Here is a 144,179-nt window from a genome sequence, read left to right as displayed (position 1 = left end):
CCTCTGCCCAATTCGGAGGGTTTTTTTTATCTATTTCCCTCTCATCATCGGCCCGATTAGCTGTCGACCCCTTCGGCCGGCTCGGTGTGTCCTGAATGCGATTCCGGCGAATCCCAGGTAGCCGCCGTCGGGCCGAAACCCTCCAAAACATCATGCACCTTTCGGGATGAAAAGAGCGCTATCGGTTTGGAAGCGGATCCGTTATTTACCTTGCTTTTCTACCTGTTTGCTCGCCTACCGTTGAAGGGTCGGCTTGCACACCGGCACGGGATGGGCCGGTCGAAGGATGCTGCTGACACAGGGAAGCGCCATTTGCACAGGACAAGTTTGCTGGGTTGTGGGATATTTTTTTTATGTTTTCAGTTCTTCGGAGAAACAGAGGCATTTTTTTGGATATTTCCTACGAAAGTGTGGCTCAATTTCGGGCTTGTTTTTATTCTTAAATTGTACGGACGCACTGGTAAGTGTTGCTTTAGCTGCGGTGAGGGCAAAGAAGCCCGAACTTACCACAGAAAATGGTGCAGCTGTAGGGTAACCCTTTGAAAGGGTCATAAAATGGAATAATTGTAAGAAATTTGATTCCGAGCTACCAGGAAGGGTTGCGAGTGTTGATCTAGTTAATGCTAAACAAATGTTCTTCTTGTAGGAAAATCCGGTGCACTACTTTTAAGTAATTTCACGGAGCATCTTCAAACGTCGAGAAAGATTGTGATTTAGATAAATGTTGAAAGGTTTAATTTAATCTTTCGAATGATATTGGTTAGCCTTTTCCGAAAGAATCTCAAATAGACATCTCAAAAGGCTTATATTTCTACAAAACTATCGAACAAATGTTAATAATGCAACCAAAAACAACGCTCATCGTTCACCTTCTTTTTTTAAATCAATAATTCTCCAGCAAAAGATAATGAAAGAAGATTTATCTGTAATCGAACATGAAAATATCAAATTACGACCGATAGATCTCATTCCCATCATTCCGTTTCCTTTTCGCACATTAACGAGGCTACAGCTCGGTTCGAAGGAAAAATTGCACAAAAATAGCTCGAGTTCAAAACTAAAATGAGGGAAAAAAGACAATGTCAAATGTACCACTCGTGCATCCCCGTTAGAAATCCCACTAGGAGACAAACTTGCAGCATGGTTCAATTTTGTTTTTTTTTCTGTTAGTTTTCTTTCGTCCTTATTTTTCCATCCACCAGGATCGAATCGGTCAAAGTATCGGGTTTTCCGGTTTGCAGTTCGGTCCTTCGGTGTGCAATCGCATCACCGAAGAAAGGGACCACGATTTATGACACTGCAGTGGAAAATTAACAGGAGTTAATTTCAGTGTGTGCTAATTTACGAGTACGACGGCGACCGTAAGGGACATCGGGACATCTGGCCACTTTGGTTGCTGTAGTGAGGCCCCTTTTTGGTCTGTACTGTGCACTTCTAGCAGTTCTCTTCAATGACCAAGTTTGGTAGCGATTGTGTGCGAAAGGTTGCAGCACTTATGATCGATTTATGGGTTTCCTAATAGGAAGGCGTGGCACTTTGGAACCTTATGATAGCTATTTGTGTGATTTGGTTTCAATCATCCAGAAAAAAAATACATTATTGCACGGAACAGAAGCTCAAGATTTGCAAGAGATAGAAAAGGTTTCGTTAGAAACCTGGCTCTAAAAAGAAGTACTAAAGAAGTGAAAATAACCAACACAACCAACAAAAGTGCATTGTACTTTAACGCAAAGTTTTCTCCTAATTCTAACATTAAACCCTAGCAACGTTCTGCTGCAGAGGAACCATAAACAACATTCCATTAGCATTGCCCTCCGGGGTGGACTGGCAAACATTCTGTGCAGTTTTGTTGCATCCACCCGAGCAACCATCGACGCGGGAAAACACATCGACCGGCCCTTTTGCTTCGTTACGGTTTGAATCTGTTTTGCAATCCGTTTCCCCGGGACTAGAGATTGCAGCCCTTTTATTGCAGCATTAGCAGAAGGTAAACAGGATACAACCGTCTCGCAGGTGCCATGCCGCACGGACAAGGGCGACCATAATTTCCAGATGCGTCCCGTAACGCGCTGTAGTAACGTTGTCTTTTGGTGGGTTTTGCAACACACGTTTCCCGGAAGCAAGAACCATGCATACTACCAGTTGAAGATGTTTGCACAGACGCGCTCCTGTAGCGGAAGTAAAATGTAAGGTAAACGTTTATGTTTGATCTAACCGTTTTCGGGTTTAGTTTTCGTGCAATATAAATAAGCCGCAAACATTGTGTTGCAATTGGTTCTTTCGTGCATGCGAAGAAAATTCCCACCCAACCCTCACATTGTGAAACACAACAACGAGACTGCGAAAAACTTGTGCCCGTTTCTAAACCGTTCCATAACGTAATGTTTGGAAAAATTCAGTTCTTTCAACACATCTACTAGTTAGCGTTTGAGATGGTAGAATCGAACGTCAATATTTTATTCATTTGGTACCATACTGCAACATCTTTCCCGGAACGGAAGCACCAAATCCCGGGTGAAGTGAAGACGTTTCCACGACCATTCACTCCAACGCTGAGGAAACACATTCGAGCGAGGAAAACATCGGTAGAGGGATCAGTTCACACTTGGAAAAGATGTTGATTTGTATGTAGGTCATTGGAGGAAGTAACGCGCTGTGATCTACCCGCCACACATCGCCGGGGACCACGGGGAGGATTGGGTTAAAAATGCACCACCTTGGGCGGCCTCTGTCCGGTAAAGCCGATGGCGGGAAACATCTGCCCGATCCGGTGCCGATGCGGCTTCCCGCTGTGACGCTTAGAATGAGTTTTTTTTTTTACTTGGGAAACGCACAGTGGGACGAGACAGAACAGGTTTTATAATATTTAATAAAACAAAATTTTTTTTATCATTTTAATTGGGAGGAGCCTGGATCAATCGATACAGGTAGGATTTTTTTAAATATACACTTTATCGATTGAAATATAACTATGGAGTTTGCAAAGTTATTGATTTTCGTTTGAGTAAAATTTTTAAGTTTGAAATTTTGTAGTGCTAAAGTATAATTAGTATTTGATTGAAATTATAGTAAAAAACGTAAACATCTAATTAAAAGAAAAGTAATCTTTGCGTAGATTGTATTCTTCAATTAAAGATCCCTGCAAAATGAATTTCCTTCTTAGTTTCACTACACTTATACCACAAAACACGTCAAACATCGTGATGTAAAGTAGGACAAAATACATTATTTTACAGTTATGTATGGAAAGTTAACAAATATTACAAAATCTTAATCTTTTTGGTCAAAATAGAGAACGATCAGCCTCAGTCCTAGTGTGCGCTAGCAACGTAAAATCCCCAACTTCCTACCAGCATTTTGACAGGGAAAAAGATTTACATCATCACGGTTTTGCAAGAGCAGTTGGTGCAGCACGGCCCGACAGAGATCTGCATGCGCCCTTGCACCGGAACTTGTTGCAGTGAAAATTTCTCTCGCCACATAAAGATACCTTTTTAGTAGTTCAACCGATGCAGTTTAGAACTGGACAAACTGAGTTGGACGTTGCACCCACGCTATCCAACGCCGACACGATGGTGGATACATTTTACGAGCAGTCAAACTCGACCGGAGTTTCTGCTCCCAATCGTCCCCCGTCCCTTTGGGAAGGCCCGAAAAGAACATTCCGTTACGCGTCCAGAGTGTAACCCGTTCGGAGTGGATTGCAAAAACCGGGTTGCAACTTGACGAATGATTGCAATCGTCGAAAAAAGGGGTTGGCTGCACCGGGAGATCTGTGTCACTAAAATGCGATTAGATGCGGGTGTTGATAGTTGATGAAGATGTAGTCGCTAGTGTTTTGCGTTGCACATCGGACTCACGCTGAATCGGGTCAATTTAGTGTACGATGTGGCTTGTTTTTATTTCCGTGGAATAAATTAACGTTTACATTGTCGTCGATTCATGTTTGCGCTGATTCAAATGGTTCCAAAAACTAACGTTGACGGAACGGTGGTAGTTTTACTAATGCATTTATAGAACCTCTCTCAAAATCGATTGTTTTACCCTAATACTTGTTATATTATCTTTTTCAACTTTCCTCTTCAGAGGTGCAAAACTTTATCGTTATGTTTTAGGGTTGTAAAATAAAAACCTTTGTATTATAAAAACAACTAACTAATTTCCACTGCAAGAAATAAACTGGTTCAAGTGATGTAACGGCACAAAACTAAAAAGAGACAAACATCGTTTCCGTTCGAGCACGTGCCACTGCAGCATTTCGAAAACCGTTAGAAAGCTAAAACCTACAAGAAACATAATGTTTTCATTCATTCATTTTCCGTACCAACCTTCGACGTACGTGCGTGCGTGAACTGGGAGTTGCGGCCATTGGACGATTGCTTTAGGGGAAAAAAACGGAAAAGGCACCGAGTGGGAGTACATTTGTTTTCGATTGGACGCCGTTGAGGTCAGTTGGGAGGATGGTACCCTATATATTTTTTATCGGATACATTCTTGTGAATCACGATCACGGGGAAAGCGGCGTATTGCGTGAGTGGACCGGTTCCCCGTGGGGACGCTGACCGAACCAGACATCGATGAGCAGCGGTTGATGCGAACGTTGATTAGAAGAAACCGCATGCAGTAATTATGGCTTAATGAGCTTTGGGAGGCAAATTAAATTGATCCACTGCTCGACTTTCATCGCCCACCCTCCCCCTTATCAGCTCGATTGACACCCTGGTGGTGGACTGAACCGCCCCTTTGGTCCGGATGAAGATGTAACTAGATAAATTAAAACCATCTCACTCGACTTTCGAGAGCATCCCGGAGCGAGCGGAAACCTTCTGGAATCCTGACGGTGACGAGCTTCTCCATCATCGCGGAGAATCGCCTGCGGACACGATAAATCCGGGGCGCCGTGTTATTTTTTCTTCATCCGATCCGGTACGATTAAAGCTCAGCGTGGAGTCGCCCATCGATTCCGGGCTGGCTATAAGTGTCATTCGACACCCGCGGGCCCCCAAAACGTGCCAACGGGATGTCACGTGCCGGGGAGTACCAGTAATTAATCGCGTCAAACTTTCTTACGACACGACAAAACACGGTATCGGTTAATGTTTCGGTCAGCCTTCGGAGGAAAACTTGAGATGGCGTGTGCGTTTCATAATTCGTCGTAAAAATATATATATATGTTTTATGAGCTGCCAGTGCTGCTGAGCGAATGGTTTTCCATCCGGCTCGCCACCAACCTCTTCCAACGGCAAAAAAATGCCGACGGAAATACGTTGCGTAGAATGTTTGGTATGGGGCGTCGCATTGTGCTGGGAGCTTCAGATTGTGCTTTCATGGCTGTATTATGGAGTATTTTTATGGTTTATTTGGGGTTTCGTGAATAAGCAGTAAAAAACCAGACGAAAAAAGTTTCAGGGTGAAGTTCAGCAAAAGTTTCTTCCTTCCAGTGGATCCATTAAAGTGGGGGAGAAAAAACAATGCTTTTTACGGTATGGATTCCACGAAGAAAGCACTCTGAAAATGGTACATGGTTTTTGTATCTTTTAAACAGGATATACAAAAATTGTTTTTCCCTGTTAAATGTAGTAAATAATTTTGTTTTCTTTTTGTAAACTTAACAAAGCGCTTTAAAAACTAAACAACGTAAGCCGCTTCCTTTTTCTTATATCCGAGCGTGTTCTTGATACTTTCCGAAAAGGAAACCCCCAATTTTCAGCAACATTCAGTCTTACCTGAACGGCGCGGTCGATCGATAAATTCCTTTGAATGCTCGGGAAGGGAACTAGTCACGCTTCCGAATTTTTCCCCAAACTGGGCAACTCGTACTGCGCTGAGGAACTGTCCTTTAACTACCGAAATCAAACAATTCATTCAACGAAAACTCAAACAATTTGCACACGGACTAAATGTCCATCGATTATGTCTCGATTTCCACATCACTAGTAACGGACCGGTGTGTGGGGGTTTGAGGAATAAACCCTGCAGTTTCCTTCCGTTTCGGATGAGAAGAAACAAGGCAATCCACAGCAGCCGAGCCCGTGCTTGGGAGTTGAGCCGTTTTTCAGGACCAACCCGTTGACGAAAAACAAACACCAAGTGAAATGTGTTGCGAATGATGATATAAAATGGCACACGCACCGAACGGAACGTTGAACGCGAAAGGATTGGAAATGAAGACGAACGACGCTCGCGTACCGGGCGGAGGCGCAAGAGAAAAATTTTCTGTTTACAATTTTCCGCACTGAAAAATCGCCTCCCGGAAAACTCGAAACACGCAAGGCAACTAGAGTGGTGTAATGCAGATTCAGATTCATGAATTTAGATGATCCTTTACGTTTTAGAAATTCATGAATCTTGTAATGATAGATTCATGAATCCCGAAGCCTTATGAATTGATGAAAAGTGATGAGCAAAAAATAGGTATAGGGACCTGTTTTTTGGTCGCATGATCCACGACAATGAAAGAATCATGGAGATTCGTAAAAGATCCATGAAAGATTCATGAAGATTCGTTAAGGTTTCAAAAGATTCATTAACGTTTGAAGATTCGAATTTCCAAAGATTCTTGAATTCAACTGAATAAATGTTGGGTGAAAGATTCATATGAATGAATCTCGTCAAAAGATTCATAAGGCACAACACTAAAGGCAACATGTTTGCCGTTTGACGTTTGTGCGCAAAGTTCCTCAAGCCGGAACGTTGTTCATCAAACCGATCCGAAAGACCATCATGTCGATTCCAGCTTGTTTCGATGTACATACCTTTTCAAAGTTGCGGAATAACTCAATTCTCGTACTTACATGTTAAAATTTCAAATTTATCTTCATAGATAGTCGTAAAAGTGCGTTTGATGAACCTTTTGAACAATTTTCTTGCCGGAATAGCTCTTGCTCAACCGTTCCGTTCCTGTGAATTTAAATAACGCCCGTTATTTGAATCGGGCGGAACCGTTTCAATGACCTCTGCTCGAAGACTTCGTAAAAATGGCAAAGTCAAACTTCCCGATTCAAGCCAGCCATTCATGCCAAGGTTACTACAGAATGATTTGCGAGCGACCAAGGTTGCGAACCATTTGACTTTTGAATTAAAACATGTATAAAGCCGTTGCATCATCAATTCATTTGAAACACATATTTCATGCTACAGAAAGGTATTTGCCGTTACCGTTAAATTTTACAATTTGAAATAGCCACATTTACTCATACTAGCAAAATTTAACTTTTTTGAGAGCAACACATGTACAAAGTTTTTTTTTATTTTACTATTTCATACGTTTTATGTATTTGTAAATTGTATTGTTTTGTTTTCTTTCCTTTTACTTCACTGAAATGCAGCTTTTTAGTGTCCTGAATTGTTTCTCTTCTTCCGTTCTCAATCATACAAGCGGCAATCATTTTAATTATGATTGTTTATAAACCTAAGGAAATGCCATGTTGATAACTTTGTCGTCTGAGTCTAGGAAAGAAAGTCTCACTGGTTTACCACCGATACACACGGTTTACGGTGGCCATAGACAAGGCTAACAAACCGGCACGTTACCGAAGTAACTTTCAATGCGTTTTGTCCGGATGGTCCGGATACTGGGACGGATGGTGGTGCTGACAGATGGCGACCGGCAAAGGATGAAAGAGTTGGCAAACGAGGACGGCTTATTTCCCGGAAGGAAAAGTTACAATAGTTTCACACCTACAGCGCGCGATTTCCGCCGTGGCATTTCAATTATGAAGGAAATCGTTACGCCCCAAACCTTTCCCAGATACCCAAGGAAATGGGAGGCCAATGGAGGGCACTGTAAGTTCTTCTTACGGTCCTTGTGGAACTAGAAGTCTCACGATGGTGCGACTATCTTGAGATGCAAGGCACAGGAATCGGTAAATCGGAAAGGGAAAATAATCTCTCTTCTGGAGTGGGCGTTTTATTAGTTCGGATGATGGTTCCTTTGTTTCGTTAAAGACACTCGTGGTCGGTGTCGACGGGAGCAGATTGTTATCACTGTCCATTGTTGATCTTTTACAGTTGAAGAAAAAATGTACATAAAAGGTAACATAATCTTATTGAGAAATCAAGAAAATACTCGGAGAAGAAATAAAATAAGTTGATTTCATATGTCTTTTTCCCCGCAAGTGATATTTTTCAATGGAGTACCGAAACGGATAAAAATATTGGTTCCGCTTAAAAGAGCTAATATAATGTTGAACATTAATATATTTTCAGTAGAAAAGTATGCGTATTACTGGGGTTTATGTATTAAACCGTTAATTTTTCCTCAAACTCCTGATCAATGAACGGGTTAAGGAGCTAATTGGAGGCTATATTCAAAATTGTGTTAAGCTTCAACAACTGGATCATCAGTAACACAGTGATCATCAAGTCACAGTGTTATTAAATTTTATCATTAGTTATTAAATTTTATCATTAGTTATTAAATTAAAAACATTAGTAAATAAATTTACAAAGAAAGGCAAACTATGGTAAGATGTTTTGATGGGATAAAATAAAACTGCACTTTTTTAGCTCGATTAAGAAAATTAATTTTTATTGGCGTGTCTTATACATTCCATGTGAATTTTACTACTCTACAATAGGATTTAATAGAGAAAATAGCATAAAGTTAGTTATGACGAAAATCGTATATGATTCTCCTACGAAAAAAGTGCTCTTAAAAACTACGTTTTAGTAACAATCAGATAGATTCAATGTAGTTTCATTATTTTTTGGTACTGGAATAGATGGTATATACAGGATCTGTTAACATTTGGGATATTTTTCTTGAATGGTCGTAAACAATTAATTTGTTCACATAAGGGGTGCGTACGTTGTATAAACAAATAAATAGTTCGAATAACTTTAAAAACATACCCAAAAAATGATGATCCAATAATGTGAAAAAGAAAAAAAATTATTTCTTTCAATCCAAACACGTGAATTAAACATCTACTACAAATAGCTTAGGGAATGTGCTTTATAGACTCGTAGTTTTTCTTCAGTTGTAAATAAAATTTCTGCAATGGATAAGAAAATTGTTGGTTTCTCATACTCATAGTGTTGATGCCAAAAAGAAAATTATCGCTACTGTCCCAAATTTGGGTACCTGCCTCAGCATCATCTTTTTGCTTTTGTGTATTGATTTCAAACCTGCCTGTAACAAAACGAACGACTCTGCACGCGGGAAGGCACTGGTCTCTAAACTGGTCCCAAATCATTGTCAGCGAAAAAGTTCGCAAGACAATAATCCACCCATCAATCTCGCGACTCGGGGCTCCTGGCACACATCGTACCCATGTCAAGGGTACGCGCTGACACACGCCGAAAACGTATCAATAATTACGCTTATGCGTTTGACACATTACCCGTGCCGAGCAGGGCGTTGAATGTTGTGGCCGGTGGAAAGCGGACTGGATGGAAAAATCAGGAAGAGAAGAGGGGGCTAGTGCTACCCCGTGGCGAAAAGGTAGTAAGTAGCAACTTAGCTGAATTGTGGAATGTGAAGTAATGCCGTGACACGAAATATCGAACCGGCCCTCGGGAAGATCCCGCGTCATCTCTCTATCAGAGGATGTCCAGGGGCGGGCGAGGGAAAACAAAGAAACTGATAAAACCGTGAAGTAGCTCTGAATACTCAGAATAGGCAAACGAGAAAGAGGCAAAAACAAGTCGAACCACTACGCAGGAAGGCAATAATAGCGGAGATGGAAATGACATCCAATAAATTGCACCACCGGTAGCCAACCGGTGGAAACGTATCAATTTCATCTTCAGACCACACCATTCGCAGCCAGAAGGAAATCCAGCCGGGTTCGTCAGGATATCGCCTTTACTCGTCACACTTGGTGGCACACTCTGATACAGTAGAGGGGGGTGGTAGCAGTGGGAACGGGAAGGATGGTCGGTGGGTACTTGCTCCAGGTTTCAGGTTCGTCAACCGTCGGGCACGAGTTCGACTGACGGGCAACTGGGCAATGGGGATAGATATTCCTCCGGGGAAATCGATTTGAAATTTAGAGTGGATTGGACAGTTTGAGGTCATCGTAGGGCGAGCCGCTACCCTCGGCAGGGACGCGGGGTACGGTGGGAGGATAGTGCAAATCACTATTCCGTCCATTCCCCCACCCGACCCCGAAAACGTATGACGAGGAATTCACGAAGGCAAGACAACACGACCACGGCAGGAGTTCGGTTTGATGCAGATGGAAAACGAAAAACCCTCAACTGTGGGAGGATGGTTTGCAACCGATCACACATTCTAAGACAGCTAATGAACCGGAACGGGTTTTAGATTACAACCGGGAAGTCCGGCCCCTCCCGCGTTGGACAATCGCCATCACCATCGACACATACACACATTTTCCCTTTCGTGGGGTGTTGTTGGTGAGTGGGTGCTTGATTGTTTCCAATGTTTTTTGAATTTGCATAGTAGTGTCGGATTTCCATTTGAGGATTGGGTTTGATAGGGGTTTCTTGTTCTTTTTTACCAAAACGTATCGAAAGGATACGTTCTGTCGACGGAATTGATTGCAGGACCCTTTTCTCATTTACCGGTTAACCTACGAAAAACAGTCGACGTCAACACATTTTTCTGCTAGTGTCTTTGGCTTTGTAGAAAAATAAAGGAACCGTATCCAATTTAAACAACAACGTGTTTAAATTAAAAAGGTGTTCCAAATAAAAGAAAAGAAAATACTCCTTCAAAAAAGCATTGCACCCATGTTCACTTGGATGCTAACAACATTTTTTTTTAGTGATGTAGATTTTCCCTAGCCTTCTCACTCATTTCCAATAAAAGATTTCAGCTCCGTGCATTCAAGTCTCCAAATGACGCTTAGGATATCACACATTCGTGTTGAGTTCTTTGCTTGATTCCTCGAATGTATGATTTTTGGTTCATATTGCAGTTTATTTCTTTACACGTATTATAGATTAATTTTTTTCCGAATTTCACACATGCATTTAAGTCTCCAACTTTTGCTCACGATACGTTCTGATTTCTGAAACGCATTTAAGTAACTTTAGACAGAACTTTTAGATGATCTTTCATTCAACATTATAAATAGTAGCTCAATTATTCTTATTCCATCAAGCAGTGTTGATACCCGTTTTGATCCTATTTTCGTTGTGCGGCGTGGATTCACGATACACGTTATTGCAAGTTGTATATTTTCATTCATTTATGTGATACTAATCGATACAATTAATCAAAATTTGACAAAGAATTGATCTGAATCCCAAACGCTGAAACTGTAAAGGGGCTAATTTAGTTTGAATTTTCTTTACCCGCTGCCTAGTCGATGGTATTGACAGTATGGAAAAGAATCATATCCAGACAATTATTATCATATTCAGAAGAAAAAGAATCATATCCAGACTTATACTTTAAGTCCTATTCTTTCATTTTAACTGTACAGTTTGGTTTGACAGCGACTACAGAAGTATTGTGAGCCACATACTTTTGAACAAATTTCAAACAAAAATGTTTTATACAACAATGATACTTACACAATAAGGGTACCATCGGAATAAAAAATGTAAATAAAGTATTACACTTATAGTACACTTTTGTCGATTGTTTGATATTCAATTGACAACGCTTTATTTCGATCAACATAAAGCCAATATAATCGACTGATTAAATGGCACAAAACATTGACAACAAAACCACAAACAAGTATGTATAAAATGTGGCTGATGATTTTTAGTTGCGTATGGCAGGGCTTTTTGTATGTTTCTTTCCCTATGATATAACTTTACTCGTATTCCAAATGGTGTAAACGCTTTTACAGCTGTATGATAGGAAAGCACAAGAAGTGATTCACAGGAAGTTACAGGATTTGAAAAAGGCTTAATTGTACAATAAAAACTGAAATGTGTAAATGTGGTGTATTTGTAAAAGCAAATGATGCATATTACGTTAAAAAAACATATCTTTGATTTTACCTCCTATGTTTCCAGAGATGCAAATAATGTATTTAAGTTATTAAGATTTTTATACTTTTTTTAATGGATTCGGAGCATTAACGCATGTGCTAAAAATTTTGATTGTGTTAAATGCATTGTTGATGGTATTAAATATCTTCTTGCTTTTAGGATGCTAAGGAAGTGTAGATTAAATCCACTGTTGGCAAAATGATATTACTCTCTGTACCAATTTCGAAACAAATATTTTTCAAATAGCAAAAAAACAAGCGCATACTCCATAAAATGTGTTAAATTAAATTCCTCCCGGCTTGCCACGTGCCATCAAATGCGGTACCCGATACAAGAAAATCTGCCGCGCAGCGTGGATCTTAAAGACTTCACAAAACATGCCATCCATTATGACACTTGAGGGAATGTTTTTCTTCATGGAAAGCTCCTGCTTCCCTCCCGTCCACGGCGGGTTTCGATTTTTTCGTGGCCCCAAAAATGCCATCCTTCGCGCTGTTATTTCTTCTCGTTTCCGTCCTCCTTCGCGTTCCTCGTACCACGTGTCAATCACTGTTAAGCGCTGGGGGCAGGTTTGACACCAATGAATATGTTGTCCTTTTTTCGCCATGCCGATGCCATGCGGATGACTATGTGTGTGAGCGGTGGGTGGGTATGGGGACAATTATTTTCATATTTATCAGCAGGCCGCAAAATCTACTCCCGGAGAAATCGAACAAGGCGGAAGGACCTGTTATTTTTTGGCTTCTTCGCCTCCTCCTTTCGACCTCGCGGTCGTCCGGTGATGCGTTCACGGAAAAACAACACCCCTCTACCCTCCCGCATGCGCTTCCGGAACGAGGAAACTGTCAAGTGTTAATGTATGTGGTAGGTGTTGTCGTTTCGTTCGTTTGTGGCGTTGTTGCTGTTCTGTTATTGACGATGCTGATGGTGGCTCGAGTGGGCAACGGTGGAAACAGGGGATGGGGACTCGTGCCCGGACAGCAATGGCGCAGAAGAAGTGTTCGATGGCGGTGGCTTGCATGATTATGGATGGTAAATAAATGAGCGCCGGAACAATGCGCCGTATGATGAACGTCGACGTTTGCCTGTTGATGAGGGTCGGTCTCCGGGTGGCTTATCGTAGCTGCCGAGTCCAGAGCCTTCTGGCCCAGATCGCGACACTCTCTCTCTCTCCACCCCACCCCACTCCTCCCAGCTGACGCGAGCCCGCCGTTATTTGTTTATGCAAATCAGTCTCACGTCTTGCAGCGACCGTCCGTCCGTCTGTTTTCTACGCGTGGTATGGTGATATTGGAGGGTGTGAAACAGCGGACGTATGCCCCCTTTTCGCCCACCTTTCCTCAAGGTGCGGGCTCGGTCATAGTGCAACTGTTTGTCACCGCGGTTATCCACCCTTTCCCCTACCAATGAACTATCGGTGTTCGATGCGTTCCGGTCACCGGCGAGCATGCAACAGCCGAAATATTTCCGCATCAGATCCTTCCACAAAGCCCTCCCCCCCTCTCCACCCGCCAGGTTCCTCGCTGGATTTTCCCGGCCCAATGAGGCACAACAAGTCCGATGGCTACCCCCCGAACGGAGTTTCCAGCTTCTGCGTGCGAACTACGGTTGCATGAAAATGTTAATGTAATTTGACAATTGTTAAATGAAGTGTGACCGCTGGAAAACTTGGAAAACAAGTGGCATAAAATTAATTTAACCATGTCACATGATTATGATAATGGAAAACTGTTGCGCTCGGGCTGGTACGGTTTTGCATTGCCAACCGGCTGTTTTGCTAGCTGGCCTTGTTCGTTTTTTCCACCCTCCTTTCCTCTTTTTTTTATACACTCTACTTTTCAGTGACTTGCTGTGCAGATGGTTTAACCTTTCGTGGCAGTGTTTGGTGACTAACACGAGGGGGATCAGGGTTTTTGTCTGCATGATTCCGGGGGGCAGATTTTAAAGCCAAATCGGTGTGAACATTATGCTTAATATATTCTAGCGATAAAATGGAACGATGCTTACGGCAGTTACATGGATGGTCGCTTTTAGACGTGCAAAGTTATTGAGCGATCGTTAAGAATGCTTAGTATATAATTATTTTGGTACCAAGCATGAACCAGTTGTTTTTTAATCTAGGCTAAGCATATCGAACGGTTGATCTTTCAAGGAAATTTATAGTAACTTTATTTAAAAGATTCTTTGGCAAAGGTTTAATTCTTCAAATATATAAACATCCATCCTTGGTTTACCATTTTATAGAAAGGAATTAGTTTTCCATAGAAATAAATTCTACATTTCATGAATATCTGTAATTATTTTATTGTGTAGCTGAGTAATTTTTCTATTTACACAATAATCTTGAGGCCTAAAGATTAAAAGGATTGATATCAAATTTATATTTTACAGCGGTTGATATTCAGAATGATTACAGCTTGTTCATAATATAAGTTGGAGAAATTAAACAAGCCCAAGAAAGAAAGAAAGGAACAAACTGTTCGATTTTAACAGGTCGACCAAAAAATGTAGACATGAAAAAGAACAAGCTCATCTAAAACTTCTGAAATTGTTCAATACTGTTTTCTTCAGTTATTCCAAGAAAACAAACCATTTTCTTATTTTTAAATAAGGAGTGGTAACACAACGTTTTCTTGTTTTCAATTGAGACGTAGTAACATACTGTTGTACACGTGTACGAATAATTAGCTTGTCAAATTACGACTTTTCAATTCCCCGGGGGCATGAATGAATCAACAGCGTCAGTATGCGTGGGTGAATTTTAATCATGTTTAGACTGAAGAAGGAAAGTAAGCAATTTCAATGCGTCTACAACCTCATTAGAACCTTATACGCAGTTGTCACTGTTTACAATTTGTTCAATTACCGTTTAGCTCCAAACAAAAAGCATGCGAATTGTATCGAAGGTAGAAAAATCTCTACGAATGTCTGAACCACTTAGCCCAAATTTGTATCGCGTATCCTTCTGCAGAGAGGGAGGGAAGGTCCAGTCGAGAAAGTAGTTAATTATTTTAATGCTGACCGTGCCCCATCCCGCCGCCCCGGTTCCGGTTGATTATGCGCTGGCGTGTTGATAGCGGGTGCCGTGGCCACTTGGCAACCGGGGCCGAGCGAATTAAGCAGACCGACCGAAAGGAATTACCGGATCCAAGGCGCTGTCCGAAGTGCATCTAATAGCTCCGGGGTATAATTATTTGTTATTTTCCTCCATGCGCTATCTTCGATCCGTTCGTTAGTGGGTCGGGGGGATCCACGAACGGACCGCGGGACGGCGCTTATCCGTCCAGGACGAACGCCAATTCCAAGACGGTGGGATTTAGGATCATTTATTGCGTCGCACTTCCGTCGTGTTGTTTTGTTTTATTTTTTTCCTACGGTTTTTTGCTTCTCCAGTGGGATGTGGATCATCTTCCGGAACGAATCGAGCAGCATGTTGACCTCCTCGATGCGTGTCTTAGCAACCACTAATTGCATGGAAATTTTATTTTTTACTATCCACCTGACAGATAGCAGAAGTGAAAAACAAAAATAAAACAAACGGTTGCTTTCCACCACTTGCTTGTTTTGTGATGAGCAATTTGCCCGATTCTGATTGCGACCGACTTCCTTTCCTCCCTCCGGCAAGTTAAGTTCTTCACCTTGTGGCCATTCCTTTTTACTCTCTGCAAGAAATATAAGATTTTATAAGACTCAAGAAAGCAGAGCCAAAAAAAAAACAGGAAAAACAAGCAACATACAACATCTTCTAGAAATGGCCATGGAACAGGTGGAGAAAAAAAGGTACAAATCCTCTACCTCGAAGGGAAAGGCAGCGATCGGCAGAGATTATTTTGGTTGAGTGATAAAGTGGACAATTACCCGGGCCAAAGAGCCACGGGTTCAGAGGCAGTGTCGCATTAGCGACTGCAAAGGCTGCTCGGAAGTCAACCGTGGCCAATAACGACGATGGCCGGCCGCTACACGGCACGGATTATTAGCCCGCGGGTGTCCAGCCGTGGCGTCTGGTTTCTTCCGAGAATCCTTCGACTTCGGTTCCACGTAGGATACCGAACTGGTCCGGATTGTTGAATGTGGAATTGTTTATTCTTTTGCAGGTAATCAACGCAGCGAGCAATGGCCAATGTACAATTCACACGAAAAATAAAGCAGGGCTTGCATGGGATGCCTGTTGGGCTATATTTATTTATCTAATTAAATTGAAAAAATATCCACCCAACATGTTGTAATTTGAAACTGAAATTAGCACTCGTTAGCGCTCCATTCGGTTTGGTTGACAACCGAAGCAAATATAATGATAATAATAATACCAATAATAATAGTAGCAACAAAGAACGGAAAAATATCAACAAACAATCCATCCACCCTTCGCCGAGCATGGCCTCTTCTACTACTGATTGAGATCGTTAGTGGCTGGTGAAGGAGTATTTGTCAAAACTAACCTTTGAGTGACCATAGAGAAGAATATTGCACCGTTTTAGTTAGTTTGATATCGAGATTTACTAATTGAAATGAGTTCTTTGTTCTCTAGGTTGGCTAAAAACTTCTGTTTGAAGTAATAAAGCGTTCCTAGTGATGGAATCCTGAGCATGGTTAATATGAAACAATGTGGTCAATATGATCAAGTGTTCATAACATTATGTGGTAATGTTTTCAAATGCTGTTTGAAGAACTTGCGGATGTTTATATCGTTACATTTTTTATACCCGGTTTTAACAATAACATCAAACTTGGCAACAAAAAACACCAGTTTTTATTTTACATTTTACAGTTATGAAAAATAGAAATTAAATTCTGTTTCATTTGATGGTAGTCAAATCATCATACAAATATTCACTGAGACAGCGTTGCTCGCGTTCTAAGCACCATCTTATCTTATACAAGTTTTTAATTTCTAAATATAGCTTTTGATGTACTTGAGCACTTAAAGGTTACTCTGTAGCATCTCTTTGGTCTATGTTCGATAAGCTTTGACTGTGCTTGAGGGTGGGGTTCCTCGCGCGTTGGCCGGAATGCAGCGGGGTTGATAATCGTGACCTCTTGTCGATATGTCGCCAACGAAAACGTGCCGCAGATTTCTTCCAGTTCCAGCGGCGCCACCGTTTCGAATATTTTCTCCCTGACCGAAAACGTGCAAACAACAGGCGCCCTCGGTACGATCGGGCTGCTGTCGCTCGGGTCGTCCCAAATTGGCCCCGTGCCGGTCGCCCCCGCCGCCTGCTCCAAAGCTGAAGAAAAAGGAGTCGCGGAGGAAATTATAGAGAAAACTACCGGGAGCCGTAACGAGCAGAAAACTAGCGCTGCTGAACCAATCCGGTTTCCCGGAAAAACATCCCGTTCGCATGACGCACATTGGATGGCCTGGCTGGTTCAGTTCCTAGGCGCGTGGATGCTGGGGGTGTTAGTTTTCCTCCCTCAAAACTGCAAGCCACCGGGGAAGACAGACAGCCTCTTCCTAACGAGGAAATGTTTGAGGGTTGGTTCAGCCCTTGGCCTTTCTCCGATCCCGGTGGCATACACACATGTGGATAGTTTTCATCAACAGATCATAATCATCGCTATTATCTTCGGCAATGGTTTTCCATAATGTGTAGGGGGTTGCTCCGAAAAATGGCTCCCATAAGTAGTGAACATGCGGTGAACATTCCATGACGGTTGCGAGGGAATGCCAACACCGACTTTATGTTTGAGGGAAAGCGAACGCGATCGGAGGTGTGGCTTTTGTGACAACGAATCATCAACCGTGGATGAGGGGTGTATTTAAAGTGAGTTTTCTATAATGTTCACAAGCGGATACTATTGATGGCTCAAAATTATAGTAATTTGCAATCTGCTCCATTCTTAAAAGAGGTTTGCATTGAATTCACAATCAATGGGGTTGTTTATAAGAGAATCCAAGAATATCATAACAAGTGTCTGATAATTATAGGTTTGAATTACGTGTTGAAAACGCTTATGAACGTATAAATTTCATTTTATACAAAAGTATTTTAATATTCTTATGGGGAGTGGGTTTACCCACAGCGAATTTTTCTTTCCTCTGCATGAATTTTTTTTTCATTTTCATATTATCGTTACAAAATTTAACACAATCATGTAAACTGACAGGTAACTTATCATATTTCCATGCACTTTACGATTCAATGTTGCAAACATGTTTCATGCATGCACAAAGCGTTCGTTTCGAGGTATAATATGGATGATTTTAACGTTGCTATAAAATGTACGAATGAACATTTCGAAAGCATGTGGGGGTTTTTTATAAGCACTGAAATTAATACTGTGTTGTTAATAATATGATTTCTAGCATAGCGGCGATTTGGTAAAACAAAATCGGAAAATTAAACGTATTATTTTACCGTTTGCTTCCATGACAAACGCATCGCAAAATATCCTTTTGAATGCAATTGTTGGAAAGTAAAATACATTTTAAAACAAAGTTTCATGTTGACGTTGATGCAGGGGCGTTTTCAAAATCAACAGATTTTGTAACAATTGTTCCAGCAAGTCAATATTATCTTTTTGAGCTCTTTTATTAGTGTAGTAATGTGATTAAAAAGGGGTCATAATCCAAAAAGTGCCAATTCTAGAGAGATCAACTATAATAGTTTTCATTTTGCATTCGTCAAGAAAGCGTAAGTCGCTCGCAAATGTGTCTGGATGGGGCAAAGGGGTCGAAGTTAAACACGGAAAGCAATATTCAAGAGTTGTTGCACCTGGCTCGGTTGGCTTGGGAGAAAGGTTCCACCCGGTCGAGTGAAGTGCGATGATGGTAACTTCCTCGGTGTGGAAAGAAGCATGGTCTATTGGTTGTCGGCAGAGTCAGTTTCCGAGCATAGGTCGAGTCCAGCGGTGGAAAGGAGGTGCACATGGAACGCCATAATGCCACCGGTGTACATGCAAATATGAAATCATATTTATGTGCTTTGCTGTTTATTTTTAGTTCCCAAAGTTCCGGAAGTGATATTTATTCTGAAAGTTGTTTGATGCCACTCTATCCCTCGCTATTTTGCTGTAGCAAAACGTAGACAGAACGGTTCGGTCGGTGCAGAGTTGATGATCGAGTAGAAACCCCCCCCACTGAACCGAGCTATATCCTTTCTGGATCATTTCCAGAGGGGTTGCAAATCGTTCCATCGCTAGGATTCGTTTCGGAAAACATACGATTTCGTTTGTGCACATATTCTCGGCGCTGAACGGAGGCGACGAGCGGTGCGTCAAGGTGTATCGGGAAGCTTTCACCAGGGCACCTTTCGTACCAGTGCTAAAGGAAAACTTGAATGTTGCAATGCTAACCCCCGCATCGAACTCCAAGGGCACACTGGAGAAAGCAGGAGCTTATGTTTAATTAGTCTTGTTTGCGCTTTCCACTTCAGAACGATCCAGCTCAACATTAACGTCATCATCATCATCGTTATCAGCATGCATCATCTATGTTACGATCGTCATTGATGTGGGGCACTAATTAATAAAACTTTTCATAATTGCTTTCAATCAAAAGTGTCCGTCCTGATTGTACCGCATGATGATATGGAGCTTTTTGTAGTGATTTTCTGCAAAGGAGGTGTTGTTTTTCATGTTCTTTCTCATCGAAGTGCAACAAACATACAACACAGAAAAATCCCGAGAACGATCGCCTTTGAATCGGTTGGCAGAGAAAGCGACTTAGGACGTCTTTCGCATGGTTGGGAAACGAAAAACAGATAAAAACAAAACTGCAGGAATAAATAAATAAATTCTCTTTCGATAACAATCCCCTTGGATGAGGTCGTGCTTCTTATCATTAACTTCACTTTCGCGCGGCCCACTGAGTATGCACATTGGGATGTTCTTGAGTAGGATAGTGGACATAATTTTATCAATTTAAATAGTTGATTTTTTTCTCACTTTGATATGTTTGTTTTATATTTGAAACTGGTTTTGTTATGAAATGAACATCTACTTATTGTTCTTAACTATATTCTCTACCAAATGTCCACCATCGGTTCCGCCGTGCAACGGACGCATTTGACTGGAAAATAGGATACATAGTCGGGCACGCCAGATCATGCCAGAACAGGTGCCTTAAGTCCTGTACACCTACATCGAGGCTCGATTAGGAGAATGTGCCCATTTGTTTTATCATTTAAGCTAACGCAGGCCAATAAAAACAAGGATAATTGGACATGTGCACGCTATCGAGTGCTGAGTGAGCTGTTTGGGCAGGGAGAAGAAAGAAAGGCTCCTGGGGTTTTTTTTTCTTATCTCTCTATCCCTTCTAGTGGATGCTGATCTTAGTCGAATTGTGTATTTATGTAGCGTGTGTTTATTTTTATTTTTGGGATACTTATGTTTCCACTCGACGACGGTTTCGAGAAGCAATCGATGGGTGTTTGTTTGTTTCCTTGTGAGAGTGTTTTTTTTTATTTTAGATAGTTTTCCTTCCGCACGAAGCAACTGAAGGTAGTTGAAGTAAAAGAAAAAACGTATCCTCATCGGACAACGGGAAACGATCCTGATAATCTTGGTGGTTCGGGACGGTTTCGGAAATTCTCCTTCAGCCCATTTTTTTTTGTTTTTTCAAAATAGCCGTCGGCTTTTCTGGGGCTTCTCTCGCCATGCGGTATGTTTTCCGATGGGGCGCAATTTTAATGAGCAGTTACTCGAAAAGTCCCCAGGCCGATCGGGACCGGCTGAACCTCCAAGCCCCGGCCAGGTAGGTAAGTAATGAGAAAAGCACTTGAAGAGCACCGTGAGCAATAATTGCGAGCAGCATGGAAACGCTTCATTAGGGACGCCGGGTGAGTAAAGTGGCATATAAAGTGATCCACCAGCGCGACTCGGGCACACGTTTGAATTTGTGTGTGCTCCATGGTGGTCGCCATCGCACCCGTCAACCTCCGGTCGGCGGAGGTTAGCACTCGTTTGAGGTGCTTCTGTTGGGTGGAACTGGTTTAGTGTTTGTGTTGTGGTACGAATTGTTCTAGTTGCTTTTTCCCGCTCATATGCAGATGAAATAAACAGCGAATAAACAATGCTGTAGTGGAGTGCAGATTGTGGTTAGCTGTTTTTCGCTTCGAACATAAGCGATGCAGGAGTTGTTTTTATTGAAGTGTTGTTTACTAATCGCAAGTGCAGTTGGTGGAAATAAACTCATGATATATCGTCAAGCTGCTGATAATTGTTATGATAATATGTGTTGGAAACTGTTCCAACACTGTGATCCTCAGCTGATCCGTCAGCTGATCGACGAAGTTTCCTTTTGGCTTATCAATTTTATCATGCTGTCTGTTTTTAGCCGAATTGACAGGTGGTGTTAGACGCAAAAGTGTTTCTAACAATATATAAAATTGTGATGTTACTTTCTGAGCCATTGAATATCCTTCTCTACTCATTGCTGCGTTCTTGACAGACACTTATGTATGGATATTCCACAAGATGAAACAATTCAAAAGAACTCCCAAATTTAAATGAAAAGTGATAAAGTTGGTTCTACAGAATCAGGTACTACGTTGGTACTGGACAAACTAGTAAGTATTTTTTTTTAATTCCAAAGTAACCCACAAAGTCATCAATCTAATTGCAATAAAGGTGGTAATAAGAGCGATTAATCCGAATGTTGTACTTTCTTTTTTCTTTTTGGCGTAAACGACCTCTTGGTCATGCCTGCCCGTTAAGGGCTTACGAGACTTGTTTCCTTGTTGTACGTACGTGGATAGTCAGTCCTCTCGTACAGGGGAGGGTCCGGTCTCGGTTGGGATTCGAACCCACGCCGTCGAGGTGGTGAGCCCCGGCGCTCATGGGCCGATTTTCTAACCGGCGCTACCGCTCGGCTGTCGCGGACCCCCCCCCCCCCCCCAATGTTGTACTAGCAGTATCTGTATTATATCATCAAAAACGTTTCTAAAACTCAAATCTGTGTCAAAATTCATGTTTAAGTTACAGCAAGCATAGATAAGCAATACATTGGATATTTGTGAACATATTGTAAATGTTAGTAATGATATGACAGCCCGGTTCAAAACGAAGAATAAGGATTATTTATGGAACATTCAATTGTCGTTCCCATAACAATTTTCTTTTCATTCAATTTTCCACATGAATTTTTAATTTTGGAAATATTTGTTTGTGTGTGCGTCAATAAATAAGCAAATAAATTTAAATATAGCTGTCATTATCGTGAAGTCAGATTTGCTACATCAGTTGAAATGCAATCAAAAATGAAATTTCATTGTTTTAGCCATATTCCGCGAAACATATTTTCATCATACCTGCCAGATTGATGATGAAATATTTTAACTACGTATTTCAGTAAGTTTTCAATGCATCAGAAGCTTTTCCATCGCCGATTGGTCGACTTGATGTGGCTTCCCAGCATCCGCTTTACCAATGCTCGTCTGGAACAAGAGCCATTTCAATGGTTGGTCAAGTCATTTCCACTGGCTACGAAATCCCAGAAGTGCGCGAGGACTATTCGAAGAATTGAACGGTCATGTTGGGGCAACGTGCAGGCCAGTCCACCCGCCCAGTTTTGTTCCCGGTTGGTAGTGTATACAGTGGCGCATTGAAATCTCCAGTTTCCCCCGCTACGGCAATCACACATTATCGGCAATCAGTCAGTCGGCGTTTTCTATGGTTTCCATGAATACGATTAATTTTTGTCGCCCCTTCCCTTCCTAGTGGCCAGCACGTGCTTGTGTGCCGTCTCCGGGGTTAATTTGCAAACCCCTTTCCGGCAAATGAATTGTATTGCTCTTTTTTCATCACACACACCCACGTATCCCACCAAAAACATGCACTCATTTGTATGGGGAAAAGAAGGCGCCTTGTGGGTTCCACAAAATGGTAACATAATTATTGTGACACAGTTCAATCGGTTGGAAAATTGTTTTCCATTCCGTCGAGCATGGCGGTTTTGAGACAGTGGTGAAAGACAGGACGGAGGGAAGAAAACTGTTGCCAAGCTTCGGGCACCCGGGCCGACCTTCGGGATGAATTATGATGCCAAGACGATGGCTTTCGGCTGAAGAAAGTGAAAAATGGATAGTCACTCACCGTCTGCCGGCACACTGGCACTACGTTGGCTTAAAAACTATTTCCCAGCACCGGGGCCTATTGGGTTTGTTGTTTGCGGTGCGGCCAAAGATTTGACGTAAGTCGACGACTTTCAAGCCAGCTAGTGGAAAAGATTCCCTAGCTCAGGATCACGGCGAAAGTCCTTCGTCAAATGCGGTGTTTTGCAGCCGTTCCGTGATGTCAATCAATTTTGATTGATTGGAAAGTGTGTTCGCGAGTCCCTGTAGCCCGTCGGGACGAAGAAAGTCTCTGTTTACCCCCTTTTTACCTGTTTACCAACAACAACTGTTGTTGCTGGTGGTAGAATTCTCCAAAGTAACGTTCGTTCATCGAAGCTTTTGGGTGAGGTGTAAAAGTTTGTCCTATGTTTTGTACACGGAAAAATACGTTGTACTTGTTGGTTCTGTTAACAAAAAACAAAAACAATGATCTAAGAAACATTGGAACTGATTAATTGATTGATTTGGATTGGAGCATTTTTTGAAGTTTGTTTTGGAACATAGGATAGGGTTAAATGAATGCCACGAGTACGCTATTCCCTCAAGAAGAATTACTTTGAGAAGCAAAGCTGCAAAATCATTCTTTTGTGCTATTTCAAAATGTGAAATCTCTGATCAGGTTCAACTCTATTTACCACATATTATTTACAGTACTAGTATTACAAAGGAGTTTCTTACGGCTTTTAATTTAAAAACAAAAATTATGTTTGCGTTTGTTCAAGTTATTTTTTAAATAAAATTACCATCATATCGTCTCTTCAAAATCCTTTATATTGAATCGGATACTTCAGGTACTTCAGCCTAAAAGGTTACCGGTCCATTCGTCGTCTATTGGCTACCTGCAGCTTTTATTGAAACGGTAATCGAGGTCACGCGAACTTGTCAGAAAGACGTTTCCAGGAGACAATTCAGATAACCTCTGAATCAGGAGATCCGAGGCAACAGAGTTGGTGCTACTGTTTGAGCTGACACAGCTGTCAGCAGCACAGAGAAGGGTACCGTTGGGATAAATTTAGGTGCGTTTCACTGTTACCAGTAGGAAGTACATATTCTCCACAAAAGATCGTTGATTCTTGATCCACATTCGCCTGGATTGTGATGTAAGGAAACATTTAGATCGAAACGTTACCGATGTTCCTGGGAACGTTTCCATCAATCCCGGGCGGATGGTGTAACGGGGCCGAAGAGTTCTAGAAGTAGGGGAAAATAAATTCCCAAAATCAATTTCCGGTATTCTGGTGGCGAGGTTGGAAGGAAAACATTATCACTACAAAACCACTACCAAACAATGGTTCATTGGTTCATAGTCGACGGCAAACGGTCGCATTATTTTTACCATCGGAGCTAATTTTCACTGTGCCTGCGTGTAGTGTTGGTAAGCCGGATGGTTTTCCTTGATGGTAGTTCGAAAAGAGATTCTAGACCGTTTCATCTGGTCGTTCGTAAAATTCTATTTTATTTTATGACGTTAGTTTTATTGATCCCCATCGCCAGCGAACGTTGTTCGAAGCTCACCTATTTGGAGACGATCTTACGTGAGAGCCCAATGTGGATGTTTGTGTCATAATCTGTTTATAATGAGGTAAATTTTGATTTGTTTCCTGTGTTTTTTAATGTGGACGATAAATATCTTCTACTACCGTCGGTTGTCTAGGAGAAGTGGTAGTAGTTATTAAAGGTAGTTCGAAATAAACCTTGAAAGTGTCCACTTGTCCACTAGATCAATGTAAACTTTATTTTAACATAACAGTATGTGGAAATACTTTGGACGGATTTTAAGAACATCAACATGTTAGTTTATGTGATATTTATTTTGGTTTTACAAATGACAAAACTATTCCCTTCGCTGGTTCGAGCGGAGTCTCCAGTGCAGTCACTTTAAGACAGGCCGCTCATTAAGTGTCACACACAAGTGCGATTTCGAATCATGCTCATCCTTGACCGGCCAGTTGGTAACCACATGCCGACGGAAATCCTCGACCCGTTGGCTGCTCTTTGCACCGAGTTCATCTAATATTTCAAATAATTGTCAATAAACTGCACCATAATTGACCACATCAATAAATTTCCTCCGTCGCTCGCATTCGAATAAAATTGTCACATGCTGCGCCCGTCGGGAAAAGTGCACCGTTCGTGGTTGCTAGTCGCCGAACGATTGCAACGTGAGTTGCACCGGCTTCGACTCGACAAATCGCATCCCCATTGCATTGGGAAAACCCGTGCAACCCCATCCCAAGGTGAAGTTCCACTCTACTACGGGGTAGCGTGGTCACTTCCGTCCGATTGTCGAGATGCCGGACTTTCTTTCCAACTGCGTTCACACACACGCACACATGTTGCTACAGCACACTCGTCGGTGCGAAGTTGTTCCCTGGTTCGGATGGCCTTGCCCCGAATGGGAACGGCGGATGGCCACGCTGTGTCGAACCGGATGGTGATCGGTGAGATGAGTAGTGAAAATTTACGCCTTCGTTTCTCGCCAGTATCTTCATTTCCGGTTTTCCCGATCAACTCGACCGGGGACCAATGCACAGGGTACGGGAAATGCGTTGGTTTGGTTGATGCGGAAACCGGTTGTTTGCTGCTGGAGTGGTACGTCGTTCCTACTCACCCACTCCACAGCAGTGCAACTCCACAGTGTTGGAAAATCGGGTTAGAAAAGGCAGCGGAACGGTGGTTTGTGCAACGCGGGGTCTGTGTGGCGCACGTGATTGGAAAATTGCTGGCCGTTCGTGACGTTGCCATCGTCACAGAAACATTGTACGGAAATTCTTTTACGATGCAGTGTGAAGCTAAGGTGCCGGGAGAATCTCCGGCATTGCAGCAAGATGGAAACTTACATTCGGTTTGACGATAGCATAAGAAAGAATTTAAAAAAGAATACAGTTTTATAAAATATCAGTAAATTACAGTGTATCATAAATTTTGAATCATAATTGGGAGTTTGAAAGAAAAAAAACATTGTGGAAATTTATTGATAATTGTGTTTAATGAAAAACTTAATAAATCGCAAGTAATTTATTCGTTACCTAGTTAAGGTAGAATGTATTTATCTAGGCAATCATATTTCATATTTATCCTTACTTACTTAATGTTTCTCAGGCCACTTTTACAAATGCGAGAAAAGCAGATGGTAATACAACTACCAGCTTTCTCACAAAGACTAACCGTGTATAAGAAACACGAGCTTTCAGAATACTTCAACTGATCTTACCGAGAATCATCGGACCTTTCGTGCAAACTAATGAACCCCAAATGCACATGCACATCGTCAGAGACACCCATTGCTCTTGATAGAAACAGCAACTCACACGCCCGCAGTCTCCCGACGTCAAGTGTACATTTTAGAATCATATAACACTACAACAGTAGCGTTGATTTTCTTCTACAACACTTCTTCTTCTTCTTGGCGTAACGACCTCTTGGTCATGCCTGCCCGTTAAGGGCTTACGAGACTTGTTTCCCTGTTGTACGTGGATAGTCAGTCCTCTCGTACAGGGGAGGGTCCGGTCTCGGTTGGGATTCGAACCCACGCCGTCGAGGTGGTGAGCCCCCTTCGCTCATGGGCCGATTTTCTAACCGGCGCTACCGCTCGGCTGTCGCGGACCCCCAAACAACACTTCTTAGTACAGGAGAAAAGTTTGCTTTCGTAACTTCATAAAAGTATACCTTAAAAGAGACAAACGAAAAGTTTCCCTCGTTCGTCAAACCGGTGGTGTATTGTATGTGGTTTCTAGAGAACGTAACAACATTTACGTAAGTCAAGGAAGTTTGGTTCTCCACAAATGATACAGAGAAACCTTAATCGGCAAGTGTTTTCTCTGTTTACTGAGAGAATCAAAGGTACCAAGTGCTCCTTCAAAGAGTTTAAGTCACACCTGAAACTAGGATGGATGAGTTGTAAAGGTTGCATTTCTAAGGTTTGCAAGCATAACGGAGGCAATAAGTCAATGAAACATCTGCAGGTTTTGAATTACTCCGGAAAAGGTTTTGTGTAAGGTTCACGTTTCATGGACGGGTCTAAGACTTTTTATTTGAGTTGGAAAAATAATAGACCCAAAGCAAAGCAATCAGTTAAACTCGTGACCGGAAAGGGCATATGTTAGCTTGTGCCCGTGTCCAATAGGTGAATCCTTAGATTTTCGTTGCATATTTTATTTTGCATGTTTGCGAGCAACAATAAATGCCGAGGCCACTCCATCGCACTGTTGAACTAACGATCAAAATTCATCGAATGGGAAAATCATCGAAAGGATTCAACCTACGCCAGCGAGCATCTTCAACAATAGTAGCCAAAGGTTACCATGGAGAAAAAAAACAACTCCACAATTGGCAATGGTTGATGCCGTTGACAACACTATCTGATGGAGGCGCCTGGTCGCTCTCAGTACGTAACTGCCCTGCGTGCGTGGCGAACGATGGTTACGAAAACTATTATGACAAGCAAACCGAGTGAAATTGGAAGCACCTGAGACGCTGGGATGGGCACAGATTCACGGGTAGGTAACCTTTCCACCGCATTCATCCGGCAACCAAGCGCGGGCACGTAAACAGGTAAGTTGGGCAATACTGGCGGTAGCTTAGCGTCAAGCTGCTAGGTGTATTTTTATTTATCGTTCCTTCGACGAAGCACAACGAGCCACGATTGTGTTGTCACTGGCACAACAGGTTGTGTCCGGGGTTTTCTTCGCTCCCATTATTCCCGCCGTCAATCAGTTTCCTTTCCCAACACATCATCGTTCACGTTTTACTTGATATTGTTGCCGCCTCTATGTTCCGCTCGCTCCTCGTTCGGTGGTGTCCTTTTCCATCCGACCGGTGGTTGAACGATTTTTCCGCTTCTTGACGATGTTATGTTTGGATGTTTTTCTTTTTCTTCTATTGCCACCGCTGGGCAACAACATGTTTTCGACAAATCGCTCTGTGGAAGCCGTGCCGTGAACAGGCTTTTCTTCTGCAGTTGTCATTAAAACGATACCAATCGGAGGTAAGAATGCTTTTCAGCTATGTTTTTTTATTTATATTTCTTTGCATACATACGACTTGGACTTTATGTGTATGTAAGTGTGTATGTATTAAACTTTCCTTCAGTAGGAAATTAGGTGATCAAGCACAGCATAAAGCCATTCGGTCTTCCTATTGATAACTTTTGGTTGAATAGAGTGATTGAGGGAAATCTAGTCGATGGTTAGATTTTATTAGAAAACATAAGTACGTTTGGATCGTTTTAAGTGTTTTCCAGCGTAAAATAACCCGGAATACACCGAAATCACCAAGTTGACGTATTCAATGGTGTTATTCAGATTCATGGGAAATAATCTTTTGCTAAAAGCAAACTGTTTCTATCTATAACCACTTTTGTTTAACTCAGTTCCAACGCATCAGTTTGTGATCTAATTAATCAGAGAAATTGAATGGGTTTCACGTTGATTGATTTGGTTTTTAATTATACGATGAAACTTATATTCATCACTACCAACACTCTCGCAGAAAATAACGAAAAAAACCATCCAGACTGAGCTCAACTCAAACCAGCATTTTTGCGTTATGCTTGCGGCGGGCGGCTTTTAACCGATGCGATTCGCAAATCCTTTGTCACGACGGGTGGCGTTTTTTGTGCACTCTTTCTGGCAAGCAACTTGGCCGGCATCAGGTTCCCAAGTTGTTTGTCCCCGTGTGGTTTCGTTTTTTGTTTATTGTCGAGTTCCATCGCACAATTTCCACTGTTCAATTCAATCAATTGATTTCTCCATGCAATCGCTGGCCGCATCGGTAGCATCGGTTTCGCGTTTCCATCGCGACCGAAACGGCTGCTTCGAAGTGGGTGGTTAGGTTCATCGAAAGCGCATCTACAATCGCTCCCAACACAAACAGTACAGTTGCAGTTGTGCCACCGTTGGGTCGCTCGGTAGAACACTGATTGCACCGGGAGGAACACTGGATATTCTTTTTTCTATTTCTTTTTTTTCGTTTTCGCACCCGTCTGTTGTCGCACTCAATTTCAATCTCGTCACGAACGCAACAGTAAATACGTCGATAAACAATATTTTCCACCGTATTAGTTTTTCAAACAATTATTCCACACGCTGTCTTTTGGTGTCATTGTTTTTTTACGCCTCTTTGTGCGCTTGTTTGTTGCTAGTTTGCTTTTTCCGTTGCCCCGATGAGCTCCAATTATATTTTTCCACCAGGCTGTGCACCATCGTTCGTGTGACAATGCAGCAGCGTTGGAAGGGAGCAAGAACGGTGTCGGTATTTGCTTTCCTTGAATGGTTCGAGGATTGCCCCGATCCTGGATCGTTTCTTGTGTTGCGATGAAAAAAAAAACGTTAAGCACTGGTGGAGTTTGATAGATACTTTCCTAATTAACACACTAACTGGCGATGATATTTTTGTTATCGTTAGCGTAGTTCTAGCGAATTGTTGCCCGTGTCTGCTTCCGAAGTAGTGAATAAACTAGTTGTGATCATTTGATGGACAATTGCTATACATTTCTAGCCAATTTGGGTTAAGCATACTTTTTGTCTGTTTAAATATGATCGAATTTGTTCGAACACCAGTCCGGACATGAGATATCAAATTAAATTAATTATACTATAGAGTCCAAGCTCTAAGTTGCTGATAAACTACTTTTACTTGTTATTGTAATATCCGAAGATCTCTTGGCCGTATGAGAAAACTGTGCAGCATGTTGAATATTATAAATTATGTAATTTCTAAAGTCAATCATACAAGTGATCTTATGTCGCATAAAACAATGCCGTTTATATTGTTTTACCTTTTTTGGTTATTTTTTATAGCCAGTTTTGGTTACAGTTTTATATTGTTTTAAGCTGTTAGCTGAACGAGCTGACAAACAAAATTTCATTGCTGTAATGTGAATTTATCGCCTAGTGAATGTGAAACTTTAGTTGGTCAACAAAAATTGCTTGCTAATAATGCGTTTAGACATGCTATATCGGGTTTCACATGAGTGAAATGATTCTTCGGAACTATCGGTTGCTAAGTCAAAATTGCAAGGATTAAAATACTTTTATGAAATTGTTCTATTTTGAGTCCTGTTGACAATGTAGATTTGACTTGATTAAAACCAAATAGAATATGTTGGAAGTTTATCATGCTATGCAAGAAGAGTTGATTGATGTTTTGAAAGCAGGGTTAAAACCATATATGAAGAATCCTACTACGCTTGTTGCTGGTTTTCGTACGGTTTTCGTAAGGTTTTTGAAATATGTGATTTCATTGTTTGAATCAAATAATTGGTGCAAAAACATAAGAAAACAAGTTCAAATTCAACATTATTTTTCGTAGTTCTTAAATTCAAGGGTAAAGTAACAAAATTATACCTGTGTTATGAGTATGAAAGAAATCTAAGATATTGGTTTTCCCTGAATGAAATAGTTTTAATGGTTACAGTTTCTGTGTAGACATTCCAACTGAAAAATTGTTGTTTTTTTATATATTAGTTTCAGTTCATACGGTTACGAATTTTATCTTCGGCGAAAAAGAGATATACCAGCCCACAGGCATAAATAACTTAATGAAGCAAAACAGATTGAGGCAAAAATCCGGTGCGAACCACAAAACCCGTCCGGGCAATTAGCGATGGCACAACACACCGGTTTGCCCGTAGGAAAGTCACATATTTCTCATAAACAGTTGGGTGTGCAGCCAGCTGCATCGGAGGCGCGGTGCAACGGAATTATTTTTTAATTTCCCAAGCACCATTAAGAATAGTGGTTTTTCTGGCCACCGGGTGCCAACCCCGGGGAGGTATTTCCACCGCCCGTTTTGAACGCCAGAAGGTGCCGTAAATTTGTGTATGCACACGCATAAAACATACGGATACTCTGGGAAGCAGCGTCTAGAGCGGTTTGATAAGACGCTGGAAGGAGGCAAAAAACAGAGCGAAACACAATGGAAAACACATACACAAAAAAGGCTAGCCAATCGCAAGTTTATAAAGCAAGTTGTGCGACGACGACGACGACGACGACGATGAGGACAAGGAGAAAATTTATAACTCCACACCAAAACGAAACAGATAAAACGCTGGCAGTGTTGAAGGGAATGGCAAAAAACTTTAAACGGTGAAGTCTGTGATGAAGAAACCACGGAACGGAAAGGAGTTGCGTGGTGGTGTGTGGGTGAGGAACACGTTGGCCACATTAGAAAATACGAGCATCTTTCCTCGGAGCGACGGATGGAGCATAACCATCGGCAACAAGTTCAAGCCCGACGGGTTTACGTTTTTGGGTGGTAATAAATGGCATCCCCGGCGAAGGCAGTCTGCGGGAACCATCATTGTGTGCGTGTTTTTGTGTGCATGTGTGTTCAAGAGGGTGTTTTCCCTGAAGAAAAGTACCAGCACGAGCTTTTCGCCAACGTTGGAAAGATGTCTAGCAACAGGCGTTTGAAATCTGTTGCTTCACCTCGTGTCGCTAGGACGATTGTAGCGTAGGATTCCGCACGGCCGGCTTCGTTCGACGTGTTGGTATTGGTGAGCTCAATCACAGTAGCCTCCCGGCATGATACTATGTGTCAGTGTATGCGTGTGTGTGTGTGTGTCAGCATTGCATTGGAGCAGGGAGTGAAATACGAGCGAGGAAACCAAAAAAAGCTTTCGCAACTTTTCCCGCACATTCCTCCCTGCGCCCGGGTTTTCCCATCCATTTCCCCTCCACCGGAGATTTTCGGGGTAAACATTGTAAGCTGGGAAAAAGAACGACCGAACAACCACCTGAAATGGGAAACCTGTTGAAAGCTCGCTTGCTTCGATCGCTTGCGCTTCTGTTGATGTTCGGGAAATGCAACGTAGGAAACGGTGAAAGGCGAAGGTAGCGCATGTTTCCGTCACACGAAGTTTAACAAGTTCTCTCGTCCTTGTTGCGCCGTTTCGAGCGGCTCGGACGCCGGGTCCTGTTGCTTCGGAGCAACAGGATTCCCCTTCTCACTTACACAAAGGGGAGCCCGCGGCAAAATCCACGACACGAATGCCGAACGCACGGCTATCGGAATCGGTAGGGGAAAATTGTGGAAATCCTTCCGAAGCGAAACTACAGTGTGTGGGTGCTTATGTTTGGATACCTGTGCCCGTTCGTGAAGCTGTAGTTGTGCAACGGATCCTAGAAAGGTTCGGCGAAAAACTACCGACCGGATGGATGTTGTTTGCATTTGTACACCTCAACGCACGTACACCGATGCATGCCGGAAAGGCGAAACGAGTGGGGCTGGATCGGAGGAAAAACGCGCTCGCACACATGAACACGAGACGATTGGAAAGGAAAACGGGAAACCCAACTCATGCACGCACCGCCCGGATGGAGTCCTGCAGTGCAGTGCAAGAAGCGTGGTGAAATTGATACATTATCAAAATGAAAATGAGAAAATAACACTCGCCCGGTTGATCCAGTTTTCTTCTTCATTCATTTCCGTTCGACCCCGATTCGTCCCCGCTTGCCTTTGCCACGCCATCAAGAAATGCTGCCTTGCGGTTGTCTGGAGGACAGGACCCGTTGCGGAAGGCCGTCAGACATTACACCCTTAAGGACGTTGCGAGCCGATCCCTATTAGCCTTGGGTTACGCCACCGTTGGCCGCTGGGAAAAAAAATTCCCCGTTGCACACACCTTACCATATGTGTGTGTGTGTGCTACTCTTTTGCGTAATTGAACTTTACCGATTGGTGTCTGAAACGTGAAACTCTTATGCGGACATTGGTTACTTTTTTTGGACATTGGTTAACCTGCCCCGACTGGGCTCCTTACCGAAGGGCCGATAACTTTTTCGGGGGGAAAACCAACAAAAAACGTTGTCAAACTTTAAAGCAAGAATCCCTTCGAAGGCTCCCGAGGCACGTTCCGGCCAGCGGGAGGAAGTTGAATGAAAATTACCTACTACGCCAGGCTTGAAACGGGTGCGGGAAATCATGTTCGTGCTCGGAATAAAAGCGCTCCACAGTGTGAGGCGTTGGACTGTCTGATCATGCTGCCCGAACATTCCCAGTGCTGGTGTCCGGCAGATGCGATGACAATTTTCCACCATTGTGGACGAGGCGTTGTGATTTTTCTCCTCCCAAAACCGGTTCCATATGGTTGCTTTGGCTGGCGCATATTGGACTTTCTTTTCGGTTTTGTTGCCTTCTCTTCGGATAAGTCCCTGAATGATGGCTACGTATGAATGAAGGTGAAGATTTTACACTGCTTCGATTTATCTGCGATCAATATTGTTTGTCGCTTCACGCAGTTGAAACATGGTGTTGGTGAAGGGAAAAGGTTTAATTTTTTTTTGTTTCACATCAACCCGTTTTGATCAATATCAGTTTTCGCTAAGACAATCTAGAGAACGAAGGAGATCGTGAGGAAGACGTGTTTCCCGGCGGGGGAAGGAGAGGGAAGGAAAAAGTTTCGCTCTTCCAGACCGAACATTACTCGCCTCAATTGCCAGCCCGAGCGTAGGCCTATTGCTTGTGCGTGCCGTGAGGGTTTGTTGTCTTGTACCAGTACCATGAACGTTTTAGCCACGAATTCCCCACTTTTCACCACAGCCTACAATCTCTCCTCCCCCCTTCTCGTGGCTTTCAGTGTCATCACTGCGTATTATGGGGGTGAATCGGTTTCAGATCTGGGTTAAGGACCCTCGAGCTATCGTGCGCTAGCGGGAAGACGCAGCAGAAATCCTTTTCTCGTTGCGTTGCTAGTGCGAGGATGGCCACCGTTCCCCGAAGGCGGGTGGCGAGAGTTAAAGTTATACTTTTCCCAACCTCCAAATCCCTCCCCCCCCCCCTCCCACCTGCTCCACGATGGGTCATCGCCGGCCTCGGTGGGTGGATGCTGCGTTCGCGTTGAAGTGTGAACCAGTGTTTATGGTGTTGGGAATGAGTTTTAATGGCACTTTATTTCATCAGCGCTGTTTGAAGCGCCGATTGTATCGAGCAAAACGAAATAATGTGCCAGTGTAGGTGTGTGGAAGTGTGCCCTGCATTGCCGCTGGAATGCTGCTGAATGGGGGAAAATTCTTCCTGATCCGGGCGTCCGCGATTGAAAGTGATTAAAATACTCACAGGAATCTCAACGCGTTTGAGGTGAAATGAAAAGTGCGTAACTGAGAGAAGAGGCTGTCTTCAGGGTAAACGGGTGGTGGGGGAGAGGGGAAGGAGGATTTAAAGTGCGGCATCGCAAACTTAATTTAAAGCGAAGGATATTTAACAAATATTGAATGGTAGACTGAAGTCCTTGCGAGTAAATCTCGCTAAGGGATCAAAGGGTTTAGTTGACTAGATGAATTCCTTAACATTCCATAATGGTTGTAACAGTAAGATTTGCAGCACATTGATAGTAAGAGTTTTATCAACTTAATGATTATATCGATAAGTGATAAATCTTAACTGGACACATCGTTATCAAAAACGTGCTTTACAAATTTAAGCTTTTCATTTGGTATGAATGAAAGCTACGGGAGTTGTCTTACAATCGAATGATTGATATCAATTTAATTGCTAGCTGGAAATGCGCATTAGAGTTGGAATGTTGCGCCTGTCCCTCACCTTATATCAAGATTATTCACAATTTAAACGTACAATATTTTTCGTTCTTGTAATCAACTTGAGAATATTTGTGATACAACATTTTTGGAATGATGAGGCCGCTTTTGATTAAGCCCAGAGGTTGTCAATCTGTTTGTTGAGAGATGAGAGTCTGTTCGACGGAGATCTGAAATGAATGCCATTTGAGTTCACGGCATTTACGGAATGCCCGGAGAATTTGAAGAAAGTTACCAATTAGCACTACCGTAGAAGCATTATACTCGGCGCGGGTCCAAACTTGGCGCACTTTCTAAAATTTTCTTCGATATTAGACTATTTTCAAAACATTTCAGCCTAAAATATGTAGTCAAATATTTGTTTATGTTTGTACAATACATCCGAATCAAAACATGTTATTGATTTTTTGTTATTGAATGTATATTTAATTAAATGAAAAATTCCATCCCACAAGCGCGCCATTTTTTACCCGCGTTAGCAACGCTGCAAAGGAGATGGTGAAACTGTTTCCAATCATTTATCCGCAAAGGAAAAATTATTAGGGATTGTTTTATCAGAAACTGGTAAAACGTAAGTATTTCCAATCAATCGTGGTTGGATTCGGCGCTTTTTGAGATTTTTATACTAATTTTGAAGCGAAAATATTTTGCGCCAAGTTTGGCTCACAGTGTTCCTAATTATTCACCGTGGAGAATATGACTGTTCGCACTGCTAGATATTTTTGAATCATAGAAGGCTTTGATGAATGAGTTTATAAAAGTTAGCGATGAAATAGTTTTATTTTCACGAGAGAAGCCAACGTCCGCGGCAAAAAAAGCTAAATTGCTTTTTAAATTGCTATTGAAAAGTGTTTCTATTGTTTTAAGTTGAATTTTGAATAAAGCTGTTGAATTCAATGAACTACATCGATTTTGTTTTAAGTGCGTCAAGTAAGGAACACATCGCGCCAAGTAAGGAACATTGCAAAAACAATGCGCCAAGTTAGGAACATAATGTGCCACACAAAGGGTTTCTGAAACTTGAAGAAATATTAATGTAAGCGTTTCTCACTTATTTTACTTGTATTTTATGGTAGTTAGGCTCTGTGCAAAACGTAGTATGATTTGACTGAACATTGATTTGGTTATTCGACTTTTTATGCAGAATTTCCTTAACTGCGCCAAATATGGTACATCTGCGGTACTAGGGTTTTTAAAATTGACATTTTCATGGAAGGTTTTTATATATCTTTACACCATATCCTGAACAGTCGAAAAATGTGAGGTACTATACATTTTTCGAATACGATTACGTTACTTGGGCTGTTTACAGAAACAATAAAGCAAACTTTCAATGTACCGAAAGCAATCCTACGAGCTTCTCGATTTGCATCTTATGCACAAGTAGCTTCGGGAAACGAGAGCTTCGAAATCTTCTAAGATTTGCATTTTACCTTGGAAACATGGTAAAGACCGGTGGGCGCGTGCAAACAAAGGAAAAAAAGAATGCAAGAGAATACCGATGCAGATCGAGGAAAATCGATTCGGATGCGAATAATTTACTTTGTTGCTAGCCTGCCTTGCATTCCTCGTTGTCCAGAGCTTCTCCATCGAAGATTACTGGACCGAATCAGAATTCGGATGATTTGAACCGGGCGCCAGCCGTGGGGCAAGACTTTGCCAATGGTGATCAATGATGCCAGGGGTCTGCATGAGACGATGGAAATATTTCCCCATTTTATGTATGCATGTCTGCGTACGCCTCCTGCCAAGACCATGGGTCATGATTTTTTTCCTACTTTACGATACTCCTTGCGTTCATTCATCTTGTCCTGTCTTGGGAGGAGTGTGTGTCCTTTTTTCTTTCCCGCCCTTACCTGGTCGGGGCTTGGGTTGTTACGGGAAACGTCTTCTTCAGATATGTAGATGTCCCGGTGTACCTGGCAGCAGATTGCACCACCATGCCCGTAGCAGTACGAGCTTCTTTTTGTGTATGCGGCATGCATCATACTTCGGCGTTCGTTGGCTCAACCATAGTCTCATGCGCTTCTTGTAGTCTTGTTGTGCTTCGCTTGGTCGTGCTTGCGGCACTGGAAGGAAGCTGATTTTCCCTTTTAAACCATGTATCCAATCAACCGTCGAAATCCGTGCCAGCACCACCGAAGGAAACATATTGGAAACTAAGAGTTCATCTGAAAAGAAAGTTCCCATTCTCTTCGGCTGGTGGTAGAATGTGTTTAATTTTTTCGTAGTGATTACAACATCTCGGAAAAGGTTCTTTGGATAAGGTTTGTTGCTTGCAGTTGGTAAGAAGTTTCTCATATGCTGCCATTCCCCCTCTCAGAATACCGCAAAATGAAATGAAAGTTAAGGAAGTATTTTCAGAAACATGTTCTGGGAAATATATGAAAAATCAGCTTTCCACTGGAATGCATTGCACCAGCCTTTTATGTTAATGACGTTGGAGACTGCCTGTAGTGGAGTCAACTTGCTTGCGATCCACCTGGGGAGTCAGTTTACCAATATTTTTGTCATAGGAGAACATGGGAGCGCTATTTCCGGTGTATGCCTGTGACGCAAATTAACTGACGGTTTATGCACCGTAGTGTGAACGAGGAGTGCCAGTTTTCTTTGTTCCCGAAGTGTTGCGTGCAACGCGATGTATAGTAGAACAAACGAGCGAATCAAACGGATAATGTGCGACATTGGTTGTTCTAGAATCTAGATGAATGGAATGGTTGGCTTACATTTTGTGCACGTGTAAAGAGGATTGTAGAATGGTCTTGCTAGTTATTTGGATTAATGGTGGCAAATGGGAGATATCTGATATGGCTTTGAATCGGAAGTTTAGATGAAAATTCATCAAGCGTGAAAATTTACACTGTATTACTGTAGTGTGTGCGTACCTATTTTAAAGAAGATGTTTAGAAATTGATTCAGAGATTATTGCTAGTTTATTGTATAAAAGGTTGAACATTTCAAAAATATGACGGATCTTCAAAGGTGAGTATGGAATTTATTTTCCTTCGCCTCTTCGCTATTAGCAGTTAGTTAAATCTTAATTATAAATATGTTTATTAGAAATACACTTTATTAAAATATTTCTTCATAATGTTGCATTATCGTAACACATATTTAACGGCAAAGTATTCCTTCTTCTGAGCTTTCCCGACCTTCATGAATGATAAATGATTGTATTTATTTTAGAAACTTTTCTACGATTGCCAAAGTGTAGAATGGTCTTGCTAGTTATTTGGATTAATGGTGGCAAATGGGAGATATCTGATATGGCTTTGAATCGGAAGTTTAGATGAAAATTCATCAAGCGTGAAAATTTACACTGTATTACTGTAGTGTGTGCGTACCTATTTTAAAGAAGATGTTTAGAAATTGATTCAGAGATTATTGCTAGTTTATTGTATAAAAGGTTGAACATTTCAAAAATATGACGGATCTTCAAAGGTGAGTATGGAATTTATTTTCCTTCGCCTCTTCGCTATTAGCAGTTAGTTAAATCTTAATTATAAATATGTTTATTAGAAATACACTTTATTAAAATATTTCTTCATAATGTTGCATTATCGTAACACATATTTAACGGCAAAGTATTCCTTCTTCTGAGCTTTCCCGACCTTCATGAATGATAAATGATTGTATTTATTTTAGAAACTTTTCTACGATTGCCAAAGTGCTATCGTACCGCCATTCACCATTCACAGTCCCTAAAATGATGAGTTCTGCCTAATAACAGCATCATGTTTCAACTTTGTTGACGAATATGAGAACATTAACCTTTCCTCTCCGCCGGTAGTACCTTGCGCCTGCCATCGACGAGGCACGATTCTGAAAATCCTTCTCCTGGCACATTTAAAACTTCAAACAACAACTGCGCCTCCAACCGGTTGGAAACATTTTCTAATCACTCTAAAACGTTTACCAGCCATTTCGTGGGTTCGCTCGCAATCCGTACTGTCTAAAGTGGTTCGGGTATTTTCACTTCGTAACGAAAAGTGACCTTTTTTTTAGCAAAACATGGTGTCGAACGAACGGAGTTTTCTTCAGACGCTCTTGTGGCAAGGACAAACACTACCAAAACGATGGCGATGGTAAAAACGGTGCCTTTTGAATCACCACGTTCGCGATTGTTCTAGCCGAAGGTTTCAAAGGCCGACGGGGACATCTTGTGTGTATCGGAAAGTTGTTCATCTTTCCATCTGCCTCTTTCAATGTGAGCACTCACGTTGACGACACTGGTCGAGCCGGGTGAAAAAGGGTGTGCTTATTCTAGATGGTCGACGCATCAGACGTACGAAAACCTTACGCATTCCATCGGACACCAGTAATTGAACTCCATGACCCACCATCACCATCACTATGACGGTCGATTCGCATAGGGATTTCCAGAACACCATATGGAACGGCCGCAAAAATTCTGCAACCGAATGCGATCGGAGCACACATTTTCTTTTTGCCATCGAAGCGTGAAGGAACGAAAGGATGGCAAAGCTTTGGAATAAAAATCTCCTTACGTGCGGTGGACGCGTTTTGGCGGCGTGGTCAAGGTGCGGTTGGATTAAAAGAAAAATGTCTCCATATGGTTTGCGTGGGTAAAAAGGCCACCAGGGTGTTCCAGCGTGGTGGAACATTTCGGCTCTGGATGCTTTGATGCTGTACATTTTCTTGTTTTCAGTGTGACGGTTTTTGCTGCACCGAAAGAACGAAACATAAAACCTCGGTAAAGGGAAAGGAATCCGGATGATACGGCTCAGCACTAGATTGGTCCGATGGTGTCGGGAGCGTTATGCATTGGTTGACCTTTGTGCAGGGTATTGTGTTACAGGTTGTTTATTGTAAGGAAAAGGCTTTCAGCAGCGTAGAAAGATTTTTAAGTATGGGTTTCTTACGAAACATGCACATCAACAACATGTTTTACTTCATGAGGAAGTTTTGAAAACATTGGCCTTTTAAAAACCAGGTGATTTCAGTTTTATTTCAACTTTGTAACCCGATTGCAATCAAATAGCAAAACATATTTCTTTTATCGAGAAACTAGTTTTCTGTTATATCTTCAATCGCTATGTTGAAGCATATTGAGAAGTGAGGAAAACTTAACAAGAAAGAAGGAGAAGCATCGTTTGCGAATGAATTTGAACGAAACATATTTGGCCGTTTTCTTTGTAAAACATAATAAAAAAAAAAGTTTCGTTCTTTCTCACTCTGTATTAGAAAAAAAGAAGTCGAAAGGTATTTCCCCAATGCGTGTTATTGTTTTGCATCAATATAATATCGATTACTTTCATAAAATATATCATGCCCTTCTTCTTGGCATAACGACCGGCTTGGTCATGCCTACCCGTTAAGGGTTTACTAAACGTTTCCTCCCGTACAGGGGAGGGTGGTTATCCACAGCGACGATTTGGGCCGATTTTATAACCATCGATAGCGCTCGGCAGCAACAAAACCCTGTTATTTGCCGTGTACTTTTTTAGTTGCTTCAAAATTTTACTCAGAGATATAAATTACTTTCAAATTGAACTGAATTGGAATCGCTTTTGTATCATTCAAACTCTTTCAACTATTCTCTTAATTTACTATTTGATACAGTTTCTGATGCGTTTTATTCCTGCGAGTTGAAATTGAATTTCCACTTCCTATCAATGATTTGCTGATGAGTAAGACATACTAAAGCAACAGATTTTAAATGATCAACATGTTTACACTGCCTTTAACCGTGGGTTGGCACGGTTCGAGGCCGATTTAACCCAGCAAAGGCAAGACAACCCACGACCATACGGTACCATACGGCAGCAAACTGGATTCGCATTCGCGTGAATCATGTGGATTTCGGTTTGCGTCGACAAATGTGGGTGACCGAGGCACCTAGGCCAAAGCGTCGGCACCGGGGGACACCCATGGTGGGGTAAGCATGTGATTAAGCCAGTATTGTGTATGTATTGATGTGCAACAACAAGCGCCACGGGGGGGAAACAGCAGCGCGATGTTGGAAATACGAGCACAAACAGCCCTTAAAGCAGGAACCCGTGGTTTGGGGATGGATCGCCTCCCAAAAATATGGTGGATGTTCCCGGGACGGGAAGGAAAGGGAACGCGGGTTCTTTTTCCAAACTGTCGCAATACCATCACTCACCGGGCGATTGTGTAGGTAGCTCCAAAGGGAAGGGCTCCAAGAGCTAAACGAGATGCGGGTGTGACATCGCCGAGTTTTGAGTCGTTTTTCTTCGCGCCGTCCAATGAATGATGGGGGGGGGGGGGGGGAGAGGGGGAGGGGGTAAGGGAAGCGAAAACGAAGAAGGGCTCGTAGGGGTGGAAACGCTGGCGTGCCACGTGTCGTGCGCAAACGCGCCTCCGTACGCAAACCGAGCGAAGCGCACACCAAACTGTTGCTGCTTATCAACAGGCGGTTGATGCAGGGTGGCTTCGCCCTACACACAGGGTGCGTACGTACGCCACGGTTCGTTCGGCTTGTCTTCGGCCCGGCCGGCTGCTTCGTGTCGGGTTCGTGTCGTGGCACACCAACACCAACCGGAAACTGGCCACACTGTGAGGGTGCGTGTCGGGCATCGCTTTCCTTGCTTTCCACTAGGGGAAGGTTTACAGAGCGCGAGCTCGCCCTCGGTACGCACACGGGCGAAAATTTTCCAACCTTCCCACCCCCAACTCTCCCAGCGAGTCGTCGTCCTGTGGCGCCGATGAACGATGGCAACCGCTCCGCCGCCTAGAACGGGAAACTGGGCACTTTTTTTAGAACCTTACTCCGGGCACTCGAACGACGTGTCAGTCGTCAGTTGGTAGCGATAGCAGTAACATCTCACCCCAGACAGTCCCGCAGGAGGGAGCGTGCTGGGTAGGGCCGTGTTAGCTGGAGTTCCGGTAGTGTCACAGATTTGTCGGATGTTTTCACGACTTTTTTTCTTGTGTTTGAAGCTCTGATTTTTCCTACAACCTTATCCTCCACTTCAGTTTAACCTTCGTTCCGATTGTGTTGATTTGAATTGATGGTTTGGGATAAGAAAGTGTTTCGAACGGTGTTGGGGTTTGTGTTTGATCAGTGACATATTGTGCAAATAGGAGGCACAATTTCGGTAAATATGAAGACAACGTAGTAATCAACAGTAGATTGAATCGTTAGTAGTTGGTTAGTAATCATTTAATAGAAAGTTTTTGCCTAGAAAACATTTTTAAATGATTTTAATGGGGAATGTTGTGTGTAGTGCCATTTGAAATCAAATGGATTCATCAATTGTTGTTCTTTTCGTTATACGATAGCTAGCATTATTGCTCCACTCAGATACATTATGCAATGGTTATTGAAATGTTTTCAAAAGGCTAGTTTTTATTAAAAGTAGTAATGTAACATAACACAAATTTGAAACAGAAAAGAAAAGCTGAATGATCAGTAACAGGTTAGATAAATGAAGAGTAGAAGAAAGGATTAGTTTCAAATTTAAAATAAACTTTCTTTAAAAAAAATAGCTGCTATGCACCAGCGAAACTCACTCCCTAAACAAAAGCATCTAACCACAACAAATTGTACGGTATAATCAAGCAAAAACCAAACCCGAGAAGAGATTGAAGCAACAGAGTAAATGAAAACTTACCCACGGAAAGCATCGTACAAAGAATGACAACCATTTGCACCATTCAGCCCCCAATGCCACGCTTCATTTGGTTATCGAGCGTGGTTGACTCCCGCTTGTCCGTGTTCTGTTGATTTAAGTCTTCATTTGCTTGAGTTTGAAGCACATTTTGAAAAAGGAAACGCAAAAAATGGTAAAGCGTTGAGTTTGTATTTGAGGAAGCCAACAGCACGGACGGGTTGAAGTTTTCAGTCCGTGTTGGTTGTTTGTCTTTTGATTTTCTACCCCGGCAAGTAACCGTTCGGATCCGCCCGATCCCACAGCGGAAAGCAAATTTCTAGTACGAGAGGATCCAGATGGTAGACTTCTTGCGATTTTTTTGCTCTACTTTGTTGTTTTTGTTTTTTCCTATCCGTTTTCACTGCGGTGTTGGAATCTGGTGCAAAGCATGCAAAAAGTAGATCATCATCCATGTTAGCTCAATGAGTGTTTTTAACTGCAGCAGTTTCTCTTTTAAATTGTTTAATCAGTTTTTAATTACTCGTTTTGATAAAGTAAGTAAAAGTTGATTGAAAAAAGACAACTAGTTTTTGCTGTTGTGCTACTGTTTTTTCGTATTGAACTTTCCATCAGCTCTGAGTAATTGTACTGAAACAAGCGAACGTGTTTACTTGCAGCTTAAAGCCTTCGTAAAGCACTTTCACTCTCTTTCAATGCCATCGGTGAGCACTTTCAGGTGATGACGATGTAATTTAATTAATTTTCTACAGGGTAGTTGATGAAGGTTTCAAGAAAAAAAAACCCAGTAAGGTAGGGAGAGTAGAGCCGTGTAGAGCACTATCGGTTAGGGCAACATTTTCCCATTCTTTCAACCGACCATCTTGAGACTGATGGGCAAACGATTGACAATATTTTTCCAATTAAAACTCCAAGCTCAGCCCCATCAGGCCGAGCGGATCTCGAGACAGTTTTCCCCACTTCCCAGCACGTCCGGATGGATGGATGGCCATTGGTGAGAGGATTATTTTGTCAATATTTTCTTGCCCCACCAACACAACCGGCGCTTGTGGTGGAAATATTTATACGCGCACGAGGTTTTTTTTTGTGATCGTTGTGATTGACTACGTTTTGTTCGCTGACCAAAGTCCAAGTACAAGTCCTGTCAAGTGCATTTCGCGAGCGTGCTTTTTTCCGAGCAACTCCAAGGGTGACCGGAAGCATGAGTTTTCCCTACTAGAGGAGGGAAAAAAGAATCACTGTTGATGGTAAACCCAAAAGTGAACGAACAACTTGCGGTGAAACAGACGAAAGCTAAAGCCTTTGCCGAAGGAAGGCTAGAAAAAAAGCAGAGAAATAGAAGCACCAAAAGGAAATTGAAAAGTTGTTGGCCGGTGATGAAAAAACAAAAACGCAGGGAATGGGAAAACAGAAGCCAAAAACAAGAAAACACTCCCGAACATGAAGCGGAAGGTACAAACGGGTGCCATCGCCAGACCTTTCTCCGATGGCTTCTTAACCGTTCGGTGAAAGTTAGGTTTTTGTTTTACTTGTTTTCCCCCGTTTGTTTTCCCACCGGCTCCGTCTCGCTCCTCTTTCTGTATACTTTTCTTCATTATTTTCCGCTCCGCAGCACGGTTTGTATGCCAGCGGTCCACCGGAAGCGTTCGAGTGCAAACACTACACACCGGACCTGGCCAGGCGAACCAGGAAGTGCTAGTGCACGAAGCAGAAGGGAGCAAAAATTGACATCATGAAAAATTTGTCCCGGCCGGGCTTTTCCTCTCATGGTGTTGTTTTCTTTTTATGTCGATCAACCAAACACACCACAACACAGCGTTTGGTGTTTGATTTTGTTTCCTTCTTTTTTTCATCGCCTTTCTGGATCGCTGCTCAACACCCGAGGAAAGAGAAATGAGGAAAAGTCCAATAAATCGAGACCAGACACGCTTACGAACAAAAAGAAAAAAAAAACGCCGGGAAATCATAGCAAAGCTCTGCTGAAAATCATTACCGATCCTCCGAAGAAGTTAAATTGAGTTAATAAACTATGAAAAATAGAAGAGATCGTCCTCCGAGCGCCATTAAAGCACGAACGTGTGTGACTGAGTGAGTACGTTCGAGTGTTTTCCCTGAAAGGGTACGGACATGTGAAAAGCGGGAGCAAGAACTAGCATTTTTCCCCCCGATCGGAAAGGGTCGCGCCTGTGTTCCGTGTTGAAAGGATTTGACGATTTTCCAACCGGAAGTGCAGTGTGAAGTGGTACTCAAGTGACTCCAAAGGGTGACATGAACAAAAAGGGCCAACGGTTAGTAGAACTCTACGAGCCGAAACAAAACACCGGGCTTTTGCTACTGGCTGGGGACCGTTTCTACGCGCTCGGGTAAGTGAGAGTTTGATCTCATTAGTAGTTTTTTAATTTTCCCTGTTTTACAGTAGGTTGCAATCCTGAAAATTATCTTAATTAGAATGACGGCACTTGGATGGTTCACTTTAATTGCAGCATAAAATTTTATTCCTTGTTTTCGGTCCACTCTCCGGGCGGCTTATCGCGCAATGAGTCTTCCCTAAAACACGGTTACTCAACACGATATGAGACACGCCTGGTTTCCCTTCTTACCCTTCCCTTGTCTACCCACTTCCGTCAGCTGAGTGTCCTAAAATTTAGCTCCGGAGAAAATGACACGAACTCGAAACCGTCCAACGTGTTGGTATTTGTTGCATTCGCGAAACAATCTCCCTCCGCCCAGCTGCTTTCCCAATTTCCCCAGAGTCGCCCTTTTGCCCGGTCGCGCGCCCGGGGTTTTCCGGTTCGTTTTTTACTCCCGTGTGGGTCGCCGGAAATCATCACCTCATCCTTTTTCTTGTTGTTCCGCCACCTCAACCCGCACCATCCCGTAGGTGTGGGCACTCGGTTTTCGGGAAACGCTGGCACGAAAATTCAATGAATGAAATTTAATTATGTCTCTAACTTCCAACTCCCTGCTCAGACGGAACGAGGGCGAGCATCTACCGCTTGGATGATGTCGTTCTGCTTTCGGTTTCACTGCTGCTCCAGTCTGACAGACACGTTGGACGTAGTCCCCGTAGTCTGGCTGACTTTGTGTGTGTCTGTGTTAGTGTGTGGGTATATTTTTACTCCCTCGTACGTCAAGCGCACAACTTGTTGAGCACAGTGTTTGTCACTCCGTCTGACGCGCTCGGTCTGGGTTTTGCTTGGTTTTGCAAATGGTCATGTTCGTTTTATTCTTTTTCATTCTGCTGCTTTCACTTGATAAAATCATGCCATTTACATACCCACCGACCCGGTACGTTCCGATGCATCCCGCCAACGACCCGGAACGGATCAAATACGGCATCGCATTGTTCGCTTTTCCTCGCCCGACGAAACCGGTGGAAAACTTTCCGGTGGCTTTATGGTCCGTGACGTGCTGTGGCGCTTTTTCGTGTTTCACAGGATTTCCTTGCATCGCTTATTAGTGCATCCGTTTAACACACTTACTTGCTCGCAAGAAAATGCCGGCGGTTCGATCGAAGGAGAAGCGAAGTTGGGTGGAAAATTTAATAAAAACATAATATCGAAGAAACGATTTTCAGAAGGTATTATGTTTGCTTTTTATGGATAGCGAAAGAATGTCGACATGGCACTCTGTTATAACTTCAAGGGAATGTGGAAATTATGGAAGTGGATTTTGTGTCCTGGTGATGAAAATTCAATGAACCATGTGCCCACAGATAGTTGAGAGTTTACTTCTATTTTACGATTGCAAAATTACTACACGGTATTTCATTAAAGGGACTTGTGTTGCTTTCAAAAAATAATGACTTGTGGTTAAAGCATGTCAAATACATAAGGGTACAGTTATGATTCTTTGTCAGCATTAGTATTAGTTTCTTTCACAGTCTTGGCATTACTTATGCTCTTTGTTTTGGCCAATAAGAGGTTTCAAACAGAAGAACAATTTACGCTACGCTTTACCCTCATTTCATTTTTGCACAACGTTTTGTAATCATGGTTAAACTACGCAATGATTGAAAAGAAACCCTCAAGCATCATCGTTCATGCTCTCGACATTATTTGATATTCGATAACCATCACATAATATATCACGTAACTCGAACGCTCCAGCAACGATCTGCTTGATTTCATTTTCTATCACAAAAAAGTTTAAAATTCAACGAACCCCACTCGAGTCCTGCCACACACACACACACACACCTATACTCGCAAGGACCCAAAAGTGAGTGCATTTATGAGACTTCTCGCATATCGTTCGGAAAGCACTTTAACACCGTAGCTGCGAGCGCCCAACTTCGAACGTCCTGAATATCCGCTGCCACCGCCAGCGTTGTGGAATGTCATTTCCAAGTCTCCCCAGCATCCGGGTCGTCGCCATCCGCCCCGTTAGATTCCCTCCGTCCCACCCGGATTTTCCCACAGCCACTTGGGCACGAATCGTTCGGGGAACCGCTTCGAGGGAGGATGGGGGATCATTCCCCGGGAAAACTTCAGCCCAAGCTCACGTGTTCCGGACACATCCACACTCCGTGCCGGTGCCGATTGTCGCTTCCGCACTCCGCGTTTCCCGTGGCCCCGTCGATGGTAATATTAAATTTAAACAGAGATTCCTTCATCCTTTCGGTTTGTGCCGTGAAGGTTTAGTGCGGATGTTCTGCTTTACCTCGCATTTGGGAAGCGACCGGCTGCCCTGGTACATCCTGTCGCGCGCTGAAGAAAACTAGACAAGGGAACGGGGAAAGCCATTGTTGATTTTCGGTCGTTTTCCGTTTCATTTCACAATTTTACTGTGCGCCCGTTCGCTCGGTTCGGTTTCGTGTTTGCCTCTTGACTAGAGTCGTCCCTCCTTCGGTGCTGAAAGTCAAACTCATAAAACACAACCAGAGCACTCGCTGCCGTCTCTGGTGGGATATTTATCCGCTTTCAGCGTGGACGTGAAGTTCGTATGTGGCAGCAGCAGCAGCAGCACCAAAGATCGGTGGAAAGTTGTGCAAATGGACTGTCATATGTCTGGAGGAGATAAACAACAGAAATGAAAGAAAAAGAAATGAAACGAAGAGAGATTGGAGTATGGAAAAATCGCCCATCTTGTGCGACACAAAACGTCCCACTTGAGCGGGTGTCAAGAAGTTTTCGACTCTAACCAAGATTTCTTTTGTGTGATTTTACATATAGGAGACCATCAGAAAGGTTTCCTCGAATATATTACATCTCAACGAGCTCGTTTAGGTTGTAAATATCAGCAATCAAACGAGAAGTATTTCCTGAACGGAAAAAGGTAGTTTATAAACCAATTGAAAAAGAATGTTTAGACAGAGGCTAAAACCAAATACTTGCCTACAAGACCTTATGACCATTGTGAAGCATTTTTGAGAAACAATCAGCTCACCAACTTTCCCAACTTCAAATGGATCCATTTTCCCATTGCACTTGTGGCACCCATCCAGTTGCCCTTGTCGGCCCCTGGAATGGGAACAATTTATAACGCCACTGTCAGAGCCAAAAACGCCGAGGTGACACTGGGCAGCGCGAAAACCAGGCGCTTGCCAGGAATGACATAATCAGAAAAGATGAAAAGGAAATGGAAATAAATGAAATTCCTCGTCACCGGACAGTGCGTCCTGTTGAAAGCGAACGCTCCCTCGAAGCCAGGAAGTGAGAATGTCCGAGGAAGGGAAAGCCAATCCGACCAGAGCAGAGCATCTTCGCTTTTGCGTTTGATCGGGGTTTCGTTTTGAGCACGGAAGCCGTGGAGAGCATTTTCACCACAAAACCCAGTGAAGCCACAGTGCAGAATGTAGTCCGGGAGTAGGAATTCAACCGAGTCGAGCGGAGGGCGAAAGGATTTTTCGGTTTTGCGACAAGCACCTCCCGCTTTGCAGCTTGTTGGGAAAATGAAAGTCAACCGACTCAATCATTCCAGCCTCAATTCCAATCCCAAAAACCCAAAACCAAAGCAGTCGTAGTCGGGTGTTGGTTGTCAAGGGTTTTTCCGATGCGGGCGAGCGAGAGCTCAGAACAAAGTTGACCATTTTCCATTATTAAAGCGCGCTTTCTTGTTGGTCCCGGGAAAAGTATGATGAGAAACGGAGGTGTGTTTAGACTTTTGTACGAGTTGTGTTCGAAGGATAAAAGAATACCGCGAAGGGTGCGGAAGAGAACGGGGGAAAAGTGTCAAAGAAAAGCGAAAGTTAACCTAACGGCAACGGGGGAAAGTGTCCTGACATCGGGACAAGGTGAACGATGGATATAATAATCAGCCCCTGTGTCTTTCCTGTGTAGTTTTGTAGGAAGTTTGGAGTTCACTCTCGGGAAAAATGGGCCGCAATGAATAATTTAATTCATTTTCCAAATTGTCTAGCTATTTGTAAATAATTTCCTCTACTTGCAGCAACCGCTCGAATGTCGTAAGATGGAGGAAAACGTTGCTTCGGATGTTTTTCCTTTTTCCGGGGATCGATTTGAAGAAGTTCAAAAAGTAATCAAAAAGACGGAAAAGTGGCATCAAAATATTACATTCCATGCGACATTGATGAGTTTATTACTGTTGAATGAAAATGCTTTATATACTGCGACACTTAACTAAAGTCACTTGATATTTAGGATAAAAGTGAACTAAATGAGATTGTTTACTGCTAAAACACAATGTTCAAAACCTTCTTTTCTTCAATAATAATGCCTAAATAATTGATTGCTTTACGCCATTCATTGAGATTAAAACAAATTCAATACAGCAAATTCAAAACAAGTATAAAAGTTTGATATTTCTCTTCTGTAAAATTTGCAGCAATATTTGTGGAACTCACTCAATCAACAATTAAAATCCAACTTTTTTCTCAACGAGACAAGTTGGTTGTTTTGAGAAACATTAAAAAATGGTATCTATACCCAGTTTCAAATTATTTTTATTTTGACATGCAAAACAAGTGCATGAACATCTTATTTGACATTCAAACCTAGCATTAAATCCAGAGAGGATACGACTTTTGTCGAAAACGGTTTCGTTATTTTCGCCACCCGAGCCAATTGGTACCGCATGGTTAATATCCTGTAGGCGTTAGATTTCAAGAGGTGCAAAACAGCTGGCTTATTATTTGAAAGATGTATATAGAAGGTTGTTTTTTTCTAATTTTCCCTATCGTCAACGGCGAACTTGCAAGGGCACAATATGGCCAGATTTAGAACACTCCACCTACACCGTGCTACCCGAGCCTCATCGTCGCTCGACAAGTGGGTAGAAAGAAAGCTGTCCATTTATGTTTTTTCCATGTCGGTGGGACGACTTTCGTAGTGCCTCGGGCTGCGGATCAACGAACCAACATCTTTGTCTTTCATGAGGGTTTTTTTGAGTGCGTATAAAGCAATGAAAACCGGTGACCATCACCCACCCGAGTCTGCCGCTGAGGTGTAAGTGGATGAGAAAATGTTGTTTTCTTCATTTATCCAGCAAGGAACGGCAAGTGCGCGTGGTTTAGGGCTCGCGTTTGAGGACTTGCGGATCCTCAGGTTGCTACTGGAGTTTTCTTTTAATTTTATTTTTAACCCTCCACCCCACCGCCGTCCCGCGCTCAGACTCCAGTTGTTGAATTGACTCGAAAGCACTTCAAAAGAGGCGTGTAACGTGATTATGATGAAGATAAACGATGCCACCCCGGCAACGCACGATAGCGCCAAAAGCCAGGTCGAGGCATTCGCAGGGTAGCATCTCCCAAGTCATAAGGAGGGAGTTCAGTTTCATCACGACGAGCCCCACGAGTGCCGGAGTGATTGGAAGCAGGTCAGTGAGACAATCATCCGAGAAGGACGAACATAAAGAAACACTGTGGCCCAGATTGGCCTGCGGGGAAAACGGCGATAGAGTGGCTAATATTTTGATTTATGTACTACAACTTCATTGTCCGGAGACTCGAACCAACAGCTCGAAGGAAAAAAAGAATGAGAAATGTGAAGGGAATGAGATTAAGGCAACGAAGGAGCGCAAAAGCAATCGAGGAAGAGAAAAATATATTCAGCTCTCGTTTCTCAGGCCTCGGCCCGGGCACCGTTAAAGATCATCGTGGAAAAACGTTTCAATAGAAAAATTCTTTTTCATCCGGAAAAACGGGCCTATTTTCAATGCGGCTGGGCTGGGTAAATGAAAAAACCTGGGAACTGGGAGAAAAATGTAGTATCCGATTGCTACATGGAACCCCAGACCGTGTGTCCTATTGAAAAACTCATTCCGGTTTGGTGCAGCACGACCTTTTCAAACTCCAGCAAGGATCCCAGCCAAGACGAAAAAGATGTTGAATGAGATGTTGATGCTGCAATGGGGATGCGAACTGAAAAGCGAGGGAAGAAAAGCCTAGCAAAGCTTCAGTTCCTCAGCTGGGCCTCAATCTGAGCGAACCTGAACATTATATTTGGTTATCCTTCATTGAAATTAGATTCTATTATGAAAGTATGATTAGATTTAAATTTTATCCGATAAGGTACCGAACGCATTGAACTGCCGGGGTTCGATTGAGGAGTGCGCGGGATGGCGGAAGAAGGCGGAAACCTGAAAGACTCGACGAAGGTGGAATAGGAGCGAAAAGCCTGATGAAAAATGTTGTGAATCATAATGCCTAATAATAGTACTAATAATCGTAACCATAAATCGATCCATCGTAGAAGCGGCAGGAGACTACGGGCAGTTTGCGTCGATACGGACATTCAAAATGTCCTGGGAAGTTGATAAGCTACTGCTGCCTTGTGCGGCCAAGCCTTGGGTCGCAGATCTTTAATTACGAAATTAATGTTTCGGTAATGGAGCTTAAAAGTGATTACGGAGATTAGAGGCAACTTACGATGTGTTTCCAATGAAAGAAAAGAGATGAACACAAGCAATAGGGATCATGGATGATGGTTTGTAAAATGTTCGTCTAATGAAGGAAATAAATTTTCCATCAGGTAATGAGCGCGAAGAATTCACATCTTTCAAAATAATGGGACTGATACATGTTTAAAGTGAGCAAAAACGAATGTTAACTAATATGAGTCAGCTAGTGTATGAGCCTTTAGAAAGAATTGCATTTAATTCATGGGAATATATTTTCAGAAAAAATATTAAACATAATTTATAGGTTCGATTTGTAATAACACTTAAGGCCATTATTAGTTTTATGAAGTAAAAGTTAAGTCAGTAAGGAAAAGACTTTAGAAGATTTATTCACCTTTAAAGTCAGTAAGGAAAAGACATTAGAGTATCTGTCAACGGAAAAACACCACTAATTTTAGCGAAAAGATTTGTACAATCTTCCATTTGTACAATCTTCCAAAGGATAAATTACTAGGATTAGTTTTTACTATTTGTGAAGGTCTGTTGTAGCTTTTAAACAATGTATATTTGAGTCACTCAATTGATGTGCATTATGTTGTTTGAAAACTTTTACTTTGAAAGTTTAGCTCGTTGGTCATTGCTACCGTGAATAAGAAATCTTGATTTGACTTCGGAAAATTTGTGGATGAATATTATAAAAAACTACTCTTTTTAGTATTTCAAAGAATTCTTAAAAAAGGTGTTCACTGGAGTAGGAAAACTTCGACAATTTAAACATCCTAACATCAACATGCTCCATCCTTGTGACTAAATCTACCCAATTTGGGAATCAATCTTTATCGTTAGACTATCTTTGGGAGTCAAGAAAATGTAGCGACGATGCTTCCAGCATGCTCTGTGTAGTTTGCCAAACGTGTGTATGTGTATTTGACTGATAAAGTTGTATTCGCCAGAGCTTCCCTCAGACCACAAGCCGTCGTGTCCATAAACTCCTCTTCGCTTCTAAGCTGTTGCCCAAACGGAACGGGCATCAAAGATTTTCCACCGGAATTAATGTAATTTTTCCCCATTGACAAACATGCCCGGCAACATCGGCGCGACGGAGCGGCAAAGGCAAACAGCATCCACACTGGAAAGCCACCGCCTTCGTGCCATTCCTTCCGCATGCTGTTGCACCCTGCTTGGGTGGACACGAAAATAGCAAAAGTTTTTAATTTGAACTTTTCTGATCAAACAAACTTTCCCGCGGTGCGAGCCAGTCCCGTTTTACTCGCCGGTGCACCCGTTGATGTTGCTGGCTGGAGTTTTCCGGTGGCACTTCCGGAGCGCTCCTAAAGGACCCGTCGAGCGTCTGAGTTCCGCCTACCGAAAAGCGATGAGCGGAGAACCGAACATCTTTATTATTACAATATTTAATTTTCCCCTTCGTTTGCGCGAATCTTTAGCATCGACTGGAAGAGGAATATCTCACTGTGGCGTAAAGTAAGTTATCGTGCATCCCTCACCGGGCGAGGGTTTCATTCTCGCATCCCATCCGGTCTAGCGTTAGTTAGTTTTCCCCGAAGCGTTGGGAAATGATACGATATCGTCGTCGTGCAGTCGTTGCAGTTCACTTCATTTAACAGTGGCTGCAACGGCACTTTAAATTCATATCCAAACGAGTTTCACACGAACAAACACGCCACACCATCGTAACGTGATTCTTTTGTCGGTCCCATTACGTACTAAAATCGTTCGACTTATGTGCGGGATAAGTGAATTGGAATCTCGGTTTGGAAGTGTGTTTAATTTTCCATGAAATCGAACCACCCCGTGGGTGACGTTGGTCTCTCGCGCGAAACGATCAAGTTGTTATTTTTAACGGTGTCGTTCATTTGGTGAAAATTGAATCAAATTTAAGGGTGTGATTGCTTAAAAGGGGAAAACCCACCGAACGAGACAGAGAGAACGAGCGTTTTTAATGACTTTATTTTCTTTTAAATGACTTTTTGCATCTACTTCAGCCATGGAACATTCTGTAAATTGTGTTTAGTCCATGGTACGTTGATTTGGGATGAGGTCCTCTAAGTTATTGAACAAAAACAAAAGATAAACCTATCGATTTCTATCTTCAAACACAACGCCACGACGAAGATCGATATCGTTGTTCGAGCAAAGTAAAATTTAACTACGCATAATCTCATTCACCTGTTTCCACTCGAAACGGCGCCTGCGGCAGTAAAAATTTCCCACTCCAAAGGTGAAAGGAACACCCGGCGTGGAAGGAAAAAACCCCGGAACGAAAAGAATTAAAATCGAGAACAAAAGCAGTTTGTCTAATAAATCTCCAGCTGCGCGGAAAACTATCGCTCGAGGATCCAATCGACCCGCGAAGACTCGCACCCTTGTCCCCGTGCCGGTGGAAAACGTTTACTATTTTCCGGTGATAACTACCTTCCTTTCGCGAGGATGCTTGGAAAAATGCAACCATCCTGCGACGAGACGAAAAGACTGGAGCGAGAGAGAGAGAGAGGGGAAAGCGAAAAAGAAGTTCCGGAAAAGAGAAATAACTTTGAGACACGAAATAAAATGAAAAATCCGCGACGGTAGCCGAAAGGTTGGGGAAAGTGTCACGGGGAGAGGGGAAAATTTAACGAGCACAAGGACACAACAACAGGTTGGCTCCCGTAGGGTTGAACGCCAGGGTCGGGGCGGGGAAGAGTGTACAGGAAATTAAAGCAACAGGCGGCAGATGCAACAGTTGGAAGCGATCTGAGCGACCTGTTGATGCAGTGAGGGTGCGAAAGAGAGAGGTTTGCCCTCTCTTTTCCCACTTTTCCCAGCCAACGACCGCACCCCGCACAGCGTCGTCATCAAACCACTTCCGCTTTTGGCTTTTGTTACGGTTCTGTCTCGGATCACGTCGACATCCGGTCACGGTCTGAACCTCGGGCGCTAGTTGGCTACCATTTTCACGTTCGCTTTGTGCATTGGAAAATGGCTGTCGCGCGGCTGGTGGATGGAAAAGCCCGGGTAAGGGCTGCTGGTAAGGGTGTCAAGCATTTTTCCGCTCGATATGTACACGCTCGAGCACTTTCCAATGAATACATACTTCGTCAGGACGGAGGACCGTTTTTTCCGTCCAGACTCGCGACGCCATACTACATCCTCTCGTTGTGTGTTTGTGTGTGTGTGTGTGCGAGCAAGTTGGTGTAAGGATGTCGCGGTCGTCGAGGGGTACAAAGGACGTAAAATAAGCGTAGCACAAGTGTGCACGATAGCGAACCCGGAGTGCCTGGCAGCATCGCAGCGAAAGGATCGCGCACGGATCGTTACTTGTAAAATATGGAGTTTAACCGATGCTGATTGCGCCAGCAGGTCCAACGCGAAAGGTGCTGGTTCCAAGTTCTGCTTGGTACATTTTCCTCACAGCCCGGTTTTTTCCTTTTCTATCTCCAGCATACCGTACCAGAAGTCACCCACCAAGCGGTACACCATTCACAGTAAGTGGAATATTCAATCTATTTCCTCCAACACCTTCGGACACTGGCAGGGTTTCGGTCGAAAAGGGGAGGATGCTGCCTGGTGTCCTCCATGGCAAAGACCGGATCCCGGGTTGACTTGCAGCCCCTTGCGGAGTGCGATGCAGGTCTCATCCTGTATGCGCATTTACATTGTCCTTTCGGTCGTACGAGTCGGATCCAGCGGATCCGGGACTGCACTTAGAGGCCCGCGTCACGAGAACAATGGCTCTGCTGATTCCGTCTGCAACCCGGGCTGGCAAATGGCCCAACATCCGATCCGGCGGAACCACGGAGCGACCCTAAGGACGGGTTGTCGCGTATCGATGACCGGCATGATTTACTGTAGCAATAGCCAAAGCATAACCGTACCGTGGTCCTTTCTGCTGACCAAACGCTCTTTTCCGAGGTAACGCGCGGGAAGCGCCAAATGGGTTTTCCGAATGAAAGCATCCTAATGGAAAATCTGTCGTCCTGTGACGATGGCAACCCCCTCCCACACTCCGTGATGGTTGTGGCCGGGAGTGGCTAAATTGTTACCATTGTTCGCGATTGCATTCGATTCGAGAAAGTGCTCCACAGTGTTACCGTTTGGAAGTGATGGCCCTCGGTGGAACCTCAAAATTTGGGTCAAGTGGCATATCGCACATGAGTGAGTGAGTGCTCTTTGTGGACACTTGACTTTTCAAACGTCCCGTGACGCATAGACATAATTGTGGGTAGAGTAATAAATTACGGATTGACAGGTTGTTCAATCGACGACTCTCGAGAGTTGTTGATGGAAGTATTAAAAATGGAAGCTGAATAAATTCTTTTTCACCAATTTTCCTCGATGTATGTGTTTCATGCAGGATATGAAGAGAAATGTGTTTTCACTTGTTTACAATTGGGAAGGTTTTACTTAACTCGCTCTATCCAAGCGCTCTGAGCTTTCGACGGTGGACAAAGCAATCCATGCCATGGCATTCGTTTGTTAACTTACTCGTTAAGTAATTGTTTTGTTGTTCTATCGTATTTTTAAAGAGCATCCTGCACTATCTCATTATATCTTTAAAATTCAGTGCTTTTGAGAGGAATTGAACGATTTATCATACATTATTCTTTAGGATTGTTTCTGAAAGTGAAGTGTCATGTATGAAGAAACTGTGTACTAGGGTAAGTGGTCATGTAGTGTTGCTAGTACCAATAGAGATATTTGTTTTAGTATGAAATGTTCCATTATCTTCTGCGGAGTATTCAAAATTCCATCCCATAATAAATTAAAGCAAAAAACTAAAATTTTCCAAACGGGTTGTACTAATAAAAAGTATGCCATGATTTGCTCAAGACTACACTGCGTCCCAAAATGATAGCCTCACCTAGTTTTTTTTGTGCAGGGCGAATACCGAGCATATAAATTTTTCCAAAAAATTCACAAATATTTGTAAGTATAAAACGACTACTTTCCATAAATATTGTTGAAGAAAACGAGAGAACAATCCCTTTAGTACCAAGAAACTAAAATCAGTGGTGTCCCAAAATGATAGCCTCACTTAGGATTTTGATTAAATTATAAACAAAAATAGCATAAATGGATTCAAATATCATGATTTAATAATCAGTGGGCCCCCCATTACGATTTATTGCTTGGAAAATTCGTGATGGCATGCTCTCCGATAATTTTTCTAACGTATTTACTGACAAGGAACGCCAAGCATTTCGGATAGCAAGTTTAAGGTCCTTTAGGGCCTCGTAATGTCTCCCATCTTCATAAATCTCTTGAACTAGCCTTCCACAAACATTCTCTATTGGATTAAGGTCTGGGGAAACGGCTGGCTAAGACATTGTTTCGATACTAGATCGTGCATGGTGAGTTCTTGTTGTCTTGCTTGCGTGCACGGCAGCATTGTCTTGCTGAAAAATGAGCTGTTGAGTGTTGTGATTTTCCAGATAAGGCTTTAAATGATTGTCCAGGATGTCGATAAACATATCGCTGTTCATACGTGCTGGTATAATGGCCAATTCACTTCTACTAAGACCGCTGAACGCAGCCCAAATCATGACTGATTCACCTTCAAAATTGCGACGGTAGAAAAATCGTGCTTTCGTCTCAAATCTCGCCGGTAATGGATGTAAACATCCGATCCATCAATATTGAACATTTCTTCATCATTATAATCCACCTAACATGACTTATTAATTTAAAATTCGAACAATACTGCAAACGGACAACTTACGTTTCTCCACTGATTCTTCCATGTCATATGTTCTGTAGCAAACTTCAACCTAGCGACTTTTTGGTGAAGTTTGAGGGCAGAAACTTTCTTCATGGACTCTCTTACAATATCAGAACATTAATTCAAAGCTCGCAACACAGCATTTTTGTGCACATTCAACCAGAAATCGTTTTTTGTCCTACGGCAACCTTTGGCTGCATTGAAAGCAACTTAAAAAATCCTCCGATTATCACGCGAGGAAAGATTTTGAAGACGACCAGGAGACTTCTGAAGCCTATATTAACTGGAATCTTTTACATAATCGTTAATTACGTTTGTGAATCTATTTATTTGCACACCAATCTCATGATTTGACTTGCCATTAAAGCGATAAGCATCAATTTGACTTTTTTCTCGTTCCTAGAGTTGTTTTCTGCTTCCAATGTTCAAATTAAATTACAAATTAAAGTAAGAGAACTTAAAAATTACTTTTGGCAACTGATAACGTAGCTAGGAACTGGGTTGCTTTGTTAATTTGAATGATTTTTGAAGTGAGGCTATCATTATGGGACACTCCATTTTTTAAATTTTTGACCAAAATGTTATAATTTTTTTTTTTCTGATAAATTAGAAGTGAAACACATTTCTTTTAGATTAAGGAATATGTTTCTGTCGTTTATTTTACCTTGCGATCATTTAAAATAGCATATGAGCGAAAAAACTGTGTGAGGCTATCATTTTGGGACGCAGTGTATAAATAACTGCAAAATTTATTGTTTTATGAAAGGAATATGAGGCCAACGTATCGGTCTACGACCAAGACAATGCATTTGTCTAAGCCGTTCTGTTTAAAATATGCTTCAAAAATAAGTTACACTCAAAATATATCCAGTCTTTCCAAGTTTGCTGTACTTCTTCTTCTTGGCGTAACGACCTTGTTGGTCATGCCTGCCCTGTAAAGGGCTTACGAGACTTTTTACCCTATGTGAACGTGGATAGTCATTCCTCTCGGACAGGGGGGGGGGTCCGGTCTCGGTTGGGATTCGAACCCACGCCGTCGAGGTGGTGAGCCCCGCGCGCTCATGGGCCGATTTTCTAACCGGCGCTACCGCTCGGCTGTCGCGGACCCCAAAATCTGAAGAAAATTCGTATTTAGATGATAATTTGTATAAATATGTAAAATATTGTGTTCTTGACACTTTGAAATTACATCATAATGTTAGTTGTAGCTGTTACTAACTGCGTCACTATTGGTACCATTACAAGCAACATGAACAATCAATGGAAACGGATAAGAATCGATGAAAGCTGCTATCATTTGTCATCGACAAAATAGTTTTTTTCTTATCAAAGTCTTTTTCTTTTCCTGCATTTCAAGTCGACGCACTCCTTCGCAAAGTAACTTTAAATCGTCTACCAAATGTCGAGTGGGTAAGTTAGACCGGCACTCCCATCCTTTTTCGAGAACTTTACCAACTGTCACCATCCGTTCGGTCAACTTTTGCTCGCAATTCTCTATCAAAGAAATCTCGGCACAAAATTTACAATCATCTCCGAAAGCAACACCGACGCATCCGGAAAATATCGGACTGGCAGCAGGTGCAAAGCGAGCGCGGCATCCGGCGAGCACTTTTCATAATGGCAATTTGTGTTTCAGCTCAGAAATAAGTGTGTAAGAAGGGGGAAGGGCTTCAATGTAAAGGGTTGGTAGCAATGCGATCTCTCTTCGACCGTTCGTTGGCGGAGATCAGAGGGAAAGAGGGTTACGAGCAAAACATTCCACAAAACTATTTCTCAACTTTTCCCCGTGCCCTCCCCTCGTGATGCAGTGGGAAACGTAAGGACGCCAATTTTCACGTGCACACAGTAGCAGTTTTGGGATAAAAGTCACTTACCCGCCACACGCTGGAAATAGTGCAGAAAGTGGTATCGTCCTCCACGCTCGTTTGAAACGTTTTAAGTTGAATCTCGGCAAACTTCCATTGCGGTGTATGTTTGCGTGTGTGTGTGTGTGTGTTCAGTGTTCACCGATGCAACAGTTGATAAACACTACTTAGTTGTGTCGGAAAGCATGGGAAGCTATCGCCACATATCGTTTAGCTTTTGGCTTCTTCACCCTCCCATCGTTTCATCACACCGCCCTTCCAAAGCGTTTTGACTCAAGCGTGGATTCCTTCCTCGCTCGAGAGGGAGTGTTTGCCTGAAATTGGAATGAAATTTGTATCGTTTTCCATCCCGCCGGGGCCGCCAACCCTCCGAAAAACCTGGCGGATTTTCCCCGACCAGCGACGAGCAGCGTTCGTACGTACGTTTGGATTTTGCGAAACGGAGATCGTACCGAAATGGTTCCACTTAGCAGAAACGAGTAAACTAACAGTTCTCCTCCTTCAAAACACCCCTACACAACTCGTACGCCATAAGGGAAGGTTGGTTGGTGTTGGAGTTTTTTTTTTGTTCCCCATCTTTCCCCTTTGCATCCTTCTGGGCGGCGTCGCAAAACAACTTCTCCCACTGGCAAGGTTTCGGAACTTAAACGGACCGACTCGCCCCAATGCGCCCCCTCACTTTGCCTGCAGGTCTTGGTTTGTTTGTGTGTTATGGGTATGGATTATCATATTACGATTTAAAGCTTATTTGGGTTGCCCTCTGTTGCCTTTATCGGGCCGAGATTTCGGGCCGTTTTCGGCGCAGTCTCATGCGTTACCCGGGTTTCTCCATCTCGTTTAGGATGTCCTTTTGGGTCGTCCTTTCAACACCGGTCTCGATCCGGCCCGGTTGGCATGGTTCCACCGAACGGGGTTTGTTTTTCGCCACTGTGTTTGCCTTTGTGTTCATCTTCTTTTTCGGCAGCTTGCTGCTCGATGGGTGGAGAACGATGCTGAGCCGTTGACCAGTCGGAGTCGTAGTTTGCAATCCGTTCAAAAGGCCTCGGGGGAACTGTGAGAATATGCAGGTCTGTTTGTGTGTATGAGTGGTTTTGGTCCGGAACATGACGATGTTTAACTTGCCGCTCCAGGTGGGGCGGTTGTTAAGAGCAGGAAACGGATCCTTTGCGTCGGAACGGCATTCCAGACTTTGTGCTCTTTTTTTTCTTTGTTTTGTGACTTTTGCTTCAGCTTAATCCACTCCAACGAGCATCCGGGGTTCCGATTTAGGTGATTATCGGTGTGACCCCGAAATCGTTTGGGGCCCGAGATGGCATCGATGAATCTAAATCGTTTACGATCGGTGAAAATGGTTTGCATTAGTTTGTCGTATGTTAGTGCTTTAAGTTGATGACAATATTCAGAGGGTTCAATTTCTGTTTTGAACTTTCCTTCAAAACCTGTTTGTGTTTCACCAAATTAATTTACATCGCTCTGAATGCTGATGGTTAATATACTTGTGCTTTATTTATAATATTTCTAGTAAGATTTTTGAATGTATTGTATAAAAAATTCATAAGAAAAAAATTGGATCAAGCAACCAAACACTTCAATTTATTTCAAGCTACAAAAAAGATTTTAGGTGGAGTTTCAATCATACAGTTAAATTATTCCTGAATTTTATGAAATTTTGTTTTAGTGTTGACGGAACCCAGTCGATGAGCACATAATTTATGTTATGTCTTGCTGATAATTTGAATTTTGATAATTGGAATAATTTAAAAGACGATAATTGAAAACAAATCAAACAATTCAGATATTATTATTTATTATAACAATGATTTTGAAAACATTATTGAAATCGTAGTCGTTTTAGTTCTAAACATCGACACCGTTGTCATTCAAAATTTTCATGTATCAAATAAAAAATTTTAAATTCTTCTTTCTAATGTGGAACTGTAAGTTATTGTAACAAAGTTTAAATTTTCTTTGCCACCAAGCTTGTACCCGCTCGCTCAGCATCGTAGATTCCACGCAGGCTCCATTCAATTACCTCATCTGCCCGTGGAAACTTGCGCTAGGAACGATAATTTTATTGAAACATCTCATTTCACATTAACTTCTCTCAGCCGTGCGTCATCATATTCAAATAATTAAGCCATCAAAACATAAAAACCACCATCAACCAGGTCGCCGTACTGTGTTTCTGGCTGCCACGCGACGCCTCACCACGTTGATGAATTGGGGTGGGTTTTTCGCAAATGAAAACAGGCTACAGACGCTTTCAGCAGGCGGCGGAAAACCAACGCCGCGAAGTGAACGGGCGTTTCTTGGCACATTTCGGAAGGAACGCGGCTGTACCGAGAAGAACCGCCTTAGCCTTTTGCTGACGCGACAGACCGCACGGTCACCATCCACCGTGAAGGAGGGAGCTAAATTGAAGGATTAAAGTCGTTATATCGCCCCGGTCTGACGTTCGGCGTGGGTTTTCGGGTTTTGTGGCCGCGGATCGTAACGCAAACGCAAAGGCTCTTCGCTCAGCCCCGGCTCGGGTTAACCGCTACATTAGCCGAAGACAAAGATTTGTCTCCGACGGCGAAAAGATTTAATTTAATTACAAAAAGTCACCCAAACATCCGCTTGCAGCCTTTCCCTTTTCCCATTCGGAACCCACCTGTCGCTCGGGGAGGGTTTTTGGGGTTGGATTGTAGCTCGGGCGCCAAGGATCAGGTTTACGGTTTGTTGAATTTTTGGCTAGCGGAACGACCCACCATTACTCGCGTTGGTTGGCAGCAGGTTGTCACATTCGTCTTGCGTTGGATGGAGGCGCCTGGTGCTTATGGAGGCTCCTGGTGCTGATGGAGACGCCTGGTGGCTTTTGCTCTCCCTCTTTTTTCTCTCTCTCTCTATCTCCTGCCAGCCGACTGTGGCCGCGTACGTGAGTTTATTTAATCCAGCTCAAATCAGATTTAAAACGTTCGACGTACGCGTCCCGCCACGACTTTGACACGGTTTGAAGTCCGTTCACCCGAATCCCCGGGAAAAGGGCTGCTCCGTGAGCAATAGTGCCGTCGTGGCGTGGTTTAACCGGAGGCACGGTGCGTCATTGATGTGCGTACCGGGGTGAATGTTTATGTAACGGATCACAGTGGAAGCTGGAAGCGTACTCCGACTAGAGCGTGCGTACGACCGATGACGGTGGATATGCTGTGCCCGAAAATAACCCCAGCTTGCGAGCGATGCCTTGCCAACCAGATATTGAAAGTGAAACCATCCTTTTACCGGCAACCTCCCTCAACGCCAATCAATACCACCCTCGCACACGCGTGTGGTTGGTGTTTTTGGTTAATACGTCAACCAACGTTGACGCACCTAACGACGATACGTGGCACGGGATTTGACAGCGACCACCACCGAAACACACCATCACCAACGCCAAAACCCTCGTTGTGTGTATGTGTATTCGACAGCATCACAAATCGGTTCCTACTCGCGATTATTTTGTCAACGAACGAAACGTTGTAGGACGTCTGTTTCGCTACAAACTGGCGAGGGTTTTGTTGACTGTTCCCGACAACAGCAGAAGCAACGGGGCTTTTGATGGAACGGAGGGCTCAGTATCCTGGTGCTGGTTTCCATGATTTCTATCGTCCAAAAAAGGGGGGAACGCACGAGCTCACTTTAAATGGTAGTACGATATCGTTTTGTGCCCGCGAGGCTGTTTACTTTACATTAGAGTTATCGATACCTCTTTCCGTGTGTATGTGTTTGTTGTGTGGCTGTCCCTGGTTTTGAATTATTCAGCGCCTTTATAGCGATCGTTTGATGTCTGTTGCGTCTTAAATGTCGTGTTCACATGACAAGTAAATTTACACAAAACTGATACTGTTGAAGCGTGTGGAACGTCGATTTCATTATTGTGTATGACTGAATCGCAGACCTATTAATAAAATGAACAAAACAGAAGAAAATGTCCATTTTATGCAATACTTTCATGCTGGAGCTGGGCTTTTTTTAAAGTCATTGCTAGCATTCCATCAAGGGAAAATAGTTATCTACTACATATTTTAGCTTTTTTTTATGTATGGAGTTTTGTGTACACTAAAAACTCGACCAATACAGAACCGTCGCTAATGAAACTTTCCACACATATAGTTTAAGCACTGCAGATGTTGTTGACGATTCGTTTGATCACTTTTTTGTGATAAAATTATCTAAATTTTACAATTGAAACTCAGTTTTACTAAACAAACAAAACAAATACGTATGCAATCTACACTGTTTCACATAAAAACAAAATATAGCAAAAATGCACAAAATGTATATTTTTGTTGCACAAAACAAACATTATCTTCAGTTTTCGGTAGTTTTTACAAAGAACAATAATTAATCGTAGTAATTTAGGGGTTTTCATTAACAGTATTCTAATTTATGGCTCATACACGGTACCAATGAAAATAAACATCAGCCCAAGTATATATGCATCACTGACCACCACTGTAATGAAAGTGACAGTACCAGATGTCAAGGTGCATTCATCAAAAAAGGTTTATACAACACGGGGTATTGATGAAATATCAACAATTTTAAATATTACGTTATAGCAACTATCAAATTAAAACAAAACTTTCGAGTACAGGGTAAAAACTATAACTCTTTTCTTAAATCCTTCTTCGCCGAGCAACGCCGGGGCGACAAGCTTGTGAACTTATATTTTTGATTCTAAATTTGCCATAATGGGTTGTCTGGTTGTGGATGTTCCAAATGAGACACGTTTCGTTTTTGTGATCTCTTGATCACAACATTTTCGGTTAACGCAGAATTTAATGCATAAACCATCAGCGCTTCAGAATTGGGAAATCAACTTCGATCAATCAGAATTTTTTTTCTTATTCGGGCCACGTGTTATTTATACTATGACATTTTCAATTTCTATAGTTTTCACTGATAGTTATAGACACTGATAGAGATAGCTTACAGCAAACACCTCCATCAAATCAAATACATATTTTTAAATCATGGATTTCTTCAAGCTCAAAAGTGTTTCAAACGTTTTACAAATCACGTTTGATTGTATTTTTATTAAAACTTCATGTTTAGAATAGCCTAGAATATTTTTTATTCTTCCTATCCTTTTTGTTTGCAATTATGCGCCTGTTGAACATATTTGACTCGCACGGTACAACACTTTCCAGCAGGGCCTTTGAGGGCTTGGCTGCAGAAAAAGAACCGTTCCGTCACCTTGTAAAATGCCCTTCCATCCTAGCACGAGTACATGACGATTAATCAAACAGAAGAAAAAAGGCTCACCGTACACACTCCTCAATTTGATTCCTATTTATGACGGCACTGGCTTACGACTGCCACGCCCCGTGGGTGGGGGGCGGAGGAGCGTCGAACAAGCACAAAGTCATGTCGTGAAAGCAAAATGATCCTTCCGGAACTGACTGGGGATAAGCAGCAGCCATCGGAAAATACCGTGTCATGAAGGCGGAAGAAGAAAGCCCGATAGCATGCGGATAAATGCCAACGCAATTAAACCTGGGAAAAAGCGGGCTTACCATCTTAATCAAATCGGGTAGGGGGAAAGGGATGAAAACATGGATGCATGACTTGGGGTGCATTAGAGGGAGGCTCGGCCTTCTTTGATGAGGAGGATAGGGAACAAAAAACCAAATCGAAAAAAAAATACACACCAACAAGAATAGCAACCAATGGCTACGGGCGGAAAATCGATGGGCTAACATGGCAACACGGAAACCCATAAAAGCTCCAGCCTCGGTAGACACGTAAAATCTTCGTCCGTTCTTCCGCACCGACCAGCTGATGCCTCCCTCCGTTGGGGGTGGTGGCACTGGCGACAGTGTGTATGAATAAATCCTTTAACATCCTTCTTAACACATAATAAAACACATTCACCAGACCCACCGGGAGAACTCCAACTGCTTCACCAGCTCGACCCGAAACGTTCTATTTACCCTTCTCGCGAGTGAAGGAGGCTTTCCTTCTTTGTTGCCCGGAAAATGGCAGCCTGTAGGCCGCACATGGGATGACTGGCAGGTTTTTTTTCCCCCATACACGTCAGTGCTTGAGTATGCATACGACGACTACGCGGAGCGTGGCTGCTGGCGTATAAGCTTTCACAAACGATCGCACACTCATAAAAACCTCGTTCCCTTTGAATTATGGATATATTCACTTGACTTCAACTTGAACCCTCCAGCTGGAGCAAACGACCGGTGGTGTGGTGCAGACGGGGAAGGGCTAACATGCTACAACATGGAAGGGAGAGAGGTGGCACCCAAATAGTCATACGCGAACAGCGCATCGTCGTGGGCGCGAAAGCCTACGTTCGAGGCACACCAAATAGAACAAGAGAAAGGAAAAACGATTTCGGCAGTGTAGTACATTGTGATTTTTCGTATTTCTTTTCCATTCAGCTTTTTCCACATGCTTTCTCGCTTCTTTCCTACCCCCCAAGAGCCTCATCAAGCTTCCTTTGGGGGAAGGGGGTGGAGGTGCGTTTATCCGGTGGGGATTCCGTAATACGTTTCCCCTCTGAGCATGACATGGTAATGATGACACGAGGCTGGCGATGATGCTGTCGCTCAGCATACAACCATACGATGGGAGGGTAATATGTTAGGGGGACTCCTTGGCTCGACGTACGTGAATCAACTGGTGGAAAAATACACAATCGGGTGGGTTGGCCGAAACATGACTTTGTTTTTCCGCCTTAGCAAAAATGTAGCAAAGTATTATTGCTTGTTTAACTGTAGCTTGAAGCGAAAAGACTTACATTACGATTCTTATACTAAGAGTAAAAACTGTAAAAACTTACACTTATTGATAATTAGAAACAGAATAGAATAAGTATTCATGAACAACAAAATATATCAGCTATAGAGTACTTTGTTTGTCACAAATAACTTAAACTGAGTGTAAATTAAAATGCATAGATTAGTCTGTGCTTCAGAGTTCAGAAGTGGGAACCTCATATAATTCAAGAATTTAAATGTTGCAGTTTGTAAAGTGTATCTATGAACTTTTCATCCAATATTCATGAAACATTATGATTATTATAAAAGATTTTATATTCTCCAAAGGAGGAAGAATCTGAATAGAGCCAGAACAAAAAACAATGAACAAAATCACAATTTTATAATTCCTTTAAAATATGTTACGATTCATGATTGTATATCGAATTATTACGAATGTTCAGTTTCATTAATATACAAAACATTGAATTGAAATTACTCAACTCTAGTTCTGTCCTAGGAAGAAATTTAAAATTTGTATATACTTTTGAATAGAAAATATGTTGTTTCGGTTATGCATTTCCCAGTTGTTTACCCACCATAGAGGACTTTTCGAGCAACCCTCGTAATCCGCCTGCCTAAGCCTAAGGCAGATTGCATTCCGCTCCATCATCGAATCCATTTCCACCGCTGGCTTTTCCGGGCGCTCGCGCGCACTTGGCAGGAATGGGACACGAATAAATCATGAGCCCTATTATGATCATTGTTATTATTACCGTCAACATTTGCCGAGTTCACAAGAGGTGGTGGTGTGTGGGTGTGAGGGTGTGTTTGAGATGCTGCTCTGGGGCTGAATTTGTGTGGATTGTTTGTCGAGTTGGCTGGCATCGGGCTGACAGGCCATGTTATTGTTACCTTCTCTCTTCATCCTCTTCTCGTTCTTCTCCTCCTCTCGTTGGTGAGCCACGTGTGCAACATAAAAGTAAGCGTGAATGAATCTCCCACAAAGCCGCAAAACGATTCACTCCCAACACCCAGTTCCACTCGGCACAAGCTGGCAGGCCGGATCGTGCGAATGTTTTACGACAAAAAGAGCCGCCCGCAGGATAAACGGGGCGCATGATGGGCACCACTGGAAACTCACTCCCACGCGGACCAACACGAACGCTTCATCCCGGAATACCTTCCGGAAAAGCCGCAGATCGTCAACACTCGAGCGCAGTGTCGTGTCTTCAAATAAGCCTCGGGCGCCCGTTTCGCACCTTCACCTTTGTCTCCGTCTCTGCCCCTCTACGATGTTTGTTGTGGCTGCATTCTTCCCTACGTTTTTTTCACTCCCATTCCGGGGTACCCCGAAATACCGGAAAGGACATATAAAATTTTACGACACCTTTCTCGGCCTACGAGACGGTCTTGCCCCAAGGCAGGGAAGCACTGCGCCTGGAGGGGACACACGCGACAACGGTGGTAACAAAATTTCCACCGATTAATTTGCAGCTAATTTCCTTGGGCCCGAGTCTTTTACTGCCGCCCACCCGCCAACCCACCACCCCCATGGGTGGTCATGGGTTTTTATTGAGTGCGAGCGTGATGGAGTTTTATTGCGGCTGGCGATGTCGCCCGGAAAAGGGATAATTGGAGTGATAATTTTTTATTGTTTCCTTCGTGCTTTGTTGCTCTTCGTGTTTTTTTTTTTGGAACGAACGATATTGTGGATAAGACTCCGTAAGCCGAGCGTTTGTGCCATTGATTGGGAGTGTTAGTGTGAAGATTAGGATGATTGGATTGAGCGGAGGATAATGTTGTTTTGACGTGTCGATATTTGTGAGGGAAGATGGCATCGACACATGGAATATCCTTTGACATAATTTTTCATGTCGTTTAAATGGGTTATTTTCATAATTGAAAGAAGGAAATTATTATTAAAATTAATGTGAAATTAAACACATAATTCAATGAGCGTTGATTGGCGATCATCTTTACTATTATTGTTAGTGAAATTTTTAAATTAAAAGATTTCAAATGTTTCTTAAGTTGTTTTTTTTCGTAAATACAACATACAAATTGAAAAAAAACATCAAGTGGTCATCATCTTCTCTATTAAATTTTACACGGGAAAATATTTTCTCACAATAACCAACACGGAACAAAAGCAAAATGGCCACTGGCCCCACAAAGCACATGCTGATCGCTTTATCATCCACCCCTTCCCCGGGGGGAGGGTTTTTGGTGTGTGTGCATGCTAATTAATGTTTTCCTTAATAAATTGTCCATCACCGCCCCCTGTCCCACCCACCAAACCGTTCCCACTCTTTGACCGTTCAACAAAGGAAATGGCACCGTTTAATCAAACAAGCCATTGTGTGACTTTGCATGACGGTCATTGCTTCCGCCACGGTTTCGAACGTGCACACCACCCTTGTAACCGGACTCCGCTCACTTCCTGTTCGAACCCTCCCTCGTGGCATCCCCGAGCCGAACCTAGCGGGAGCGTCTCGACTCTTTTGCGCTTATCGGCGAACTTAACCCTACCGTCAAGTTGTAGTCGATTGAATACCACACGCCATTAAGCCACCCTCGGACATGGTACCACCTTACCCATACAGACACGCTGTGGGCGATCCGTTGGGTTGCGTTTTGTGGTTGTGTTTTTGCTGCTAAAAATAGGCGTTCGCTTTTGAGCATAAATTACGTGTAAATGTGATAACTATTCGCTAAGCGACATCATTAATTAGAAACTCCTTTATGTAGCGCTGTTCCTTTTTTTTATAATCACTCCCGAACACAAAACACAATCCCATGGAGGAGCCCTGTTTGCGTGCACGAACGGTGTGTACTTTAGTGCATTTTGCTGAAGTTGGTTGTAGTATGCTTTTATCGTAAATTTCGATTCGGTCGCTGTTTTTTCCAACACATCGTACGCAATAGTGTGTGGCTGTTAAATAAACCACCTTTGTTGAAGTGGGTGCAGCTTGGCCAGATGGCTACGGCCGTGTTGCTTTGCCAGACATTTTGTCGTTGTCTATGTCCGATAAGAACGGCGAACACATCCTCGACAATGCGATGCAAGAAGAACAGTATTTTTGTTCATGACGCTCGCGTGACAGATTGCGATGGGTTGAAAGAAAAGGTAAAATAAATGAAAAATACATATTTAAACAATTTGGTTTGGTCGGGAACTAATAATTTCAATGTTTATGTCGAAGACAAGATCTGATTGAACATTGTTGTCCTAAAAAAATGTAGTCATTCTTACCCTCATACTTAAAAACTAATTATGGCGTGGAAACTGGAATTGTTCAATTATAATCAGATTTTTTTCTTTTGTTTACAGGTCTTTGAATCAACTAATAATACAACTTGAGCTGGTGAGTGTGATACAATATTTAAATGTTCGTGTTTAATGATTATTCTTATCATATCGTTTAATTCATTTAATAACTGCACGAAAGAAACTAAAAATGCCTACCAACTTTACTATTACATACCAGCTTTAAGGCTCCCTAGTTCCCTCAAATTGATTAAAGTCCATTATGAGCACGAAAACTTCCGATGCTTCCACCAGCTAACTTATCACTATCATTGTCCACCGGCTCGCCACCGCCTACCGATTCTATGAGTCCCTCTAATGGATCGGATGATAAAATGTAATCCAATTACCATACCACCATACTAGTGTGAGCCATCCCAAAATTCAATCCCAGCACATTGGCCCGAAAATTGCAGCCCTTGAGACGCCCTCCACTCTGTGGAGCTGCCTGTGGTTTGGCACCCGAGAGGCTACTTGTTGGTCAGCTCGTATCACCGCCGTTCGGACCGATTGGCCACATGAAGTGTGTTTCGGCTACCAGCTGTCGGGACCTCAAACGGAGGAGGGACGCCACGGTAGAGGATCTTGTCCGTCGGATTGAGTGCCGGCACGCCCGTGGCGCAACGAAGGTCGCGCTCATCGGAAAACTTCCGCGTATGGCAACGATATTTATCTAATTATTCACGAGTGCCAGTTAATTTGATTCCCCGACCTACTTCCCAGGAGCGGTGCCGAAATCGGGAAATGTGTGAAAAGCCGACCGCAGGGTACGCTTCGTTCCGGTCCAGCTTGGGACATAGATAACGCACACTCATTCCGGTGGAAGTTGGGAAACGGCTGCGCTTGGTGTTCAGCTATCTTGCTGGCCTAGTGCCGATACATGGTTCGGTCAACCAGCGCTTTGCGGTTGCAGATCTGACGGTCCATCAGCCTTTCAAGCTTCCATCCATGGTTGCAAACTGTTGATATGCGTAGTGGTGGTATTTTTACGGAACGGTGTGTAATTAACCCCTTAAGTTGTGTCATTTTAGCTTAACTCAGTCGACTGATTATTCGTTCATCGCTCGATCACGACCCAGTGCTGTTTCAACTGCTGTTCTTTAAACCAAAAACCCTCTTTGACCCATCTGAAAAATCGTGATTCTTTATTAGAAACTTCAAAACAACAATGAATTAACGCATAGTTTTGCAAGTTTTTAGTTTGTAAGTAAAATTTATATCTTCATTGTGTACTCATCAAAATATTGTATATTCAAATTGAGTTTAACTGATTTATATTTGACTATGTGCCTACATTGGCCCCCTGTAATAGAAGTTTTTCAATGATTCAAAAACTAAAGAAGGTCAATTTGTAGTTTTCCAAGGAGTTATAAAGGTTCCAAGGAGTAATAATAAGGCAAAACCAAATTTAAAAAAAAACGAGCAAAAGTCATGTTTCATCACTTCACACCGTTTTAAAACTGTTTTACATTTTAGTTTTTTTAACTCTGTCCAGAAACTACTTTGGGAAGTGTTTCCAATGACCCAATCATAAGGAAAAAATTAATGATTCTCGACAGTAGGGTTCCTTAGAATTTTTCCTATTTTCTTTTGAAACCATAACAAATCCCATTAGGATACTTCTAATTGCAACGACCAATTTAATTAGCGTAAAATTTCACCGAAAAATGTCCTTAAAACTCAAACCGCTGAAATTTCGGTTTGCCATTTATGTACCCGTTCCTATTCCTTATGTTCATGTGTGCTCATTTTTCTAATGGATGTATGTTTAACCCTGCCCAGGTTGGATTGGTCGTGGCACTCTCGTAAATTGTTTCGTTACCCCAGCAAACAATAAACTGATACAAGTAGCATAAATTTTAACCTTCACAGGTTTTCACTGGTGTTAGGCTACTTTCAACCAAGTTGCACTAGCAAGAAATAAGCATAAAGTTAGTGGGGCTCGTAAATTTGGTCTTCTTTCGATCTCGTGCACCGATAGAAGCTGGAAGAAAAACTAGTCCCCTAATAGGGTGGTCTCCACGACGGTGTACATCATATGCGTACGTCGGGTGGGCGCGATGTGGAAACCGATTGCATCTCGTTAGAATCCGGGCAAGATTGAATTTGTAGAGCCGGGTGTTTTTTTTACCTTCCCACATTGGCTACCCGAGAGTGGGTGACAGAGAAGGCAAACGGTTTTCTGGCCACCCGACGGCCAGACACTATAACGTCCGCAATACCGCAACCGCAATTCGAGTGTGGTGTTGGGTCGCGTGTTCCGGCGACGACAACAAAGGAGAGAAGTTTTTCTGGCCACTCCATCTCTGTCTCCGGGCAGGACACAATCCCGCTGGCCCCAGGTGGTGTTTTCTGGTGGTAGAAAGATTTCTTCACTTTTTCCTTCCATTTTCTCCCGTGGGGAAGGTGGCAGTTTGGGCTGGAATTTATTTACCAGCTACATTATGGCTTTGAATTTAATTAAAATAAACTCTTTTTGTGTGCAGACTTCCCGACTTAGCAGTGGCTAAGCAGCGGGAAGTAAGCAAATGGTGTTGTTTACGCTACCGTTTTTAGGTGTGGCAGTGGTTTTTGTATGTGTTGTGCTTTCAATTCCAAACAAGGAAGGATTCGTTCACCGAGAAACCAATCCTTTCGGCCATAGGGATGGTTTAAGTTTTTACATTTCTTCCACTCTCCCTCCTGTATCCAATCTTTCATTCTTGTCTCACACCTGGAGGATTTAGTATTCTTTTTTCAGATGAATCTTTACCTTACAAAATGGCGCAGTGTTGTCGAGCTGCTGGAGAAAATCTCGTCGATTGTTTATTCCGCAAGTAGTAAATGGTTTTATTTTCTGTTTCAAGCCCTGTTTCCGCTCCACGAACCAGTAAAAACTTCTCCTTGTTGTGGCCGGAAAACGAACACAAGACAAACGAAAAACACACGCAAGAAAAGCAACAGAATCGTTTACGTCTTCGTACGTATCCTGTTCCGAATCGGGATGGTTCTTTTTCCTTTCCGCTTTGTTTGCTTGCTGTAGCCATTTGTTATCTTTGGTGTTGGTGTTGAGCACGATTCGTGACCGTTACCGGGAGGGAAGGAAAATCTAAGGGAGAAAAACCATCTACCGGCAAGAGAACCGGTTGTCTCGGCACCGTACACGTTCGCCAAAGGAAAACATCTATCTTCATTAGGTCCCCGGCAGCATCTTCGCTACCACGCTTCTCCGCGCCACGAAATCTGGGAATAACATTCGTACTTCCGAAGTGGGTGGTACCGTGATTCACTGGGAAAATCGTTCACTCCAGGGCTGCCGGTTGTACCAACATGGCAACAAGTTACCGGCACAAAGTCAAATTCTCGTTTGACGCCTTTTTTCTTGCTTACGGTTGGGTTTTCCTTGGACGGTCGGACCGAGCCGGTGGATGGATCTGAGTGTCGTTTTTCTTCATCCTCCCACATCCTTCCGGTATGGCGACGGTGTCCGTTTTCCGAGGGCTTAAGCTGCCACCATTGCTTGAGGTGGACAAATTTCTTCAAGATTTAATTTAACGGTCACCGTTTCACCTCGCCTTGCAGCGATTCGATCTTGTTTTTCCGCGCGGTGAAGCATTCTTCTTTCAAACCTGGGCAACGAAATAAACGTATCCTTTTCGAGTCGCCGGACGAAGCACATTCGGTCATACCTTGCACCGTTTCTTCTTCGGTTCAACCCGCCCACCTCGTTGTTTTTCTGCCTCCGTGGAAAACACACAGGACGTTCCTTTGCACGTGGACGCCTCGTTTATCGTTAAATTTAGATTAAGATGGAGTTAATTGTAAAATTTAATTTAGCGAATAGCTAAATAATGAACATAATGAACTGTGAAACAGCCGAACGCAGCACCTTTCTTCTAGGGGATGTTTGCGTCCTTCGGGGAAACGATACGGTTGGCGCGTTTTGGTGGAATTTACGTGTTCTTTGAATGCGCATCCTTGACGCGAAATGAAGATTTCCACCGCTTCGGAACCGGCAGGGTTCGTAAAGGATTACCGGCCACGACGACCAACCGTGAAAACATTAAAAAGGCATGTTCGAAGGATTTAGGATGAGGCATCCCTCAGCTCTGCTTACGCTTCGCCTAAGCCGACCAGAAATGGGAGAGCCATTTGCATGATGAGAATTAATTTTCTACGCCACTTTTCCTTCCGTCGTGGGTTGGGTTGCCGCGGATGTCCGTTCTAGAAAATCCACCCGAACTGTTGTCGAATGGCTAGCGCTGGATTTAGGCAATCCTCAAGAATCTCCTTGCTGATGGCCGAGAAGGAAGGTGGTTGGAATTTTTGGTTCTTTTTTAGGAGCAGTCCTTTTCGAAGTTAGTTTAATTTGGAAATAATGTCTCGATATCAAAGCCGTTCGAGCGGTGCGTGCTTCACTACATGGCAGGGGAATTATCGATGAACGACAAGAATGATGTTTAATTTTAAAATTCTGAAAAGCCTACGTTTGTTTCAATAAATTTAATATTGTGTATCGTAGGTGGAAAGTTCAAAACTATTTGATCCCTTTCGATGTTTATGAAATTAAAAGCTTTTAAATGAAATTTAATTGTTCTAGGAAACATTTTCTTTCATTCATTGAAAACGATCCTTTGTGATATTAAATCGTTTTAAATTTAAAATATAATATGTATTCATTATCTATTTTGTTTCACTATGTAAGCCCCACAAGACATTTTCCAAAAAGATGTTTAATTCTAACATAGTCATTGTTGAATTCTATTATGGATCATAGTAAACTTCTCGGCATTCTGTTAATTGGTTCTCGGATTTTTTTTCTTAATTATATGGTTCGTTAACTTTTAATACTTCTTCTTCTTGGCGTAACGACCTCTTGGTCATGCCTGTCCGTTAAGGACTTACGAGACTTGTTTCCCTGTTGTACGTGGATAGTCAGTCCTCTCGTACAGAGGAGGGTCCGGTCTCGGTTGGGATTCGAACCCACGCCGTCGAGGTGGTGAGGCCTGGCGCTCATGGGCCGATTTTCTAACCGGCGCTACCGCTCGGCTGTCGCGGACCCCCTAACTTTTAATAATTCAAACTAAATTGTTCAAAATTAATAAAAATCAAATATATTACATTTTATACGGTTTTTAAAATACCTGTATTTCCACTCGTTGACGTTGGAATAAAAGTAGCGGAATATGTTTAATTCATCGATATTATTGTGATTGCCTTTCTGGATCGATTTAGCAGTGTTTTCTTGCAAAATGTAAAATTCAATCGTTCTCATTATTTTTTATAATTTTCGGGAAATGTTTGTGGGTAGCACCGGCATACAAACGCGATCATAATCTTTGATCGTTCATTTCAAATAATAATTAGGCTTCATGTGTTCATTTGGATCATTTTGATCAATCTTAATTAGTGTCTTTCTATGGAATGGTCATTGTGGTAGATGGTTGAAACCTGTTGAAAGCCTGGCGAAATATTTGTGCATCATTTTTAAACTGCTTCCGAACGTATCCGGATACTAGGTTACCTCTCGGTTTCCAACTCATGCCAAACCGTGGACTTGCGCATCCCCTCAAGTGCACAATTAAATTGAACGCCCAGCCAGAAAACGTTACCACTACTTTAGCCACCGGTTGTAGGTGTGTGTGTGTGCGTGTGCTTGTGTGGCGAATTTCCCTCTGGACGGGGATAAGAATGGTCGGCACGGTGTATCACGGATTTGCAAACAAAAGCTCGTAATTGGAACATTTTGAGGTTGGCTTTTGCTAGTGGTTTTTTGGGTTTTCCCCTCCTCCACTTCTCACCATTCCCCGGGGAAAAGGGGGTGGAACGGTTGCATGCATTGCAGTTTGAAAGCGAGAGTGAATCCTTTGCACTGGTAATATAAAACGGTGCCGCTCGGAAAAAGCCCCAACCGGGGACCGGCGTCTGTCCGGTGTACTTTTCCCAGCCACAACGACCGAGAGGGTAGTTCGGGGTGGAGCTGTCAGGAGAGGAAAACCGGTGAAAAAACCACGGACGGTGGTCGGAAAATCATATCGACATCAAAAGCGGTATTGGATTTACCCTTCTGTTTCCATTCCAACCGGCCTGGCAGTTTCCGTACTCGAACATGGTTGGTAGGCTTAGTGATGGGCTTGACCATCATTTGCGTTATTTTCCCCGTTTTTTCCGACAACACAATGGATCAATCACGTGAAGCATGAGCCAGAAACATATGATCGGGTTTTACGGAAAACAAAACCGGCAACCCCTAATGGTCAAACATCGGTCGTTGTAATAACAATTGGAAATTTAATAACTTCCATTAGTGCTTTGTTATTTGCATTAAGTTACACCCTCTGTTAGCTTTTAAGCATTTACTGCCCTATTCCCTTTGTGGGGCCATTGATAATATTAATAGTTCCATCGAGAGGTCAATTATTTCACGAGTAGTAGTAAAACAATAGCAAAAAAAAAAACACTTGCAACCGGAAATGTCAGCTTTACGGGCTTTCATTTGTTTACATCTTTGTACGGCCATTTTGAGGCCCCTGTTGTGTTTTAGTGAGGGTGTTTTACCTTTGTATGCAATATTTTAATACGATTATGAGTAATATTCAAATAAAAATTAGAGGAACTTAGTTTAGACTTAAGCCTGATTATGCATCGCCCAATAATAGGTTTACTACATCGATTTAAAAATGCATACAATGGTTTATTACGAATAAACTTATTTCAGAGTACAACGATAAATGAATGTTTACGAATTTTCAAATTAAATGTTTTTAAATCATCCACTCCCAGAATCAACCACGCACTACGCATTTCTTACCATTTATATTAAATATTTTGAGCTTGGACAATCATTTTAAAGCACCAATTATCGATAGAACACACAGTACGTAATTTTCCTGTCGATGATTGCGATGCCTTCTTGTTGAATGAACACACCCACGACGACATATTCCAATGTGTCGGACACACAAAGTTGCGGTTGTGCTGTTCTGACGTCCGTTTCACTACGTATTTTTCCCGCCAGATCCTAGTTCCGTGTCAAACTTATTCATACATAATCGGTGGAAAAATATCTCTACACGCTTTCTTCTTTTCTACCACGTGTCGGAAGTGGAATGCTTCCTTCCTTCCTTCCTATCTTCCTTCCTTCCTTCCGCGTTTAGTGCGTTTGGAAAGCGTTAGGGTAGGGTCGAGTGTGGCTGTTCTGTCTGCTTGGGAAATGGAAATGAAAAAATCCACTCATCGTTTGGAATATCGGAAGAACGTTTTCCAAACGTCACCATTGGATGTGCGTGTGTGTGTGTATGTGAGACGCGCATGTCACCAGTAACCACATCACCACTGAACTACGTTGAACACTGGGTGACCGGGAGGGTCATTGTTGCGATCATCATCCATCATACGTGTGTGGCATGTTTCGACTGATACAAATTTTCCCTTACCTTCAAGGTCCAAGGAAGCGGCTCGATGGAGAGAAAAAAAAATATCCCAAGTGAAGGAAGTGGTTCCGGTTTGATGCCTGGCAAACTCCTCCATGAAAGGTGATTTTTTCCCCCACTCAATTTGCAGCTTGCGAAGTGTTTTCGAGAGCGAAGCCAGTCTTGCGGAAAAACTGATAAGAGCGTTGCCAGCGCGCGCGTTGCGATGGCACTCGGAACTTCCACACATATCGTCCGTTTCCTGTTACGCATTTTGATACACATTTCTTTCTTCTCTCTGTGGGTACGTTCCGTTATTATTATTTGCCCTTATCCAACTCACACTTCACCGAGCGAGACGGTGCGGGTCGTGTTGTTTTATACCACACCGTGCCATTCCTTCTGTTCCATTTCCATTTCCGATGCTAGCTCTGCAGCTTTTCTCGCTTCCCAGACTACTTCCCATCAGTCTAACGTTTTTTTCGCTGGCTTCCTTCCTCTATTTTCCAACGTACAAGCTCCAGAACACGGGGGTCAAGGTAAGTGAGGCAGAAAAGAAAGTTAGCAAAATAAATAAATTTGCCATACTTCACTCACCTTTAGCGAGCAGAAGCAGCAGTAGGACATTCTAGGCAAGAGTCCGGGTGTGCTTGACGCTTCGGTGGCGTTCTGAAGCGAAACTTTCCGTGCCATGGTGAACATTTTTCTCTTGTGTTTATTTTATCACCGGTAGAGTTTTCCCACACCCCCGGGGACGTTGTCAGCGAATCTAATTTAGTTTATTTTTGTTTTTCAAACGTTTACTTTTTAAGTTCGATTTATGTTTGGAACAAAGTCAATGAGGTGTTTTGCGAGTATTGTTTGTACCACTAGTTTTTGCACAATGGAGGCAGTTTGTGATTCCTTTAAAGTGTCCGAATCATTGAAGGAATGTAAATATTTATTGCTAAACAATCATTCCACACGTTGTATTTATTTAATTTTTAGTTTATGTTCGATACATTTAGGCAGCAAAAGCAGTTTCTCCAACCTTAAACTAAAACTTATACGGAGCTACACAGATGAATATATGTGATTTGAACTTTGAATTGCCATTTGCTACTACTTGTGCAATATTTTTTACATATGTTTTATATAAAAGCTTCAGTGTATTAATTTCCAATGCTTTCTACAGAAGGCAACCTATCGCTGGTATCCTTTTAATTGTTCGTTCTCGCTTATACGAAAGAAAAGTTTTTCATTTGCGAATCCTAACTCCATCCGCTCGGAAAACTTTACTGATCGATAACGGAACGTCTGCTTGTTTGCTGACAGCGTTTGCGATGGCAAAGGCTTGTGCATCGTTCGTCAGGCCTGTAGTGGATCTCCGGTTCGATAAACTTTCATCCAGCGCCTGGCGGTTTTTCGCGCAGTGAAGAAGAAACGCAGAAAGAAAAAACGGTCGCACCAAACCGGCCAATGGAAACACTAACCAATCAACTGTCAGAGCATATTGATTGGTTTGTTTGTATTGACGGCGGAAAATCCTCGCCACGCCGGACCGCCGACTGCGCCATAGTCGGTGGTTGGAATAATTGTCACGAAGGATAAATAATTCGTGCTATTTTTAACGTTTCGGGAATTATTTGATCAATAGCCCAACCCGATTGATGGTGAACGCGCTCGGGAAAAGGATCACACTCAGATCTTTCGGGCGGTCGGTGCCGCGTGCTAACCAGCCCACTGTCGGACCACATTTATTGATTCAATCTTCGGAAACGGATGGAACGCAGTGGAAGCATTCGCAGGCTGTTGGAACGAACGAACCCAAAACGTGACAATTGGTAGTCGGGATGATTGATTTGACGATGGCTGTCTCCTGATGGTGAGATTTTGCACTGGCTTTGTTTTTTTTGCATGATCTCTTTTCGCCATACGATGCAACAAAGTGTGTTTCCTTAAGGCAAAAACAAAAAGTTCAATAATTCATCCATGCAGATTTTCCAACACATCGTGGATTTGTTCAAGAAAAGACATCGACACACAATTCTTTGGGAAAAGTAGCTTTTTTTATTTATCAAGTTTATGAGTTATCAATAGATCCATTTCAGAAATTTAAAATGCAATATTCATTATTTCATCATTTCCGTAACGTGTTATATGTAACTACAAAGGAAAATTCTTCTTTCTATTTGTCCGTTAAGCGATTCTATTATAAACGCACATTTGAAAGTTGTAGTTGTATTTAACACACAATGGTCATGTTTGCTGTTAATCTGTACTATTCCGGTTGAAATACGAAGTGAAACTTTTTTTTTAAATTCATAAATTTTGTTATAAAAGTAACCGATTATTTAGTTTTAGATAATTTTGCCCTTTTACACACCCGTAATGTCAAAATAAAATGCTTATGTTGATAAAATTAGGGAAAGATAAGAAACACTTTTAATAATATGTAAAAATGAAACAACATTGCTGTTTATGGGGTGGAAAAACTAAAGTGAAACGATTTCCATCATCAATCATTGTTTCACACCTTCGGTTTTCCAAACAATTAACACTCTCAAGGGACTAATAATTCCACCTCTTACGTCAAACACCTGCGGTCAGCAGGAGTTTCTTAAGATTCTCAAGTCTGCAAATAGGAACGAAATGAAGCAATAGAGCTGCCTGCGTTGAAAAAGAACCCCTCGAAACGAACGCCAGGAGGTTGTTCGCGAATGGGACGGTTTGTCAAGTTTGGCAAACCGCCGCAACAATTATTCACGTGCAACAAAACAGCAAGCACGTGAGCTAAATACTGAGGTAGGAGGAAAACCAAAAAAAAAAAAATTCTATAACAAATGAAAAATAAAGAGGATACACCTCAAGAATTCTCTACATTTTCATTCTTCAATGAGGCAGTGCAAGCAACCACAGGAAGCCCACCCAGCGCTGAGTTTCATCCTAGAAACATCAAAGAGCACCCGAACGTCAGTCGAATAAGGACAAAGGACAATACGGTGGGGTGGCTTGGCGCTGGTTCGGGAACTGCCTGAAATGAAATGAAAACCTACCAGAAAAGTTGCTCACAGAAACACCGAAAGCATCCGAGTTGGCGAAGGAAAACTGCTTAAAGATCTGGTCGTACCATTGGACCAAGCAAGAAGGCAGCGGAAACCAACGGGATGCAAAGGTTTTCTCAGTTCCTGCGAACGTTCACCTTCACCAGCATTCACTGTCTACCGGCTCCCCGCCCCGGTTGTCCCCAGACGACACTCAATAGCCGCTTTAAGGGAAAAACTCCGCCACAATAACGTCAAATGAACAAACCATGTTTCTTTTGTGTCGGCTTTTGGCGTTGTTTGTTGGATCCTTCACCGCGTGTTTTGTCTTCTTCTGTTCTTATGTTTCTCGTCTTTTATTTAACTTTCTTTTCATGTTGCATTTTTTTTTCTTAACTACACTCCTCACATCGGCCTGCTGTGGTTTACAGTTCGTGGTACGCGTATTGCGTTCCATCTGCTTTCCTGGAAACGTTTTGCTTTCATTTTCGTTTTGTTTTCCGTGCTCCATGTTGTTCTCTCGCAACTCTCTTTTCCGTTGTTTACCTTCACTCTGCTCCTTCTGTCGAACTTTTTCCTTTTTGATTTACGTGATGGCTCGGTTATGATACTTTCTCGTTTCTCTTCCTTTAAGTTTATTTTCTCCTGTTTACATTGAAGTATTCGGTCAGTATGCCTTCAAAGATAACGTCAAAGTTAGGGTTTTGCTTTATATATATTTTTCAGTTTTCAATTCATACTGATTAAACGTTTCAGCCAAGGTTTGTTTTTGATGAAATTTTACAATTTTTTTCTTCTTACAGAATCGATAGCAGTTATGGAAATACTACAAAATAAATCTACAATATGATTCAGATGTTAGCAAAACTTACGTCACCACACGACTGGAGTTCCGTTTCCAATCATCCTATACAGGTAAAGGTACAGATTTCTCAATTTCACCAACCAAGAAAGTATCTTCATTGAAATGTAATGAAAAAGGTAACAACACATCACAACATCTCGCCGGAGAGAACCGTAGCGAAAAACGTTCCCTTCCGGGGGCGAAATTTTGACTTCCGCTTCATAGACGTTGCCTCTGTTGCCGAGAAGAATAACAAAGAAGAAAAATTCAGGCAGCCAATAGAAATAGAGCAATCGAGCCAAGCAAGGCCAGGCTTTTGTCTGTGACAGGGTGAACATTTGACAGCTTTTCACTTTCACCACGGGCGTCTATTTCCATTCCCCCCTGTTTCGGCGCAACCGGTGGATGGCGTGTAGGGTTTCAGCGCGGCGGGGGAGATGTTTTTCTTTTCGTTTACCGTATTATTTATACACTTCAATGTTGCTCCTTCCACCGAACCGACACGCTAGCGCACTCGCCATTCTTTTTCAATTGATGATAGCTTCCAAACAAGACCCCACGATCCTCGGTCGACACGGTGCCCGCGTGGAAAATATGTTTCCCGATGACTTCTGGCTACATTTTCCCACTCCATAATTTCCCCATCTTTTCTGCTTCCATATTTCTACAATTCACTCCCGAAAAGAAAACTTTTCCGCTCTTGATTTATTTTCTACCAGCATTTCAAGTTTCCGTTTTCACGGGGTTTTGTTTGTGTTTGAACAAATTTTCTGTTCATCTTTTGCTTTATTTTGACGTTTATCAACAATAACAGTATCATCACTTCACTCGCGCGCCTACTGAAGGGCTCTAGTTTCCCCATTTTCGCATGTAACCGTTTTGTACGCTGTTGCCCGACGTCAATGTAGGCTTTGATTATGTTGTGCCTCCACTTTTGCACCCAGCCGTCAACCTGATGCCAATTTGAACCGTAATGAGTTTTGACGCGAAAGGTGTGGATGTGTTTTGATTACTTGACAACGGGATGAGACTTATTTTTAGAAAAGTAGGTGATGATTTATGATGAACTTTGACGTGTTTGTTTGTTATTCTAACTTGTAGTGTTGTTTTATGAGCAAAAAAGCGACATTAACAACGATATTGGATACATACACTGCCGATATAACATTTAATTCACAACTTGTGATCGTTTTTAGTTCTATAAAATGAAAGAATCAAACGAATAAGGGGCACCACATTTTCCATCGATTCAATCTCACTCTAATACGGTAACAGTGAAAGTGTGAGGTAAACTATCAAATCAAGTAATCTCATTTGGCAACTAAACGTTTTATCGAACAAAACCAACACAACCACTGCCGGATAGAACCCTCAAATGTTTCTACATAACCATGGCAAACCCCGCTGACCTAGAACGAACCTGCTTTTTCCTCCCAAAGACCTTTGGTCGTCTGCGAGTCGTGCGTCGTTTTCAGCATCAAAAGCTAAAGAGCAACAGGTCGCTCGTTTCGACACGCTAAAGTTCAGTTCGGAGCTTTCCCGCTACCCTTGGTGGAATATTTAAGGCCAACTTTTCCGACGGGACAAGAATCCTTGCTTCTGGTTTGGAGGAGGCAACCACCCCGCTTCCCACTCCGGACCATCCACACTGAAGAGTGGTTCGGAATGACTGTGTTTCCATGGTCCGTTGTGCTCGGTCGGGGTTTCCATCGCGTCTCGTTTGCTAGAGTGTAGCGTGGGAGGGGAAACCTTCCGACACCGATCGTCTCCTTTTCCAGCCGAACGGTAACCGTTCCGTTCCGTGCGTCGTTCTGTGGCAGGACGGTGGAAATTATGTTAATTTGCATGCAAATTATAATTACCTTCGTCTGATTCTCTTTCGTGTTCTGGGTTCTGCTCGGCCCGGTCGTCTTTGGCACGAGACGAGATGGCGCTGTTGCGAGTGTTTCTTGGCGCATTTCGATGGAAGCTGCTAAATGGCGGACTCGGTGATAAATAATTTATTTTTGATTATGGTTTCATTATAGCATTTGTTTTCACTTTGCTTTGATATAAGCTTGAATTGGCGTCTTCCGCACAGTTGCGCTTATATAACGAGATCTTTTTACTGCGGCGTTCTTATTAACATTCCATCATTTGTTTGGGCGTTGTTTGTTCCTACTTTAGTTCTCCTTCAAATTGCATAATTTTCTGAGCATTCAGTAGACTAGCAAAAAATCTTTCTCCTCAACAAAAAGTCAGGAGATTTGATTTTGTTTTTTACACTTTAATTCAACTCAACCACCCAGTAAATTGCTAAACTCATTAGTCTCAGGTTGGTCAAAGCTGTGCCAACGGCACTCTCCAGCCACTTGCCTTCCAGCCGTTCAGGGAAAGATTAATTAGCTAAGCGAGATGTGAGTCACGTCAGCCATACGGTGATGCAATCCTTTCGTTAACAAACGGCACAGAAGAAAGCCAGAAGCCGGTGGGAAGCGTGGGACAGACACAATTTGTTTAAATTTAGCATTCGTTTGTAATAAAACCAACCCCCGACGCAGGCAGCTAGGTATTCAATCCAATTAGCATATGTTTGTGAAGCGATACCATGCATTGTTTCGACCAGCAGGAAATTGTCCTCGGAAAATCCTCTTCTTGCGGGTCGTGCATATCATCGATATAGTTTTGGAATAGTATGGTAAAATATGCATAAACCCTCTTTCCAGGAATGTTTCAACAGCTAGTTCTATTAGGTTCAACTGACTGATTGGCGCTATTGTTGGAGTTTTCCAACATTGAATAGTTTAGTGGAGAATATTTCCCGCTCGATGGGGAGCACATTTTCCAAGCCAAGCTTGCCAATTCGATTTGGTGTGGTAGAGTTTCCATCGGAAATAAGGTCTTATTGTTGGAATTTATTGTACTTTTATTAGATCTATTGAAGGCTATTACTATAATATTTGTATCCATGAAGTTGTTTCAATCCGAGTTTAATCGATTTTAGGAACACTTCTAACCAACATGTCGTGGTTTGGTTTTGTAGTCAAATATTTTCCAAATTATTATTGTTAAGGTTTCTGTCTTACTTTTAATCCTTCAGCATTTGGTTTATTTATTTTAAATTAAAAACCTTTGTACCGTAAACCGACTGTGTTTCTTATTTTTATCTATCACATTACCTTTAGGAGTTTTCCTATTTTTATTGGGTTGTTCAAGTTGAACGGAGAAAAGTTTTGTTAACAAATCTTCCGGAAATGTTATTTTTATTCGATTTTGTGTGCCAAATTTTTCGAGAATAATAAAACAGACAATTCAATATTTTGTTGAGGAAAATATAATCTGTTTTTCATTTTCTTAACTTCTCTACCAGCAACAATGGTATGTTTAAACTTAGTTTAAAAACTATATGCAATGTGAAAAACGGTCTCAGGTATTTGATTAATGTGAAATATACCTCCTCAATTCACTTACCATCCAATTCAAGTCCGTTCGCAAGCATCCCCGATCGATACCTTCCACACTATCGATCCGTTTTCAGAAGTTTTCCCATACTCTGCGAAACATTTACTTCAGTCACCGGTGGGCTTCCTTTAATCATCCGCCCATCCACGCTGGCGAAAAAGGGACACGCCAAACGCCGGAATAAGTTCAATGAAAGTATAACGTCTCCGTAACGTCTCTGTGTGTTTCCGTCTCCCACGGGAGAAGATGCCACCATCGGGATCGGATCGGGGTGAGGGTCGGAAAATAGTGTCATGTTCCAAATTAAGTCATAACTTTCTAGGGTTTCACCCGCGAGACGCCATTCACACCATCGGTGGTGCCAATGGTATAGTGGACGAGCGTGTGTGTGTGTGTGTGTTTTCTGTGTGCATGCCAAAGGGTCACCGCTCGAGGGTGTGTGATTTCATGTTGCAATTCCACGGAGCAATCTTCAATCGTCTCGAACGAGTCGACGATTTCTCAAACACCCTACGGATAGGGAAAAGCTGAAGAAAACAACCCATCGTCTTACCGACACGGCGCACGAGAGTCGTCCCGTTCGAGGACGGGCCGTGGCGGACGTAATACGATCGCTACTCATTTCGCCCGCCAGTTCCTCCCGCCAGTCCGGCCCATCGGAAGGAAGTGCTGCATTCAGCTGAGATTAATATTTTCTCATTTATTAGCCGTTCGGTGTAGAATCATCTGATACTTTTTACGACCTTTTGCACGGCCACGGACGGCTCTGGCTCCCCTCGCCGGGGTTCGCCAACACTGCCAACCCGCGCCGGCTGAGGTTAATTATAATTTATTTAAACTGATATCCGGTTCCGGCACACCCACGCGGAAGGACACCGTGTCCCGTTTCCGTTGCCCGCGTTCGCTACCGCAAATAGTCCGCCGACAATTGCGACGCCGATGTCCCCACGATGGTTGGAATGGGAGTTTTCCTTGTGTCTCTGCCAGTTTGTCTGTGTGTTTGTGTGTGTGTGTATTTATCTAGTCTCTTCTGCACCACGGAGCACAACTCGGACGGAGGAATAAAGAAATAAAACAACAATTTCCCGAGCAGCCGCTCCTAATGGCGTCATGTGTGTGGGAAACCGGAGACACACGGGTCTCGCAATTGCCTGCCTGCCATTGACCTCACTCAATTTCCTCCACCAAGCGAAAACATTGTGCGCTCGTATCCCGCTTTTAAGGTGAGCATTATTGGAGACCGTTCCACACTTAAATTATTGTAACCGCGTTCCACGGACCGGACCGACCTCGAGTGTATCCTTATGACGGTGCAATCTAAATGGACGCAATATAGCGCGGTCGACTGAGACGGAAGAAGGCGGCAATGTCGCGGGGACTTCAATTGGAACAGGAAACGAACCTCGAACTAACTCCACGCCCTCCCGGAAATTGTCACCATTTTGCACTCCATTAGGGAATATTTTATACCATATGGCGGCAATTGGAGGACCTGTTATCGTGTGCAACTAATGAAACCTCACCTGGAAAATGGAAGAGTGCATGTTGTCTGTTGTCTGTTGTCTGTTGAATTTAAGTAAAATGGCCTTTATCCGATTTTTTGTGTGTGTTTCTCCTTGCTTCAGAGGAAAGAAATGTTGAAATAGCGCTGGGGTAAATATCTGGACCATCTTTCGATGGTATGTTTTTAACATTTGTTTTTCCCCGAGCTAAACTCCCAGCACCGCCACGTGTTGGACACAAAGAAACGAAGGAAAGGTGATGGTGGTTCATAATAAATTAATTTTATCCCTTTTTATACAACGCCCAACTTTTTCACCAACCGACCACGAAGAACAAACGAAGGAACATCACCTCCATCGCTGGACCGAGCATACGGATCCACCCGTTTTCCGCCTACCGGATCCCTACCTCGCCGACACCCTTCTACATCGACATCCTTCGGCTACATTCGGTCAAAGCACACCGATCCCGGTCCGTCCGACCAACAACAACAAAAGCCCATTATGGTGTGTTTAATTGCCTCTATTAAATTAATATAATAAGTTTTCTCTATCCGGTTCCGCCCTGGACCGGCGCCCCCCCCCCCCCATAACCGACCCTTCTGGTTCCGATGGTAAAAGGATCCGTTCTACGCCACGTTTCACGGGCAAGTGGGCGCCCATCTTGCGGCACGTTTCCTTGCTTGCTTGCACCGTGTTTTTCTTCCGCTTTTGTGCGACAACGTTCGACTTCCGGCGGGCCTCATCAATCCGGCCGTCAAGAATTCGGCTCCAAATTTCACGCCCATCGAGCGGCGCACAGTGGGTGAGCATGGTGTCCATATGAAATTTAACTCTATTTTAGAACTTGTACAAATAAACGTAGCTTTAATTCTTGCTTTGTTCATGTCACAAATCATCATCTTCAGCTTAAATTTATAAATGCGGCGCGATCTTCTGTTAAATTAAAAAAGGATGTGCAATAAATAATCTAGTAGGCCGTATCAATTTTTTGATAAACATTCGCTGGAAGCTCTAATAAAAAGACCCCACTCTTCCATACTTTCCCGTTTCCTGTGCTGTCGAACTTTTCATCCAAGTTGTCATTCTGCCCCGACACGGCGTACAGTGTTCGTATTCCGTGTTTCACGATGGCATGCCGTTCCGTTCTTTTGTTTTTTTTTCTCTTCGTTGCTTATCCTCCAAATAAACCACAAAACCGTTGGGTTGATGTTACGCGAAAGCGTGAAGAAAATTAATTAACTCGTTACTGTATCGGGTGAAACTGCCAGTCTCACCATCACCCGGTTTTTCCATCGATGGATCCCGGAAATGGGTGAATTGAGTGAAAAATTGGGCAAGCAAACTTTTAACGGCCGTAGAGAATAAGTTTGGGTGTGGTAATCGGCATCGTAACGGGAAAACGATTTCCCGAACTTTGCTGTGGACTGGAAGGATGAGAATGGCCGGAAGCAGGGCGAAGTGGTTTATTCGATCGACGTTTGATAAGCATTTTTGACATTAATTCAAGTAGTTTCAGATGAGTTTGTAAGATAAAAAATTGCGGTACAGCTGAGAGGAGGAACAACCAATTGCATGTTCTTGCATTAGAAAATGGTTGGACATTGAAGTACATTTTTGTAATAATCATTTATGCCATTGATTAATCTATTTTTATATTTTTTTTTACTTTCAGCAGACGTGTAACAGAGCTGCAAAGGATCTTCTAAAGCACAATTTGCTTCAAATATTCCAACATCCTTTATTCCTTTAGGCTTCCTCAAATTAAATGTTTAAAATTGTGACAGAGACACAAGCTACAATTTTCAGATACAATTTGTCTGTTTGGAAAATCTTCAAAGTGCTCTCCGGCAAAAACTTGGTTGGCCACGCGTATTCTTGGGTTACTAACACACTATTTATGTTGTTATTGCTTGAGAATACACGTAGTTGACTAGTGTTGTTCATCATAAACATCGTAATCGTAGTGAAATAAAAGTGTGTATGTGTGTGTAACTGTCGGAACGAAAAATTTGTGCAGGAAATCCGTGAAACGTACAATAAAGAAAAGGGACCATAAGTGGAAAAGATTCCCGATACTGGGCCACTCGTACATTACCGTGTGACTCTAAGGGTGTCGAGGTGAGTTTGTGTTATGATATTATCGGGCAAGCTTATCGAGATCGGTATTGCTGTTATAATTCAGTGCCGCGGCGAACAGCGACGGAGGGCTCGTTTTCGGTTAGTGATAGTGGGTGAAAGGTGTATGGAAAGGAGGAAAAAAAACGGAAAAGTGGTTGAAATGGGTCCTTCGTGATTGATTGCAGTGTATCGCGACGATAAAGTGCCCACCCGTGGAGGTGATGTAGTGTGAACAGTTATTTTTATCGATTATTGATTTCAGCTTTGCGTTAAACGATGGGGGCGACCCTTTGTCAAGCGAACCCTAATGACCAGCGGCACGAGGGACGCAAATGCATTCGACGGTGTGCGTTACAAACAAGCCCTCGATAACGAGTAATGGTAGCCTCGGATATGTTTCGGAGGGGATGTACAAGTTTGGGTCATCGGTACAATTTTTTAATGTTAAAATATGCATCAATTTTCAAACCCCAGCTATGGGAACATGTTTCGGTTGAGTTTTGGTAGGTACTGATTGAAAATATATTGAAAATAAAACTCTATTGCAAGCAGCGTACAAATAGAAAATAGTCATTTTATGAGATTATTTATTTATACTTAGTTTAAATAAATGTAACATTGAAAGACAATCTCTTCGGCAATTATTCACAAAATATTTTACGCTGACTAAGTTCCATATTGGGGGTGCCCATGGCGCAGCGGTAGCGCGAGGAAACACCACGCCACAGGTGTGGGATCGAATCTCGAGTCTGGCACCCCCCGGTATTACGAACGGCTGACCACCGATCTATAATATACCGTCTTTCGGTCACACAAACTCTCTTCGGAGAGAGGCCTTGTCCCACAAGGGGATGTCGTGCCATATAAAAAAAAAAAAAAAGTTCCATATTTGAATTTGTTTATTATTAACAATTTGAAACAGAGACTGTGATTTTTAATATTTACACATGCAAATCATCATTTGAAATACGAGTCTTTAAATAGGTGACTACCCTGAATGGTACAAAAAATAATATTTAGCACTAAGTCCAATATTTCGTACTAGTTCGTATGTTCGACGAACATTTATAAATTAGTATAAAAAAATATGAGATAATTCTTATATTTATTTTAAATAAACGTAACATTGAAACACAATCCATCCGGTATTTATTCACAAAATATTTTACGCAGACTTTATTAAGTTGTTAAACGTTCAACCGACCCACTATAACAACTTGAAACAGATACTGTGATTTTTAATCTTTAAACGTACAAATCATCATTTGAAATACGAGTCTATAAATAGGTGACTACCATGAATGGTACGAAACATAAAATTTAACACTAAGTCCAATATTTCGTACGAGTTCGTATGTACGAGTAATTATAACAACATTTTAATTGAAATAAAATAAAGTACTATTTTACCGTTCTGATAATGATAAAAGAAAACGAAAATCAGTTGTTAAAAAGTCTTCTGTATGAACAAAGAATGATTGAAAAAATATATTTTTTTTATGAAAATTCATTATTTAAAACAACATGAAAACATATTCATTTCACAGATCAATCAAACGATTATTCACTTGAATGAAAACTGTTTATTGAATGATTAATAAATACATAATTATGGTATAAAAAATAATTCACTAAAAAAACAAGAAAACATATTCATTTCACAGATCATTCAAACAATTATTCAATTGAATGGAAACTGTTTATTAAATGATTAATAAATACAACAATAAACTTGAAATTATGATGAAAATGTTTAAAAATACTTCTCCGAAATCATTCGTATTGTGTTTAAACAATTCCAATGTGTACACAGTAATTTTTAAATACCCTTAAGTCAACCCCGACGCGCAAAAGTATGCAGAAAATGTTTACAGAGACTGTCATCAATTACAAAACGAACAAAACAGTCTACATCGAATAGCAAACATAACCCTCAAAGAAGGCGAACGTGGAACCTGTCGGACTGGTGAACTGGAAACCATACGATATCGCCTGGCCACGCTCTCGAACGCGCCCCAAATAAGGATCGCTCTCGCATAATCGACCTTTTGTTCGAACCATCAATCATTCTTCGACTGCGACACTTTATTGACACAATTTGTTAAAACAACACCAAATGACCCTAGCGCTGAGCACAGAAACGAACGCCCAAAACCCGGGCCTTTTCCGCTGATTTTCGTTGTTTTTTTTTTTTTGGTTCGTTATCCTTTTTGAGTACTGCTTTATATGCTTGTTTGGTTCTGTTTACGTTTCCCAGTCCTGCACACGATTGAACACATTTACTCTCCCATGACGAAAGTTTCCTAGCGAACAGCTTCGTACAAAACCGAACGTAACCGAATAGAATAAATCAATATTGCTACTCCAATCCCTCGGTGGCGGTAGAGGTTAGGCTGTGTTTCGAGACAATTTCTGTGATTTTGTTACCTTCATCGCATATTAAAACCACAATCTCATCGTGATTCACATTTTACAACCAGACCGAAAACGGGGGTACGGATTTCCTTTCGAAGAATCTCTCCGGGTCGATTATTCAATCGACTTGTAGTGTGACTTCTGGAAGTAACCGGTAAGGGTGCCCTCGTCCGCGAACGCAGTCAGCTCCTGGGGAATCACGTTCGCGTCCTCGATGCCGGTGCACGGCCGGCACATGCATTCGAGCGGGGCCTTCGTCGAAACCTTTCGTCGGCAAACACACGAAAAGGAGGGTATAATTTTAATTAACATTCGTCAAACTTTCGGACAGAAGCAATCAAATGGGACGGGGGGTTTTAAAATTGTTTGCCAAGCACATGCATCCATCCATCGGTGGAATGTCATCAGCCGGATGGATGGTTACTGTAGATTAAATACAATACATTCAAACACCATGCAACAAGCAAACACTCAAAAGATTGTTTTAAAAAGTAGGCTATGGAAATGGAGCTGCTAACTGGCGTTTTTTTGTTGTTTTTTGCAAAGAACATAAATTTCCTCTGTTTTGAAAATACAACTCACAACATGCAATTAGTGTTACTTACCGTTCACGTGGCCCGCCTGCTGTGTCGGATGAGAAAGTCCCGAACCGCTTGCTGAGATCATGAGTAATTTTAACTTACCACTTATGTTTTGCCCTTTCATTGAACCTTGTGACCTTTTCGTACAGGATGAGAGATACGTAGGCCACGCCAGGCTGCAAACCGACAAACCAACGGAACAGCAACCAACCCAACCAACCGCAACCAGATAAACCAATCTCATGGAAAACCGGGGGGTTATGTTTTCTATATATTTTCACCTTTTCCCGCTGGGCGTACACTAGCGGAGCCTTTCAACGGGGAGGTGGTTTTGCTTTCCCATTTTTATACTTTTATACTTTTACAGTATAGTTTATACTTTTACACCCCAGCCTCATGTGACGAGGAGAAAAACGGTTTACTTACTTTTATGGAGAAGAAGAAAAAAAAACAGTCGGTGGAAAACCGCTCACTTACCGTTGTCCTTCTGGGCGTGTAGGACGCGTCCGGGCAGGAGAATGAACGCCAGCTCCAGCACGACGAGCACGGTTGATTTCATCTATTAAATGTGTAATTTATGTATTTTGTGCCCATTTCTTCGTTGCTGTTTTGCGTTGATCGAGGCATTCAAGTGCACCCCGGAAAGTCGCTTACCGTTAACCGAGTGGGAAGATTTTTCCTTATTTTTGGAAGTATTTATTGACGCACCCCAGGAACGACGATCACCGTTGGAGGTTTTATGGGGTTGAAATTGTATATCTCTCCTTCGGTCCTTCAACGAGTTTCGGGGCTTTCGAAATCGTTACCTAAAATTATCGAAACACAAATCACACGAGCGTCCGATAAATTCCACAGACTTTGTGCTTACCAGGAAACAGGTGGGCAAGGTATTAGAAAAGGGTACGGAAAAGACACTCCGGAACTAAAGCCCTAACGCTGCCAAACGACTACTAGAGCTATGCCGCTGGATCTGAAGCAGCTATGGTCTACCATGGGACTGATGGTTGAGAGTGACATCCACTTCGGTATTTATAATTCACCGGCCAAAGGAAAACAAAGCATGATGAACGGATGATTAAATTGATCCCTTTCATAGGGCACTTTTTTTCTTGTCCGTTGAAGTAAAATTGCATGTTCGTGTACGTGGAAAAACGTGTACAAGATCCATTTGCGACCGCTGGGCGTATAAACACAAGGGTACTTTTCCTCGGCACACACACACAGAAATGGGTGAAAATGTCAACGGTGGAGTTTTCCACGTGGGACGGGGTGGTGGTAGTGAATGTCACTTTATTCTCTGTAGGAGCGAAAATTGAAAGGAATCCCCGCTGTGTGAACACACAAAAAAGGAAAGAAAATAACAAACACAAAGTGCCATATTAAAAACAAAGGAAGGAAGAAGAGCTTCCCAATGCATCACGTTCATGCTCGCTTGTGCGCCTGCTGGAAGTGGTGTACATTTTGCTTACCGTGGCGTTGACAAGTCAATCTACTCGAAATGGATTTTTCCCGATGAGATGTTTTCTCGCAGCGAAACCACGACGTTCGGGAAAGGGAAGTAATTGCCATTTTTCTGCAATCAAAGCTGGCCAAGCGGCTTGGCGGGATATTGATTTGGCTTATTGTTTGCGAACGCCATTCTTCGTACGGCTACAGTTGTTTTGCATCACGATAGTATCGGTGGTAAATTTTTAAATTGAGAGTGCATCAGAACCCCTGATGTAATTTACTTTTCTAATGGCAAATAATCTTATTTATTTGCTTTTAGTGGCATGATAGAGGTTACTAGTGAGTTTGTTAATAATCCAATCAAAGAGACCCATGGACATACTACCTTTGATTGCCCACGGCAAATAGCAACAGGGAGGTTTATGGTGCAACGGATGCTTTTCGAATTGTTGACGTGATATTCTTCAACAAAGGCATCAAGTTATAGCATCTTTAGTAATTTCTTCCAATACTTCCAATACCAAACTTAACCGTTACTGTATATGCTATACGAGCGAGGGAACCATCTTTTAGGTAACATTTGTCTGTTTAAAGCTAGGCAACTAGAGTTCAGCCCAAATTATCAGCCTACTCTTCTCATCAGTCATTTTATGTACGCTTCTTGGAACAAGCACTTAAAGATCTTATAGACCAAGATCAATCAAAAGACAGGTCGGGACAAAGCTATTTTTGCTCCGCCATTGTTGCGACAGTTGCTTGACAAAGTGTTTACACATAATTTCTAGCATACTTGTGGGAGATCTCCGCCAAAATCTTCGCGAAATAGGTAATTGGTAGTTCTAGATCACAGTATCCATTGTCTTGCGGATAGAAATTGCTCTTCTGTGTGAAGTCATGGGATATGGATCCTGTTGGTTGTCATGATTGGCGAAAAGTGTGTTGGTCTGTCTCATGCGCAGCCTTCCTCCATGAGCATATTTCGAACATACCAAATTTACAGTTGTGCCCTGGCTGCTCGTAAGAGATAAACAAAATTTCAACCAACTGTCAAAAATTTCCCCACGGTTTTTCTCTCGTTACATGGTATGCTGCGACTTCTTTTCCATAGACTTTGTTATAGACGAATAAATGCAACTACTTCTTCTCGTTGTTTAATTTTCAGTTAAATAACGAATACTTGAAAAAAGATGTTAAAAGTTTGCTCAATCGATTTGGAAAATATACAAAAACTGGACTTGATTTGGCTCACGTATAATTTTTTAAATTAAATATGTTCACATTCAGCCCATATGGCTGAAACTAATACAAATGCTCTAAAAGTGTGTTTAGCATGAACATTTATAAAAATAACATTTTTTACAAATATTTTGGGATTGGATCATGCACAATTTGTTTGAGCACTAATTGTGCTGTTTTATTAAAAGTGAACTCTTTTATTTGAAGAAAAACATCACGAGAATCACGAGAAAAAACCGCCCAATTTAAACTTCCGTATCTGAATATTTATTGATTCGGGATGATGCCACACTGCATACTCTTTATTAGCTGGATTAAATAGAAAATTACACAAACATGTTTCCAGCTTGTAAGCAAAATCGCATCTGTATGCGAAGACGATGCGATAGATATTTTACTGTTTTGTCAAAACAAGACCGTCCGTTTTGCGTACCAACTACGTCATCTTCAAAAATATATCTTATCGCAATAAAAAATACTTTAATTGAACCAAATAAACAGCTTATTAAATCATTAGAAAATGTTTAGAATATAACTCGATTAACACCCTGTATGATAGATTGAGTAAACAAAACCGGAACAAAAAGTTTCTCATGTAATCTCAGCACAAAAAAAATACCATTTTGCTTTCAGATTTTTTATTAATATTAATTTTTTGCTTGTGTAGCTGTAATCGGTTGCAATTTCATAATCCAACTCTGGGAAGGAGATCTGGAATGGAGGAAGGATATAAAATAGACGGACGAGGAATGGCCAGCGCTTTATGCTAGGCGGGTATCGTTGCACACTTCAAACGGAGAACGGAAAACAATTATTTAGAAGAGAACAAATATACACGCCGTTACAAATGGTTTCCGGGGATTTTTTTTTTTCTACCGTCCGGGTGTCCGATCGAAACATCACAAAACAGTGCATAATAACCCAAAAGAGTTTCATGTTGCACCCTTTGCTGCCGAATCGGTCGAATGCTGTGGGAGTGTGAGCGTGTCGGGGTGGTGTTCCGTTTGCCAAAAATAAAAATATGTATATTTAATAACATAAAACTTCAACATTCTTCATCGCTATGTACAGTACAGGAGTATCAGGGTTTCACTAGTTTTCCGTTGACTGTATCCGTGTTTGCCCTTTTTTGTTTTTCGCGAAAGCTACCGTCGACATCGGTGTTTCCCCGGGATGGTTTTTTTTGTTTTTGTGTGTCGTATGCATCTTTCTCGGTTTCGGTTTCGTTGGAGAGTTTGATTTATTTTTTCCTTTTTTCCACTACCCTTTTTATCCCTTTTATTTTCGATTGTGACTAAACGTAAATTACAACACGGCGTAAATTTTTTTTTGTCTCATTTGGGTTCGTTTGCGTTACAGTACGGCCCTGGTTGCTGGTCCGTCTGGTATGATAAATTAAATATTGCCCACGATACCGGTTTTGGGGGGGGTCGCATCCGGTCGCTCGATAGGCAACGGTGTCAATAGAACAGGAAACAACACAATTAAACGTAGTCTGAAACACCGATAGCTAAATACATCACACTCCCCCACCATATCTCGTCAGCGTGCGACCGCACAGTATCAGTTTTCGCTTTCGATCGAGGCGTTTTGCTTTACAGTGTCGCGTTGTCCGAATGGGAAGGACCTTCCGGTACGTTGGCATCGATGTGTCGCCGCCGAAAGTGATCGCCAGCAAACGGATCCCGGTCGGTGTCGTTGGTTGACCCCCGCGCCACACCACCAGCCGCTTCCTCCGCTTCGATACTATCACTAGGAGCCGGATGACTAGCGGTAGCATCACTGGAACCGTTGGACGGTTTCGAGACGGTGCCACCGATGGCTGGCATACTATAGGCCAGAGCAACTTTCACTGCCTTCTCCGGCGAGTGCTGCTGCTCGGTGGAGGTGGTGGTGGTCACCTGGACCGCCTCCTCTACGCTGGCGTCCTGCACCAACGCTTTGCTTTCTTCAACCGAAGCCGAAGAAGCTCGAAAACCCGACCCCGGTTGGGATACGCTTTGACTACCGATGGATTGAACTCCGATCTCCGTCGGGGTGACCACCTGCTGGGTCGTAAGCACCGCCTCAGGGAAAATGAAATTGTTCTCCTCGTAATTGCGCTGGTAGTTACTACGCCGATCGACCGGATGGTCCCGGTCTTCGTCATCCAACGGAAGATCCTCCAGCGTTCCGTTGCGATTGTTAATCGCTCCTCCTCCTCCTACTCCTCCTCCTGCTCGTCCTCCGGCAGCCCCTTCTACCCCACCCGCTCCGGTGCCACGGCCTGCCGCCGCCATGAGGACCCGGTTCTGAATCTCTATCACTAGGTTGTAGAAATGATCGTGCAGCGTCAGATAGTTATTGTTGTTGCCATTCTCGGGATTGTTGTTGTTATTGTTGTTATACACAATGCCGGTCCCGGCGTGCCCGAGCCGCGCCATGCCGTGATTGAGGTTCGCGCGCAGATACTGGATCGAATTGCGGGCGATGTCGCGCAGGGACGCGTTGAACCCGTTGATGTTGTTCACCACGTGGTGGCTGCCAAAGTTCAGCGTGTGCAGATTGTAGCGCGGCAGCCGGTTCAGCAGGTTCAGGTTGTTGTTGTTGTCGTTCTGACGGCGCAACAGCCGCAGCAGGTTCGTCCACTGGACGCTATAGTTATGCTGCGCCCGCGGTTGGTTCGGGCGACGATTGAAACGCTGCTGCTGTTGCTGCTGGGACGGTTGCTGTGGTCGCTGCTGCTGGAAGGCACCCAGCTGCGCCTGCGCATGGTCGCTGCGCGTCTGGATGATGATTTGCTGCAGCTGCGCCTGTTGAATTATCACCGGTAGCTCGTAGTGATGGAAGAAGTATATCATCGAGTGCTGCAGCATCACAAGGGAAAGGAGATGAAATAGTTAACATCGGTACAAAATAACTTAAAAAGTTAAATAAAAATGCGACTCAATGGTTCCAATCTAGCAGTAACGAATGCAATGGATTTTGAACTCTAACGAAAAGTTCAAAAGCATTAGATTTGTTTCATTTTGTTTCGACTGGTATTATTTGGAATTTGTTTTACTGTTTTTTTTCTTTTGTACGAATTTCTCAATTTCCACCAAAAAGCTTATCTGTTTGTTCAGGATAGGTAGCGAATTGTAATTTTTTTTTTCAGCAACACCGGGACACAAACGTGTTTAGTTAGAGTAAGAGGACGATGTGTCGATGCTGATTGGAAGTTTCCATTTAGATACTAGATGCTGAATTGAATGGTGGATGTTTGCTTTAAATTGCTGGGTCATATAAAGCAACAGTCAGTTGTGGAGATAGACGCAAAAACAGTGTAAACATATCCGAAGTAGATTGTGTAAATTAGAAATCAAGATAATTTAACTTATGCATCAAATAAGGAAATTCATTCAAAAGCAAACAGATAATTGTAACAAAATCGCTGTTGAGTACAAATCGGGTTGGAGTTATAAAGAGGTAGGGTAATATTGTGCCAAGCACAAATTCAACATTCGACAATTATTAGAATTAGACCTACAAAAAATACTCTTTTAAACTATTTTTTAAGACGACAATAATAATATAAAACATATCTAGGGAGTTGAATAGAAGGGTTTTGAAATTGAGAGCAAAAACTAGTTCTAAAAAGTTTGTGACCCATAAATAAATGCAAATGCCACAGACAAATTATAGTGATATTAAAAATAAGTTATTTTGCAAGATAAGCTTTTGCTTGGCCCATCCGTTTAACAAATATTATAAACACATTTTAATTAAAAAGATTGTACTAGAAATTGTGCTAAGAATGCTTAGTACGCAACATGTTAATTTGATATAAACATTTTGAAAATAAAAAACTAGCATCGATGGACTGTGCTTGGAAGTGTTAAAAAATGAGACAATAATTCTGAAATAATAATAAAGCAAAACAAAAACCTAACATAAAATCCGTACGATTTGGTTTTCAAAAAAAAAAAAAAAAACTTAACCTGTTTAAAGCGGTGTTACTTCTTCTAGCTTTCTACCAACAATTGATATCGTTAAAACCTTTGCACCCCCTCATCCTCGTCCAATCTCTTTGGAAAACAAATCGGTCAATTACTCGAGCAATTTTTAATCCTCTCTTCCCGCACCGTTAGCTTATTAGCAGCTCGCGAAGTGATGTATTGTTTTATAATTGGATCCACGGTCATCCATAATGTACAAATAGCATTAGTGCGGCAGGAGGAGGGCCGGTGACGTTGTGGGTGGTGGTTTAGTTTCTTGTTGCTGCACCGTTGCACTTTACTTGCGCTGCATTTTCCAGCAGCGCAAGAGTGGAAAGAACAGGCGTCATTCAAGCGAATTATCACCTCACACCGATGGAGGGAACTGGCGGTTCGATCAACTTCTTAGCGATGGCGCGTAAACGTAAGCTCTAGGGAGAAGACTTCCTCATCGTGTCCGCCATCATTGCACTCCGTCCAAAGGCTGAGGGGGGAGAAATACTTAACGTGGCGAGGGGAAAAAAAAGAATACGCTCCGGGGAAAGGGTCTCTCCCCCGTCGACGAATGAAACTTCAACTTTTATTATTCGTCCACCCTATGATTAATGGTGGCGGCAACTTTCCCCATTCTTTTCAATCCATCGCGCCGGAGTTCAATTTCCCGCGGCTTCACGTTCATCTTCAATTTCGCTTTTCTTTGGCAGAAGTTAAAAACAGGCAGCAAAAGTAAAATGAAATAACACAATCGCACGAAACCGAGAGCTCGTAGCCATTGCCTGCCTGGTATCGCCATCCAATCTTATTGCTCCTGCCAAACGCACACGCCCAATTCCACCCTTTTCCAGGGCCATGGGGACACAACGCCACCAACCGAGGCATCTATTTCTGTCGAAAGCTCCCAAAATTAATTGGATTAAAGAAGTAAATTCTCTTTGAAAATGTACCGCCAACCGAACCCGACCTTGGCTGTGGCTGTGTGTGTGTGTGTGTGTGTGACTCTTTTTAGGGCCGAGGCTGGAGATGCTGACGAACGTTTGACAATAATCCTCAAAAGCCCCGGTCCCGAATCCTAGCACCACCCGTGCGTTTCGCATTTTGTGCTATAGCAGAAAGTTACAAAACTCGAGCAAGTTACACCGGTTGACTTTAGTGTAAGACCCTCTCTCTCTCTCTCTCTTTCTTTGACGAGCCTGCGGAGGACTCTCCTATCGAAAAGACATCACAGACTCAAGCATTTACATTCTCAACATCAGATTGCCATAATTATTTATTCGTTCAGGATTGCCTAATCTTTGAAGCGAAGGCAAGCGAACGGGAAAAAGAGGGCAGACATTCCACGGTGTTAATATTTAACTGTGCCCATGAAAGCCGAAAGGGCAAACGTACAACTATGCCACTTAGAGATCAATTAACGTAGCTTGACAGTGTTTCAATTAAACAAAACCGATATTCCACCTGAAACGACGACCACACGCACGCAGCATAAACCGGACACCGGCGGACCGAAGCACGACAGACCTTTTCGTTCCGATAAAATAAAATACCGAAACTTGTTAATTGCTAATGAATGAGTGACCATTTCTGGTGATCGCTGCCATGGCGTGACAGAAGGTCCCTGCGCTGTGCTTTGGCTCCGGTCGTTTATCGGGGGCAAAAGTTTATCTACATGCGAATCCTATCTATTATTCAGCATGCGAAATGGCGTAGCTGGAACTGTTCAGGTAAGTGTTCCGTCCAAAACATCGTGAGCTACGGCTCACGAATGGTGAACGGCGAACACTGGGCGTTGGGTAACGTTTGTTGGTCGTAGGACTGTTTCTTTGTGGCCTTCCGAACAATGTAAGTAGATGAAGGAATTTTCTAACAGTACAATTATCAATAGTTCGAATTAAAAAAGCATGTGGTAAATGAAACACATGTGCTAGACGCACCAAAGTCTATTAAAACTTTGACTTCCACAACTGCGTCGCTTTTCATTGCCGTTTTCATTATGAAAAGTTTGAAACTTGATGAAACCTTAAAAAACTAACAGCACACGGGTGACATTTCTTGGACACGTGATTAGCAGGACATCCGTAGCCAACACTTAACCCGGAGTCATTAGAGTCACTGTATTCGCATAAAACTTTTACCCGCCACTCGACTGTGACCGCATGACGTACTGGGCGCCTCCATTCGCCCCCAAAACCCTAACACGAATCGGTTGTGCTAAACGATTGTAACCGTCGGATTATTATCTAACGCAGCCGGTTCATGAGCGCTTTTCGTCCGATTCACGTTACAAAACGTCCATTCCAAGGGAGAGAGCTCACGTGCACCGATCGGAATCCGTACCCCGATGCCGCGTGTGAACCAAACCACCCCGGTTTCGATGGTGCAGGGGGAGGGTTTTTGTTGAACATTTACGAAACCCCTACACGGACTCTCGCTGGCTGCCATTGACAACTTTTCCCGGGCGCTAGGTTACGATGAGCGCCTGCCTTTCCGACGGCAAAGTCCCGTGTGCTCACGTGTCGTAATTAGACTTTTCACGTGCACAAACCGCACCGGGGGTGGAGCAGGCGGAGAAGGGTGCTGTTGCTAATTTAACGTTCAAAAATATATCTCACTTTAAAATGACACTTCCTGCTTGGGATTTCTAGCAGATTTCATTTCAGATAATAAAAATAATTTGAGCCAACTTTAAAAACTAGTTGTAATGACAAGCCATGAATAGGCAATATTTACGTAAACGTTTTCTTCTCTTAACACGTTGACTGCCATGGCTATCATTAGTTCTAAAAAGTTGTTATCCCATAAATGAATGAAAATGCAACATAAAAACTATAGTAATATTTTATATCAATTCTTTGGGAAGCTAAGTTTTTGCTTAGCCTTCAAAAATCGTTGGTTAATAAGTGTTATAAACAAATTATATTAACACGTTGACTGCCAAGCGTTTTTAGCACAGTTTCTTAGTACAATCTTTTCTAATAAAATTTGTCTATAAAGGGCACGGTAAACGAAGCGTAATCGCTGGTCTCTCGTGTATCGTCGATATTCAGGCCAAGCGTCATCTTTGTTTGTTTATGTTTTGCGATTTGGTAAAAATGGCAACATTTGTTGAAGCTACTGCTATTTTTTTGTTGTTTATTGTAATAAATACAAAAACTACGCTAAATAATCATAGAAATTTGATAACTAATCACGGATGAATGAACTATTGATTCGTTTGTTTACGTTCTGACAAGATTACGCATGCGATTATAGGGTAGGTGAGCCAAAATTCTTTTTGACAGATTGACCAGCAGAATACCACGATTACGCTAGCGATTACGCTTAGTTTCCCGTCCCCTTAACGTTTGTTAAACCGATGGTTTTCAAAGGTTAAGCTAAAACTTAGCTTCCCAAAGAAATGATATTAAATAATACTATAATTTTCATCTTGCATTTTCATTCATTTATGGGGCAAACACTTTTTAGAACTAATGACAGCTGGCTATCAAAAATGATAGCAATGGCAGTCAACGTGTTAAAAAAGATTGTACTAAAAAAGTGTGCTAGAAACGCTTGGCAGCCAACGTTTTAACAGTGTGGCTGCCAAGCTGTTTTTGGTACAATCATTTTTAACAAAATTAATTGAATTCGATAAAACCAACGGTTTTAGAAAAAAATAAGTCGATTAAGTTTTCCAGAGAATACAGTTTTGGGATTTCTACAGTTTTTATGTTTCCCTATGTATTTATTTTAAGAGAAACAACATTCTAGAACTCATGCCAGTCAACGTAATACATACCTGAATAAACAACCAAGATGTAACCAACGCCAGGCTGCTGTACTGCCCATTGAACCGGTAGTGGTATGCGTAGAATGAGAAGTGGTACAAGTAGAAGAATCTAAAAAGAATAGAGTATAAAAAAGAATATAAGTGAAAATTCTAGCAAACCAAAGTTAGGTAATGTGACGGTATTTAGTAGTATAGATTGATTTCGTATGCTAAGCATTTTATTATGGGGATCATCAAAATGTTGTCTCACATCCCAAGTAATACACGAGTATCAAACATTCAAGCACTTGATATTGACAATAAATTGAAAGAAATCAGCTAAAGTTTTAAACATAGGTAATGTCAAGAGCTAATAGTACTTGCATTGATCGCTGTTCACATTGTGAAAATTGCCATCAAGCAGAACCGACAAAATTAAGGTTCTTTTCAAAAATATCAGCACGCGTCATCATTTTCGTGAAATCATACGCATGTGTCATTTTCGTTTCCTTGCCAGCCTGGGAAGGCAACGCGTGGTCGTGGTCGAAATAAAACGGTTAAGCAAATTGACACAAGCAAAGAGACCGGGCCACGATTGACGGGCGGTTCCGGTTTCTTGTGGCATTCGTGGCAAAACTCCCTCCCTCCTCCAATCGATCCGTTTCACTTGATCCATTTCCAGCGAAACGCCAAGATGATCGCTTTCGGTCGAAATCGTCAAAGCGTCACGCTGCGGCTTGCCAACATCTCCGCCAGCTTTTTCCAGAATCTCCATCCAAATTCCTCAATTTCGCCGTTGATATCCTTTCGCCCCCGCTCGGTCCGTCGACATACCTCCGAGTCTCACCGGACGGGAGTAGGGCCTGTCGATAAAGCGCGGATAAGTGGTCATAATTTTATGAAGAGGGTTAATCGAACGAACAACCGTCGTCGTCCTTCAGCGGCGGCGGCGGCGGTGGATGGGGTCGTGAGTACGTTTTATATTTAGGTCAAAAATTTATTCAATTTCCAGCGACCCTCTACCTCCGGTCACCCCACAAACCCTTCACCCTACTATACCGGACATGACCCGTTACCAGGCACGGGATGGCCCGATGGGATGATCTTTATCAACGGCCGAAATCGCCGCCAAAGAGCTCGGGAAAAAGGAATGCACACCATATACATGCACACACATACAGACGACGGTTCTTCAATTGAGCCGTTTTTCGAACCGTTGTCTTTCTGGCCTGTCAACAGTCCTGCCATCATATCTGCCATCGGCGTCCATCCCCATATCCGGCCCTTTTGCGCTGATGATCTCACAACCAAGGGTCGAGCATTTTTAATGTCACTCTACGGAGCGAGATTGCTTGTGGGCAGAAAATAAAGGGAACTGATACTAACGAAACAAACAAGCCGAAGGAACAAGAAATAACGTCTCGGAACTAAAGGGAAAGAGAAGTGCGGACAATGAAGACGGTGACCGTGAGTGACGAAAATATGTTTTTCCAAAAGGTTCCCCGCGGTCGAGAAAATGGATAAGAGTCGCAAAAAAAGAAAAAAACGTCGTGTTTCAAGATGAAGACTAACCCAAAGGGTTCATTCGGTTTGCGTTATTTTTACGCATTTCATGTCATATCACATGGATCCTCAATTCTGCGCAACACTGATCCCTTCCTTGAAGCGCACCAGGCAAGGACGAAAAAAAAGGATTGCTTTAAATATTTTATTTGCTTCAAAAAAAAAAAAAAACACTGCGTGCTGTCGAGTCTTATGGTTGTTATCGTTTACACTAGAGGTAGAGGTCTATTTTAACGGCCCCAAGTTGGGTTGGGGGAGGAATCCGTTTATCAAGCCACTTTCCGGAAGGATCTCGACAAAAATCATGATAAAACATTTGCCCAGTTTTTCCACAATCGCTGGATTGTGTCACTTTTGTGCTGTCAAGGTAGAAAGTAAAATATCAAGATTGTCACAAACCAAATCGGCGATCTGCGGGGGGAGCAAATAAGCAAATGGTCGCCATCCAAAACGACGAAACGGTACCGAAGTGGTACAAGATCACCAAGGAAGGCAACTTCAAAGATCGGCCCAAATGGGACGAAAGTAAGTGTAGATTGAAAGCGGCTTGTCCCGCCAGAGGTTATCTTCGCCTCACTTTCTTCCACGTGTTGCGGATGCGAGTGGGGGGGGGGGAAAAAAGACGAGTCAGAAGTCACACCAGAAGGGGAGGAGAATGCCATTGAAATGCCTTTGCAGTCTCCACCGATAAGCCCCATTGCATCTGCTCTGGTCTTTTGCATACACACACACATTGAAGCTCGACGAGAGCATTTTCATGCAGATTTCGAATGAACCTTAACGACATTCCGGTGCACCTTTGTGGCGTGTGATAGTGCAAAAAGGGTTTCCAAATGCAGAAGCGCGTGAGGCAGCCTGTTGCTTGCTGCCATCCAGGCGAAACTTGAGCCTTTCCTGAACCCAGTACCTCCTCCTTCTCCTCTGGCACGCCCGAAGCACGTCGAACGTGTTTCGTCAACGGCTTTGCCAAGATTTTCTCGTTCTACGAGCGAATCTCCAACCGGTACGATTTTCATCGGATTAGGCGGTGCTGAAAATCTGAAATCTCCTCTGGAATACTTAATCAGACGGGCTTTTCCACAACGTCCCACCAGGCCAGCTCCAACGAGCGGACAGGACGAACATAAACCATGCTCGACCGAACCGTTGGGTCAAAGCTGTTCCCAAATGCGATTGGAAAGCGTACATCGGAAAGATACTCTCTTGCTAAGCTCGTGCCGAATGTGAACATGCATCTCCCGATCCGGGGGGTTTGAAGAAGTACTTTTCCGCGCCGGAACCCGTCATCTCTGGGGGGTGTTCCCCCGGTGAAGCTCCTGTGATTCCTGTGATGCAAGCATACACACACACACACACAGCACAGCCATACGGGACGGCATTCCATCGTCCGACACCGACCGGTAGGAGTTTCGCCCCCGGTGGGGCGAATGATAATTGACACTAATTCGGTAGTTCGGTCAGTGGGAAGGTTAATTGCATAGTGGCCTCGTGGCTGCGGAGCCACACCACCGTTGGGATGGCTGTACCTAAACCTCCCTTTCCGATGGCTTAAATCAAAAGCGAGCTTTGATGAGCACTTCATCCTACGAACGGACGGTGGTTTCAGGTTGAAGGAACGTTGTAAATGGAAGAAATTAAAACGAATTGCTTCAACGCAGATAAAACGACAAATGTCAATATGTAATGAGCTGTTCGGTTTGCAAATAATTCGACAACGAGCGGAAGCGTTAAAGATACACGCATTTTTACTTTGCTATTTATGCTTGAAAACAACAACCCCTATATTTACCATCCATTTTTTTCCAAGAATGGCACCGTTAGAGACACGAGAATCTAAACAATTTCATGCACGCAAAATTTCAACCGACGCTTGCTGGTGCTATCATGAAGCGAATGTATTTCGTCGCGGTTCCACGAGACCACGACAATGAGAGTGGAAAATATTAAAATTAAATATCGGATTCGGTGCCAATTTCCGGTAAGGATTCTTTGCGGACCTCCGAAACCCGACCAAAATGAGCGTGTACATTCCAATCTCCCCCCTCCCCCCGGTTGTATGGAATTCCACACAAACGTATTTTCTACCATCCACCGACAAACGATACATTGAATTTTTATATTTCCAGCTCAATCCAATATGTAGCGAAACCTAACTAGAGCTACGGACGAAATCTAGCAATAATTGGGCTTGCACTCATAATAAAGCTGACGAGGAAAAAAGCTCACACACATTGTGATCGTAAATTTGATCATTTCCATGAATTTTGTTCAACATGGAGCACAAAGGTCGCACATGGGAAGCTAGCCAAGTGCTGGGAAATTAAAAATACCATTTTGCTTCGGTAGAGGCAACAGTAGGAATAAAATTTGCATCATTTGTACCACACATACGTATTCAAATTACCGATTTAATTGGATGTGAGATTTCCCTGAAGGGAATCTGTCTAATAACAATATAAACCCAAATCAGGATAATTTTGAATGGATAACATTATTTGATTGATGCTAGCAAACATTTCATCGGTAGAAAATATCACGCGTAACAGTTTCTATGGTTTCGTCGACGAGTAAAAGAGCAAAAGCATTATTTTGCTGAGCTGATTCTGGTTGATGCAAGCTAAATCCTAAATCCTACACAAACGTAACGTAATTTCAAACGTACGAGCAAATGTTGTCCAAATAAAAAACCTTTGTCTATCAAATATCATATTCCACTTTAACCGTTACCTGAATTGTGGTGTTCTCAGTAATAAACTAATTTTGTCTAGCATTAAGCGAAAACAGTGTGTTTTTAGGAAACAAAACCAGGGGTAACCATTTACGACGGCGGTCCACATGAAATTTCTCCACATGCCATCTGGTGAAGGGAACGAATCGTTGTCATTAAAATGCCCGAAGGCCACACACGCTGACATTACGAACCACTTAGTCACCCAGGAGAACTCGAAGGAGTACGAGCGATCAATTAAAATGTACCCGAAACGGTCCTTTTATGCTCACACCGTGGCATAGCAAGATTCGTTTGACCATTTTATGCGCCATTAGTTGAAACGCGGTGACCGTTAAAACATGGCCCGCCCAGGGCTCTCGCTGTATGGCGATGCAAAAAGAAACCGGTGCCGAGGCAATTTTCCGGCCATAATTCTCACCGAGAGAACCACCTCCCTGAGAGTGGCCGGAGCGACCGATTGTCCGGCGAAGGAGATGAAGACTTCACCCCCCTTTGCTGGCGGCGGCGGTCGTATCGAACCCGGTTGGGCATGATTATGTAAGTTAAATGTTCCGAAACGTGACAATATCCAGTGGCATCGCACACGAACCGGTGTGCCGATGTTGGTAGTTGTGCGCACGATAAAACCAATTAATATAAATGTAATCTCTTAATCCAATCATCACATACACCGAACACCATATCAAACGGCTCTCGAGCTCATCGATGAACCGACCCAGAGACACCGACGCCGGCGCGTCAAGAGAAGACAAGATTCGATGGTACCACACAGCACCTGAGTGGTTCCCGAGCACGGGACACGGTTTGGCAACGTGGACGAACCGAGGAAACAAAAGCATACGAACTGGCTGACATAAATGCACCAGGTCTGGGTGCGGCCCAGCCTTTCCGGGAGGGTGTCTGTGATGTAATGGAGCGAATCCACAAACAACGACAGCACCGAAGACAGGTTGTATGAATTGTGTGTGACGCTGTGGGCAAAAGATGCTACGTGCCCTGCGGAACCGATCAAGAGGACTGGCTTCGAGGCTGTCTTGAAAATGGACCCGACACACATTACGTCGGGGCGGATGCGTCCGGACCAGAAACTCCCAAAGCTAGAAAGCACGTAATCGACGAAGCCGGAGGTCACGGAAGCAAAGCGGGAAATACCAGCCATGGGCGCACGCACACACACAGACACGCACTGCTGGCGTGTGATGGACCGATTCATTTGCCATTTCAACCGCACTAAATTATAATCCAAATAGAAACATCGACCACTCGACCTTCGGTCCTCTCGGTTGTAGACAGGATTTCATTCAATGCTAATCGTACGTACGGAACTCTATACACCAACTCTATTCACCGAACGGACCGCCAAAGGGGACATACTGCATCCGGTTTCACACACCTCCGGAAAAGATCCGCAGGACTGGTGCGAAATAGACTTTGCACATGCATGAATGGGCGTTAGTTGGAGGGTTAAAAGCGAGCGAGATGCAAACAAACACAATCGGACATGTACCACAAATGATTCGAACAATTGAGCATGCCATAACATCACACCACACACGTCCCTACTATATACACCGGAAATGGGATGCTCTTAATTTTCTAGTTTAATTTAATTTTTGCCCATCCAATCTGGACGCTGGAGTTTGGAGGGTGTCGGCGTGGTACGGCGAAGGGCGCACGGTTCCGAACGGAACTCAATTTCGATGACTTTTGACCAACGAATGGGAAAGGGTCGAGCTAAACTATAGGGGAAAGTGGGGCAAAATGCCCCGGTGGAGTAAGATGTACCGGCATGTTTTTAGCTGAATTAAGCAATTTAAACCCAAAATTAAATAATGTAATGTGTTGATTAACGTATCTAGTACATCCTACGTGCATTTTGTGGCACGTCATTAACATCTCATAAAAAAAAACAAGAAAATACAAGTTGACACTAAATTATGTAATATTTATATTAGATAGTCAGTCCTCCCGTACAGGGGAAAGTCCGGTCTCGGATGAGACCCACGCAAGTATTGCAAGTGTTAAAATTACTATTTATCTACTACATGATTTAGCTTTTTTATGTATGAAGTTCTGTGTACACTAAAAACTCGACCAATGCTGAACTGTCGCTTCTGAAACTTTGCACACATTAAGTTTAAGTACTGCAGATTTTGTTGAAGGTTTGTTTGATCGCTAGTTTTTGATAAAATCATCTCAATTTTACTATTTAAATTCAGTTTTACTAACACAAACAAAACAAGCATGTAAACAAATGTTAAGGTGTATCCAACATAGTAACCCTAAGGTTTATACACCAAGGGGAATTTGATGAAATATCAAACATTTTAAATATGTCGTTATTGTAACTATTAAATTCAAACATATTTTTCAAGTATAATATAAAACCATAATTCTTTTCTCAATCCCTTCGTCACCGAGCAACGCCGGGGCGTCAAGCTAGTATAGTATATTTTCAATCAACCAGGCATTCTTATGGAACTTGAACTGTTTTAATAATCTCAAAATTTTAAATAAAAGACTGAAAAAGACGCCCTAGTATTCAAAATGTAAAAAATGTGGTATGATGCACCATCAAAACACAAGTAAAGCCTGTCTCATAGTAAATTGAGCCAAATAAAGCGCGCTACTGTGGCGCCTCTAGTGGCGTCCGCCAGAAACTAATATTTTTAGTAGTATTAGTGAATAGTAACAATCAAGTTGTGCAAGTTTCAGATCTGTACTATTGTTTTTCGCTAAATGCCGTATAATGGAAATTGAACTACCCAAAATAAATCCGCACAAATAACTGGAGCGCCGGTGGACAGATTGACAAGGTTTGGAATCCATAATAAAAGCAAAGAAAAATTAAAAGTATTTTTGCTTTTGTACAGTTATACATAAGGTTTGTTATAAAAATAGGTTTTTACTTTTTGCATGTTCCCTGTTCTTATAAATTCACGTACTTTTTTTGGCCCATTTTTCGACCTGCCATTATTCCAAGGTTGTCTTGGAGTGGTACTGGGCCAATAAGATCACTTGGTACCAAAACCAAATTTCCCAGCGTTTCACTCCATAAAAAAAATCTGGGCAATCACAAAACTTCGTCTTAAACAAAGTGGTGAAACAGTTACAGATGTTCTTGGGAAGAGGAAGTTAACGGAGGTTGCGAAAACGGTGTCCCATTCCACGCCATGGGCGTTAATGCAGGGGGAAAAAAAATACGTGAATTTAAAAGAACAGGGAACACGTAAAAAGTCAAAACATATTTTTATAACAAACCTTATGTAAAACTGTACAAAAGAAAAATTCTTGTCATTTTTTTGTTTTTTATTTTAATGGGTTCCCGGTATATTCAATTTGCTCAGTTGCCTTGGTGCTATAGTATTTTGTGCGGATTTATTTTTGGTCGTTCAATTTCCATTATACGCCATTTAGCGAAAAACAATAGTACAGGTCTGAAACTTTCACAACTTCATTGTTACTATTCATTAATACTACTAAAAATATTAGTTTTCGGCTGACGCTACTAGAGGCGCCACAGTAGTGCGCTTTTTTTGGCTCGATTTACTATGAGACAGGCTTTAAGTCAATGTTGGGTGCACGCATCCACGCATTGTTGATTTAAATATGTCTTGTGTTGAACATGTGTTGCAAGTATCAAAGTGAGGAATATTTAATAGGTCCTAATACGAAATTTGGGTAGATTTTTTGTGGTGTTCAACGGTGTTTTCATTATTTAACTTTTATTATTATTAGGTTCTTTATTCAACATTCAATAGGTGAATTACCCCAATGAATCGTCAGTTTTAATAAATAGTTTTGGATGCTACACTACAAAACTCAAACCAATGTGGGATATATGGGTTCAATATCAGAGTGTTTACTCGTCCCTCTTCATTTACTAACCTTTAGACAAGCAACCTTAGTCCTTCTCCTGTTTGTTTTGGGTCGTCTTGCCCCCATGTTTACGTCGGGGTGCGTGCTGCCCGACCGTTCGAGTCATCTTGCCCCACTATTGTCAACAGAGTCAAAACCATAAGGTCATTCGAAAACCTTATTTAACAAAAAATTGATAAGTTTGAAGTGGTTTTTCTTAGTTTTCAAACATTTATGTAGGATGTTTAGGAATTCAACTATGAAAAATTAGAATGATTTTAATGAATCCATTCATTAGCAGAGAAAAAAGTTTTTCGGTTAACGGAGGCATGTTGCCCCACGTTACCTTACTCGGCCATCCCGACAGGACTATTAATGTCTGCACCATCCACGGGCCGTTCATTGTTTGTAACTATGTTCATTGGGACATTAATTGAACTATTCGAAGAGCACATCGGGTCGAGCCGATGGTATGGCACGCATCGCGAACACCTACAAAAATAGAAAGCGAGCTGACTTGCTGCTGCAATTATCCTCATTTTTTCTGACTTTCTGCGACCGGAAGGCAACAAAACTTCACTTACCAACATTCTTCGGTTAAATTCTGGGATATTGGTGAAAATTCGCGTGATCCGCACCACCGTTTGGTCGCGGTTGCGTAAAAGTAAAATTGATGTAGATTGCATGTAATTTACTCGCCCTCGATCGATGCACATTTAAATTTTAATTGAATTGTACGTCGCAGTTAATTCTTATCGATGTGCAATTTTTCCCTTTTCGCGCTTCGGGCGAGCCCGTCATTTTGTTCCCTCCCATTTGGCCACCGTAGCTGGGAAGCCTTTGCAACGGCGACGGCGGAAAAATGTGTTCACTGAAAACTGAACAATAACTTCAGCAGCGGTAGTGTTTCACCATTTATCCACCGCTACTCCTGCTGAACGCTTCGTTTTTCTTTAATGGCATAACTATGTTAATGCTATAAGCCCCCCGAATAAAGGTTGCCGGAAAAGGAGTGCGCGTTACCTAACGCATTCTAGTAGGCAGCAAAGCGCCGGAACCCGGCAACGCGGCCCATGCCCAGACTGCGTTCGGGTTGTTCAATAATTATTTGCCATAAATTTATATCTTCATAGCGTCATTCCATCGTCACCATCGTCGTCGTCGTCGTCGTCGTCGTCGTGAGAAGGAAAGGATCGCCCAATCGTAAAGTGTGCCGCACCGATGGCAGCCGGATGAATATGTCGGTTAATAGCCCAGCTCGTTCGTTACGGTGCATTCGCTATATATCAACAAACGCAAAACCCTTCCTACCGTACGACGCGACGGCCCCGCAGTTCTCCAACACCGGACTTTTTCCATCCACCATTTGCTAAGCCAAGCAGTCTTCCTACTGAAAAGCAGGAGTTGCGAACATGAGGAGTCAAAGCAATGTATGTAATCAAATACCGAAGTTTTATTACGGTAATTTGGCTAATCTGAATAACATTAACTAACATTGATCAATAAGAATCTATTCCTCATTGTGCAAGAGAATTTTCAAGATCTATTTATTTGACTACTTTCCGTAGGCCAGTGAGTCGTGTAATTTTTGAAATATTTTACAATTCGTCCACACAAAGGCTCTTAAAACATATTTAAATAATCTTCAGTTATCCTTTTGATGACCATTCGGTTACCCATTTGAGAGCATTCGTTTAAAAGCGACCGTAAGATTCTCAGCATAGCTTGAGATTTATTAGAGCTTAAATTAATTTGTTAATGAGTTTAAATTAATTTATTATCTCATCGTTTAAAAAAAAAATTACTTTCACGATTTGGTATAACAATTATTGAAACATTTTAGCATCAATTTCACGATGATGATTTTCATAGAGAAATAGAAGATAAAATTGAACAGATCAGTTGAACTTGGTTTGAAATAATTAAGCTCTTGCAATGATGTAAATTATTTTCCATTCCATTACTGGATGAGAAGTGTTCTACACCGCTGCCCTTACAGAGTCGTAGGAGCGCTATTGAAAAGCGCCCCATCAGAGGAGGAAGGATGTAACCAATGAACAATTTGGGGTAAAGGGAGCTTCCGGATGGACACCGGAATGTGACTACCGTGCGGTGGCACTTCCCTTTACAACGCTCACGAGCCAACAACTAACACGTGTGCGTACCCGGTCCACGCCCTGTTTTCTCGTTTCGGTAAAGCGTCGGAGCGTCCTTTTCAGCGGCAAACCCGCTTTGAATGGCACCAGCCCCCAGCTGGGGAAGTGCGGAGCGAGGTGTAAGGATATCATAAATTCTGCTTCCTCAAAGGCACTCAAAGTCTGCCGGGTTGTGTTATGCCACAAGGATATGGGGAGGATCTTCCTCAGCACGGTTGTGTGAGAGCGGACAGACAGTGCGCGAATGTAACAATAACTGCACCATTGTTTGCTTATGCTGCTAGCTAGCCAGAGCCTTCAAATACTTTGTCAGTAAAAGCCCCCTCCCCTTGGTGGGGGGGTTGGTGGGTTTTTATTATGCTACCAGCGTACCTATCCTATATCGAAGATCTTCCAGCACTCTGCCGGTCATAGAAGACGGAGTACGCGGAATGGCACACCTGTCGGGCATTTCTTTGCATCGAAAAGCAACCGATTGCAGCGATGTTCACCGGCTGGACCTCTTTGGCATGGCAAGGTGTGGTACAACTGTTGCATTTCTGGCCAATCCCCAATCGGAAAACGGATGCACACGAATGCGCTCAACAGGCGAACTGTTTGCATATTCTCATTTTAATAACTTCATTTGCCCGTTTTCCCATCGAATGGTTCACCTCACCTCCTACGGTACGGTACACACACGCGAACACGGTTCACGGAACTGAGCCTAAAAAAGTCGACGGTGCGCGCTCGTGTTTAACTTTCCCCAAATTTCCACACGCTCCACATGCAACGAAGATCGCGCGCTTCCGCATGGGTGAAAATGTAATGCGCTGTTTGTTCTTCGGCTTCATCGAGAAAATTAAACGACCCCACCTATTCACCGTTTCCTACATCCCCCCCACACCCACCCTCCGCCCCGAGGGATGGGTCCGACGTGGTTGTATGTCGTCCCCGCTGCGGGCCGATTGTTTGTTTGCTCGGAAGGTGCAACACACCACATTAAACCGCCGCGTGGTATAACGTGCTCGAAAAACGTTGGCCCGAGTGGGGAAAACCGTACCCGAAACGGACAGAGAAGGATGGATTCGCTTCGATCGGAAAAACATTCATCGCCATTATGAGTGAGCATTAGCGAATCATAATTTATTGTAATGCCATTCCACAACGCACCATCGTTCCGGTGGGGGGTTGCGGTATGTGTTGTGCGGTGACGGTAAACGCTGTCGAGCGAGGAAGTCCCACGGGGGAGGGAGGGAGGTGTGGAGTAGGGTGAATGAGGGATGAAGTTGTGAACCTCCCCGGAGGAAAACCGGGCTCCCAAGAAGAAGAAAAAAAGCAAACGAACTTAGTTCCCTTTCCTTTTTTACAGCTTGCCTTCCTTGTTTTGCTTGTTGGCCCCAATCCCGAAACCCCTCTTTTCGGGTGGCGGGGGTGTGGGAGGGTGGAATACATGGAAAGCCGTTTTGGCGTTTTTTACGATTGTTATTTTTATGAGAGCTTCCGCAAATACCGTTCGCGATGAAGGACGCTTAGGTGTTTTTTTTGTTTCTTTTTTTGTCTCTATTGGTTAATTCGTGACAGGATCGAACTTCGCGTCATAAACATGGAACAAGCCAGGGGCGGCCAATATTTTGCAAACACCGGTCCATGACTTTTGAACCGTTCTTGCTTTTTTTAACCAAGAAGCGGATCAACTTTTGTCTCATAGTTTACGACATAGTGTGTTCATTTTTGTCTCTGAAGCAACCATTTTTGCCCCTAACGGATCTGTGTTTACCTCGTAGTGATACTTTGTTTGTTGATCTATTAGACAATGTTAGAATTTAGTATGTGATCAAACTTTTGCTCTTTTTGCTTTAAGAACATATCTGCCTAAAAATGCATAGTTATGCAAAATAATTAACAAAATTATAAGCTAGCAATGGGTAAAAATAAAAAAAAACAATACTAGAATATGAGCAAACAAATCAAGTTACAGCATTAAAAAAAAATAAATAAATAAAAGACTATATCGATAAAAATGACTATTAGACACGACTTATTAACAGCAAAAATTTATTAAAGTTCATTTTCGCAGAGAATATTCATTCAGAATAACTACACAGACTAGACAACTGCGAGCAAATAAAGGTACCTGCAGGGTGAAATGGTGTCCAATGTAAAAAAAGTTGGTACAATTAAAACAAAAATGCCACCTTTCGATAATAGTGTTAAAAATAATCGTCGTATGATAATTAACTTTTTTTTTCTAGCCAATGTGCGGTGAGGGTTTGGCGTAGATGAACTGAACCTAATCATTAAATTTTATAATTTATTCCGCAGACTAGCAAACCGTGATTGCCAACCGCTGGATTCATACCAAGCCTCCAGGGCAGAATCATGTTTCCTGGCTTTGCATTTGCACGTGCTGCGAACAAACAGCTCCATGGGAAGCATTATCGTCGTGCCTTCGCTCACGGCGTAGCATGTAAGCCATCCCTGCACGTTCCCTCCACTCGAACCATTTCACTTTAAGCCAGAGGCCTCCGCTGAAGAAAAGGCGGCGGGAAAACAAAATAGGTGTGGTAGGCTATAGATAATTTATTATCGTTAAACAACCGAAGGGTAGCGTTTGGCCCACTGCCACGGTGAAAGGCACACCGACATACGCGCGAACCAGGGCGGCGATGGAAGGGGAGAGGGCCTAATAGATTTCCCGAATTAAACTGTTGCAAAATTTGATACGTTCCGTCGGCCGGGAGGCGCCGACCGTGTTGATGATTGACGGCAAAGGCGGTGCCACTTATACGCCTAGGCAAACCACCCGGAGGAGTCACCGTTTGGCGCTGGCGACGCCTTGACGTCGCGTAGTACATGAAATTAATGGGGATTACCAGTGGGGTTGGGAGGGAAGGGTGCTGGGGAAGCCAGCGCCGAAGTGTTTACCGAACTTGAAGGAAACAGTCATTAGAGGCCATAGTCGTCGTTGTCGTCGTCGTCGTCGTCATTGTTGAGGTTGAGCTGGTATATATGGAATATTGTGCGCAAATTTACAATCATGGAGGAACGAAGGATGTTATCGCTGCAGCAGTATGGAGAAATACAGCCGGAAAAATAATAGAGTCACTTTTAAACGCGTGTCGCATGTTTTTTTTAGCCGTCGAATATTATAAACATATCAAATTCCCTTTCGCATAAAAAACAAGATGAAAACCGATTTTTCCTTTCGCGTCACCCCAAATACTTTCCACCGAAAAGATAACCCTGCTCGAGTGCTTTCAACACGACGCTGTTGCCGAACTCATTAGGAACTAAATCAAATAGCACGGGAAAAACGGGTTGCCAACAAAACAGCGAACGGGAAATCGGTTCCCCCCTATCGAAAGAACTCAATGACTCGGAAGCTGATTGCCCTCCTCCCTTCCCTCTCTACCCAAACCGATGGCTCCCCAAAAATAACACCATCGGCCAAATGGATGACGGCAAAATGGATTTGGATTGTTTTTCCTTGCCACATAATTATGTGCCTCGATAACAACAACCCGTTTCGGTGGGTTGGAAAAACCGGCAATTTTCCGGCCCTCCAGCGACCCCCGCCTGCAATCAGAGGCAATGCGCTAGGAGTGCTGGGTGCGCAACCCCAACAGTTGGCAGGCTTCGTTCGGTCTCGGGCGAAATTCGAAGATGAAGTTTTGTCGAAGCACTTGTCACGGACCGCCACTTTTCCGCCTCCCTCGGTGCCCAGCTGACCCGCTTGAACACCATCATCGGTTGAGCTTCATTTGATGATCGAATGTTGTTTGTTGTTTTGTTGCTCTCGGTTTTTCGGCGCGCACTGTGCAAACGGGAGAAGATTGATTGATCCATGGGCGAATCGGGCTGGAGGGCCGGTGTTGGAGGGGTGGACAGGAAAACTCGAACCTTCCACCAACGTTCGACGCTGTATTACATCGCGCCCCTTCTACTTGACTGTCTTCTGTGAGTTCAACAAGCGGGGGGTTTTTAAAGATGGTTTATCGGTTTTTAATCAACTACCATCGTCTGAGCACTTGAAATGGAATATCTTTCGATCTTCCAATCTCATCGATTCGTCACATTTCACAGGCAATGCGTAGACTATCACACCGTATTGGCAACATACGAAATCAATTCATGAGGCCTCTGACTGTGCGCTAGAATATAAAATACATACATAAATAAGACAACCGAACAGATCAATCTTGGCGTTTAGCTCCAGCCAAAATTTTACAACTTAATTCAACTTTGCCATCGGTTTCGAAACTCGTAGAAACAATCGATAAAGGTACGATTATGATTCACAAGAAGCAAGACATCCGGCAATCAAAAAGCAATGGAAACGACACGAACAGCCAACCGTTTGAGGTATTCTCTGTTAAGATAAACAATAAGGAGAAAGGTAATAAGCTACGAGTTTCTGCAGGCACGCCGGGCCAGCCGCAACCGAGATGACACGAGTCACTGGAGCACGTTCTAAGTGGCATGGATAGGTTCAATATTTGTTCAAATAATAAAATTTCGAGAGGCCAACTCAAAACCGGGAAGATCTAAAGGCAGCATCCGCGCACGGCGAAGAATCAATATTGGCACAGTGAAATCGTTCGATTTTCGTAAGTGGTTTCACAAAGAAAATCGAAGACAGCCAGAGAAACAGAAGCGGGAGAAGCTGTTTCTGAGGGAGACCCGACCCGTGCGGGGATTCACTTTGGTTTTGAGGCCGAATGTCGCTACATCCTGGCAACAGGCTTCGGGTGGAATGATTGTCGAACAAATATATCCAACGAAGGGAGCAGGCTGCCCCCGGCTCGGGATTTTAAACTCATTTCGCAATGGTTTGCGAATGCGTGACGTGTGGTGTATATTCATGGGTAAAGGTAACAAACCCTTTTCTCGATAACACAACGCGATAACGAATTGGCGACGTTTGTTTGCTAAGTTAATGCATCCTTCCGCTTATATCAAAAATAAATGTTCAATACAACAGAACCACCTTGCTTATGCTGTGTACTTTATTTCGTTATTTTTGCAAAATGCCCAAAGCATATCGTTTACACTTTTGGTACATCGTCCATCACAGAAATGACACAGCTCAAAAAGAGGAAACTACTCAGACGATACGCCGAAAACCTTATCGTACTGCCATAGACAACGACCGTCTATTCCCAGAGCAACTCGATCAAGCAAGGACGGGTAATTAAGATAAACATAAGACAAGAAGACACTTTAAAAATAAAGTGTACGATACACATGGGTCACATCAGTTAGAAATGGTCCCTTCTGTGGAAAAGCTTTTATAGAAATATTTTTCCATAATGACCAAAACACATGTGATGTCGCTAAACATACGTTAGTGCGAATGAGAATCGGCGAACGAAATCAATCACGGTTCGGTTATCGGTTCAAAATAATTATACAAACCATTTAGCTAATGGAAAATAAAATAAAATGCTGAAAGTTTACGCCAAAATAACAATCGATTTTATTTAAATGATAATAGTCAAATTATTTTAATTGAAATCAACTCAAGTTCTTATCCAAACATCAAAATATATCTGATGTCAAATCGAGAGGATGGCCAAGAACTTTTGTGTTATACCAAAAGTTTCGTAGATAAAACGTTAATCCTTCAATCGGACAGAAATTGCTGTCCCTAGCGAAGCCTCCAAGGTCCAGCCGATTATTACATAACACTGGAAGTTGCGCTTGAACAAATGACAATCAGATTAAACTGTCAAATTGTTCAACCAATTCAACCCCCAAGTGCGATAAGTTTTTTTTTCTTGCAGCACCCAACGCTTATATTCCCTTAGAGAAGAAGATTCCCCGAACCCGAATCTTCTTCTCTGATTGAATCGTCATGGCAGCAGCTCGGTCAAAACCAAGGGAGTTAAGGTAGTTGATTACCGAGAATCTTTGTAAATTGGCGACCGTCGCTTTCGTTTTACGTTCGGTGGAAGTTTTTGCAACCTGCCTCGTAATTCTGCATTGGACTTAATTGATAATTCTCGCTGCCTTTCGATTAAATGACTAATGAATCGCTTTTCTCCATCATTGATTTTCGATGCCTTACATTAAAGTCAGGAAGTATTATATAAAATGTTTAAAAAACACCACCCCTAACTGATAACGAAATATATAAAGCTACTGGAGTGGTTAATTAATTATAATAGCTGAAGCAGCAACTAAGCTGATCAATAACATTACACAGTGAGACGAGTATTGTATTAAATCTCGAAATTCCTTCATCCAAAATGGTATTTCTTCAATTGTATAGCATCTGACAAACAGATAACGACGTGCCTGATGATGATAAGTAATCGACCATCCCCTTCATAATCACCCACTCTAAACATTTGCTTCGCCTTGCGCACACACACACACACAGACAACCAATGTTTGGTTGAGATAAAAATAACATGAAAATATTATGACAGATATGAATAAAATATGCCAACGAAAGAGAACAAAATCCAGGGCACGGGGATAAACGGAGCGCGGTGCACGGAACCGGGCGTCGTCTTCGCGCACCGTGGGGAAAAGGTGGAGCAACTCCCCACGGGCTATTAGGGGGATGCTAAGCGCCCACGGAAAAGCACCAAATTTTGGCCGGGGCACTTCACGTGCAAAAAGTTTCCGCCAGCAAAGGAAAGGAAAGTCGAAGCAAGGAAAGCTGCCTGTGCGTTTCGAAAGCGGTGAAGCTTTGGACGACAAGGCAAGGCCACAGGGGGGTGGCACAATGTTTCTTCCTGTTTGTGTGTGTGTGTGTGTGTGTGTGTGTGTGTGTGTGTGTGTGTGTGCGGCGGGCATCGGATCGCATTAAACCGTACGCCACCGGAGCCAGGCCCGAAGAAAATCGTCATTTCACCTTCACTTACCTCAACCAGTGACGTTTTGTGACACTTGTATGACAGCAAACTGCATCGTATTGATCGGCGAACCAAACCACCAGGATGATGTAGAAGGCGGTCGTGGTGTCGTTGAAGAACTCCGACATGATGGCTTCCATGCCTGGATGGTGGATAGGGGTAGAAGAAACAAAAAGGCGGGAAGAGAGGAAAGAAAAACAAAGGCCCATGAGTTCGGTATCTTTCTGATCGGTGGGAAAAGATGGAGCAAGATTAATCATGTGTCAGAAACGTTCAATATCTATGCGAACTTCCCTCCCATGAAGCGAACCCGCACCAACCATAGAAACCACCAGTGGCACACAGTTTCGCACGCACTTTTATATGTGTATGTGTGACCTGGAGAGGGATTGAGGCTAAGGCCGTAGTAGAGTAGAAGATACCAACAAGTTTTCCGGGAAAATTATGAATCCAACGCGAGATCACTTGGAGAGGTTGCCGGAGGAGCAAGTTGGAAGCGGTGAACCTGGTAACGTAATAGGTTAAAAGGTTTCAACCTATATCATCGAGGGGATTTCTGGCAAATTTCGACAAATTACAGCTCTTTTGTGCGTATGCGTGTGCTTGTATGTGTGTTTTTCTTCCGATTCCATACAGATGAACTTTTCTATTGTCACTTGTTACATTTGCGATTGCTTCATTTAAAGCCTTGTTCGTTTTAAAGACTTCTATTTTACGGTATCCTTAAAAAAGGACCATTAATGCAGCTCTGACGTACCATAGTAAACGCAACGTTTATTCGTTCAAATGACCGAACTTTAAATTATCTGTGAAAAGGCAATAAAATCCCGGCACATGGAAGGCTACGAGTTTGCTGGTTTTAACTAAATTGCGCCGAAAAATATTGTGTTCATGCTAAATCATGACACTTTTACGCTCCCGCACTCGCACTCAGCTTAACGAATACGGCACAGGTCCGATCCCATTGCTTCCCGCAACTCAACATCAGCCACGGGTGAGGACACAATAAAATATGTAACGATTATGACTATGACAAATCGCATTCCCACTCATCTTTGACCGACCGACGCAGTTCCCTTCTCCCGGTGGATGTTCCGAGCCGAAGCAACGTCGCGTGGCGTTGCGTTTGTTGATGGTCGAAATAAAATTACAAACTCCAAAGTCATTCGGCCACCGTTCGGTGTCGTTTTTGGCGAAATCTACGTTCTCGTTTCCAGGTTGTTGCAGAGCGGTCGGTTGGGGTGGCCAGCCAGTATGAGTTGCAAATTGTATTCAAACCGAGGCTCGGGGTTCGAGTTCACTTCTGGGGTACTGTCCGATGACAACAACACCGAAGGGGGGCACATTTCGGTGTGTATGTGTGTGCAGCATAAGGCAAATATAGTTCTGCATACGGTGTGTCCTTTCAAGGGGGCGACGATGGCATCATCATCATCATCATCATCGTCGTCGTTGCCCTTGTCGTCATCGTGCATGTCTATGGTTCCTTTCTTTAAGTCTTCTTTCGCTCTGATAGGATCGTATCAAATTTAATTCACACCAAGACCACCATCATCCTCCATCCAAATGGGATTGGGGATTCGGTGGCGAGCCCTTTTGCCTGGCGACCGAACGGCGGAACCGGAGAAGCCACCAGCTCCGTACAGGCAGCCGACTTGTGCACACGGTTTGCCACGAAAAGACGAACACCAGACGAGCATGATGGGGCTGGGCAGGTGGGCAACTTCAATAACGAGGGATGGGTTGGGCACCGGGTAGCTTGGACTTGTTGGCATATGAAGCTGCTGCCTGGGGCACCCGTTCTGCTGCTGGCTCCGAGCCTGTTGCTTTCCGCTGTGTACATACGCTAAAATAATTTATATGTAAAACGAGACATCGGACGTTATAATATGTGAAATAGGATAGAAGATGAATGTTTCGTTATATCAATACGCTCCCCCCCCTCCGTTAAGCCAGCCCGCACATGATACCCAGGGCACGGTGTGCAAGCGAATGGGTAGCGCCAGTTAGCATAGGCGTGTTTGACAGTGAACTTCACGTGGGACGTCGTCTGCGAAAGCGTCCCGGAACCGGAAGCCAAACATTGGAGCTGGCTATGAAAAACTAAACCATCGCCGTTTCGAGACGGGGGCAGGGTTGACATATTGCTTTTTAGGGCTTTGCCCAACCATTTATGCACGGTATATATTTGCCCCGCCACGAGCCCGAAGCGCAAGGGCTCAGAATGATCACTTTCAGTGCGAGCCATTGGTGGTTCACGATTCAATTAGTTCAGAGTTCAAACTGCAACAGTTAATGTTAATTTAATTCAGGCCCTTTCCGAGCAATGGCTAACGCGAGTTTCGTTTTGTTTTTTTCAAGCGTCGAGAAAAAATATTTGCTAAACATGTTGGTTGCTTAAATAATAATTCCTCGTCCATCATTTAATAGACACGATTTATTGTGAAGAATTGTCATTTAAACAGTCCAGTCCATCACTTGATTGTGATGGAAAACACGGTACTTTGTGGTGTAAAAAAGTCATAGCAAAAACAAACAAAAAACATCATTAAGGATATATGAAATGTACCTCTCAGTGCAAATCAATCGGAGCATAAATGATCGATGAGTTGAGCGAATCTTTTTGCGATATTAATTTAATCCGAATCGCTTCCATGGTGTAGGTTACACGTGAGGGTGAAAAAAACCAGTCGGTTCGGTGAAATGCAACGGGCAAACGCAACAGGAATGCACCCCCAAACCGAAAAGTCGGTTCCATGCAGTTCATTTCATTGCATTCACGTCACCCGGGGGCTACACTTCGTCAAATAAACCCTACCGCCGTTGCGTGTAGCTGGAAATTCAATTCAAAAATGAAATTCAACCATCAGACATTGCTTGTGAGATGCGAAAAAAACAACGCACGGCAAAAACAATATATTTGATTAATTTGTTTGATTAAATTCAATACTCTTCCTTCACAGTAATCAAATTAACACGCATATCCAGCGTTAGGCGGAACATCATCATCAGCATCGTGGCATCGGGACGAACGATCGGATACGTAAGGACGCAGCGTGGCGGCGGTCGGCAAAATGATCTGTTGCCCGGGACGACGAACGGTACACTCGGTGTCGATATCGATGTCCGGCCCGCTGATGTATGTGCGGCGATAAATAACTGCCCACGACCGCGTTTGCGGACACGTTCGGTGATGGAAATGGACAGTCCATTCCAGTCCGGGGTGTGCATATGCCGGTGGGTGAACGAGGGGATAGCACTCGGGACCGGGAACTGCACTGCGCACCGAACTCCCACCCTTTTGCACGTTTGCAAACCCTCCTACAGACAAACTGTACCCATTAACGCCCGTCCAGCGAACGATTGCACGACACACGGTATGAGAAATGTATGCGGAAAAACGCCGGGTAAAATGAGAGCAACACAAGACTGTTACTTTTCTCCGGTTTTCCCCAAATTGGGGTATGAATCTTTCGCTTCGCAGTAGACCACACCGAAGTGCAACGCCATCGAAACCAAACAAACTGCCAAAAACGCTGGTGAACGGTGTGACGCGTAACAGGTTCACGTTCACTCGGTCTCACCGTGCTTTGCCGTTAGGCATCTCTTGCGGACAGATTGACTAATTCGGGAAATTTATGACATTGCCGGAAGGATAGGAACAGCGGAGACTTCGTTAGATGTCCTTGCACAGTGGATAAAATACGCATACGCGGTCGAACGTTTTTCTGCATTTTAAAAGATCTTGCTTTTGTGTTCTGACGTACTTTTTCAGACTTACTATATTTCGTACCAAAAAATAAACATGCTCTTGAGTGAAGAAATTGATGTTCAAACAAAACACCCTTCTATTGGAGTACTAAGAAACTATTCTCTTAATGTTTTTTTTTGTAAAAAAAAATGAGCGATCTTCGAATGAGTCTTAAAAATGCTACAAAAATACTTGCATTAGAAACTGCGGAGGATTTTAAGAGTAATAATTTTTATAATTTTAATGAATTCATGGGTAGTATCCGGTATTCTCATGGCGTAAAATAAGAATATACAAAAGAAATCAATATACATTTCCACAAAAACAGACAGATTTACTCGATTCTTCCTGAAGAATGGCGCATCTACAAACGCTAAATGTGACCAATCTATATACAATAAAAAAGTAAATGCAACGCACTATGCCTTAGCTTTATATTTTATGATCCACGTTAAACCATTTGTTTCTTGTACAAGTTTCTATACATGACCAAGTTGTTTTTCGTGTAAATATATTTAAAAAAAAAGATTTATTTTAGAATACATCTTACTGTGGCACGAAGAACCAATCAACAAATTTCTTTGTTTTTGGCAAACCAAGTTAAAGTTAGTATCATCTAACATGTTGTTGCAGCTTTTTGACTAAAGAGTCAAATGTTATATTTTACTAACTGAAAGAATACCAATATCCCGGCTAAAACACCGTGAAAGTAAAAAGGGACAGTTTCAATAACCAAATGAGTTTATTAATATTTACAGGAAAACAACCGTTTTGTTATCAATACTTTTCAACAAATAAAAATAATTCTTTGTAGTTTCTACTTCGAGGAAAAGTGTCCACCTCTTTGTCGTACAGTGTATTCATCTTTTAACCAGAGATGTCCTCTCGTTTTCCCGCAGTGAAACACTCACTTACCCGGGGTTGTGTTGTGATAAAGCACGTGCTCTCTTTCACTTAGTCACCGGTCCACCGGTTTGGCCATCCCAGCAACGCAACGGAAAAGGATGCGTTTTACGCAAAAGCGAGCAATTTTACCGTCCGATGTAATTGATCGGAAATCGGTTTGTTTGCTTTCCAGCACTCACCACTCGGGCGGCAGAACAGCATCACCACCACCACCACCAGTCATCATCATCATCATCATCATCATCACTCGAGAGCACTCGGATGAATCTCCCAAACGGGAAATGGCCGAGATTGAAGCATCGGGTTACAAACAAACCTTGCATCGGTTTGGTCGCCCTTGGCATGTACCATCGAGTGGTGTCCATCCTTGGTTACGATATGAGATACGCGTTCCATATGCAGGGTGTATATTTGTCCACTGGCCATAAGATGCGATGGTGTGCCTGCCCTTGCCATCGAGTTTTGCCACCATTACCGAAGCATGGGCTTCCCGACACCATCGGGCCCGGGCTTCCAGTGGAGCTGGTGGGAAATTGATTTCTTTCCCGGAACAACGCTTCGTCCTCTGTCGTTGCCCAAATTCATCATGAACATATTTCGATGGCTTCTTCGTTTCATCATCTCCCGGTGCGGGACGGTTTGCGGTGGTCTCCGTTGGCGAAATGAGAAATCAAACTCGAAACGTAATTTATTATATCGAATTGTAGGCCACGCTGGAATCATACAAGTGTCATATATTATTTTCCACACAGTTTTCCGCCCACTTTGGAGGGCTGGAACGCAGCAAAGCAGCGCTGGGTGACGATCATAACCGCGCGCGGCTGCGGTTTCAAATTTCATCCTCGTCAGAGCCCGTACCAACGGACGCAACCCCGATGGTTCTCCCAAGGGTTCTCCCGAGGGATCCGTCGCCTTTTTCGCTCGGAGACACCGGCACATACACCACGCGGACCCCATCCATCATGGGTTGCAGGAGAAGTGCGCTCGCATCCACGCGGACTATCATTTCATCCCGGCCTCGGAAACATTGTTTGCTCGAAACTTCGACTACTCCAGCCGACAACACGTCACACACCCTCCCACTCCCTAGCTGCGATTAATAAATCTTGATCCGATTTCATTTCGTTCAGCCTTATCATCCCCCACACTCGTACACTCTCCACAGCGAAGCTCCAAAAAGACAAACACACACACGCACACACTTTCGCACTAGGGAGTTTTCCTTGTTATCCAGTGCACTAGTTTACTTTTGCTTGTTTTCTGACCATCCAAACCCATCAGAGAGAGTGTAGTGGCCCCCCTCTGGCAAAACCGACGCATTGGGGGTTTCATATTTTTCCGGGAAGCACGAAAAACACAAGTGCACGAAAGGAAACGCCGGCCGGTCGGAAAACCCATTTATGGATATCTTTTTCGGATTGATTATAAATAAGCATTTTTCCCTCGGACGCGAACATCTCCGGACGAACGCATTCCTCTATCCGGGATTTGATTCACTGAACGTGTGATGAGTCCCGGAGATATGTGGAGACGTGGGCGGACCTATACCACTTGGCCAGCTAGCGCGAAGGGAGTGTTGAGAGGCGCTCACGGGGGGAAAACACATGCCAGGGAATAAAAGTGGGTTGAATGATAGGCACTTCAGGTCAGATTTTCTAACCATCGATACACTTAGTGCTGATCTTCCTGACCCATCCTCCGGAGGCATCCATCTCGTTTGTCTACTTACTTCCTTACTCCTTAGCTTGCCTAATAGCCGTACAGGGTTGTCAAACGGGGGACAACAAAATTCCCTTTTTATTAAACAAAACTTGATGATAGTTAAACTGGTAACAAAAAAACAATTTGTATATAACCAAACAGAATGTCTCGTTTGTCTCATTGAAAATAAAATATTTGATTTTGTTAAAGTATGTAACTTACTCCACACAGAAGTATATTAAAATGTAACAAGTGTAACTTAAACTTACTCTTACCATTTTGATTTAAAAACTCGAAATAAGTAAACAACGCTACGATAAAATAAGATAAAAACTGTACTACTAACTCCGTTTGCCTGCCCTGGCATCATGGGGAAATCGATCTGGCGGCCAGCTAGTAACCGAATTATTGACACCCGTGTTTCGCTTCCGACACTTTCGGCCGTCCGAGTCTGCCTTTGTAGGGGTGGCGCACGCAGAAAAGGCACGTCTTTAATTGAATCGTGATTATTTCTCATTCTGTCTGATTAAGAAAATAGATTAACCGAGATTTTCGGTTATCACTCTTTGCGTGGCAGTCGCAGCAGAGGGCAGGGCCCATCTCTATGCCCATTAGTGGACGTGGCAAAATTGTCCAAAAAATGTTTTAGCTCATACGAAAAACAATCCAAGCCATATAGTCAAAGAGTTCAAGAACTTGAGAAGACAACTAAAAACAGTTGTACCAAAGGATTCTAAATAAGCAACTTAAAAAAAACATTTGCAAATCCCTTTTGCTTAGAAAAACAGAATGCATACATTACGAATACCACCAAACCGAGCGAGACGCACCGGCAACGGTATCTTCTTCTTGCACCTCGGGACACCGACCTCGATTGATATAAATTAATTTGTTTAATAATTAAACGAAGCTCAATAAACAACAAATTAACCCCACACTGTGCGGAATTGAAATGAGTCAACATTATCGGATGCGACCCCCGATCGATTTCCCGCCGGAGCAGGAAAAAGAAATTGACACCCGGCGCGGGCTCTCGGCACGGCTCCCGGAGAGATACACACGCCCGCTAGAGAAAAAGCGTTGCGTATCGAAATGTGTCCCCGAGGTTTCTGCAACCGGGCAGGGAACGCGGGAGGGAGGGGCGTAAGGTATGCGAGATGGTTTCAAACTAAAATAAAACCCAGTAAAGGATGGAGCGAAGTAAGTAAGCAAAAACGAGCGAAAGACGACCCAGTGAAAAACAGATACATCCTACGTTCCACCGGGCGCTCCTAGGGTGTCCGTTCCGATCCGTCCGAGGGGACGGCCTGGTGTGCCGTCGCAACGGAGGCAGGGATGAAGACGTGCGCGCCGCGGCGGATTGACAAAGTCGAAGGAAAATAAATATGTAGGAAAAGCCCGCCGCAACCGAGCGGGATGAAAAATAGAGCGGGCATTGCGGACGAAGGCACACAATCCCCTTCGATGCGCAACGGACACGTTCCATTCCGGGGGACATTTTAAGCCGTAACGAAAACAAACCCGCACTACCACGGAACCCCCCTCCCGCTGGATCGTAGAGCGGAGGCTGTTTTATGTGTGCCAGTGGAAAAAAGGTGTCCAAGCACGGCCCGGGGAAAACCGTTTAGGAAACCCGCCCGGGAACCGAGTCCGAAGGGTTTCGCAGCGGACACGCAAACGCGGTCCTTAGGGATTCGGGGCCCGAACACCGATACGATTCGGGGCAGGGGATAAACACTGCCGAAGCGTTCGAATTAAAAATCCGCTTCCGCTCCATGGTAGCCAGGCTGAAGAAATCGATCCCGTATCTCAAGGCTGGTGCGACCCTGACGATGGTCCGGTCACTTGTTTTTCGGCACCAGAGGAAGACGCCGCTGCCGAAGAGATAAATAAGAGGAATGAGTGGGGCGGGAAACAGAGAAATCCCTACCAAGCTCCCGAGCTTGAACACCTCGTGGAACCATTCGGGTTCGGGAAACCGGAAGCGAATTATTTGCTTTCCCCGAAGGTAGCCTACCCCGGCCTGTAGGCGTTGTACTGGGCGCTGTTGTCGTAAGGCTCTGGTGAGCCTGTTTTGCTGTTTGCTTTGCTTCGGAACGAATCGTACTTCCGGTTCCCAACGGTCGAAGAAAGGATCTCTCTAAAGGATCGCCCCCAAAAGGAGGACAAGCACCCGGGGTGGTTGCCAGCCGGGTCGGTGTAGCTGTAGCCTGCTATGTATCGAATGTCTGCGCTCGCTTCGTCTTCGACAAAAGCATAAATTATTTCCCGCTGTGAGGAACGACAACTGAAATTAGGCTGATGAATAAAAATGGTCGTCCGTCGTCCGATGCGGTCGTGCTCGTCGTCGTTGTCGTCGTCGTTGTCGTCGTCGACGTCGTCCTCGGGCCAAGGGGGTGCACACTCTTCTTTCCTCCCCGGGAACCTTACGACCAGAATCCTGCGTATTAGTTGACCGCCTCCCGCCCCCCGGGTCAACCGGGGAGGAAGGACAAACAAGCAATGAAAAGGACACCCAGTTGGTTCACTGGCCAACTTTCGCTTTCCCCCTCCGCTCGACCCCCTGGAAGGTACGTGCTCTATGGTCCGGCTCGGGAAGCCCTTTTATGGATGCAGGATGTGTCGAGAAGTAATTAGAAAGATGGGCGGTAACTAATTGATTGAAATTGTTCAACGTTTCAACACGATCGATCGTTACCGGACAATCCACGGGCACGGGCTAGGGGTTGAAACAACACAAAAATAGGAACCTACAACCACAGTGGCAAAGGCAGAGAAAGAAGACATTTAACCACGTCCCAAAGGTGCTCAAAAGAGCGCAAAAGTTTGTCCTTTAACGCTGGCCGGGTGCTGCTTCGCTAGGAAACGATACCACAACCGAAGTAATATTTCATGGGCCCTCAGAGCTAAAAATTGCGAGGTTAATCATTTCCCGGAATCCAGTAGCATTACTTCCCATCCGAAAACCATTTATGCTCGACAAAAGTTATCGCTGTACTGTTGCAAAACCCAGCGAAAATCATACTTAAATCGATGGGAAAGAAAAAAATATGAAACCGGGAAAAGTTAATGCTTCCACGCAGTCAACAGATCGAACACCAAGTTCCTACCGGTCTATTCTAGTTGGACGATAATCCTTGGTATTCCGCCTGGGGAGGGGACAAGCAGAAATAAAAATGCCTTGATAGAGCGCACAAGTTTATCATCACATTTTTCGATTCGTTCAGCACCGGCTGTGGCCTGCCCGCCGGTACAACGGAGAAGCTAATCAAAAGCAAGCGCCGTTGCCAAGGATTCCTTTCCGTTCACCTTGCCGTTGCCGGAGAGATTCCGCCCGGTCGGTTGGGTTGGCGTACGAGGAGGGGGCAAGCAACGAGGTGCCATCTGAGTGGGGCCGCCCGTTCACGTACGAAATTATTCAACATTTAATTCCATCGATTGATTTGCGAAAAAAGTTCACCGCTGAGGAGGGCGATGTCGAATCAAAATAAAATACCGAAATAATAATAATAAAAAAAAAGTCCTAGAAGTCCGTGCCATGCCGTTCTGATAGGCAACGTCCAAGGACAGATTGAGGCCTGGGGATGGGGGAAGAAGGCACACATCATCGTTCACATAATTTTTCCCATTGCTAAGCATCTCCCGCACTACACCATGCGTTTCTTTCTTCCTTCCATCGGACGCTTTATGCTACAGTATTATGCTCAACTAGGGCGCGATTTCGATTCAAAAGTTATTTCCGTTCCGTTTCGCGTTCCTTAACGCTGCCTTTATTTCGCGTCGAATCCTCTCCTCCCCTTATACGACACAAAGCGCAGTGAGGCTTGTTTGTGCGCGAATTGATCGTAATGCTCTAATTGAATTTCCCGGAACACCAGCAAAGAATCTAATCGATGTTGGAAATTACAGAATTTGAATAATGTGCCAAAGGTCGGCGCGGCGCATTTTCTCTCTCCCGCGTTCCTATCAATGCCATTATATGTCCGTCACCGTTTGAATGACGGTCGGACAGCGATACTTATAGTGAAAAATATGATAAACAAGGAAGAGAAAAAAACACAGTTGGGACAAATGATTCCCCAACAAAAATGATCCACATCTTGAAACACATCATGAAAGACATCGGCGTTTTTAATCGGACAAAAATATTATAAAGAGCACCCGTCGTGGGTGGACAATCTATACACATTTTGACTTCTGAAAAGAAATGAAAGATCAATCGTCAATCAATCAACGGTGGACAATAATAAGAGGAAAGGTATAGCGCGAGCTATGCATCGCCGAACGGTTCCGGGAAGAGGAGAGACATTTTTCTATCAAGAAGTTGGCAACTATCTAACTTTGAAATTAGATTTGTATGGTTTGATTTCTTCGCTTCGCAGAACCGATCAATGGTGACCGCGCTATAACGGAAGTATTCTACAGATTTAACGTCGTTCCGCCCCGCGTCCGGTACGAACTCGATTTGAATTGAAAAATCTGAATAACAAACTGAGTCAAGTTGATTTGAAATCGTTCACCGAACACGCAACACACATCTGGAGTAGTATTAAATCTAAGTGAAATCATACAAACGTAATTCAAATATGAACTCACAAAACAACTGTCTGTTCGAAACTTCAGCGGATGATGCTTCCACAGGAAGGCTCATCGAGTGTTTCCGCTCTACTTCCGAGCTTAAAAATGCACTCACTTTTAATAGCTACCTGCTTTATATTCATTACACAAGAATTAGCCACGCATCTACAGGCCGGATGAGGGGTGAGGCATTGGCAGAGGCAGGAGCCGGCATACGCGACCATGAAACTCCCTAAATCCCGCACCGGAATGATGCTCCGTAAATCCGTAGCACCACACGGCACTCCACTGGGTTTCAACTTCAGCACGTGCAAATAAACATAAAGCACGTGAATGCATAGCGGTGCAGCGGTGGATTGCAACGTATGCATATGTGCGCTGGTTCGGGTGCTCCACGAGTGAGAGCAAAAGAGAAGTCACAAAAGGACAAAAACACTTCAACTGGAAGAAATTTTTGTTGCACACTAATTGGATTACAAAATCGGCAAATAAAGGTTAATGTAGCGAGTTTCGATGGAACGAGCCCCCGCGACCATACACACACACAGACGTGCCGCTTTCACATACCGATGGTCATGGCAACGGTGGAGGAGACATGCCAGAACTACACCAGCACAGCCGATGGGAAGAACTGGTGGTGAATTCCATCACCGCCGTGTGTTCGACTGAACATTTATGAATGAACCCACTAAAGTCCTTGGCGTAACCGGGTATGCCGGAGCGGCAGCACAGATTTTCCCGCTAGTGGTTTTCGTTGAGGGCGCTTCGGTGTGGCAACGGAGCGAGCAGTCAGTCGATCTTTACCCTCCTGACACTGACAGTCACTGGCGAAAGGCTGCGTCAACCACTCGCACTGCAAGTGAATCAGGACACAAGGGCACAAACACACGGACCACGGATGTTCTGTTGGTGTGCGCCCTTTAGTATGTAAAATATATACTCGATAAGAGGGATTACAGTCATAACTTTTAATTGGTTTTACATTTTCGAACGGTTTCACTTCGAACGAGGGAAACGAAGGATGCGCCCGGAACTTGCAAAAACCGACAATCGGAAGTAACTATCTACGGCCAAGGAGATGCTCCAAGACCAAGAAGCGTTTGCTAACCGAGTAGGATCGAATCGAAATGTACCATTTAACATACAAACTCTTTAGACGCCGACGCACAAACAAACGTCGGCAAACAGCTACGGAACGGAAGTAATTTCGTTACGCGTTATGAACCTTACGCACTGGCACCTTCTTCCTCCAGTGCTGTCCCTCCATCCCGGAAACCATTGCGGAAGAGAATCGGGTTGAACTCCGTGTTGTTAGAGAAAGGGATCGCAGGTATTCATGTCCTCTGCCGAGTTCCGAAGCTCTTCCTCCCTAGATACCCGGCACACCTGGAGGCAGGACCTCGGCGGTAATGAGAAGGTGTCACGAGACAGGCATGACACCCATAATTCCTCGTTTATGCGAATGAACATGCTGCAATGTGCTGCACTCCGCCGCCGTCGACCCCTTTTCGCTACGAAATCGATGTTTACGCTCTTTTAGCCACTTGATGTGTGTACCTTTCGGCTTACGGCTAAGCGATGCACAGTACCCGGCGCCGCTAGTGACCACCGGCAGTCCACTACCGTTCGTCCCAAACGCGCCACAGGAGCAGCATAAGCTTTATGTGCATACATACATAGATACACACGATCGCTGGAACGGATCGTGTTCGAAACAAACACGTTGGATTCCGGGAGCGGCATTGGCCGGCTCGGGGTTCTTTAGTGGATTAAGTTTATGTACACAGTGAAGTTCATCTCAAACAGATGGGATTTGGTGGAACATTTTTCGTCGAGGAGTTCGTAGAAAACGGGGCGAAAAAAGAGTAAGTGGAAAGAGAGAGATAGGAGTGCTCAAAGGATTTGGTATGCTGAACCCAGCCCGATGTGTGGAGTCCGACCAATCCGTTTCTTTTTTCAGACGGCCAATTAACGGCAATCCGTTGCTGAAGTAAAAACAATCGACGGCACGTTTGTTGCTTAATGGTTGAACGAATTCTTGGTACTGAGTTGTTTTGTTAGAAACTTAAAATCACTATACGTTGACTAAGCAAAACATCTTAACATCATTCTTTGTTTGCTTATGGAACTTTCCCCCAACGAAACGTACAACTTTGTGGAGAAACCATTCCTGGTAAATTGCTGCCGGTACTGAAACACTACCATACACAAGTTGTGAATAAATTTATCAAAAGAAAAGTTTACACTCTCTTGGCTTCGGTTGGGACAAGTGGGCACGTGCCTGTCAAAAGTCCAGCACACCCGACTTAAGCGGCATCGAGCTGAAGCAACGTGTCACTTGACGATGCGCATAAATTTACACTACGGCATTATCCACATCACCATCATCATCGTCATCGTCTCCGGTGTAACCATATTCATTGAAAAACAATTCTTTAAAGCTGTGCAGTCTGGGCGGCGAGTGGGGGAGGGAGAGTGGGGCGTCACGGTAGTGCAAAGATTTTGCACTTATGCCATACTGCGTCCAGTGCCGGAAGAAAAGATGCGGGACAGTTCACCACATGGCAAGCAGCATGAAAATGATTCCACCCAGATTCGATACATCACCGTGTGACACCGTCTTTGCTTTTCCTTCGCATCGAGGGATTCCCGGCCATTTCGATGGCCACATTCGGCTATGAATATTTTGTAGGATACACCGTTTGTTTGCTGGCGACCATTTTATCGTGCAAATTTAATTTACACAATTCCACTGAGAAGAAAATTCAGTGGAGATTTTAACGTGGATCATGTTGGGAAGGATGCCAGTTCTTCGACGTGCAAAATTGGTCAAGTGTGAAAGTAAGTAAATCTTCTATGATCTTTCCAGTAAGACACAAAGAAGGAAAGCCAAAATCAACTATATGCCAGCAAAAAGTGACTCGCTATGCTTTCAACGGTCTGCAACAAGCTCTTCGCTCTGTTGCGAACTGTTGCGATGGGGACAAAATTAATCGTTACAGTGTTTCACAATTACCACCCGGTGGACGCCAGTAAATCCTGGAGAGAAAAATTAGTTTATCTGATTTTACTAAGCCACCAACTAAACCCACCAAAAAAGGCTAATAAGCTGAGCCGATATGGGACAGATCCGAGGTCCGAGATGCCAAACCGGGAACAGATTTATTCCACGTCAATTTGTACGGATTACTACGGTGTGCAAGAATAATACCGTGGCTGGATTCCGCAACTGGACATGGTGGTGCACGCGAGGGCAACCGGCACGATCTAACTGTAAGCATAATTTCATGAATCCTAGCCGCAAACATTAATATCTATAAAATAGCGGTTTCCCCCGAGAGCGCGCTCGGGTACAACATTTTCCCGTGCAGAACTCATTTGTTTGATGTATTTATGTATTTCCGTACAACGGCGAGCTTTTACGGACGCCGCACCAAAGCCCAACGCACCCTGGATTGGGATGAGGAGAGAGGAGGAACATTCCACGACACATGAATCTAATTATCTCAGCTACTACGAGTCTCTCTCCGAGCGACGAATTCAAATGCAATGGGGTACATGAAATCCCCTTTGTGGAGGGGCCGGTAAAAAAGGCATACGTTTCAGAGGTTATTAGATTGCTCATTTACCGAAGAGATTCCCACGGCGACAGCGACGCCCAACGCCGATCAATCGGGCCAATCTGGATCGTTGGTGACATGAGAGTCAACCTCGTGCGGCGCAAAACGAATCAACCTTTGTGCCCGTAAACCCGTGACGAACCATTTCATAATGTAGCACTGTTCATCTGCCATTTCGAGGCCGGTTTCGACGCAAGATTACATTCAATAGGCCCCCCTCGTTTGACCACCCTCCTGGCATGTTCGGTTCCACCTTAAAGGAACCGATGGAGCTAGGAATTAAATATCATTTCATTTCCTCCATGCCCTGAAAGCCCAACCGGAGCAAAGTAAGGCTCATCCTCATTCGGTCGGATCGAACACATCAATAGTTGCTTTAGACGAAGGTACAGACGGCGCAACGTGTCCTATTAAAATGCATACCGTATGGCATCGCCGAAGGGCATGCCGAAACCGACCCGGCGCCCGAAAGTCTTGGGAAGGGGAAGCCACCACACACATATACACCCGCATACTCCGGCACTGCAAGCGGCCATCAAACGAATTCTGTGACGTTTGTAATTTCCTCATTTAGATTCGTAGTATCACCGCCGTATGCCCGACGTCGACGGTGTGGTTCGCAATCTCTCCGTCCGGCACTCGCATCAATTCCCATTAACTCCGGCGCGGTACGGTTCGGTTGATTGACTGATGCAAGTAACCCCCGGTACGGTCTCCCGCGCCTGCTTCACCATACGGCACACCTTCAAATCGCCGTCATTCGCCGTTTCGGGTGGTTTATAATTCGGGCTGTGTCAAAAGCGGAAATCTGCGCGCCTCCAAGGGAGTGTTTTTTTTTCCACCATTTGTTTTTTGCAATTTCCACAACATTTCCTAACGCAGCGGATGCTGATTGACGTGGTTTTGCGGCGAACTGCAAATGAACACGCACCCGAACCATTCCGCCGAATTTCACATCCTTCCCGGTGGTTTGTAAAGAGGTTCCCGTGCCGCGTCCTTCGGCATCATATATATTTAATATATATCACATGCAACAATGGATGATGGATAATAAATTTGAATGGAACTCATCTATCAATCAATATCGCACGTAATTAATGTATGCGGACATGAGGCTGCAACAAAGCGCGTACCATTGTATCGGTATTTCCGGGTCCCGCGCGTGTGTAATAACGCCATACGATGGTGGATGCTGCCGCACGGTCACGAGTGTATCGTATTCTGTTCACGAATGAAATGTATTTATTAACAGTTGCCACAACGAACGGCCTGCGATGTGGGATTTTGCAAGAATTTTGACGGAATGTCACAAGAACAATAGACGTGTAGGTTTTGCTGTTATTCAATGGATAGTAGAATAGGTTCCATGGATTACGAAACATTTGTTACATTATTTGAAAGATATTAAAATTTTCAGCCTCTTAAATTACTACCTGAAGTTTTGTAAATACTAGCTTGACACCCCGGCGAAGATCGGTGAAGAAAGGATTGAGAAAAGAGTTATGGTTTTAACTCTTTACTTTATAGTTATGTTTTAATTTGATAGTAACGATAACGGCATATTTCAAATGTTTGATATTTCATCGATTTCACCGTGTTGTATAAACCTTGTTGTACAACTTTGGTTGATACACCTTGACATATTTGTACATAATTGTTTTGTTCCTTATAGTAAAACTAAGTATCAATTGTAAAATTTAGATGATTTTATCAGTGCAGTGCTTAAACTTAATGTGTGGAAAGTTTCAGAAACAACGATTCAGTGTTGGTCGAACTTTTAGAGTAAAAATATGTGATAGATAACAAACATGATTGCTTTTCCATCCTTCTTAACACACACTTTATACACTTTTCGTGTAAATGGTAAAATGTTCAAATCTAATAATCATAAAAACCACTCGGTACGCCATTCAACACCAACCGCAACCTAATCGGATGCGCAGAAAATACCAAAAACGCGTGGCGTTCATCCTATCAATCAGGCGAAACCAGAGCGAGCCGATAAACAGTGCCGAAATATGCAACCTCACTAAATGCAACGTACCACCACCTCGGGGATTTTGTTTTTTGCTTTCAAAAGTGCATTTCCTCTAATGGACTTATTCTTAGTTTTGCCAACACGCTAACGCTAATGGTAGAATGGCCTCCTATGGCCCATACATGCCAATGCCTTGATGCGAACGGATTTGCCGAGTAAAATCCACACAGCTGGATGGCGTCGCGATGTGCACTATTGGCCCTAGGACCGAATGCACTCTCGCACGCGCTTGAGCTTTCACCGAACGGGGTAGGGATTTGCTAATGAAGAGAACTCTTAAATCGGATTTCAACCCCTTTTATCAATTATTGCTGGAACCGGTGGAATGTACGGTGTTCTGGAGGACTTAAACCAAAATTCTTTAGCGCAAAATCATAATCAATTCGTACATGGATGAAGTCGAGGTTTTGCTACAAAGTAACAATTGTTTTAACGAACAAAAGTAGAACATAGAAATGGTCGTATGTTGACAAACAAAAAACACAATGTGCGAATTTTCGAAGGCGGAAAGATTTGATTGATTTTTGTTGACTATATTATGGATATTTCCAATCCAACGGTTATACTTACCAACTAACGCCAATATAACCGTCAGTAGAGGAGCGGCAGGAAAACGGACTGGTACGTTAAATTCCAGCATTTGAAGGAGATCCACTGAAAAAGAAAACACAAATGATATTGTTGCAATTAATTTTCCTGAATGAAGTATGGGTGAACAGAAGCAGAAAGACATTTATGATTATCAAATATATTTTGCTTCACAACTTCACTAGCAAAATCAAAGAAAATACATATAGATAAATGTAGATATTGCACAGCAATTTGCTTCTCCCCTTCAATTTAGCAGAAGTGTTCACATCGCAGCTTAAAGTTTAACCTATCAGCTTTATCTTATCTTGGTCCACAATTATCAGGTTTTAATCTACACCATGATACTCCGTTGTGCAATATTAAAACTCATTGAAACGCAACGCAACCAAAGTCAATAGTATTGTTAGCGTTTAGCACTAATGTCCTAACATGTCTCCACTATATCTAGGCATAAATGTGTTCACCCGACACCGAACGGAAAGCGTGAAAGATAAAACTACCCCCCATCAATAGCAAACTGGACACACAAAAACACACCGATGATATATTTGTATCGATAAATTCGGCTCATTTGATCCCACAGCCGTACGAAGGCTACGTCCGATGATCCAATAACAAGCCTCCACACCACCGGAAACCCGAAACAACAGGTTGACGACAGAGTATCGAGGCGAAGGTGCCGGACCGTGTGATGGTCATGCTGCTGGTCACCGGACGAGTTTGGGGCGATCGGAGGATGGGTAAAACAAATGGTTAGTGATTCTCCGCTCTGCACGAGCAGAACGATACATTGGGAGGTTTTTTTTGGGTGGAGGGGGGAATAAGGAGGAAGTGAAAGGTGGCACCTCGTGCAGCTCCGTGGGCCGTGTATGTGTTCATGCAGATAGATAATGTCGTGGCACTCGGAAGGCAAGAGAATGGATGGAAAGCCACCACCTAGCCCAGCCCCAGCTAGGTAAGCAAGGAAGACAATGGCACCGAACATGACCAAACAATAGAAGGACGGCAACAACAGGAACAACAATAAAAAAAAAGCTGTGAATAGGTTCCGCACAGGCACGTAAACAACGCCACAACCTAATTACATACATTCATGTCAAATGGCTATCATGTTTCACTTTCAATTCACTTTGGCTACATTTTCATGGTAACATATTGGATACGAATCCTTTTATCAAAGATCACCTTGCGGCGCCTCCGATGGCCAGCCCGGTGGTGGCTGAATGGGTGGTGGTGGACCGCCCAATTTCACCTGAGGTGAAAGTGATACGGGTTTGTGGACGCTGTGTGGATGAGGATGGCCGAACTATCAGCCTCTTCTGCTTAGCGATGAGAAAAGTTTTATTTTTCACAAAAGCACCTACCAACAACTACACACATCAGCATGAGAGAGAACAATAACCAGGCCACCCATCCTCTCATCGTGTCGGGTAGGCTAAAAGTACACCGGATGTTTGGAAGGACATCAGGACGATACCAGGGCCTACCCGGGTTACACTCTTTCGTTAACACAAGCAAACATGAGGCTTGTGGTAAACAACAAAAGAGCAAGAAAAACAACGTTCGCCACTAATATTATCGATTGAAGGCAAGGACACAAACCTTAGACGAGTTCAAAACCCCAAATTTTCTGGAACTTTACGAATTACAATATTACTTGACGAATAACAATATTAGTTGACGAATAACAATATTACTTGACGAATAACAAGGCAATACCGTTGAGCAAGCGAATGATACTTGTTAATAGATAGAAACATCTTAATTCCACAGCTCACTGTGATGCGCATCACAATTTACTAGAATGCGTGTGCTAACGAAGAACCAAAAGCTTTCACTTCCGCATTTGACCAGGGTACAAGGTAGAGAGTTCGTGGTCTTAAAGTGAGCTAAAATCCTTCCCATAGCAAGCCGAACAATGATAACATTCGGACGCTTTATCCGATTAAAGGGGGCGACCATCGAGACCGGTCGCGTGCGATGGGAACACTTATTTTTGTTGGAAGTCATATTTACGAGGCTCGGGTGTAAACAACCCGTAAACGACCGGTTGTCCAAAAGATGCTGAACCCGATGGGATGATGGGACGGTTGTTCGCCCGCCCCACAGAAGGTAGAGTAATTTACTGTCGTTCTTATTTGAAGCATAGTGAAACACCGATAGCGAAAGAAACGGTAAAAGACTTGCTCAACGACAACGACAACGATGACGATCCGCAACAAGCGTCTTTTCTTCCAAAAACCAAAAACATTTCGGTGGCCTCAAGGGAGTTCGGATGCGGTAGCGAGCACGTGATGGGTTCGAGAAACACCATCGTCGTTCGAATCACCAATGGGACGACAAGTTTTAAGCACAATTATTTCCTAGTTAAAATGCTTACTATTACACAATTGCTAAACTAGTTAAAATTCTTTTATTCTAACGTTTTTAAACTCTCTTTCTCAGGTTTTTTCGGTCTCAAATCGATTTTAAAGACGGATTTAATGAAGCTTACTAGGCAATGTATTAAGGTATTATTAGCAGACAGAAAAGGATCCAAAGTATAAAACATGAACCATAAATGGAACCGCAATGAGGCAAAATGAAGAAAAAAGAAACACAACACGTTTGATATTCATATTGTAACATCGTGTTTTAACTGTACAACGAAACACTCATCTGGACAACGAGATACAAAAACATGCGCGTGAAGTAAAGCATAATAACAATAATGATTACAATGCAAACGCACACCCCCTTGTCATGAATATCGATGTGTTTCTTTATCATCAAGGAAAAATTTGAATATTAATTAAATTGATATTTTGCGTACCAATCTCATCCTCTTGTGGCAGCAACGAAGTTAAGTTTGTAATGTAAAGCTATCCAATGCGAGTAAAGAGTCCACACCCACGGAAGGAAGATTTTGATTTTCATCGGGATTGAAGAAGAATAGAATCTGAACAAAAAAAAACAAAACTCGAGTCGAGTTTGGTGGAAAAAATACGAGCCAAAGAATTTCCACACTTCAGTGGGCAAAACCTTCGATGCGAGCCTTCATTGCCAAGGAGCCGATCTGTAAAGCGTCCTTTCACATGCTACCCCGCTCACCCCATCCCGGTACAGACCAGTGTTGGGCGTCGTTCGGCGATGATAACCAATCAATTTCGGTAACCCTGGCAGCTAATATCTGTTTCTCACAATCGAACCATTACGGTGTGCTCCGATTATTATTTCTCCATCGCACCTTTCGCCCACCAGAGGGAAGGGGATGTGAACGACGGTTTGAGGCGGTGAGGCACAACACACATACACACACACACACACACACAATGGGCCCCGATGCGATGTCTCGTCAATGTCATTATTCAGTGTGTCACATCATTATCGACCGAAGGACGCTCACAAATGTCCTGGCTGCCCTTTGGGGGCGGGAGGATAGCATATGCGGGGTGTGGGACGAAACGAACCAACAACAACCGATAGGATTGCACAGGTTGATTGTGAAAAAAGGACATTCTACCCATCTGGCATTCCACAGGTACGGCAAGGAAGCCTTGAACCAAATGGGGAATCCGAGACGGGGTAAAATAAAATTCGTTTTGATCCGATGCTTTCAGCCGGGTTCCCGATGGGTGGGGGTTGGGTGAGGGGTCCGGAAGCACACCGAAGGGCGACGGGCTGGCATATTCTTGTTATTCGCTTATTATGGGAGGGCATCGAATGGAAGATAAAATAGCCATCGTTTGTCCTCCCGTTGGTGTGAATCTGCCGTGCGTCGCAGCAAGAGCCGAACTATGGCAGACAACAATGGTGAAGCGACCCGAGCCGGCTTAAGCTAGCTTATCCCACCGTGTGTTGTTTGCCTTTGCAACAAGTTTAACGCCATACCGAGAAAATGGCCAAATTATGCTGGTTTGGATATGTTATCGTCTGGTTCAAAACATGAAATTCTATAAGCAAAACCAGCTTGTCTAGATATCTCTTACAGAGTTTGAATTAAAGATTGTTTTATTATAAACCATTCTAAGAAAAACATCAAATAAACATTGTTAAACATCCCCAAAAAAAACACGTCGTTTTCAAGTATGGCATATTTGATTTAATTTGCTTGGACCTCGAAAATTTGCGGATTTGCACTCCATTTCCACGATTACACAATGTTTCCTTTCATTTGTCATAAAAATACCTAGTCACTCAAAACCGCGATCCGCTACGGATGACGGCAGTACAAAATCTCACTTTGTCACGGTGCCAATGTTTGCCGCCGAATCGCAGCCACATGATTTCCCATCGGATTTGGGTAACTTAATTATGATTTCACATATCATATCAACCATTCCAATCTCGTGGGTACATCCGCTGATTTTCGGTCGCATATGGATCAAAATATGTTCTAGAAATAAATGTCAAACAATGTAATCATATTGAATATATACATTGTACACTGGCTTAGGAACTTGCGAAAGCATCACAAAAGTGCAAGATGGTCCCAAGTCTTTAAATTAAGTGCATATCAATTTGTATCACACAGAAAGAGGAAAAAAATTCCCAATAGAAATATGATCTCTTTGACATTTCAATTTAAATCAACAACTATTATTTTTCGACCAATGAAACCAATGAAACTTTAGTTTTTAAATAATTTTGTTGTTCCTTACTGGTTTGGAGAGTCCGCAAATACAAGGGGGTTTTGGAGGAATGACCGTCTTTGGTCATGCCTGCTCCTTTTTTAAAGTGCTTACAAGACTTTTTCCCTTTGTATACGTGGATAGTCCCTTTGTCTCGGTTGGAATTCCAACCCACGAAGACGAGATGGTGAACTTCAACGCTCATTGGCCAATTTTCGAACCGACTCTACCGCTCGGCTGATCTCCCACCACCACCTCCCCCTCCTCTTCCCGCCTCCTGCTAATTTGGAATATATTAAAAAATAATAAGAATAATATCTAGTTTAGAAAACAATGAAGCTATAACTTGCAGGATGGGTTTACATAGCATCGCGTTAATGATCAAAACAGCAATGAAAAGATCATGCAGATATGTCGTGAGTACAATTGCAGCTATATGTCACGTCTTTATTGAGTTCGAGGCGGTCTACGACAGTATTGATCGCCAACAGTTGTGGATGCTGATAAGAGAGTTCCAGTTTCCGGACAAGCAGATAAGGCTTTGTACGGCAACTTTGAGCAATGTAGGTAAGGGTCGGTCGTGTCGCATGCTCTACGTTTGCTTCCCACAGAGGACTCCGGCAAGGGGATTGCCTTTTGGCTGTGGGAACGTGTCCTGGACTTAAGTCAGAGAGTCAGCTGCCGGACACTAATAAGACCCGTTGCGCTTGACGGACATGAGACATGTACTCTACTGGAAGGAGATCTGCGCGCGTTTGACGTTTTTGAACGTAAAAATATTAATGTATATAACAGTAAAGTTGTCTACTCTCCATCTTTGGCGTGACGACAATCTGTTGGCATGATTACCCGTTTGGGGCTTACTAGACTAGAGGGTCGATTTTCTAACTGGCGTACTCTCACAATTGTCCCGGAACCCTATACTTTAAACTTTTTCTTCTTCTTCTTGGCGTAACGACCTCTTGGTCATGCCTGTCCGTTAAGGGCTTAAGAGACTTGTTTCCCTGTTGTACGTAGATAGTCAGTCCTCTCGTACAGGGGAGAGTCCGGTCTCGGTTGGGATTCGAACCCACGACGTCGAGGTGGTGAGGAATTTATAGTATCATAGGTGACCAGTTTTGAACATATCAACCATTTAATCTGAGTTGACGCAATGTTATTAAAATCCAATATCAGCGGATGCTTACCAACGCGAATGGACTTCTAATAATAACAAAATAATACAATATGCACAAAATCGTTCAAACTACGATTACTTACCAATGAACACAAATATTTGATGATGCGAGTAGCGAAGCAACATTGAAATGGTGATCGTCTGAAAATGAAAACCGTTTAATAGATAATTAAATTAACTACGTTTCCTTCGACCTAATGTACCATTCTTCAACTTACAAATAGAACCATAATCGAAAATGCGGCCGTGTAGGAACCACGACCCATCCACCACATCGACACAAAACGGAAATGCTCCCCGGTGATCACGTTCCGCAGGTATCCCTTGTTGTCCTCCTGCTCCGCCAGCACCTTAACCGAGGCCATCAGTATATCATCGTAGCCGAGAAAGTGCTTCAGAATTAGCCGGCTGAACGAATCACCGAAACACTTGTTCACTTGCGGATCGAGTCGAACAACGTGCACGGGAATGTTCAGACGTTGTCTAGTGGCCGCAGAAAGGCGCAGAAATCCGTACTCGAGCGAATACTCCACGATGTACTGATCCGGAGCCATAACTAGAAGAAAAGGGAGGGCAATTTAGAAAACATTGGAGAACAACTGTTACGCACCGTTGCTTTCGTACCTGCATTGCGTAGCTTTTCCATAACCGGTACATCCGATTTTAGTTCCCCTTCACCGCTCGAACTTTGCTCGAGTTCAGCTAGCGTTTTCATAATGGTTTGATTAGCATACACCACCACATTGTCCACCCTTTCCGGTTGCTCAACCATCGGCTTTTTCTCGGCATGTTCCCGTTCGATGGTGACCAGTTTTCCACCACCACCTCCACCCGGAAATGGCGTGCTATCGATTGTAACACCAGTTAAATTTTCCGTAACGATAAAAGTCTCCTGCCGTGGTGTGGCATAGATATCGGTCGTCATCGGCTCATGGCCATAGGGTACCTTTCCCGGTAGCGGACTGCTGTTGGCATAGTTGTGCTGGTGCAGCACGTTTGCGTTCTGGTTCTGTTCTTCTTCGTGCGGTAGCGTCGTTGAAGGATCGATACTTATCATGCCGTTTTTCAACGTGTTCCTCAGCACGTTTACGTCATTGTCATCCATTCCCGCCAACGTCCCTTTCGATGCATCATGTTCGCTTTGGCTAAGGCTTAGGATTTCCACACTGGAAGAGAAAAAGGAGGATGGCAGGTTTTACGTCCAGCACAATACTCTTGCCATTGACCATCGGGGTCGCTTACCGCAGAATGCCATCACGAGGCCAATCGTTTTTCACGTGCTCCAGGCACGTCGTAGGCGTTTGTGAAAACCGCACATGAATGTATGCCAAGATGAAGAATGCAGTTAACGCTTTCAGCAACATCATCAGCTCGATTGCACGCCGAACAGGCCTGCAAAAGAGAATTTTGTAAATGGATTGAATTAATAAAAGCGTTTCCTAAAATCCCCTAACAATTTGCTCAATCATAGCACGTCATTCGCGGGCCAATTACGATTCTTTTTCTTCCGTTTCTCGTTTCCCCGTTTTAATGATGACGCAAATTAATGCAACCTCAGGGTGTAGTAAAATATGCACACACAAATGACAACCGGCACAATGTCGATGTCAACGCGCAGCATTGACCGTGGTCGGAAGAAATACGCTTTCTTCAAATGTCCTTCAAAGTTAGATCTAACTGTTTCTACATAATCATTGTTTTGTGTACCATTCATTTATAAACAACTTTATAAAAAAAGGGGTTTATGAGTTCTCCAGGGAAGAGAATGACAAATTACTGATGGTGTATTGAATTAACGATTCGCTTGCATTCCGTGCACATTGCATCTTCCTGAACCATCCGTTTTCGTCTTACCGTGGAATCGTCTGTGCGTAGGCGATGGCCGTCTTGAAAAACAATGCATGGAACAGTCGGTCGCGAACATTTATCAGCGGATTCTACAATGAAACGTAAATCGAATTAGCTTCCAAGTGACTTCCTTCCACCCGGCCCGTGGGCTTTTCCGCACCTGCACATTGTTCCTCGGCCTGCCCGGATTGATCAACGGTGCACCGGGGATGGGATTATTTTCGGGATTAACATCCGGTGGCAACGCATTCGGCTCCGCCATACTGCCGTATGCGGGATGTGGTGAACTTTCACTTTTGCACTCTCGGACCGAGTGGCTCCAATCGGCGAGCCGTTTTCAAGCGGCGGGTAAGTAATCACCGTGCAAGTGTCCTAGTTTCTAGCGCAGCACCTGAAATACGCGAATTAAACTGGTTATTTCTTAACGATACACGTCTGCACTGCACTGCAGTTTCGCAAAACTCTTGTACTCGGAGCTGTCAGAACCAAAACACAAACAACAACATCAACAAGCACAGTTTCGTCGCAGCAGCAAGGATTAACTCTTTTGCGCGCGAGCAAACCGAAAACAACGAGGCAGAGCATGGAACGATGCAAATCCTTTGCTTTTGCACTTTCCACAAACATTTACCTAATTCCGTAGTGTTTTTATGATGAAAAGCAATCGAACGAACGAGTAATCGACGTCTCGGGGCAAGACTGACAGCTGTCTTTGCAAAATATTTACCTTTTAACCAAAATCGCTAGAACATAACCTATACACCTTGGGCAACTGTCGAAATAGTCGAAAGATTTGCTAATTTAATGATAAATTCACAATTTGATTATCCAATTGAACAATAAATCGCGTGAACACTAGCTCTTTATATATAAGACAAATAGTTTAGAAGTACGTTGATCTTTAGTTGCAGAGGAAATTAACTATTTTGAAATCAGGTAGAATAACCTTGGTCGGCTTACTAAACTGACCAATTTGGTAATAGCTTTTTAACCCTCAGAACCTATTTAAGCAAATAATCTATTTAAAAAATATTTCAGGATGAACCATTTCTTCTGAAAAGAACATTTTTCCGCCATGGATAGTTTTTCAAACTAGGTTCAAACTGAAAATTATCCAACCCCAAGCTATAAACGTAACCCATTTGTACAGAACTTTGTCGATGTAAAGCTACGAATCAGAGCTTTGTGCGGGAGCTTTAAATACAAAGTCGATATTTAATCGAGTCGTTGGAACAGACGCTTTTCAAATATTCAAGGGAAAAAAACTCAATTAGATTAAAAGACAAAAAATTGGGTTGAGATTGATTAACCTACCAACAAATAAAGCAAGAAAAAAAAGTTGAGTGATAAGCGTTCGTATCGTTTCTTATTCAACCGTTTGGTTTTATTTTCGCTTTACGTGTACATGTGGGACATTTTCTGTTGTTTTCCACTTAACGCATTCCTGCGGCACGTTTCCTTCCCTCTGTTCAATCCCGACCGATCGGTCAGCAGGCTTCACCAGATCGCGACTAAACGAAGATATATTGACATTTTCCAGCATTCTTCTCTCCACACACACTGGCCTAATTTTAGCTCTCCTATGTTAAACTCCCCCGTTGAATCTTACACCGTTTACAAACACAATACATATACGTATATTATCTATATATATATAGTGATGTATATAAGCAGGTTGATTTGTATTGTTCGCCCACCGATCAGCTTCAGTGATTTAGTTTTGGTTTAGTTTATTCTTGTTTAGCTCTCATAAAACCAGCTTCATCACTTGCAGCTACTGACTGACCATGCTCACTGTGGCCCTAGCGGTTATCCGATGTTGAAAATCTAGCATTATTTACAGTACAGCGCTAGCATACACCGGTTTGCTTGCGCTTATCCTTTTTATCATGGCTTAATTTTGTTTGTTTTTCGTTCTGCTGTAACGTTTTGCTGTTAGATGTGTTTAGGTAGCGCTTGTATTTTATCTTAAG

General features: G+C 43.1%; 1 protein-coding gene across 1 annotated transcript; it reads right to left on the bottom strand.

The window, feature by feature from the left end:
* Positions 1 to 93,639: 93,639 nt before the first annotated feature.
* On the bottom strand, positions 93,640 to 142,895 carry LOC131267658 (uncharacterized). The gene is made up of 11 exons (XM_058270587.1): positions 142,838 to 142,895; positions 142,367 to 142,597; positions 142,213 to 142,295; positions 141,601 to 141,750; positions 140,983 to 141,524; positions 140,577 to 140,914; positions 140,442 to 140,499; positions 134,551 to 134,634; positions 117,396 to 117,528; positions 100,264 to 100,363; positions 93,640 to 95,378 (listed from the first exon to the last, which is right to left on the bottom strand). Exons 2-11 carry the CDS (start codon positions 142,466 to 142,468, stop codon positions 94,128 to 94,130), a joined length of 2,841 nt encoding a protein of 946 aa, XP_058126570.1. The 5' UTR covers positions 142,469 to 142,597; positions 142,838 to 142,895; the 3' UTR covers positions 93,640 to 94,127.
* Between the last annotated feature and the right edge of the window lie 1,284 nt (positions 142,896 to 144,179).

The sequence above is a fragment of the Anopheles coustani genome, chromosome 2 (assembly GCF_943734705.1).
Source record: "Anopheles coustani chromosome 2, idAnoCousDA_361_x.2, whole genome shotgun sequence".
NCBI lineage: Eukaryota > Metazoa > Arthropoda > Insecta > Diptera > Culicidae > Anopheles > Anopheles coustani.
Note: the sequence above shows the minus strand (reverse complement) of the source record. Positions and strands in the feature narration are given on the sequence as shown.

Coding starts and splice junctions, on each gene's coding strand:
- LOC131267658 (XM_058270587.1), bottom strand. CDS start 142,468: ATGGCGGAGCCGAATGCGTTGCCACCGGATGTTAATCCCGAAAATAAT. Junction 134,635..140,441: donor TCAAATATTTGTGTTCATTG/GTAAGTAATCGT, acceptor TTTCTTTTTCAG/TGGATCTCCTTCAAATGCTG. Junction 117,529..134,550: donor GGTTATATTGGCGTTAGTTG/GTAAGTATAACC, acceptor TCCACCATCCAG/GCATGGAAGCCATCATGTCG.